At 41.6% G+C, this 142,248-nt stretch overlaps 7 protein-coding genes and 1 long non-coding RNA gene across 18 annotated transcripts; 6 read left to right on the plus strand and 2 right to left on the minus strand.

Moving 5' to 3' along the window:
• Window positions 1–1,856: 1,856 nt before the first annotated feature.
• trim24 (tripartite motif containing 24) lies at window positions 1,857–11,247 on the minus strand. 5 transcript variants are annotated; one of them, XM_019278954.2, is made up of 20 exons: window positions 11,157–11,247; window positions 10,466–10,819; window positions 9,934–10,058; window positions 9,675–9,822; window positions 9,156–9,288; window positions 8,834–8,950; window positions 8,573–8,687; window positions 8,341–8,487; window positions 8,128–8,242; window positions 6,944–7,080; window positions 6,107–6,352; window positions 5,680–5,802; window positions 5,418–5,565; window positions 5,255–5,312; window positions 4,536–4,662; window positions 4,070–4,371; window positions 3,411–3,522; window positions 3,162–3,236; window positions 2,659–2,820; window positions 1,857–2,555 (listed from the first exon to the last, which is right to left on the minus strand). In XM_019278954.2, exons 2-20 carry the CDS (start codon window positions 10,737–10,739, stop codon window positions 1,977–1,979), a joined length of 3,243 nt encoding a protein of 1,080 aa, XP_019134499.2. In that variant the 5' UTR covers window positions 10,740–10,819; window positions 11,157–11,247; the 3' UTR covers window positions 1,857–1,976. The 5 variants fall into 5 exon arrangements, with proteins under 5 accessions (XP_019134499.2, XP_019134500.2, XP_019134501.2 ...); XM_019278955.2 differs by having other exon boundaries at window positions 11,131–11,240; XM_019278956.2 differs by having other exon boundaries at window positions 9,156–9,285; window positions 10,466–11,219.
• A 242-nt stretch (window positions 11,248–11,489) lies between these two features.
• Window positions 11,490–17,497, plus strand: LOC104933494 (3-oxo-5-beta-steroid 4-dehydrogenase). The gene is made up of 9 exons (XM_010748965.3): window positions 11,490–11,745; window positions 11,880–12,047; window positions 12,147–12,263; window positions 12,342–12,419; window positions 12,701–12,823; window positions 14,445–14,554; window positions 14,693–14,858; window positions 14,944–15,026; window positions 15,111–17,497. The coding sequence occupies exons 1-9, from the start codon at window positions 11,653–11,655 to the stop codon at window positions 15,151–15,153; spliced, it is 981 nt and encodes a 326-aa protein (XP_010747267.1). The 5' UTR covers window positions 11,490–11,652; the 3' UTR covers window positions 15,154–17,497.
• Window positions 17,498–18,288: 791 nt separating this feature from the next.
• kdm5a (lysine demethylase 5A) lies at window positions 18,289–33,149 on the plus strand. 2 transcript variants are annotated; one of them, XM_019278936.2, is made up of 29 exons: window positions 18,289–19,627; window positions 20,321–20,398; window positions 20,852–20,974; window positions 21,077–21,247; window positions 21,729–21,914; window positions 22,203–22,281; window positions 22,391–22,482; window positions 22,576–22,743; window positions 22,849–22,968; window positions 23,132–23,290; window positions 23,408–23,589; window positions 23,788–23,950; window positions 24,046–24,165; window positions 24,256–24,450; window positions 24,579–24,760; window positions 24,914–25,038; window positions 25,140–25,290; window positions 25,391–25,511; window positions 25,648–25,824; window positions 25,938–26,116; window positions 26,254–26,392; window positions 26,551–26,730; window positions 26,942–27,502; window positions 27,601–27,759; window positions 28,071–28,199; window positions 28,274–28,421; window positions 28,604–28,824; window positions 29,006–29,476; window positions 32,117–33,149. In XM_019278936.2, exons 1-29 carry the CDS (start codon window positions 19,481–19,483, stop codon window positions 32,447–32,449), a joined length of 5,259 nt encoding a protein of 1,752 aa, XP_019134481.2. In that variant the 5' UTR covers window positions 18,289–19,480; the 3' UTR covers window positions 32,450–33,149. The 2 variants fall into 2 exon arrangements, with proteins under 2 accessions (XP_019134481.2, XP_019134482.2); XM_019278937.2 differs by having other exon boundaries at window positions 22,585–22,743; window positions 25,394–25,511.
• A 1,462-nt stretch (window positions 33,150–34,611) lies between these two features.
• On the plus strand, window positions 34,612–42,976 carry LOC104933485 (sodium- and chloride-dependent GABA transporter 2-like). The gene is made up of 15 exons (XM_010748952.3): window positions 34,612–34,690; window positions 35,017–35,208; window positions 37,157–37,291; window positions 37,486–37,626; window positions 37,720–37,798; window positions 37,898–38,030; window positions 38,181–38,315; window positions 39,099–39,202; window positions 39,290–39,414; window positions 39,519–39,631; window positions 39,917–40,054; window positions 41,081–41,183; window positions 41,358–41,458; window positions 41,598–41,768; window positions 41,881–42,976. The coding sequence occupies exons 1-15, from the start codon at window positions 34,684–34,686 to the stop codon at window positions 42,028–42,030; spliced, it is 1,827 nt and encodes a 608-aa protein (XP_010747254.3). The 5' UTR covers window positions 34,612–34,683; the 3' UTR covers window positions 42,031–42,976.
• A 1,307-nt stretch (window positions 42,977–44,283) lies between these two features.
• Window positions 44,284–62,542, plus strand: usp15 (ubiquitin specific peptidase 15). Of its 4 annotated transcripts, XM_010748931.3 has the most exons (22): window positions 44,284–44,641; window positions 45,283–45,410; window positions 45,649–45,779; window positions 47,950–48,076; window positions 49,330–49,475; window positions 50,722–50,783; window positions 51,198–51,287; window positions 54,908–55,055; window positions 55,370–55,543; window positions 55,766–55,924; window positions 56,117–56,341; window positions 56,435–56,518; window positions 56,818–56,912; window positions 57,206–57,394; window positions 57,566–57,684; window positions 57,830–58,111; window positions 58,402–58,472; window positions 58,876–58,991; window positions 59,069–59,218; window positions 59,799–59,902; window positions 60,382–60,470; window positions 61,312–62,542. In XM_010748931.3, the coding sequence occupies exons 1-22, from the start codon at window positions 44,553–44,555 to the stop codon at window positions 61,687–61,689; spliced, it is 3,156 nt and encodes a 1,051-aa protein (XP_010747233.2). In that variant the 5' UTR covers window positions 44,284–44,552; the 3' UTR covers window positions 61,690–62,542. The 4 variants fall into 4 exon arrangements, with proteins under 4 accessions (XP_010747233.2, XP_010747241.2, XP_019134497.1 ...); XM_010748939.3 differs by lacking the exon at window positions 51,198–51,287 and having other exon boundaries at window positions 44,287–44,641; XM_019278952.2 differs by lacking the exons at window positions 44,284–44,641; window positions 45,283–45,410; window positions 45,649–45,779 and adding an exon at window positions 46,636–46,767.
• A 3,599-nt stretch (window positions 62,543–66,141) lies between these two features.
• On the plus strand, window positions 66,142–67,708 carry LOC109143057 (uncharacterized). The gene is made up of 2 exons (XR_002043131.2): window positions 66,142–66,744; window positions 67,026–67,708. It is a non-coding gene; the product is annotated as an uncharacterized LOC109143057 (long non-coding RNA).
• A 4,904-nt stretch (window positions 67,709–72,612) lies between these two features.
• LOC104933464 (protein phosphatase 1H) lies at window positions 72,613–97,404 on the minus strand. The gene is made up of 10 exons (XM_010748920.3): window positions 96,742–97,404; window positions 90,203–90,392; window positions 86,965–87,336; window positions 83,851–83,963; window positions 83,614–83,698; window positions 82,130–82,248; window positions 77,763–77,826; window positions 76,773–76,880; window positions 73,649–73,800; window positions 72,613–73,278 (listed from the first exon to the last, which is right to left on the minus strand). Exons 1-10 carry the CDS (start codon window positions 96,975–96,977, stop codon window positions 73,131–73,133), a joined length of 1,587 nt encoding a protein of 528 aa, XP_010747222.1. The 5' UTR covers window positions 96,978–97,404; the 3' UTR covers window positions 72,613–73,130.
• Window positions 97,405–98,001: 597 nt separating this feature from the next.
• Window positions 98,002–112,940, plus strand: il17rel (interleukin 17 receptor E-like). Of its 3 annotated transcripts, XM_027272426.1 has the most exons (20): window positions 98,002–98,221; window positions 100,858–100,951; window positions 101,061–101,261; window positions 102,881–102,908; window positions 103,641–103,790; window positions 104,909–105,015; window positions 105,321–105,435; window positions 105,635–105,679; window positions 105,905–106,044; window positions 106,424–106,495; window positions 106,574–106,628; window positions 106,733–106,896; window positions 107,733–107,777; window positions 109,273–109,330; window positions 109,516–109,661; window positions 110,267–110,326; window positions 110,413–110,470; window positions 111,364–111,483; window positions 111,973–112,026; window positions 112,119–112,940. In XM_027272426.1, exons 3-20 carry the CDS (start codon window positions 101,142–101,144, stop codon window positions 112,238–112,240), a joined length of 1,659 nt encoding a protein of 552 aa, XP_027128227.1. In that variant the 5' UTR covers window positions 98,002–98,221; window positions 100,858–100,951; window positions 101,061–101,141; the 3' UTR covers window positions 112,241–112,940. The 3 variants fall into 3 exon arrangements, with proteins under 3 accessions (XP_027128227.1, XP_019134460.2, XP_019134459.2); XM_019278915.2 differs by lacking the exon at window positions 100,858–100,951; XM_019278914.2 differs by lacking the exons at window positions 98,002–98,221; window positions 100,858–100,951 and having other exon boundaries at window positions 100,969–101,261.
• Window positions 112,941–142,248: the final 29,308 nt, after the last annotated feature.

Raw genomic sequence — 142,248 nt, forward strand, 5'->3', positions numbered from 1 at the left:
AGTGCCATCCAAGTCAGGCAAATCCAAAAAATAAAATTTTAGGCTCTCTGAGTCTCATTAAAAAAAATTTTTATAAAAAAAAAAAAGTCTATTCCTCTGCATACCACTAGAGGGAGAATCACTGTGCTAACATATGCGAGTCAGCATTGATAGCTGTTTAGTAAGCTCCAGCTAAATTACTTGAAGGTAGTTAAAATGAAACTATATGGCAAAACTTTAAATGATTTATTTGTTTGCCATGTTGAACCACCACATTGCTACAGTAGCCCCAGGCAGACAAACTAAACACTGGCTCTAAATAGTTTACCGTAGTTGCAATCAATACACTGCTAGATAAGAAAACGCAAAAAAAAAAGCCAAGTAATTCTGGCCTAAATGTGTGAAAATCTTTTTGATATTTTTTTTTTCGAATTTTCTTTTTATATTGCTTAAATGTTTTGAGAATACATATAGTTTGACATATAGTTTTAGTAATATATATATATATATATATTTTTTTTTTTTTTTACTAAAACTAAACTAAAAGTAATACATTTCTGAAAAAAGCCAAATTTAGAGAACAGTATATCAAAACTTTGTGTAGGTGAAATGTTTTTTCGGTTTTCCTCTTCTGTTCACCTTCTCAAGGTTTAAATTTATCCAGCCACCCCTTGTAGTGGGAGTGAAGACCAAAGGTTTTTTAAATGTTGCATTATCTAAAAAAACAAAAAAACAAAACAAGAGTCAGATCTACATGTAACCCTGTTTATTACAAATATTGTAAATACAGGTATCTTTAATGTTCAACATTGTAGAGTTCATTTACAGGTCCTCTGTATCATCAATAAATAATAAAAATTATTATGCTGGGGGAAAACAATCTATACTAAAGTTGAGCTGATGTCCCTACAGGAGATTAGATTTATTGTAGACAGTCAAATAATGTGCTTTTTAAAATGCCATTAACTAACTGCATGCTTTTTTTTCTCCACTGACTTTCAGTGAAACCGATGAAAGAACAAGGCTTACGCCTAATCTTATGCAAAAGTAATCATGCAGCTGGATGAGGGCAAAGACACAATTTGGAAAACATTGTTGTCTGAGGCCGAGAAAGAAAAAAAGAAAAAGAAATATCATCTCGTCTCTAAATTATCTTGGACTGATAACTGTAAAGCCTGAAGAATTGTTCTCCTGATAAAAAAAAAACAGCAAGGCTGCTGTGTGATAAAACACAGATGGGATTTTGGGGGATAAGAGGTCTTAAACTATCAAAAATGAAACCATAATATTTATGTCTGAGTTTAAACCCTAACAACCACAATTTTCCAAAATATCAGGTTTGTCGAGGGGCTGTTTAAAATTGATGTAGCACTGACTGACAGACTGTGGCACTTCTTTCTGTACAGACACTACAGTACACACAGTGGCCATCTTTGTTGCATACATAGCATTAATACAATACTAATAATTAAAAAAAAATGTTTATAAGTCAACAGGCTAGTACAAGTAAGCCCAAATCTATAAACACAAAAATGAAGGCAATATTATTTATATTAAGACATCTTACATGCACCTCTAATTCAAATCTTTCTTATTTTGATTGCAGCATTTGTTGCCTTGAGTTTCATGGCATTACTATGTACAAATGGCAAGCAAGGTAACTGATAACTTACACATTTATCCTATCAACAAAGAATATCTTGTGTGTGCTTTTCAGTGTCACAGAAAATAACCGTCTTGGTTACAGTAAAATTGTAACCTCTGTCCAGCAAAAACACAAAAGGAGCTTCATTAGCTTCCCTTCGCTGTGCATCTACAGCATGACCACCACTAAATAAGTCTATTTAGTGCAGCAGTGTCTCCCTTTTTCCTACTGCAAATATAGCATATTACAAAAATTGTCAGAGTGCAGCAAATGTAGGTCCCCACTGGGGCCATTTCTGTGGAAGACTGAAATCATCCATCGTTTCGACAGTTTCTCCCAGCTGTAATCTGCCTTAACCCTTCTCCTCTTTGGCTGTGTCTGCAGGAGCTGACTCCTTCTCCTGGGTTTCAGGTGGATCTGCAGTCTTGTCTGTGGGGAGGTGAGCGTTTTCCTCCTTTGGGGAACTGGGAGCTTCTCTGTCTTTTGTTTCACTATCAGCAGCAGCAGAGCTTTCTGCCTCCTGCGCTGGACTTTCCTCGTGCTGCTCTACCTCCCCTGAAGGTGTCGAGCTTCCCTCCGTGGCCTCTGCTTTTCTGTCCGTCCCCTCATCTCTTGTGTCGTTCCCCTTCTCCTCTGGTTCTGGCTTTTCTTCCTCCGCCGGGGCCGTCGCCTCATCCGGAGGCAAGTCCTCTTCTACAGGGGGGATTCCTTTTCCTGCAGGACTTTCCGGTTTATCGTCTTCAACGGGAGCCATGCCTTCCTGCATCATCTCTTCCTCTTCTTCGTCTATCTCATCCTCCAATGGAGGGATCATCTGTTCTTCCCTCCCTCCGGGGAAGACTCTATCTGGGTAGACTTGCTTCAACTGTTCCTCGAAGTAGTCTTCCAAGTACAAGCCTGCGCTGCCCACTTCTGAGGTCGCCTGTACAATCAGTGCACAGAAATATGAAAGAGTATGTATTACCTCAAATAAAGAAATGGTTTCGCAGAAAACGGGTTCATTTTCCAAAAGGGACATTTGAACTGTTGCTTACCTTGTAGTATTTTGCACAGTTGAAAAATATGAGCCTGACGTCTGTGACAAACCCCTCCGGACTACCGTAACCTTCACCTTCCCTCGACTTCGACTCCAGTTTCCGCTTCACTATTGACAAATCCATCGGGGTCTTGATCAGCTCTTTGTACCTCCTCGTTTCCTACATTAGAAAAACATTAAAAATAAAAAAACAAGCATCTAATACAACTTATACAAGAATGAGATTGTCTAAAAGACGGGTTTTATACTAAAACATGACTATAACATAATGTGATCTGACATAAAATCATTTGATGGTGTGTCTTTCAGAGTGAAAGCTTTGACACATTTATTAGTTTCTATTGGCAGATTTAAATATAAGCCAATTGAGATTTAATATAAGTAAAATGATCAAATCTGTACATTGGTTACTGCAACCAAGCAACTTTTTCAAAATGGCTAATTTTACCATTTTATTGAAATAGTAAACATTATTGACAAATACTGAGTACATATACTTACTGATGGGGAAGCAGCCTGCTGGAAGTCAGTGCTGAAGTCATTACAGAACAGACGTAGTAGCAGCCTCTCACACCTCTGCGGATCCACAGAAGAATAAACATTAGACAGTGACGCGAGAATACGTTTTGTCTTGAGGAGATAAAACTCAATTTCTTTGTCTCAAAAACAAGAACGATCAAAAGAATGACAAGGCTGCAGTACTAAAGAGCATCGTGCACATGATTTTACATAAGAGCTGAGTGAACATACCCTTCTGTCAACAGGTGGGAATCCTTCAGAGACGGGGTCGTCCCTGCTGGCGCAGTCATACTCCATCTCAGGCGAGACGAGGTCTCGGCAGAACGAGCAGAACCACTCGCCACTGTGAAGAGACGTCAGGCCAGGAAGGCTGTTAGGACAGAATATGTACTCTGTCTGCGCAGACCAGCTAAACTAAATCAGTGGAACGACCTGGAGAACAGTTTGTCAGAATCTGTGATTAATTCTTGTACAGTACCATAGACTAAGAATAGTGAACTACTGGAAATAAAACCAACCTGACAACCAAAAGAGAACTGCAAAATCTGCTTTAATTGAGTACATACTATGTAATGTGCATCATTATAGATGATGTCCAACACATTTTAGAACCTGGTGTAGTGCTGTCTGAGTTGCTGCTGTACAATATCAGCACATGTGCACAAGTCCTGTTTTTTCTGGTTTCTCCTTATTGCTAGGGGGAGGGTGAGGCGAGGTGGTGTTCAGTTGGTCGCAAACTGCAACTTCACTGTTAGATGGCACTAAATCCTACACACTGGACCTTTAAAGTACATGTTGCGAAATGTTACAGAAGTTGGGGAAATTTAAAATGTTTTCATGTGTCCGACGTAATTAAACCGTGCAGCATTGAGAGACAATCCGTCTCTCACCTGGGGGACTCGTTCAGAGTGGGGATGTGACAGGCCAGATGAAAAACTTTGGGACATTTGTCACAACAGAGTAGTTCCCCTCCGTTCTGACAGACGGCGCACCAGTCCTCGTTGGGATCTTCTTCCGGCTCTGCTCTTTTAACAGACTCTGGCTGCCCTGCAGACTGAGGGCACTGCTCTTTTCCAGCTTTGGACTCTGATCCGGGCACCGGTGCTGGGGCAGGCGCCTTTAGCTGCTGCCGAGGCTTCGACTGAGCACCCGTGCTGCTGTCCGGTAAGCTGGAGCCTACACTGGACTGCACCTGTAGGCGAAGGAAATCCAGGATATAGGTCTGAGCTTGTCAATGAATTTTTAAAACAAGAAAGATCTCTTATATGCGGCAGTGCAGTATATTGTCACCAACACCGTATCACCTACATTTCAAAGACATTGCCAGACTTATGTAACCACCAGTAATTCTCTTACAAAACGAACTTCATCCTCATCTTCTGGTTCGTCCTTGATGACGATAACGGGTCCAGGGGACGTCCTTCTTCGTCGCTTAGCCGAGGGGGCAGACGGAGCCTCAAAAGTCGGCTTCCATGACGTTGTCCTTCAAAGAACAGGTTGCAAAAGAGAGAGAGAAGGGGAGATTGTGACCCTGACATAGTTATATGTAGGAAAAAAATTCACTGGATAAGAGAGAGAGAGATTAAAATTCTATGAATCACTTGAATATCATGTGTTACACAGCTGAGAAAATGAAATAGTTAATATGTTAGATATTAACTGTATATAGCAGCAAATATTTGCGGGCTAGGAGAAGGGAGTAGAGTGTTCTGACCAGCAGCAGCAACTGCGGTCGAAATATGACACATATCAAAGTCATTTCAGTGTTGTGTGTCAAAAAGGCTTCTAATAAAATATCAAAAGCAGCAAGTAGCATTACCAATGCATCACTGTGACAGGAAAAACATTCCAAAGTGAGATAAAGGGCTACGTTTATTTTAAAAAAAATCTGTGGAATGGGAACAATGTGAGGGCTGCAAGGTGTAAAGAGTCCAAATCTTCAGTGGTTTAACAGTGTCTGGAAATTTCTGAAGTTGTTGACAGTCCAGTTCATTGATGCCGATGATTAAAGTGAAAAAGGCAACTGTTTTGTTGATAAAAACTCATAAAATAACTGAACCATAAAGAAATCTTACCCTGTGCCTCTGTCTGAAGAAGACGGCTTGGCTAGCGGAGAGTTCTGTCTTACTTGAACTTGAGAGAAGAAGAGAAGTCGTGGTGAAAAGCTTATTTTAAGATGAATATTCACACAGGATAGGATCTTTAGAGCTGTTGCTATGTTAAAGCAGTGATAATTACCCGTTATATGATTGAGTGCGCTTGTTTTGTCTGCAGACGCTGAAGCTGCACTTGGAGGAAAGCTGGGTTTGGGGATAGAGATGGTGATGGAGGGGACAGATCCACCAGGCTCACTCCTCTTCAGGAAGGACGACTCTGTTAGGCCCCGCTTTAGAAAACAACAAATAACAACTGCGTGTTAAATAATGATTCATAAAAGCAAGATAAGTACTTTATCTCTTTGGAATCATGCCCATGTGAGACTGAAAAACCTCCTACAAACCTGATGTAGTGATGGCTGTGTAGGTGCTCCAGTGGACAGAGGCTGTGGGTAGCGGGAAGTACCCTGCAACACATCCATGGGTTTAGGAGGGAAGCTGGAGCCATGGATCAGATCTCTCAGAGACTAGATGTAGGGAAAAAAGGATGTTGCATTTCTAGAGAACAAAAACCTGAAAAATGTATCAAGAAGCTGATGGGATACAACTGATTCATCCTGCTGTTTGAGGCAGTAGATAGTCAAACTTTATAATCACATCAATGAAACTTCATGTATGAGGTCAACAGCAGTGCTGAGAACTTCTGATTCAGCAATCTTTCTGCTATTTGACTCTTTGACAAGCACCGTACACAAATACTTCTCACATGCCCACAGGCGCACATGCACAAACGATAACATCTCTACAATCTTTCTACCTGCACTGACTTACCTGAGCAGGTGGGAATCCTGTGTTGTGAAGCATGGATGATGTGGGGCTTCTAGGGTTGGGGTGAGAGTTTCCGTATCTACGTCCTTGCTGGCCCAAGTTTGGGGGGCCTTGGGAAGGGGAGGACCCACCATGGATGGGTCTGGTTGGGGGTGGAGGGCCGGGTGGTACTGGGAGTCTGACGTTTTGGTACCAGGACCAGTGGTTAGGAGGGGGCTGTCTGTGGGGGTTCTGGGAAAGCTTGTCCACCTTGGACAGAGTATGGTGCAGTTAGCAAAACGGTATAATGAAAGATCAACTGCGGCATCTTTTTACTTCAGCAAAAAAGTCCTATCTTTGAAACTTTGTAACCATTTAATGTTGGCTAAGAATGTGTTATTACTTCCCACGAGACGATCCAAAGGTTCATTATAATAAGTTAATTTGAGTTGTGTTAAAGTTACGCCAGCTTCAATTATTGGTTTTAGAAAAACCAAGCCAATGTAAATGGCCTATAAGCTAAGCAGAAATAAAAACTACCCTCGCAGCAACAGTTCTTTTCAGCATCAGCAGTGAACTTGATATTCCTGCTCCAGACTACTGACAGAAGAAGTACATAATGTACATGTGCTAAAAAAGAAGACAAGGAGGACAAATTTATGTAAACTGATAGGATTAATAAAGTGTTACGTAGGCAGGACGAGATCCAAACACTGGAACGTAGAGAAGCAAAAACATCAATCTTTTTTACTAGATTCAACAAGTAGTATAAGATGACACAAAAAAGTTCCAACAGTGGCTTATTCCTCCCGATCTCAAAACAAAATCAACTTGCCGTGGTAACTGTGATGAAAATCCTACCTGCATCTGGAGCTGGGCAAGAGTACTCTGTCGCTGTTGAGCTGCTGAGAGTGCTGCGGTGGGTGCTTCTGCTCTGGGACCTGCCTGGTGGTTGGTGATGGGTGGCCGCCCCGGGCCCCTTTCAACAACCAGAGAACCTGAAGAAAACAAGCAAATATTTAAGAAACAAAAAAATGGATTTTTACCCCATGTCACTAAACAATGCTGTTGCTCCACTGGATTCATAGAGCATTGTTGGACGAGGAATGTAGTTCAATGAGCGGTTTTGCCGCCTTTACAACAGACTGCAACTCTATCGGCTTGTGCATCTATCTTTAAAACTGACATAGATCAAATGCACAATTCAATTCATTTATAAATAACATAATATTCGTCTCTCACCATTGACTAGTGTACATATTTCTTCCAAAACAAGGTCCTATGGAGCACCCCATGGCACCTTGCCTCTCTACTGCTTTTCTTTATTCTACACATTTGTCCTTCAGCCTCGAACTGCTAGCCCCAAGCCAAGATGAGGAGGGAGTCTAATTCCACATCATCACCATTTTTCCCCCATTTTCAAATTTGTAGTCTTTCACCCCAACAGACACAGACTGAAGGTGACATCACTCTAGGAAATTTCACGCAGCTCCCTCTGCAGCCACAAACTTCTTTATACAAGTTACTTGACATATTTGACGCAGTAGCACACCCAAAGACCTGGAAACATACTTTAATGACCACTCACACTTTTCCGCGTTTCACCTGGGGACAGAAACTTGAATGGAATTTATGGCCACGTTCTATAGTGTATCAACTGTCTCACAACAATCACATAAAATAAAAACACTGTCTGCTCTACTACATCCAAGAATGACAAACCAGTATAGTTATTCAACAAGTTATTCAATAAGATGACACAAAAAAGTCCTAACCGTGATCTTTTTGAGGATGTTGCTTCCCTTTTGCTGAATCTCAGTTGCTGATATAGTTATTTTATCATTTAAAGAACATTCCTAATTTTGAATTTTTCTTCTGTTCACAGTGGAAATTATGTAAATTTAAGCTAAAAAAAAGTGATGAAAAATGTGTAGTTTTCAGTTATTCCTGCAGATGATGCTACAAATCTGTATGAAACATTTGTTATTCTACAACCAGTCAGCATTTGGCTTATATTGTAAAGTTTAAGGCCATGTCAGTCTTACCGAGGTCTACATTCGTGGCCCAGAAACCAGAGCGGCACTGAAAGCGCACAGAACTTTGAGGGACGGTGGAGGGATTACAGCTCGCTCTCATCAGGTAATGGATCTGAAAAAGGATCTGGGAGGCAAAAAGACAGCGAAGATTTCAGTCTGCAAGGTCAGAAAGGTATTCTAGGATTATAACTGCGAAAAGAATTGACGTTTAAAGTCACTCACCAGTCTCTTGCAGTACAGGAGAGCTGTTCCGCTATGGCTGGCTGTAGCCCATTTAGTAAAGCTGATGACGTGGTCTAGGTGCCTGCTCAGACAGTTGATGTCCTCTTGCTGCTTTTTCAAACCCACCTCATGGTCCTTCGTGAGAGCCTTGGAGTAAATGTGTGCAGACAAAATTATTCTAAATGTCAAAATTGCCTCTGACAAGTAATTATACTTTGCAGATTAAAAATACCTCAAGTTGGTTGACCAGAATCTTTCCCTTCCTGTTGATCTCCATTATCAAGTTACAGATAGACCTCTTTATCTCATTGGTTACAGATTTCCGGTTCTCGTCAACTTGCTGAAGTCTGAGTGAATCAGAGAAACAAAATTAAGTTCAGTACATATACAATAACTCTTGGTATTCTAAGGAAACGAATCTGTCAAAATTATATTGCACATAAATATGTGTGTATCTGAAAAAACAGAAACTGTGTTTAGTTTCCAGCTGTACCCGGTGCTGATGCAGCTGGACACGTCCTCGATGGCCTTTCTTTTCTCCTGCAGCTGCTGCGTCATGTTCTCCAGATACTGCTTGTGGTTCCTGTACGCATCCTCCAAAAACTGGTAGCTAGACACAAAGAATACGTGCGTTAATAATTTTTTGTTTTTGGTCCAGATCAAGTCACCTAAACGAATCATTGGGTATTCTTGTTTGTTAACAGACCAACATCATACACCTGTTGCCAATATTTCTGGGAGATAAATAGAACAAAGCACTATTTTTACTGTAGGAACAATAAATAAATAAATAAATAAATAAATAAGAAACCTACTTGTGATCCTTGTGTTTAAGCAGCTGACAGTCTCGACAGGTGAGTCGGTCGCACGTCTCACAAAATAGCTTGAGTGGCTCTTGCTTGTGGATGTCACAAAACACAGGCTTCTGTGTGGAAATACCTACTGCTTCTGGGATACAGACAAAGAGGAAATATGTGTGTATGAGTATTAAGTCATCTTAAGTCAACTTAAATGTTGGCCTGGTTTAATGGTATAATGTCTAGAATTGTCATGACAAAAATCCTGCCAGAGCAGTCTGTCAACAATACACCGACAGTCTGAACAGCTGCCAAGAGTGGTCCCACAACACTCCATACTTGTTGAACAACTGTAATTCAAACTGTGCCTCGTGTCAGGCTGTGATTCGTCTGTAACCGAATGAAAGGCATGAAAGCAATGCATCTCAGGCTGTTTGCAGAATTCTTATTCAAACAGTGTGTAGACTATGTGCAATATGAAGCGTGATTAATCATTACAGTACAGCCACAGCATGCACACGTATTGACACACACTACCTGGAGACATCTCCTCCTTTTGCCGTATGGTGTGATCTCTGGTGAACTTGACCCTTTGGTGTGCCTCGATGCACGTCACGCACAGAAACTCGACACACTCCACGCAGTAACCTGTCGCCTCCGTGTTGTCGTCGCAGCTCATGCACACCTATCGGAGACAAAAAATAAAAAGACTGAATGAAAGGAAGAAGAAATCACCGTTTGGGAAAGCAGCATCAGAGCGCTGTAAGTGTTCGGGACAGAGAAGAGAGTTACCGACCTGGCTGGTTTTCTCCACTGTGCTGCTCGGCACCTCGGCTGAGTCCTTGACGAAGAAATTGTCCAACACGTCCATCTCCCAGCATTCCTGTCTGCATACTGGACATCGAATGGCACCCACTGGAGCTGTGGACCAGATCCACAATTGAATGTGTCGCCTCAAAAACACTTTGAATTATTGTTTCAAACAAACACGGAGCTTTGCGATACTTATTGACAAAGTGACGGGGACTAGAAATCACATTTTGCTTTTGAATTCCCCTTGGTTCAATCAATCAATCAATCAATCAATCAATCTATCTATCTATCTATCTATCTATCTATCTATCTATCTATCTATCTATCTATCTATCTATATTGTGCCAATATATAGTACATAGTCATACATACATTGAGAGTGCATTGTCCACAACATCCAGCCCCACACGTGGATTGCACATTAACCTAAACTCAAAATTAAACTACTTTATAAGTCTGTTATCACAACTTGCTACAAAGACAGTGTCTTCTGAAACGAAAGAGGCTGTTCTCACGTGGTTTGTTGCCCTCCACCGGACCCTGGGAGTCACGCCTGGGGTCAGCACTCCTGAATGGGGTCGGCAGACACCTCTTGCAGAAGGAGTGGAGACACGGCAGGAGTTTGGGCTCTCTGTTGTGGAAGCTCAACTTGCAGATGGGACAAGTGTCCATGAGTCCGAAGGTGCCTTGCTGTTTCTGTCTCTCTTCCTCGGCGGGCAAACTCTCCGCCTCGTTCTCCACGATAATAACAATGTCGTCATTGTCAACGTTGTCGCCGCTTTCATCCATTTTTTTTTTGTTTTGTTTTGTTTTGTTTGTTTGCTGTGTCGCTTCCTGATCTTTCGAGTCAACCAATCAACGTCGCGTTACTATTGGAAACAAAGGGTAACGTTAGCCTGTCGTTTAACTGACCTAACGAGCCAAACCGGGCACACAAACACCAACATTACGCCTCAAAGCATTAAAGACGTAGTGTCTCACCCGATAATAAACATTAAAAACTGTGCCACGACCCGTTAAACAGCTTTTAACTCAAGTGTCCCGTTTATGTAGCTAACGTTAAATTAGCGACTTAGCTCATTTTTAATTGCACATATGCTAGAGACAGTAAATCACAAATTCCCGAGGTTTGGGGCGATTTATATTTCAAAACATCCGAAAGTTAACAGCCTAAACTCACTTGTACACCATCATCGGGCTACATACATAATGTTTGGAGGCTCGCATGAGCAGGGGAAAGGCGACCATCTGTGAGCAGCCCAAAACACATACCACGTTACCCAGACTGCACTGCGGCACTTTTTTAAAGCGACAGCGCCCGGCTGAGGTGGAACTTCTATCATGAGAAGGGGAAACTTCATGATTTGAACCATTTTAAACCAGTAATCACTAAAAGTGGAGATAAATACGCAGCCCCAAAGTCAAAATGGTATCCAATTAATCTAATTAGCCACACGTGCGTACCTTACATCATGTTGTTTTATTATGCTGTTAGTAATTTGTTAGTCTGTGTGCAGGGGACACTGCACTTTCCCACCTGGGAGGAGCCTCAAGTGTGGTTTACATGGGATAGGATAAACATCATTAACTGTGGCAACTTAAATTGATATGTATATTTAGTCTGGGGTTTGACTTAGGAGACTTAAGCAGCAGCAGCAGCAGCAGCAGCAGCACTGAAAATATTTCTCACACTATCATACACATGGATCTGACAGCTGAGAGTCACTCAATTCCTCTGAGTGATAGGAACAGCATACCCTTGATAGGACTGGGAACTTACGGGGATCCTCACACGGTAAGACACATTATGACACAATCTAACAGTTGGCCTGTGTGTCGCATGAACAGTTTTAAAGATTTGCACTGTGTCTTATGTTATTCACTCATAAAAAAGGTGTGTGATTTAGTTAGTTTCTTTTTTTGTGATAGACCCCTAAAGGGACTGCATATGAATCAGTCAAAGTGGCTATTGACACAGGATACAGACACATCGATGGGGCCTTGCTCTATTTCAATGAACATGAGGTGGGACAAGCTATAAGAGAGAAAATTGCAGATGGAACCGTGAAGAGAGAGGATATCTTTTACTGTGGAAAGGTTTGCACAATTTCCTTTGGTCCTATACAGTTTTAAAACCACTACTCGTTTTTTGCATTGCAAAAACTAATGCAGTTTCACCTGCGCCTGATCTGGCAGCTGTGGAACACATTCCATCCTCCAGAATTAGTACGACCTGCTTTGGAGAAAACCTTGAAGACATTAAAGCTGGATTATGTTGACCTCTACATTGTCGAAATGCCCACAGCCTTCAAGGTATACACGTATTTAATGTCAAGATTTTTATTATTGCCAAAATGATTTCACCTCACTGAATATTATTATTTTCTGAAGCCAGGAGATACTTTATATCCCAGAGATGAGAATGGGAAGATAATTTATCACAAGACGGATCTTTGTGCTACATGGGAGGTGAGACTTGTTGACCTGCAGTCTACTGTATGTTAAGCGATAGTGCTGTCTTTTATCTCATTCCTGGAGAATATTTGACTATAAGATAGACTTTAATGATCCCACACCGGGCAAAGTCACAGTGGCTTATATACAGAAGGTTGATAATAAATAATTAAGAAATCTATAGAAAAAGTCATCAAGTCGTGCTGAAGAAAGTCATGCTGGTGTTGAAGAGTCTGACAGCTGTTGGAATGGTGCATAGTGCATTCTTACATTCTTACTTTTTATACCTTGGACAGGCTTTGGAGGCTTGCAAAGATGCTGGACTAGCAAAATCTCTTGGGGTATCCAACTTCAACAAGCGACAACTGGAACTGATCCTCAACAAACCTGGGCTGAAACACAAACCAGTGTCAAACCAGGTACGTACTAACTAGCTTACCATTGGCAAATTATCAGCCAACACCACAAAGCAGGCAATTATACCAGAGGAAACAGGCCAACCCCAGCTGAGTTCCAGTTACAGTTAACTAGTTATCATCGCTCTTGGCTAGCAGAAAGCAATCATTAGTTATACCATTGCTGTGTACAGTTACATTTTTCTTTTCTAAAATCAACACTATTTGTATTAATACATACGTTTGTAACATATCCACTCAAATCGTATTTTGCTAGTGATAACATTTTCGAGCAAGCCAGCTAGGTTAATGCAACCCAGCGATGCTGCATGTATCCAGCAGCCATGAAACACGAACTAACAAACAAATGGCAAGCCAGCCAATTTACCAGTCAGATCAGCCCCATGAGTCTGGATAAATAAGCTGACTTTATCCATCCAAGACATTATTTAACTAGCAATTTGTCTGTGTTAGGAAGCCAGTCAACATTTTGCCAGCTAAAACTACAATATCACAATATATTTCACAGTAACGTGAATCACTTTGACTCTTTTTTGACTTGGAAAAGAACAGCTGTGTATGCAATTTTTTATGCTGTCCTCCCATGATGGTTAATCTATTACTCATCATCATCATTCCAACTCCCATGATAAGTAATCTATCACTCATCATGCGAGAAATACATAGAAAGGAGCGGACAGAATGAGTGCGCCTAAGCAACAGTACTGCCCTAGTCAGAATTGAACGGCAATCTAAAAAAGTGGGTCTTAAGCTTTGATTTAAAAAGGCTGAGATCAGTAGTGGTGCGAATGTCAGGGGGCCGTTTGTTCCACAGTCTAGAAGCAGCGACGGCAAAAGAACGATCGCCCCACTGTTTAAATCTCGACCTAGGGACCTCTAACAAAAGCTGACCCGAAGACCACAGGGCTCTGTCACAATTGCGAAAAGTTAAAATCTCTGACAGGTAAGAGGGGGCCAAGCCATTAATGGCATTAAAAAATAAACAACAGAAGTTTAAAATCAATTCTGAAATGGACTGGAAGTCAGTGGAGTTGAACTTCTTCTTGGTATCCTTTGTGCAATATTCTTGTAGTAGTGTTCTTGATTTGAAGTTGAATGCTCATATTGCATCTCATACCTTAACCTCATTTTATCTTACTCTGTTGAGTAAATCAACAACAAAGACAGTATTGGAGCTTGGCTTGGTTAATTTGTACATCTTCCACTGGAATTAAAAGAGATAGAGAGACAAGGATACACAACAGCAATAATAATCATGATAATTCTATACTATATTATATTAATACAGTCTCTATAGACTTTGGGTGGGTAATTGCTCCAATATAAGTGCAGAACTGCTCCACCCAAAGTGGGATGAACGCGGTCTCACCTAATCAGACCACGTTTTTCCAAGAAAGTCCTCCAATTATCGTCAAAGCCCACATCACTTGCTGGACACCACCTAGCTAGTGGTTGAATGATGAATGATGTGGCTTAACATGTCATCACTGGTCAGATTAGGCATTTGACTATAGTCATTAGTGTTGCTGACTTCACACTTCTCAGAATGGAGCTGCCAATGACACACAAGGAAGTTTTCTGTCTATCTTTAATAACTAACAAACAATATTTGTGTTTAACACAGATTGAATGCCATCCCTATTTCACTCAGCCAAAGTTGTTTGAGTACTGCCGGCAAAATGATATTGTCATTGTGGGATACAGCCCTTTGGGGACATCTAGAGATCCATCCTGGTATGAGTGAGAAATCTTTATTTATTTGACATTCAGCTAACGTGTTCTAACAAATAAAGAAAAAGTGTTTTCACACTATAGTTGTTGAATATGTAATGGTCATGTAATGCTTTAGTAAAATATCAATCATTTCCACAGGGTAAACCTAAAATGCCCCCCATTGTTGGAGGACGAGCTACTGGTATCACTTGCTAAAAAGTATAACAAGACCACAGCCCAGGTGGCCTTGAGGTTCAACGTGCAGAGAGGAGTGGTGGTCATCCCGAAAAGCTTCAACCCTGTTCACATAAGGGAGAACTTTCAGGTTTGTTGGTATTGAAACCATGTAATGTAGCAGCAATACCAAAAACAGGAACTATATACTGAAATGTGTTGCAACTGATCTGCAGATATTCAGCTTCTCTCTTTCTGATGCTGAGATGAAGGCGATTGAGAAACTGAACAAAAACATTCGTTTTGTGGAACTTCTCATGTGAGTACAGTACGTACTGTGTGAGTGACGTTCTGTTCCTGTAATAAATAAATAATTACTATTGTCTCTTCACTGACACAACAGGTGGTCTGATCATCCAGAGTATCCATTTCACGATGACTTCTAGACGGCATAGACGTCAAGACTCAATTTGATAAGTTGGCTTGTTAACTTTGTTGCTTTTACGTTGTGCCTCAACTTTTATCCTATCCCATGTAAACCACACTTTATATTTGTACATTTTATTATATTCAAGTGTTACATTAATTGATTGGTCAATTAAATGATATGTGACTTTAATAAAACAGAAAATCTGTATTTTTCAGTTTTGTGTGAATATACATTTGTCTTTGTGATTGATGTAACGAATGCATCAAGACTGCAACCCCGACGACTTTTCATCTGAGACAGAAGTGCTATATTGTATGTCTGCTGTAAAGTGATCTAGAAACATCAACAGTAAACATGATGGACATAGTGTAACATGAAGACGACATATTATTATTATTATTGTAATGAATATGACATTTTAAATTGACCTGTAAAGTCAAATTAGATCACATATTGGCCTGAAGTTCGGGTTTTTCCAGCAGTTGGCATCCTTTTATTTGCATTACTTGCTCCTTTTAACTTTACTTGTCCACTGTTTTCTACTTTGTTACAGTCTTATAATTAGTCCAGTTGCTTTCAAATACCAAAATATCTAATTTTCCCCACCCTGCAGCTCCCACACTCAAACACATCTTTGATCCTGGCTTCCATTCCTCCTGTGATCATACCCCTTCTTTCTGTTTCATACGTCTACACCTTTATCTCTTCCTCTTATCACGTTCTCCTGATACTGTTGCAACTGATTGACTGATAATAATTTCCACATCCGAACTACCTCCTTCACCAACTTGTCCATGTTTTCATTTCCCTGGATTCCTAAATGTGCTAGTTGCCACATGAATACCATTTCTTTCACCTGGCAGGCTAATCTTGAATTATCAGTGTGTTTGATACAGTAGTTCTTGACGGGTTCTTGCTGATCCTGTTTTGATATTTGATTGTGCTGACTACAGATGCGTATTTAACTTCCTATCCCAACCCCATTCTCAAGTTAACAATACAAAAGCAAACAAATAAGATACCACGGTTGTCAGTCCTGTCAGTATGCTGTGAAATATATCATTTATCATAACTGAGAATAATACCTTCTCTCCATTATATATTTTGCACTAAAAGCCACTGTTTCATCTTTAACCTGTGCTTTTCTGGCCTCATCCTCCAAACACAGAGCCAGGTTCACTGTGCTCTTGCCTGTTCTAAATGCATGAGATTTTCATTAACCATCCCTTCTATTAGTTTACAGTAACATGTTGTTACAGCTTTTCCAGAGCTCAGAACAGGATACTTCCAATTCAACCTAGCCTACCTCCCATTTAATTTAATATTCCCCAGACTTCTCCTATCGAACTCGTGCTTCCATTTGACACAAAGAACTTCCTTCATGTGCTATGTCTTATTAGCATCAGATCTAGAACATATTCCTTTGCAGAATTTTTACATCTATTCTTATGTTTCTGCCATCATGAATACAAAAAAAGTTGTTTCCCATCCAACAATTCTTCCACTACCCGTCCGTTACGTGCATTAAAGTCTCCACACCACCCAATGCTTCTCTGTTCATTCATTCATTCTATTTCCATAAGTCTGTTAAGAAATAGCTTTCTGCAAAGATTATAAACAAATCACCAGTTTCCTTTTTTCTGTCCACTCACTTCAATATACATCAAGTCGGTTACAATATGAGTCGTTCTAAACATGACACAACTCACTCTTGCCCCATCTTCCCTGTCCCATCTGATTGCCACACTCCCCTTTATTATGAAATCTACACTACATTGGCCTGAATACTTTCTCACGTACTTCTTCCCCCTAAACCATTATCGAGATGATGGACTACTGCTTTGACTATAATCTGGATTCTTTCTATTTTAGATTTAACCTCTGCAATCTTCATCTGCACTCTTTGGATGAACGTGACCGTCTTCTTTTTCTCCTCCAACATTTTCTTTTCAAATTCTTACACTCTTCTTTACAACCAATTTGTCCCTCCCTGCCCTTTTTCTGGCCTCTGCATTAAAAAAAACTTCCTCTTTTTCTCCCTCCCTGCCCTTTTTCATGGCCTCAGCATGAAAAAAAAACGTCCTCTTTTACTCATATCCGATCATGATTACCACCACAGCTTGCACACTGTATTGGCTTTGGGACAAATTCCCTCAAAATATATGTAATAAACCCAAAATAAAGTTCTTTTGGGATAACATTGGCATTAAAAGACACACTTTTTTTTTTTTTTAAACTAACTGCCTCATGTTGCCACCCTGTTATCACCCTCTTACCTCCACTGGGGCTCTGTTATCAGACCTTCACAGTCATGTGTAGCCTTCATATTTTTTTCTTTCTCAACTTGGTTAAAAAAAAATCCAATGATACTAATTAAGGTCCCGTTCAATTTAGTGCAGTTAGACTCAACATGCACCCTGACCCTGTTTGGACCTGAATGGAACTCAACCATAATTAGTATCATTGATAACACCTATGTTTACTCTACTATTTCAATCTCCACACACTCATACTCAACTTCTCCTACTTGTGGTCTGATTATTTTGGGGACTTTTAATGGATCCTTCCTTCCACTCATCCTCCTGTTTTTCCCAGACTATACTTATCCTCCCTTTGACCACCATCACACTCCTCCTCCTCCTTCCACACTGTTGTAACTGTCTCTGTCTACATTCCTTCTCTCCATATTGCAACAATCAACCACCACACCTATACAAGCCCACAGCCCATATCCTCATACTTCCTAAGGATGAGAAAATCCACAGTCCGTACTCTAATGCGAGGTAAAGTTATCCGTTTATCTCGCTCTTTCTCCCTCTCTGCAGTGTGTTTCAAAGCTCCCTCACACTCCTCCGACGCTCCCCTCCTCTCTCTGTCACAGCACAGCCCACTGTTCTCCTTTGTACTAATAATGCTGCCTTAAGGTGCTGTAGGAAATATTAAAGTTACGCCCGCTGAAAGGGATTCGTCAACATACTGACAAAATATATTAAATGGTACGCGGCTGCCTTGCCAAGAATGCTTTTTAAAAAGTAAAGTAATATTTGATTGTTTCATGTATCTCATAGTCTCCCCTTGGTATAACATATATAAATACCCATAAATCGCCATTTACAGGCAGAACATTACATTTCTTACCAAACCCGCGACCTCGGAAGTAGTAAAAAAGTTTCCGAGTGTTCATGAAAGCACCACAAACAGCTATCCCAACCTTGTTAGCGGCTAGCTAGCCCGTTAGCTAATGCGGATACTACTCGCTGTAGACGACGTTAAACTGCGCGGAAAGCGACACCCGGCCAAACAAAGCAAAATGATTGTTGCGTTTTTTCCACGTGATTCCGACGAACCCACTCAAGCCACGGTGGACTGCCCCGCTCGGGCGACTTTCTCGGCTAATGTCAATGTTAGCTGCGCAACGGGTAGCGGCAGCTAAGCTTATTTTAGCCGAGCCGAGTTAGCTGCGTGCTAGTTTTCCCCCCCACACACACACTGCCTCAAACGCTTCAATGAATGGGGGGTCGTCGGAGCGAAGACACCAGTCAACAATGTACGCCTGCTACTATTAGCCTCCTCTCTTGTTGTGGTCCAAGCTTGGCTGATACTTAGCCATCAGGTGCTCGAAGGAGTGGAGGCGAAGACTCGCGTTTATCCGAGGAAGCCGCGATTACGTTAGCTGGTGAACATTGCCAGCTTGCCACAGGACTTAAGCCAATAACTTTTGTTTGGGGGAAAAAAAAAAGCATCACAAGGAAGAAATCATGCACTACACAGGTACATAAGACGCAGCGATAGTAGTGTTAGCTTGCGTAACGTAATATCAGTGAGTACTGTGAGTACTTCTGTGTTTACAAACTTCTTTAAAAAAGAAAAATAGTGTGATCGACCCAAGTCTTCACTGCAGCCTTTATTATCGTGAAGTTGTCGTCTGAGGGAAGCGATGATGGCGTTTCGGACTGACCCTGCCCTCCGTCCCAGGTAGGGGAGTGGTGGTGGTGGAGACTCCCCGGCCCTGTGTCTGGCCTCGCTGTTTTGCGGATGATGGCAAAACATTGATCCGCTCGTTTGTTTTGTATGAATTCACTTTTTTAAAAAACCAGATTATGATACGACATCGCGACTGGGCTGTCCTGTCATTTAAGTGATTTATTATTTTTGTTGTTGTTGGTATTTTAAATTTGAAAAGAATCATGATGGACACGGAGGAAGTTCCCCAAGACGAACATTATTGGAAATAATCATGGACTGTTGAGCTTCAAGCTCGGTGTGGGTGTTTTTTTTTTTAAAATCAGACATTATTTTATTAAAAAGAAAAAAAAGACTGTTTGACTGGCACAACACCAAACATGTCTGCGTTTGCTGAGTTCGTCCCCCCTCCTGAATGTCCGGTTTTTGAGCCGAGTTGGGAGGATTTCTCGGATCCTTTAGGATTCATCAACAAGATCCGACCCATCGCTGAGAAAACGGGCATCTGCAAGATCCGGCCCCCCGAGGTAAAAAAAAAAACTCACATCATTTTTTCAAACATTGGATTAAAGTCTGGCAAAAGGATTTGCTTGTTATTCTCCTACGTAGGTAGAGCTGGTTCACCAAAAGGCCTGCGTGAATTTTGCGACATTACTAGTTGCCATTACTCTAATGGAGGTCAAATAAGCTTCGTTTCTTTGCACTTAACCGCACGCATTTAGCACTTTTGTGACATTCAGGTTTCACGTATCGCTCAGAAAAGTTTTAAAAAGGCGAAATAAATTCAACAGTTCCGGTTTGTGTTGTTTTTGTTTTGATTTCCTACCACGTTAGCCGCGAAGATGCGACATTAGGCTACATGCAGGCCCTGTCGCCCCTGTCATAACAAGTCATAACAACTGTGTTATATCACACGCAAGCAACCAATACGAGTATATTTAAATGTATTGGGACCTTTTTGTCCATACAGACTATTGGTGTGTCTATGTGGACAATAAAGCATTAAATAATAGCTTTAAATATGCAGTATTTATGCACAGGAATAGGCTCAACTGCACTTTTCTCCATGAGTATGTTCTTGTGTTTATTAATAGTCATAACCCCATGATGTCACTTAAATAAGCTCTGCCCCTGACACTCATTTGTTTGTTATCGTTGCTGTGATTTCCTCATTGTTGACGTTGCTCTGGGAATCTTTCTGACTTCTCGCCCCCAATCAGGACTGGCAGCCTCCGTTTGCTTGCGACGTACGCAATTTCCACTTCACTCCACGAGTACAAAGGCTGAACGAACTCGAGGTGAGTCTTACGGAGAAGATGCACCGTGCCATTGTATCGATAATGATGAGTGAAGACGTGTCTGAGGCGTTGCTTTATATGGAACACGGCTGTATTCAGTTTTGGTTTGACATCTGGGAGAAACGCATACACACGGCTTCAGTGTGTGCTGTTTTAATGAACTCAGCAGAAGAACGCAGACTTTGTTTCCACCTACAACGTCTTCTGTCTCGCGCCTGTGAATGCGTGTGTGAGATTTGAACGTGTGTTTTTAAACCTTCTCTTCCTTTTTAATGATAAAATGTAAGAGAGCAGCAGGACAGCTCCGCTGTTGGAGTTACATCACATAACCAGAGACGTATGGTCGCGCATGAGAGTGCAGCCATTCAAACATAATTTTGCCAGTGTGCGTACCAGCAGAACATTGGACTCCTGCATTCAGAGTCAGTCCTCTCTTCTCTCCTCTCTCTTCAGGCCCTCACTCGGGTTAAGCTCAACTTTTTGGATCAGATCGCAAAGTTCTGGGAGCTGCAGGGATCAAAGATCCGATTCCCTCATGTGGAGAGAAAAGTTTTGGACCTCTATCAGCTCAGCAAGGTAAAACTAGAGCAGCCGTACTAATCGTATAACGTGGATTTAAGGCAGAGATTTTTTTGTTGTATGCTGGGGGAAAAAAAACAAAACTTATTTGTGTTTCAGATTGTGTCGGCTGAGGGTGGCTTTGAGACCGTTTGTAAAGAGAAGAGGTGGTCCAAGGTGGCCAGCCGAATGGGCTTCCCGTCCGGGAAAGGCACCGGCTCGCTGCTGCGCTCCCACTATGAGAGGATCCTTTATCCCTATGAACTCTTCCAGTCTGGGGCCACACTCACTGTAAGTGGTGGACAAGACAACATATTCTGACGACGTTCTATAAAGCAGCACAGTAGCAATCTTGGGGTCGGTTTTGTCAGAAAAACCAACCCCAATTTGACCTGAATCTGTGCATTCTGTTCCTGTTTGCACCATCCACATGACATATACAAAATATATTATATTATTATTATATTATATAACTTTGAAAAGCTGCAGTAAGTGGACATTTTGTAAGTGGGTGTTGTTATTTGATTACTTTACTTCTAATTCCCCAATGAGCCAAATGTGTTTTGGATTTTTCCAGCATTTCCTTCTCGAATTTCAGTCTCAGATCAATTCATATCGTGGCACAGCGACTAAACTTGGCCTGACCAAATAAAACATGTTGCAGACAGTGTACAGCAGTAATAATAGCCTTGTTTCTTCAAAGCCTTGGAATGGATAGATCTTAAAAGCTTTTCCCAAAACCTGATTTCTTTTCACTCCTCACTCCTTTCAGGGCATCCAGCGGCTATACGAGGAAGGAGATGATGGGGAAGAACTGGATGAGGGAGTTGGGGAGGAGGCGGTGGAGGAAGACGAGCAAGATGAGGAGGACGATAAGGAGAAAGATGGGGAGGAAGATGGGATGCAAACCAAAGACCGGCTTCTGCCTGAGAGACGCTCCAGGCGCCTTAAGTCTGAGGTAAACTAGAAGGAAGTGTTGATATCTGAAAAAGTTTTATCATTTGGCCAAGCCTGATGTTAGAAGTGTGATAAACTCTTTATGTAATAACATATTTAATCAGAGCAGATATTTCCCCAAACAAAAGTTTATTCCTTTTGCATTCACTCCTTTTGCTTTAAGCATCCCTCTCCAGTTTCTCCAACTGTGGCAGGCATGTTCCCCCAGAGGCCATCTTAACATTTGGCCTTTTATCAGGATCGCTCTGTTTCACAGTCTGCTGCTGTTGTTGTTGCTGTGCTTGTCTAGAGGGAAAACAAGGAGCCAAAAGGCCTGAAGATCTTTGGTACAAGTCCCAAGATGGTAGGCTTGGAGATCGTATCAGCCGGTAAGGATCATTTTTGCTTAACCTGTAATTTTACAGCTGACGCAGGCACTAAGCAATACATCCGAAGTGTAACTGTGAGTTTCTCTTCTTTTTTTCCCCTTTCTCTCAGATGATGGATTCAACAAGAAACAGCGTCACCTCAAAGCCCAGGCCTTTGCCATCAAAATGCGACCGCGCAAGGAGACCCTGGAGGTCAACTTTGTGAGTGCCAGCTTTGATTGTGTTTGCCATGGTTCGGGTTGTATTTCTGGGAAACTCCGGGCGTGACCATCCGCTCTATGTTCTGTGGCACTGATCCCCCAGATTGATCTCTACCTCTGCCTGGTGTGCGGACGGGGCGATGAGGAGGACCGGCTCCTGCTGTGTGACGGCTGCGATGACAGCTACCATACCTTCTGCCTGATCCCGCCTCTACAGGATGTGCCCAAGGGGGACTGGCGATGCCCAAAGTGTGTTGCTGAGGTAAGGTTTATTTCCTGAATCCTTTCCATTAGAGATGTTCCCTTCTTTATGCATACTCCACATGATATAAATCCCTATTACACTGAATGTGATCTTCCCTCACAGGAGTGCAGTAAGCCCAGAGAGGCATTCGGCTTTGAGCAGGCAGTGAGGGAGTACAGTCTCCAGAGCTTTGGAGAAATGGCCGACCAATTCAAGTCTGACTACTTCAACATGCCTGTTCATGTATGTAAAATCCCCTCAGTGAGATAGAATATGTGAACTGTAAACATGACGCCAACTCCGTCACTCGCTTATGCTTTAACGATTGGAGGTTAAATGTGTCGCTCACTGACTTTTCACTGAGATAAGGCACAGGGATTTCATTATTTCCGCCCTGTGCTCCCAGATGGTCCCCACCGAGTTGGTGGAGAAAGAGTTCTGGCGCCTGGTCAGCAGCATCGAGGAGGATGTCATCGTAGAGTACGGAGCTGACATCAGCTCGAAGGAGGTGGGCAGCGGATTTCCTGTCCGTGACGGTAAAAGGAGGCTGCTGGGAGATGAGGAGGTGAGACGATTGTTGTGTCGTTTATATGTTCTACTTTTGTTGTCCGAGAGAAAGCTCTCCTTTTTCTGTTTTAACGCCCTGAAGTGAAAGAAAGCACTTTGTTCCCTCTGCTTTTAGGAGTATGCCAACTCAGGCTGGAACCTGAACAACATGCCAGTGCTGGAGCAGTCGGTGCTCACCCACATCAACGTCGACATCTCGGGCATGAAGGTGCCCTGGCTCTATGTTGGAATGTGTTTCTCCTCTTTCTGCTGGCACATCGAGGACCACTGGAGTTACTCCATCAACTTCCTGCACTGGTGAGAACGGAGGACGTGCGACACTTTAGTTACCACACTATTAAAAGCGCACAAAAAAAAATCGCTGACAACAGGAAAAGTCAAATTAATTGAATTATTCATGCATCAGAACTAACTGTTCTGTTCAACTTGCGTGTCGCTCTGAATAAGAGCATCAGCGAAGTGTATTTAATGTTAATTTATTCCTCTGTTCTCCAGGGGTGAACCCAAGACTTGGTACGGAGTGCCAGCCTCTGCAGCAGAGCAGCTGGAGGCCGTAATGAAAAAGTTGGCTCCGGAGCTGTTTGACTCGCAGCCTGACCTCCTCCATCAACTGGTCACCATCATGAATCCCAATGTCCTCATGGAACATGGTGTCCCTGTACGTAGTCTGAGCCTGGGGTGGATATTGGACCTGATTTTTAGATAATGCTCATGTGTTGATGTTTATTATTATTGTGAATTCCCCCCCTTCAGGTGTACAGGACCAATCAGTGTGCAGGGGAGTTTGTGGTCACCTTCCCCAGGGCGTACCACAGCGGCTTCAACCAGGGCTACAACTTTGCAGAGGCTGTGAACTTCTGCACCGCTGACTGGGTGAGGCAAAAGTTAATTTATCCTTCCACTTTAAAAACACTTATTTTCGTCGAACGTGGGTGTTCACCTCTCACACGTACCCTTCTTTAGTTACCCATGGGTCGTCAGTGCGTGGCCCATTACAGACGCCTCCACCGGTACTGCGTCTTCTCCCACGAGGAGCTCCTGTGTAAGATGGCTGCTGATCCAGAGAGTCTCGACGTGGAGCTGGCCGCTGCTGTCTTCAAGGAGATGGGAGAAATGATGGAGGAGGAGACGAAACTGAGACAGGCTGTCCAAGAAATCGTGAGTCTTTCTTGTTTGTTTTGTTTTTTGGCATGTAGTAAGTTGTTGGCCAGTGACATAATTGGACTCTGTGCGTTTCACAATATATTTAAGGATGGCATCATCGCTTTTCGTTTCCTCATCTACAGGGAGTGCTGTCCTCAGAGCAGGAGGTGTTTGAACTTTTACCCGACGACGAGCGTCAGTGTTACAAGTGTAAGACGACGTGTTTCCTGTCCGCGCTGACGTGTTCCTGCAGCCCTGAGCGACTGGTGTGTCTCCACCACGCAGCAGATCTCTGTGACTGTCCACACGGCAACAAGTGTCTGCGGTGAGAAATCTGTTTATTTATATAAGAAATCGAATTTATCGTGTCATAAGCTTGATATTTTGTCGGGTTTTAGGCTCGTGTTACACTACACTCTACGTTTACATGACCGTGTTTACTGTGTTCTCAAGTAGATATCTGCACAATATATTTAAGGTATCGCTACGATCTGGAGGAGTTTCCATCCATGCTGTACGGGGTCAAGACACGGGCTCAGTCTTACGACACGTGGTCAAAGAGGGTCACTGAAGCTTTGGCTGCTGACCAGAAAAACAAGAAAGGTTTTATACTTCTTACTAAACGTATACACGTTGCAAAACATATTGTGTTTTTTCTGGTGGACTCGCTTTACATGATTGTTTTTGTTCCACGTGTATTATAGATCTCATTGAGCTCAAGGTTTTGCTGGAAGATGCAGAGGACAGGAAGTATCCCGAGAAAGCTTTGTTCCGTCGCCTGAGGGAGATGGTCAAAGAGGCGGAGACGTGCTCCTCCGTAGCTCAGCTGCTGCTAAGCCGCAAACAGAGGCACAGGTTAGCAGACATCACACAAGCGATCTACTGACTGTCCAGCATGTCCACACACTTTGAACTAAACCATCACTCTTTTTTTTTTTTTCATGTGTGTCTCCAGCAGCCGTCTGCGCTCCGAAAGCAGTCGCAACCGCACCAAACTGACCGTGGACGAGCTCAAGGCATTTGTGGATCAGCTCTACAGACTGCCGTGCATCATCAGCCAGGCTCGACAAGTCAAAGTAAGTCACCTTAATGAAAGACAGTTGACACTTTAATTTCTCTTTTCTTTTATTGTTTTCCCTTCCTCTTATAATCCTCCCTCTTTCACCGTCACAAAACTCTCCTTTCTTTTCTTCCGTCGCCTCCCGTCTCCAGGAGTTACTCGAGAATGTGGAGGACTTCCACGAGCGAGCCCAGGTGGCGCTGTCAGACGAAATGCCCGATTCCTCCAAGCTGCAGGCACTGCTGGACCTCGGTAGCGGCCTGGATGTAGAGCTGCCAGAGCTGCCCCGACTGAAACAGGAGCTCCAGCAGGCCCGCTGGCTCGACGAGGTGGGCTCTCACACACAAACACACCTTCAGCCTGTTTGTGCTGCTGTCTGTCGGAGTTGTTGTTATTGTGTGGCCCTTGATGTAACATGTGCTGTCCTTGTCATGCCCCACAGGTGCGTGTCACCCTGGCCGAGCCTCACCGTGTCACCCTGGAGTTAATGAAGAGGCTGATAGATTCCGGCGTGGGCCTGGCTCCTCACCACGCCGTGGAGAAAGCCATGGCCGAACTGCAAGAGATCCTCACTGTCTCGGAGAGATGGGAGGATAAAGCCCGTGCCTGCCTGCAGGCCAGGTAACAATGCTCTTATACAGATACCCTAACCCAAACACACTTTCATACATTGCTGCTTATCGTTTGCCAAACACTATCAGAGTTAGAGACATGTAACTTTTATAAAAGTCTTATTTGTTCTTCTTCTATAACCCCAGACCTCGACACAGTATGGTGACCTTGGAGAGCATTGTGCTGGAAGCTAGGAACATCCCAGCTTACCTGCCTAATATTTTGGCCCTGCGAGAGGCCCTCCAGAAGGCCAAGGACTGGACATCTAAGGTGGAAGCCATTCAGGTACTGTCTATTTTTACACTGTGTTATTTAAAAGCCCTTTTAACCCATATCTGAAACCACGTGTCTTCTCGAGGACCTTTTGATTAACCTGTATCTCACTGCTCTGAAAAAAAGCATCGGCTAAACTCTCTCTCCCCCTGTGCATCCATCTCACACAGAGCGGCGGTAGCTATGCTTACCTGGAGCAGCTGGAGAGCCTGCTGGCCAGGGGTCGCTCCATCCCTGTCCGGCTTGATCCTTTGGCACAGGTGGAGTCTCAGGTGGCTGCGGCTCGAGCCTGGAGGGAGAGGACCGCTCGCACCTTCCTCAAGAAGAACTCCACGTACACACTGCTCCAGGTGACTCATTGTGAAAAAAGTTAATTTGATGCCTGCTCTTAAAAGTCTAGTCGAGACCGCAAAGGCAAATAAATGTTTTGGAGTTTCTAGATCACATATTTTTACCAAGGTTCAACAAGATCGGTGATGTCTTGCGATGAGAAAATTGATGAATAGATTCTGGAAGCGGAATAAAAACTCTTGTTGCCACCTCGTGCACCTCTTCTTTTAGGTCCTCAGCCCTCGTATGGACATCGGAGTCTACGGCAACAGCAAGAGCAAGAGAAAACGCGCCAAGGAGCTCATGGAAAAGGAAAGGGGAGGCTTCGACCCGGACGCCCTGAGCGACCTTGAGGAGAGTCTCGAAGAGGTGCGAGACCCTTCCAGTGTGGTATCAGCCTTCAAAGCCAAAGAGCAGAAAGAAGTAGAGTCCATCCACTCGCTCCGCGCTGCCAATTTAGCCAAGATGGCCATGGCCGACCGAATCGAGGAGGTCAAGTTCTGCCTGTGTCGAAAGACGGCCAGCGGCTTCATGTTGCAGTGCGAGCTTTGTAAGGACTGGTTCCACGGGGCGTGCGTGCCTCTGCCCAAGACGGGAACTCAGAAAAAGCTAGGCGTGGGTTGGCAGAGCAACAGCAAAGACTCCAAATTCCTGTGTCCGCTGTGTCAGCGGTCGAGGAGGCCGAGATTAGAGACCATCCTGTCGCTGTTGGTGTCGCTGCAGAAGCTGCCGGTGCGTCTGCCTGAAGGAGAAGCCCTCCAGTGTTTGACAGAGAGGGCAATGAGCTGGCAGGTACGCACAGGAAACACTCAGTATTTCTTCATTTTGACCACTTCCATTTCACTGGTTTGCTTTTGACATATACTAAACACTACTTACTGTCGTACTAGGACCAAGCTCGTCGAGCTTTGGCAACGGAGGAGCTGTCCTCAGCCCTGGCAAAGCTGTCTGTGCTGAGCCAGCGCATGGTGGAGCAGGCTGCGAGGGAGAAAACCGAGAAGATCATCAATGCCGAGCTGCAGAAAGCCGCTGCCAATCCTGACTTGCAGGTACTTTAGACTTAGAGTTTTAATTTCTGTTCTAACACAGTACAGAAGTAAGACTCCTGAGATCCTGGTGCATATTGTAGTTCTTGCGGCATCTACTGCAATTTTGACTGTAAACATAGAATACACCAGATGGGGGCACTAATGTGTAAACATGAAACAGAGTCTAAGGATCGGAGTCACAGGCAACAGATGGTCTACAGAATTTTCTGTATATATTTTGTTGATTGTCCAACAATGATGTATTATTTAATTTTGAGCGTATAAATATAGGAAACATTTGCGACATTAAATGTGTGTGTGTTGTTCCGTAGGGACACATCCAGACGTTTCAGCAGTCAGGTTTCAGCAGAGCCACGTCGCCTCGCCAGTCCGTGGACTACGACGATGAGGAGACAGACTCGGACGAGGACATCAGGGAGACCTACGGTTATGACATGAAGGTACGCGAGGCAGAAATTCAAGATCCGTTTAAGTCGATTTTTTTTTTTCTTAATCCCCCTTCCTCGTTTTGCAGGACCCTGGAGAGGTGAAGCCCTACCTGTTCTGCGACGAGGAGATTCCTGTCAAGTCCGAAGAAGTGGTCAGTCACATGTGGCCAGCTGTGACGCCCTCCTTCTGCGCAGAACATGCCTACTCCTCAGCCTCCAAATCCTGTGTGCAAAGTGAGGCCACATTCATTTTACTGATTACTGTTGCTTTGGGTCTACCTACCCGTCATCCCCTGTTGTTTTTGTGCATAAATGATTCAAGGACAGTTATTTATTTGAGCACTTGGAACACACTCTTTCGAGAGATTCCATTTTGCTGATTTCCTCGTCTCATACTGAAAACATTTGCATTTCAGACGTAAATACGCCCAGAAAGCAGCCCAGGAAGACCCCCCTGGTACCTCGTAGCCTGGAGCCACCAGTGCTCGAGCTGTCTCCGCAAGCTAAGGCCCAGCTGGAGGAGCTGATGATGCTGGGAGACCTGCTGGAGGTGTCCCTGGATGAGACCCAGCACATCTGGAGGATCCTGCAGGCCACGCACCCCCCCTCTGAGGAGAGATTCCTGCAGGTCATGGAGGTAGGGAGGTCATCCATTATGCAACCTGATTGCGCAGCTGGACCCCCATGGCAAATGGCTGGACAGTGACTACACATCGGGTTTGGGTTTGAATCAATCGTTCTGGTTGGTTCTGATGTTGTGAATAGACATAAACATAATAATAGTGATACTCATTTCATCTTTCCTTCTTCTCCTACAGCCCGACGACTCTCTGATGGAGAAGCCCTTGAAGATCAAACTTAAAGACTCAGAGAAGAAGAGGAAACGAAAGCTAGAAAGAGCCGAGCACCACCACATGCTGATGGCCGCTGCCGTCGGCGGGGTTTCAGGATTGGGCGATATGCGACCAGCCAAGTCCAAAGAACTGAAAAGGGTGGGTCTGGAACTGGGTCTCGGGGGCAAACCCAAGAAGAAGAAGCTCAAACTCAACCTGGACAAGAACCGGGAGATGAAGCAGCTGGCTAAGCGGCTAGCCAAGGAGGAGAAGGAGAGGAAGAGGAAGGAGAAGGCAGTGGCCAAGGCGGAGGCTATCAGAGAGGGTCTGGAGAAGAGGAAAGAGAAGAAGATTCTTGACATTCCCTCCAAGTATGACTGGTCCGGGGCCGAGGACTCCAACGACGAGAACGCTGTGTGTGCAGCCAAGAACTGCCAGAGACCCTGTAAAGACAAGGTGAGGACTCATCACGACATTGGCCAAAATATTTGTGTTTTGGTAATGAAATACATCTTTTCCCACAACATACAAGTTGAGCTCCGGCACTTTCAGATCAAGATTTGTGTTGACAAGAGGTTGAGTTACAGTAAAAGAGGAACAAGGGGTGAATCATAGATGATTGATAAACACAGCTACAGTTTAGCAATTAACAGAGGTCAAAGGCAGTCCATGTGATTGTGCACCTGTTTTAAACTCAAAGGTCTGTATCTTTTGAAAACATAATTTTATTTAAAGGCATGTATTGACGAGGAATACGGACAAAATTCACGTGATTATCTCAGCATTATCTACTATTGACATGTTGAAATTGCACTCCCTGATGTCGAGTCAAGAACAACCGCAACGAATCCTTATTTACATTTTCCAGTTGTCTGCATATTATCTTTATTCATCGATCTGCAAAGTGTGAAAAAATGCCCGAGGAGGCACATTCAGATGTGCTATAAACCAAAGACATTGACTTTACAGTGATATGAAGCAAATCCTTTCACTGGAGACACTAGAACTGGAGTGGTTTAGGCCACTAACTGTCAAAACAATTTCCAGTTTAATAATTGAAATAATTGATTAATTAATAAATCTCCTCAGCCACGTATGATGTCACACTGACAATTTAGTTAACTCGCTCTTGTAATCATTCACATTTATGCTTGTGAAGCACAGATCCTCGATGTAAGAAGCTTGTTCTAATACTATTATTTGAAGAGATGATAGAGAGACAGCCTTACACGGAGCTGGATTATGCATTGAAGGTATTAAAATCTGGATATCAGACGGCCTGTAGAGATGTCTCACAAAATGCAATGATTAGAGAGTTATGCACACAAGTTCACTCTGAGTAACACCTCCCTGCTGCAGTCACTGCAGGCTGTAAATAGTTGGGTTTTTTTGTATTGTATTTTCTTTCCTAAAATTATGTGTGAGCACTGTTTTACTAATATCATGGACTTTTATGTAGCGTGCAGGCTGACCTAATGAAATCAGACATGATGCTGTGTTAAGATGCAGCTGTTCTCGCTGTTAGAGGGCCCTGATGTTGGCCTTGACAATCGTTGATCTTCCTCACAGACACAGTCGAGATAGGCAATAAATTCTGGTTGATACTTTCATCTCAGGAAGTCGGCCTCGAAAACTCCAGACACCCAGGTGTCTCCAGGTGCATGACACAGGTTTTTTTGAGTTAATAACGAACACTTCTCGAAATGAACACTGTAGAACTTTATTGAATATCAACAGCTGATAACAGAACTGGAACACCTTAAAGAGAGTTACACATAACGTATTAACAGGACACAGGCGATCCTGTCGTCCTTTTCGGAAACGGCACGGCACACCATCCCACCGAGTTAACCAGTGGCCAGGCTGCTTCCCCTGTGTGTCAGCGAGGGCAGCCAATCAGAGCTGAGGGACTGGGAGGCATGCAGCTCTGTGGGTGGAGTAAAGGTGATGAAACCGTGAGGGTGCTGCTCTAAACTAGTGCAACGGCACCTGATGTACGGATGATGTTGTGTCTACTTATGATTGAATTTAATGGGCGGCTGCGGCTCAGGAGGTAGAGCGGATCGTCCACTAATCAGATGATCGGTGGTTCGATCCCCGTCTCCTCCAGTCTGCATGTCGAAGTGTCCTCCAAATTGCTCCCGAAGGCTGCGCCATTGGTGTGTGAATGCGTATGAATGGTTAGCCTCCTACAACTGATGAGCAGTTGGCACCTTGCATTGGCAGCCAGTGCCATCAGTGTATGAATGTGTATGAATGGATGATTGAGATATGTAGTGTAAAAGAGCTTCGAGTGGTCGGAGGACTAGAAAGTATCCAATCCAATCCAATTTATTTATATTTATATATATATTTATGATTTTAGCAAACACAGGGTTTCCAAAGTGCTGCACAATACGATAGAACACAATGAATAACAATATAGAAACACAACAAAACATCAAGTAGGTAATAGAAAGATAGAAAACAATACAAATAAAATGAATAAAAGGCACTAGATAAAAAAATAAATAAAAACAGACAAAAATAAACATGTAAATAACAAAATGCATGTATGCACATAAAATCAACCATCTACATGGTGTTAAAAGTACAGTCCATTTACCATTTAATCCAGGACTCAAGCTGTCTGTCTCTACATATTAGCCTTTTAGCACCCATACCTCTTGCCCAGTGCATGCTGGGATGATATTGAGGCCTTTTAACTTTGAACAGGATCACCTGAAATAGAAGAATATATAATAACATGACATGTGTTACTTACTTATACCTTATCCTGTCCTGGGGATACTTTAAAACTTTTCAGTATTTGAATGCTGTGTAGAAAATACGTGACACTTGTATATATTTAGATAGAAAGAGTTCAAGCAGTCCAGTGTGTTTCCAAGATCATCTACAGTCCATCGGTTGTTTTATTTTGGCTTTGTATTCAGTGTATTATATCAATCAAACAATGACCCACTTGAAGCTTGAACATTCTGTTAAAAATTACACACAGATGATGTTTTTTCTAGAATTTTGTGCCATGCTTGACAAACCACTGCCACGTTTTTTTTTTTGTTTTGTTTTTTTTTGTCCGTCCGTGTGTGTTCTCAGGTGGACTGGGTGCAGTGCGACGGCGGCTGCGACGAGTGGTTCCACCAGGTGTGCGTGGGCGTGTCCTGCGAGATGGCGGAGAACGAAGACTACATCTGCATGGACTGCTCCCGGAAGGCCATGGCGGCGAGCGGAGGAACGGTGACCGTGGAGGAGGTGGCGGAGGAGAGCGTCGTAGTGCTGGCGACATCGATGTGCGGCGGCATTCAGAGCCTGCCGTCGTCGTCCATCGTGGCCTCGTGGTCTCACGTGCCCACCTCCGCCTCGCATATAAACCCAGCTACTTTACACCATCAGCAGCAGCAGCAGCAAGAGCCTCAGCAGGGCAGTTAGCGCTAAGAAAAACAACAGCCTAGGACTGAGTTTGAATGCTGTACCTCACACAATGAGCATAACACAAAACCTAGTATCCAGGCTAGCGTTTCAACCTCTCAACCTAAAGGACTGCACAAGAATCCGAGGGACAGAATGTCCCTTTGTGAGTGAGCTGGGGAGAAGGAGGACAAAACCAGGTAACTGCCTGGAGTATGGAGGACAAGGAAAAAAAGCAAACTTTCGTCTGGATGGCAGAGAAGACTCTTACTGTCACTGTGTGGCTTCAGCAATGACAAACTCTCTCTCTCCCAGTGCTAAGATGTGTTGACAAGACGTCTACAACAGATTTAGATCTAGAAACATCCACCAGCTACTTCCTGGTCCTCCCCTTGAACAATAATAAGTCATGGGTGAACTTCTTCCAGTCCAACACCCAATTTACTCCAGCTGTTGTGTCCAGTGCAAACGAAGCAAATAAACACATAATGTCCCCCAGTCGTGTTTTACCGGACATCCTGAAACGCTCGCTCTACCCTCCGCCTGGCTCCTCAGACTCTTAACATCTCAATATGTAGGACTCCAGATTAGGAAACACAAATGGTTGTAATGTAGTGGAATTATTTATAATGTACATACTTTTAAGCAATTAAAAAAAAAAATGGATTGTGGCTTTTTTTTGTTTTGTTTTCTCACCTTTAATAAACTATTCCTAGTCAAATGATTGATAATTGTGATGATTTTTTTATTTTAATTTTTTTGTCTCTGAATAACAAAAGATTCTCACAAACGAAACGTAGCATTGGTCCTTTACTTAGCCCGAGTGTCAGAATTTGACCCACCAATCATGCTGAGGGCTCCGCGGTGACTTATGGCCGCGTCACTGAGAGGTTGATTGATTACAAGTGGCAAGTTAAGCTTCACATTTCCTGTGTTACTCATTAAGCTCAATTAGTGGGGAGATGTGGAAGCATGTTGTGGAGCTCCGTAATGAGGACTTACATGCTGTATTCCATGTCGCGTGTTCGACTCAATTATGCCCCGTGCTTCACACGACATGTATGAATTTGATAACGGCTTACCTTATCTCAAATGTCTTCCACTCATTTCTGATCCTTGACTTATTCGCTCAGTTGTAGTTGTGGAAAAAGAAAAAGAATATCTGTATTTGCAGAAATGCAACTGTGGGTGGGGGCTTTGGTGTGTGTGTGTGTGTGTGTGTGTGTGTGTATTTCTAACTCCGTTGAGTTAAATCCGGTGTGAACTGACCTCAGCTGCTTTTTTTGTGACTCACCTCTGTTACCCGTCTGACCAGGGGGAGTTGGAAATATGCACTCACAAGGGGCTGCGAGGCATCAACAAAACGAAATGTAACGGCACATAATACATTACATAACATTTGCTCTGTCATCTCATGCCATTATATCTCCATCGCCTGCTGCTTGTTGTGTCTCTGAGTTGAATTTATGACTCAAACTGTCTTAGTGTTCACAGAAACCTCCTCGTCATCACTTTATAGCGCTGCTTACAGTTTTGTTTCTGTGAATTTCTTTTTGATTTGACAATGCAAGACGCGCACGCACACACACACACTCTTCATGGCTGCCTTTATCACTCATACTGTTAAATCAGCAACACCTGATGCAGGTGTATTTCTTTGTCAGATTCACAGTTTATCCTTTCACAGGATGGAGAATTCCAGCATTTCCCTCTCATTTTTCCACACTTCCTTTCAGCATAACGTGCATCTGCCCCTTCCATCAAATTGCCTCAATTAACACTACCACTTCCCGATTGATCCCAACTATGAAATTGACATCAGACATGAAATTAGGATGTACTGCATTTTAAAAATGAAACACAAAATCTAATCCTTATTATCACAGTTCTTCTCTTTCATAAAAACCTCTATCTCCTTATGATTTCTGCAGGAATTCCCTAAAAGTGTACATTCAGAGATGTAATTACATCATTTCAATATTTTTTATGACACATTTTTTTGCCCTCTGCAGCAGAAATGGTAGTTGCCATCTTTCTGGATCCACCTTGTATTATCTGTGAAATCTTGGCAGGTCATGTGTGTTTGCTCTGAAACGGGCAGAAGAAAGGGAAAGAACACGGAGGCTGGCCCAAGTTTAGCATTACAAGCCCCCGCCCCTCACTCCGGTCATGTTAAATACTAAAACCTGAGCATCTACAGATAAACCTCCAGAGACTGCTTCAGCACTGAGCACGAGAGTTACGACAGAAGACCAATGAAAGGTAAGTTGTAAAGTATTTTTTGTCTTTGTCGAAGGTTAGGATAAGGATTGCATTTGCATTGAAATTGATGCAGTGCATAATACATGCAAACCTTTCGTGTGTTTGTGTTTTCAGGTAAATCATTCAGCATGCATGCTCCTTTTCTATCTATGCAGTTGCATAGCAAAACTACGTTTGGTGCCCACTGCAGCTGCAACTGTTTGTTCTGTGATGCCCTGCTTAAAGGGCATCTTGACTGTTATTGAGGGGACGGAACAACCAGCACCAACCAGACCTAACCGAAACTGCTGCAATCCTCCTCTCCTCCCTGTCTGTCTGTTCTGTAGGAGACGCTGCCAAAGCAGGCCTCCCCAATGGCGCCAGCCAAGCCAAGGGCCTGCTTCCCTCCTCGGAGGAGAAGATGGAGGAGAGGGGCCAGTGGAGCAACAAGATAGAGTTTATTCTGTCAGTCGCCGGCTCCATCATCGGCCTGGGCAACATGTGGCGCTTTCCTTATCTCTGCTACAAGAATGGAGGAGGTGAGTAGAAGATGAAGGGGTTAATGACCCTAAAACTTTAAACCCCAAGACTTGCATAGGGAGTATAAATTCACTAGTGCATGAGTTCAAAACTACTCTAGTCCACTTTTACAATCAACCATGCAGTATACACCTGAGTGCTCCTTTTATGACTCACTTGAGCTCAGGTGAAAGAAATAAAATCACTTATTGATACATCTATTTGCAGTCATACCCCCAGAGAATATTTGCGGACATGCTTGTGTAGCTGCTAAATTGGACGTGCCCCCCCCAACCACCTCTTGCTCCCTCCACGGGGCGGTAAGGTTAGGGTTCAGAGCTGATTGGGGTCAGGCAGCTGTTGTTGCTCCTTGCTCACAGCAGCTGTCCCTGCAGAGAGGCGGAAATCTGAACGCGCCAAACATCCTCGGCCAACCCGGCGGGACATCAAACACAAAAAGGCGAAAAAAGAGAGTGGAGTGTGGCTCAGGTCTACACGAGAGCATTAGAAGTTTTCATCGTGTCGTCTTAGAGCACTAAATACTTTTTAGTGTCTGTTCTTATCAAGAGGCTTCAGTTCAGTTCATGTTTCCCTCTTGTAGTCAAATTATTAATTCTTGTACATAAAATACTTCAACAGTTGCACTTGATCCTACAGGGATTACTTTTGTACTTTAGGTTCATTCAAACTGGCTTCATCTGGTTGACATCACTGTTGTTTAAAGGCAATCTCGTGCAAATGGAAGCTGCTTATTACACTAACATCCATCCATCCATTATATGTGACCACTTCCTCCTCACCAGGGTCATGATAGGGCTGGAGCCTAAACACAGCTAGAAAATAAACATGTAATAGGTAATACATAATAAGTAATAAGTAATCCAAGAAAGAGAGTGAGGGGAGGGATGGGTCAAAGAGAGCTTAAAATAATCTACTTTCTCCATGAAGTTTGCATCTTTCCTCAGAACAATCCACTTTCAGATGATTCAACATGGACCATTTGTCGACATTTAAGCAGATTGACTGTAACTATTGGAGCTGCACTCACATTTCTAGCAGTGTAAGAAGGCCCTGGGTTGTATTTAAGATTTTAGCACCGACCTTGTGTCCCCATTAGTTTCCTCTAGATGTGAGCTGTCGTGGAGATTAAGCGCATTTGCTCAAATATTATGTCACATTGTACTCAACACATTTGAGATACTTTCTTTTCATGGCACTTTCTACTTCTACTCCACCACATAGAGGGAAGAGTTGTGCTATTTACACAACTTCATTTATCTGATAACTTTACTCACTCTTCCATTAAAAATGATTTTTGTACAAAATCTATCTCTAGATCTAATAAAATATGTTTTATTATAACTGTAATTACCCCAAACAGCCAATATATAAATGAATAATTGCAACTATTTGGATTATTGTTACGTTACGTTATTAAGTAATGTTACCTGTGTTGTGAACATTTCTCTGCTGCTGGTGAAGAATGAAATAGAGACTTCTGCCGGCTGACGAGGTTTTTATTTTCTTTGCGAAGAAAAGGTCAATCAACACGCGAGCGGTCAAAGATGAAGAAAGAAAGAGCCCGAGCATGGGGAGACCTAAACATTTATACCTGAGGGACACCCCCCAGCATATGTTTCACATCATTTGTCTGTTGCAGCTATCAGCGCCGTCCCCCGTGGTTGTGCCTTACACCTGGGATGTCCTGCAGGATCTTGTTTTTAGGTGCAAAGTTGAATCTAGACATCACAATTTGCAAACACAGGGTGTCTCTAGTGACTGAAATAAATTGAATTTACCATTAAACCTGCAAAAATGTTTCATGGTTTCAGCTTTATTATTATTATTATTATTATTATTATATTTAAACATACAGTACAAAAAAACCATATTAATAACCCTTTTCTTCTTAATTTCTTCTCAGGTGCATTCCTCATCCCCTACTTGATCTTCTTAATTTCTTCTCAGGTGCATTCCTCATCCCCTACTTGATCTTCCTTTTCGCCTGTGGTGTTCCTGTCTTCTTCCTGGAGATTGCCCTGGGCCAGTACACCAGCGAAGGAGGCATTACTTGCTGGAGAAAAATCAGTCCTTTGTTTGAAGGTAGGTCGGACAGGTGGATGACCTGCGGGCACTATGGGATCCTGGCAAAGCGTATGACAGTTTGGCAAATGTTACGAAGCCGTGATAGAAAAACTGCTCACTGAGGCACTAAAGATGGAGTTTTGTTGTGCTGAAAAATGCCTCCACTGGTTTTGCTGATGTGTTTTTTTTTTACTAAAATGTCATTTCTGCAGGTCTTGGCTATGGAACCCAGGTGATCGTGACTCTCTTGAACTTTTACTACATCATCGTTCTGGCCTGGGGGATTTTCTACCTGTCTTTCTCCTTCTCCTGGGACCTGGCCTGGTCGTCCTGCAACAACACATGGAACACAGGTAACAAACGTTCTTCAAAATGCACCAGAAGTTCCTCCAGTGTTTTTGGTACGTTTAAGAATTTTGACATTTTGCCCTTTTTTTCCCCCTCAGAAAACTGTGTGGAGATTCAGAGGAGAAACAACCAAACAATCGATCTAAACGCCACCTCTCCTGTCATCGAGTTCTGGGAGTGAGTCTTTAGACCGCCTAACCTCTTCTTGGTGATACATCACTGTTCTGAAAATGACAATGATGCATCATCTTTGTGTTTCTTTTCTTGTCTCTGCAGGAGAAGAGCGCTGAGGATTTCCCCAGGCATTGACCACATGGGCTCCCTGAACTGGGACCTGGCCTTGTGCCTGTTTATCGCCTGGGTCATGTGCTACTTCTGCATCTGGAAGGGGGTGAAATCCACAGGAAAGGTTGGTAAGAGGGACCCGAAGTGAAAATACCAGGTGGTAGCTATTTATTTTTGCATTTGCATCAAGGATGACGTCTGGTTATTTATTTTTTCTTTATGGCTTGTTGCTGTGTTGCATATTCAACATCACTGCATGTGTGTGTCTGTATAGGTGGTCTACTTCACTGCGACCTTCCCCTATCTGATGCTGATTGTGCTGTTGATCAGAGGGCTCACCCTGCCTGGTGCTGGGATTGGCATCAAGTTCTACCTTTATCCAGACCTGGGACGTCTGGCGGACCCGCAGGTATCATGATGTCAAACAAACTCCTTCAAAATAAAGCCAAGAATGTATTGATTGATGTGTCTACTTTATAAATCTATCATGGCGGTGTGATTACCTTCAAACAGTCCCTCAACAAAATTCCAAAATGAGGTCCTTTAGAAGATTTAGTGATGTGACACCCCAGGTGCAGGTATCCCATGGTTCTCGGCTGGGGAGCCTAGTTTCTGCTGGGTCCATCTGCTCTCCATGAAAGAGGTGGGGGCTGCAGGGATCAAACACAGGGCCAGGACACCACAGGAACTGTAAACACAAGCTCTACCAGGGCCGAAACGCAGACAGTCGGCTAACCAGCCTTTCCCCCTCTGGGAGGATGAGAAAGTTTTTAACTGGCTCTGCTTGACTCGGACTAGCAACGGTCCAATCAGAAGAGATGCGTCAGAGCCCCTTGGTTAACTTCTCATGTATCTCTAGAATTTTAATCGTCTCATTCTGCTTTAGTAACTCAATGAAGAAAAGTATCTGCACACTCAAATCTAACCATAGTTATTCTTTGTTATTCCCTCCTGCTCTCACTGTATTTATAGAAGGTCGGCTTCTTAATCAGTGTAGAGAAAAATAACCCATGACAGACTTTTAACACTTTACTGTTGTGCAACTACAGTAGTCAATGATTATGCACGCTGGAAGTCAGCACGTGAATTCCTCTGGATTATCTAAACACTGCATGACACGTTTGTGTATAATTTAGCATTGCTTCAGTTTCAGTGGCTTATTTATTTGTTTCTTTTTCCTTTTGTGTGTAAGGTGTGGATGGATGCTGGCACCCAGATCTTCTTTTCATACGCCATCTGTATAGGGTCCCTAACTGCTCTGGGAAGCTACAACAAATACAACAATAACTGCTACAGGTAGATTAAGCAATCTCGTTTTACATGCTCATCTCGTGATTGCCTGCGTGAATCTGAAACTTGAAACAATGTCACTCTGTGTTGCAGAGATTGCTTGTCGCTGTGCTTCCTGAACAGTGGCACCAGTTTTGTGGCAGGCTTCGCGATCTTCTCCATCCTGGGTTTCATGTCTTATGAACAGAATGTTCCCATCTCAGAAGTGGCTGAATCCGGTGAGACAGCTGTATTTCAAGTTTTAGAGAAAGGGGAATAAAATGGTAATATACCCTTTTGGCTAATATTTTATTTGAACATTTGTTTAATTTATCTTTAATAGGTCCTGGATTGGCTTTCATAGCTTACCCTCGTGCCGTGTCCATGATGCCTTTTTCTCCTGTGTGGGCCGCTCTCTTCTTCATCATGATTGTTTTTCTGGGGCTTGACAGTCAGGTAGAGACTTAGTGTAACACACACTGTTTTTCACAATGATACTAATTACTGAACAAATGCAGCGTGATTTGATATTAAATTGAGGAAAAAAAAGACATTTTAGAATGATTTAAAACTTTTTTTTTGCTCTCGTTCTACATTTGCAGTGTTTGCCGGTTTAAATTCCTCTAAATTGAGGTTAACGGAGCGGCTCTTTTCTTCATTCTAGCTGAAAAAAAAAAGATTTCATTCATTTTTCTGTGCTTCCTTCTCTCGCCTTTCTCTTTTCTTCACATCTCACATCAGTTTGTGTGTGTGGAGAGCCTTGTGACGGCGCTGGTTGACATGTACCCCGCTGTGTTCAGACGTAAAAACCGCAGGGAGCTCTTCCTGCTAGCTGTCAGCCTCTTCTCTTTCTTCATGGGCCTCATCATGCTGATGGAGGTAGGGGTCATACTGTGGGACCACACACACACACACACACACACATACAGATGCAAGCTGTACATACACAGATGCATGCACAGAGACAAAGATCTGGAAGCATAAACTCGGGTTTCAGTGCAGTTTTTTAAAAAGATCATATTTGTACAGTTAGTGTCTTTTAATCTTATTACTGAAGGTGTTTTCCCCTCATTGCATGTTCCCTAACAGAGTCTATATTCACTGAATCTTAATACACTCAAATCAGGCTGTTGCTGTTGGGTGGGAGGGGGTTGCACCTGGTAGTTTTGATGCTTTTTTTTTTCTGCTGAAATAAACTTTTTACGGAGTCCAACATAGTTGACATGGTTTCACCTCTGCACAGCTGGAAACATGAATGCTCTGCAGAGGTGTCAACAAGTCATCATTTTGTAAGTACAAGCCAGTCAAAGGTTTTATGCAGCATGTCTCAGGTGAGTCTCAAGTGTTGTTATCGCAACGCTAAAGTCACACCTTCAGTTTTTCGGACGTCAAGCATTCAAGCATTTCAAGTTTCTTTTATAAGCTGTGTGTAATAACCATGGTAATAACCAATACTATGTTTAATGAAATCTACATTGCATTGCAAAAGAAGTAGTAGTAGCTGCAAACAAATAATGTCAAGCTGTTTGATGCTTCACCTCGTCAACATACAGTACCTGTTCTTGCCACATGAAATAATCCCCTGACATGTACTTAAAATTCTCCACAACAATACACGATTATAGACACGTCAGATATTTAAACCCAGACAAGTCAAAATCCTAGGAGAGGAAGATTTTCTGATTTTTGTTTTTTATTACTGTACATGCAAAGTCAGAAAAGTTGGGATAAGGAAAAGATAAGTGAGTTTATTTCTTCTGTCTTTCGTTTGGTTTGTGTGTGGCTAGAGGTCAATTTCTAACACAGGGAGCACAAATTCAAATTTAAACTGTCGTTTAATTAGGTTATTTAATGAACTGTCACTGTGTAACAGGGACTCAGTTCTTTATATCTCTCTCTTTGCAGGGGGGCATGTACGTCTTCCAGCTGTTTGATTACTATGCAGCCAGTGGCATGTGTCTTCTCTTCATGGCCATCTTTGAGACTGTCTGCATCGCATGGGTCTATGGTAAGACAGTCCTTAAACATAAAAGACTTGAATTCATTGGTAATTATGGAGCATATAATTGTTTTAATCAAGCATAGAGTATTGTATGCTAATTATAATGGCAGACATCCCTATTCAGCTATAATTTTTTTAGGATGCAGCATGGAGAAAAATGTCTTCTCTGTGTTTTTTCAGGTGCAGACCGCTTTTATGACAACATTGAGGACATGATTGGCTACCGCCCAGGACCTTACATCAAGTACTGTTGGTTGTTCTTCACCCCAGCCACGTGCATTGTGAGTAACAACAAACTAATCGAGTAGCTTTCCAGGCTTTCCAAAAATCACAAAGGCTGACAGCGGCTGAGGCCTCTGTTAAACTCTTCTTGCAGAAATGTATTTTTGCCGAACAATATTTGTCTACTTGTCTCTCCAGGGTACCTTTGCCTTCTCCCTCATCAAATACACTCCTCTAAAATACAACAATGAGTATGTGTACCCGTGGTGGGGCTATGTCATTGGCTGGCTGCTTGCTCTGTCCTCCATGGTCTGCATCCCGCTTTGGATGGTGTACAAGATCAGCACCACCCAGGGGACACTCAAAGAGGTAAGAGTTAATCCTTGTGATTTAAATGATTTGTTAAATCAGACTTCCTGTGGACTCCAACCCTTCTGGTCTTGTAGAATTTGTTCAGTAACACAGATGTATCTTTCGACAGCGCATCCAGCTGCTCATCACACCATCCGACAAGCTACCCAAAACCAAGAGGGAGCAGGAGAGGTTACTGGCCATCTTTGCTCCTGGAGGCGATGCCAACTTGACTACAAATGGCTACTATCCTGTCTCAGAGAGAGACTCCAACTTATGAGGCCCCCGGTGGTGATGTGTATGGGAAAAGACACGGAGTGGGTTTTGGTTCCATCCTTCACTTGCTGCACCCTCACCTCCATCCCAAAGATCACAGCAGGGAGAAATACAATAACGTGTCGAATCATCTACTTTAATACACAACAGATATGGAGGACTCAGGAGATAAAATAGGCCTACAGTGTGTTGGGTTTGGCAGTTCCTGTACATTTCAGGGACGGCAGTAACGTGACGAAAGAAGGATAAAGAGAAAGAAATATAAATGTCATTTATTGTTTTGTCGTTTTAATGGATTACTTAGAAGTTTTAGAGGGGACAGGGGCATTTTTTTCAGGGACAAAAGTCATTTACTCTCTCCAACTGAAATCTATTAATAAATATTGTTCAGCTCTACATTTCACAGGTGATGAAATGAATGAACTAATTCAAGGTCAGCTGAGTCGGCTTTGTTCTGAAAAAAAAAAATGTTACAGTTTTATAATTGAAGTTAATGGCATTTTCATCACATTCAAAGGTGGAACACACACAGAGGCTCCACCGGGAGTTTGAAAATAAAGTTTGCACAGTGAGGATGTATTTTGTGCAAATATAATGCTAAGACAGCAAAATCAGTAATGGAACAGGTTAAACATTTGTTTCCACTGAGCTACATGTAAGTTACTTTTTGAAGTTTCCTTGTGTATCTGACATCTCTACATGGCTCCTTAGCCATATTTGTATCATATATTGTATTATCATAACTGATTGAGGACATTTTCCTTATTGTATTTACAAGAATTGAAATAAACTGTTTTGCATGAATGGATTGTGTAATGGAAAAATATAATACTGTAGCACTGTAGGACTAACATGACATGTAGTTTCATCTTCTGCGCTGTAACATAATATCACTGTACAAAGAAATGTGAATCTTGTAAGTATGTTTTTAAATAAACATGCAAAATTTCGATGTTGTCTTGACCCATTTTACACGACTGAAGCAATGTTGTCTGAGTACAGTTTGATCTCTCTGGAGAGAGGAAAAAAGGCTCCAATGAAAAGACAATAATGAGATACATCCACTGACAGTATAAAAAAATGGACAGCATATGTGTTATCACCCAGATGTTTCTGAAGAGCTCTTTTGAAAAAATCAAAATCTGTGGCTCAAGCTGCCATCACTTGGCAGTCCCGCTTTTCTAATCTAAAAGCCGTCAAAGATGTGGATCATTGCTGGACCTGAGGCAGGCTGAATGACACCTGGGTGATCATTGCTGGACCTGAGGCAGGCTGAATGACACCTGGGTGCTCAAACAAAGCATCTGTAAAGGACCTAACTGGCTATGCTGTTAATTACATATCATTTCTTAATACACTTTAAACAGACAAGTTAAATGAAAAAAAACTGACTTAGTACAGTTGTCATGAACAGTAAATTATCTACAGAGACCAAAACTGTTTTTTGTACCAGGCTGTAAACATGTTTATTTCTGCTGTGTTGTAAGTTGGATATTTTAAAATGGTTGACTTGTTCTGTAGGCAGGCTCAAGTGGATGTTTGAGGAACTGCAAGTTTTAGCACTTCCATATTGGCTTCACTTCACAGTCACAGAGGTTGCTGCTTGGTTACACCAAGAAAAGTATGTTTAGGATTAAAAGTCTAGATAAAATGTTGTACCATTGTCTTTTTAAATCTATATCCCCCAAGTCCCTCAAACCTCATGAAATCACTGGAGTACACCTTTAACTTTCTGATCATGACTATGCTTGCTCATAATCATATTTTGCTTTATTGGTGACTGTGCTGTGAGCAAAGCAGGGATTGACCGTAGGGATCAGACATCTGAGGGTGCGGCAGTAGCTCAGTCCATAGAGACTTGGGGAACCGGAGGGTGGCTGGTTCAAATCTAGCATGGACCCAAAATATGAAAGGTGGACTGGTAGCTGGAGAGGAGCCAGCTCACCTCCTGAGCAAGGCGCTGAATCCCCCCAACTGCTTGCACCACTCCACCATCTCTCTTCCCACATTTGCATGTCTATGAGCCTTGTACTTGTACTGTACTGTATGTGTGTTTGGGGTTAAAAATGCATGTGAATAAAAAATTTAGTGAAAAAAGTATTTAATAAAGTATATCTTCTTCTTCTAAATGTTGAAAATGTGCACGTTAAAGCATGGGCTAAATCAGAAAAATCTGTCATAGGACAGCTATGGTAAAAACAACAACAAAACAAAATCTAGTGACAAATTCTTTATGAAATGATAAATATGTCACATGTCCTTGTTGTGCACTTGGAGAAGTCTGTTTTTTTTAAAAGGGGTCGCAGTGACTTTAGACATCCACAAAGCTGTGCAGCCACAATGATGGAGCAGTTTTTTGAACCATGTTTTTTTCTAGAATAATTTTTTACCACAGGGTGTCACGCTGGCTCCCGTTCTGCCGGCGAGGCTCCGTGATTGGCTGAAAAAGCGGCTGCGTCACTTTCAACGTGACCCCGGTGACGCCCCGCGCTTTCCCACCATGCAGCGGGTGATGTCCGAGGAAAGATGGCGGAAGGAGGAGCGGCTGATCTGGATACCCAGAGAGGAGAGGTCGCGGCACTGCTGAAAACACAGCTGAGAAAGGGAGACACCTGGTAAGACTTGAGCCGGAAACCCTTTTCGAAGAGGCCCGGTGGCCGTCGGCTCTCTCCGCCGAGGCTGTCAGCGCCGCGGCGGAGGAGAAAGCCGAGGTGACGGGGCCGTGTTGACAGTTAGCTCCGAGCTAGCTGTCAGCTTCATGTGTGTCAGGCTAACGCCGCTATTAAAACAGCCAGTGAACAACAATATTAACGCTAAACACCGTATTCTAGCGGCTATACTCGCTGCCTTTAAATGACCATTTCGCTTTTTTTAGTTTTATCCGCTGACACGAACTCAAACGAGGCTGCTCTAGTTAGCGGGCTAGCAGGCTAATTAGCGAGTCCACCGGAGCCTCCGGAGCGGCTCTTCAGCGGCTTCATCCGTCCGCTTCGGCTAACAAGGGCGGAGTCGAGTTAAAAAGAAGCACCTGTCAGAAATCACAGAGCCAGCTGGCCACACCAGGCGTGCCGGCAACCTGAACTCAAAAGCCTGGCGTCGTCGTAACAGTGCTACAGTTACAAACTATCAATCCGTGTCACGTTAGCCTGGCTCCAAAAGTCAGATTCGTAGCTTTCACCTGCACAACACAAGATTAAAACCACATACATAAAGCTTAAAGTGTCGCATGACCCCTTTGCTTCATCACTCCTTACAGGTACCTTGTGGACAGTCATTGGTTCAAACAGTGGAAGAAATATGTGGGATTTGATAGTTGGGACAAATACCAGATGGGTGACCAGAACGTCTACCCAGGACCGGTCGATAACTCTGGTCTTCTCAGAGGTAAGAGCGATGATTCGTCACTTTCTCAGACCCTTAAATACAGCGTGACCTTTACACAACACCTGGTCATTCTGGAAGTAGCAACAAAGAGTGCATTGTTGACAGGAGCCTTTTTTTAGGCGGGGTGGGGGGGCGTTCATAGAAAGCTCTCCACCGTGTGTTTTGTGTCGTGTGAGACAGTGTACCCAACCCTATGTCTGCCTTGTTTGTTTCTCACCCTTTCTCTCCCTGCCTCTAGATGGGGACGTGCTCGCCATCAAGGAGCACCTCATCGACGAGCTGGACTACATCTTGGTCCCGACCGAGGGCTGGAACAAGCTCGTCAGCTGGTATGGATTGACGGACGGTCAGGAGCCAATCGCGCGCAAGGTAAGGGGGTTTAAGTCACGAGCATGACTTATCTATGAGTCCATGAATGGATTTGATGGTTGATGTCATTCCAGCACTGGTGGTTTTATTTGATTCGATGTAATGTTGGATGTGGTTTGTTGCTGTTGCGTGTCGTGCGACCTGTTGTTGGCTTCAGAAGGAGAACTGTGTGCTGATATGGCCATTTGAAATGTGTGATATCAGGCGTGCAGCACAGTTGTAATAGAAACTTGAGTTCAGGAACATAAAATAGTAAAAAAAAAACTCAGCCAAATGATATCAGAGAACTGTAATAATACTGATATGGCTCCTCTGCTGCTTGTTATACTTTTTTAACAAATCGATTAGCAGCAGACCGTTAGGCACAACTCTTAGTTTGCTATTAAAGTACCGTGGGCTGGTGTGTAACTGCAGAAATGCTGTAGTATGTATTGATTGGTAGACAAAGATACACAGTGTTCAGGAGCTGGAAACAAATAAAGATGATACTGATGTTTGCCTTGCTTGAAAAGGCAGCAACAGTCTTTGTGTTGTTCATTCATTTCTTTCAGCTTCTCATTCATTTCTGTCATGAACTGCAGGTATTAATTTAGTTAATAAGTACTTTCACACACGTTTTGGTTCAAGTGAAACAAACCACTGAACGTCTGTGTGTGTGTGTGTGTGTGTGTGTGTGTGTGTGTGTGTGTGTGTGTGTGCTTATAGTTGATTAGTCAGTGGAATACTCCATGTTGGCAGCCGCAGTTTAACAGGACCTACAGTATCAAATCCCCGCTTCAAATCTCACTAGTCATGGCATCATGGCTGCTAAAAGAGGTTCCTCTATCATTCTCTCTCTCGTTCCTTCTCCCCCCTTACCATTGACCCTCCCATTTTGCCATGTATGTCGTGGGACGTATCGGGTGGCCGCAGGGTTTCTATTTTCAGGCAACGTTCTGGATGACTGAAAAGCTACATGGAGCGATCTGCAAGACACAACATGCAGGAGGTTCATTATCACTTTTGCTTTTTCCTTTTTTTTTTTTAAGTCTTCGTTTCTTCTGTGGGGTTGTCATCCTGAGGTGCGGGGGGGAACACAAGCGTTTAAAAGGATTAAGGAGGATTGTGGTGGCGGGTTTGTCCTCTTCTGGTCTGATTGCCACCACACTGCGGAGTGCTCCTGCCTGTCCTTGTTTTTTGAAGTGGAGGAATGCCGGGCTGAGGTCACACTGGGAGAAGCAGCGTGAAAGCTCCCGAGTGTAGCGCGAGAGGCATAACCAGTATGGGAGGGGTGGTGTGGGGTGGGGTAGTAAATGGTTTTGGCTCGGCTCTGATTTGAGAAATTCTGTCAGAGTTTGGCGTGGAGTTGTGCTTTTGCGCCGAGTTTACAAACACATGGGTGTTGTGCTGAGGGGGGTGGGGTGGTCCCACTGGGGTATCAGGGTATGGGTCCGGGAGGGGGGTGTGTGTGTGTGTGTGTGTTGGGGGCAAGAATCTGAGCCGTGTGCATGACTATTGCAGTTCTTGGGGAGGTTTATGAAGTTGGTACTGTGTGTGTGTGTGTGTGTGTGTGTGTGTGTGTGTGTGTGTGTGTGTGTGTCGGAGGGGCTCAGCGGTGAAATAAATAGGCTGGGACCCCTCAGCTGTTTCCACGAGGTGTTGCTAATTTAAGCTTCACTCTGACTCTGCTCCTATCAGGACACCAGATGAGTGGCAACCAGGCCAGCACACTGTACTTTGTTCTCTATGAGACAGAGAAGCTAGTACAACCTCCAATTTACAACTCTTTTCATTGTTATATGTTTGGTTGACTGGCTGTAAAAGCTCAGTGTTTGTGTCATGAGAAGCAGAAGGCTGTTCTTTCCTCTGACATAGTGACAGCAGAGATTTGTCGTTGGTTTTGACCACATTCAGGTCTGTTGGTATATAATGTTTTCAGGTTCCATGATTTTCCCTGGCACCGTTAATGTAATCTATCAGAACAGTTGGCAATATTTGTTGGTACTTGGACATCATACCTGTTTTTCACATTAGAACCACTGTAGCATAGTAATGTTATCCACAGTTACTACTAATACTTTGTCAGTACATATAGTGTTTTAATATTTATGTCTGCAGTACATTTGCATTTTATTACTGATTAATTGTTAAGTATATGGACAGTTAATCATTTCCCTGTGTTGTTTTCCAGGTGGTGGAACAGGGTATGTTTGTGAAGCACTGCAAGGTGGAGGTGTACCTGACGGAGCTGAAGCTCTGCGAAGATAGCAACATGGACAATGTGATCACCAGACGCTTCAGTAAAGCTGACACAATAGGTATGCCTGAGTCACTCTGAGGTAGCTGTCTTATTTACAGCTGCTGGTAACACTAAGTCACCTCCAAGGATTTCCAAGTTGATTTGAGTTCGGTTAGATTTCAGATTTTCATTACTTGGGTTTCATTACTTTGCCTTTTTTTGTTTTGATTAAGGTAACTTTTTATTTCCAAACTGTACAGAAATGTGGTAACACTTTATTTTGATAGTCCACCTACAGAAGGTTTATTAGAGTATCATTTCAACAGCTTTTTAGATTGAACAATAAAGCTGTTTCATGACATTAACACTTCTGTGGTTAAGGTTTGGTTAGATTTAGGCACAAAAACATCTTAAGCCACATTTAGACAGAATCCGGCGTGGCGGTGACAGTGCAGGGTTTTCTAGTGTGGGGCCAATGTCACGCTGCGGACACTCAGATGCTCAAACCTCCACAGTCTGTCTGAAATGTCACGGAAACTGAGACTATGCCGGTGGATTTATGGACTAAACTCTGACATGCTACCTGTTGTGTTCTGGCTTTTTTTAGTTCATGTATCCAGCTTCTAAATGTGAGTCTAGCTCGCAATATACGCTGCGAAATACTCACACAAAGAAGTTTAATTTAGTTTGTGTCCGATGGTTTAAAAGAGAGCCAGGGAGACGGAGATCAAGCATTGGTTGAGCGACATAGACAGTGAATGAGAGTGAAGGAGCGCCAGCATTGATAAAGCCGGTTAATCAGCGAAATAAAAAGTTATTTCAGGATTGTTTCACAGTGGTTACGTTCAGCACAAATAGACACACCGCCACCCAGCAGTCCCTGACTGTAAGTGAACTATCTAAATAACTGACCACAAATGTTTTGCTTTTAAAACATTAATTAGCAACATCTATCATGATCTTGTCGTGAAGTTGGGTGTCGACTTGCTCAGACACGCTCACGCTGTCACACCAGCTGCATCACATGCACCAAATTATATTACATGTTATTCTTAAGTAATTGCATAATTTCCAAACAAACATGGTGTGGTAATGACACAATCTTACCTGCCATTACTTGTTCCTTTAATCCTCACCAAAAACGAACCCTCCCACACTGATTAGACGTTCTTTTATAATCATAAATCCAAACATTGGCTTCATTGCCTCCCTGTTGAATAAATGAAACCACATTTCATTTCATGTCATTTCTCTTTCCATTCTGGCTATTTCCGTTTTTTAACCATATAACGTGACACAGACTTTCTTCTTTTTCTTTAATCTTGGCTGCAGACATGATAGAGAAGGAGATGAGGAAGCTGTTCAGCATCGCCGACGAGAAGGAGACCAGGCTGTGGAACAGGTACATGAGCAACACCTTCGAGCCTCTCAACAAACCCGACAGCACCATTCAAGACGCCGGCCTATACCAAGGACAGGTAGGGATCTCTCTAGTTTTATTACCAGAAACAGTTTGAATACCTCTGCCGGTTTTTCCTCCAGGAGTCAGCCAAAAAAAAAAAAAAAGAGAGAAGAGAGAGAAAAGTATTTGACAAAATTGACACAGAGCTGTCCAAATATGGCTTGCTATGTAGACAGTTATTATTCCTGAGCTCAGCGAAATATGCTCTAGTTTCAATGACACCTATCAGATAGCCTCTCCTTATGTGTGCTCTCTGCCAGTCAGCCCTTTGAGGCCACAGCAGAATGAAGCTTCAGAAAACTGCTTTTCTGCTTTGTTTGAATGTGTATTGGACAGGTCATCACGACCTGCAGAGGGCAGTCTAACAAGCAGCAACTGGATTCTTTTTTTGAGCTCAATTCTTTATAACGTACTATGAAATTATTTAAACGGTGTAGGTGGTGCTGCGATGGCTTTGGCTATGTTGTTCTGTTGAAGTTTGGCTCTCTTTAGGTGGTGCTCTTCTTTATCACTGCTCCTACTTTGTACTTTTCTCTCCTGGGTAAACAAGAAACATAATTTTTAGGTACGGAAAAACAAACACAATCTGATTAGAGCAACAAATAAAAGCAGTACACACAGATATAAACATAGTGAAGATGGAGGGCTGAGAGTTTTCCTGAGGCAAGAACTGTTGCCTTTAAATAGGATCTGTACATTCAGTGATATTACCTTAATAATATACAGTAGATTATTTAAATCATTGTTTGGCTCTGTGGACTTAAGTGAACACAATGCGTCCACACAGTCACAGCGTCAGAACCCACAAACATCTGTCTGTCAGCTGCCACGCGAAGCACTTTTCACCTTGTAAGCTGCTTAAAACCGCACACGCGTGTCCTGGCATCCACCTGGCCCGTCGACTTATGCACACACGGCCTCTGTATGAGCCCAGATTAATGTAGACACCTGGCCGCAGCAGGCTTCACATCGCGGGGACAGTCCAGCTTACTAGCAGCTGTCCAGAGGATTGTTGAGCCTCACAGAATGAAACAGAGGATATGACCCGTCCGGCTCCCGGTCTTTTCCTATTAGAAATAGGAAACAACTACGGTATGTGAAGAAAATTAAATAATTAATCCGTAGATAAATGCAGCTAAATGTGGCTCTTTTAGCTCAGATGACGTCTTCAGTGTCAGTAGATGACAGTGTAGGAAGGGGACACTTAATGTTTTAAACTGGAAGCAGACGGAGACCTCTCTTCTTTCTGCCGTCTCCTACAGGTTCTCGTAATAGAGCAGAAGAATGAGGATGGCACATGGCCCCGAGGCTCCTCGGCACCCAAGTGAGTGAACGGCGCATCGCCTGGCTTATATTGCTTTGTTGACTGAAGGAAACAAAAGTTACCAGAGAAATAAGAGTTTCCACCCTTTATCCAAACACAACTTTAGATTTACCAAAGGATTACACACAGGCAGTGTGACCTCACATGTAACATGTCACATGTAACTTTTTTTTTTTTTTAAAGTGTCCCTGCTCACTGCAACACCTCATCATCTTCCAAAAAAAATCCCTCTCTCTACGACTTTTCCTCAGACTACCTCCTTTGCTTGACCTTTTGTTGCTGACACATCCCCCTCTCCGTTTATTTTAAATTCATCTCAGTTTTTATTTAATTGACTCTCGCGCACCTTTTCTGGAACAGCTCCCTTATTTCCTCTACTTCTAACTCATGATCTATTCTTTTATCTTTTTGAAGGTCATCTGGTGCTTCCAATCTCTCTGCTTTGCCAAAGATCTCGCCTTCATCTCTCACAAACAATCATAACAGCAGCTTCAACAGCAGGAAGTAAGGCTTAGTAGTGGGTTGAAGAGCTTGAGGGGTGGGGGGTTTGCCAACAGCCAGAGATGGAGTCTGGAGTGTTGCTCAGCACTAGTCTTCACATTAAACCTAGGTGGGCTCGAATTGGCTTATAGTGAGCTAACGAAAGTCTGCAGAAATAAACACTCCAGTATCCCAGTATCAAGTTAGTTAAACTTTGTTGTCTATCTCTGGCTGTGGTTTGGGGCTTCAATCTTGTGATGGTGTAGTTTCAGCTGTACAAGCTGATAGCAGGGAGGGGCGGGAGGGTCTTGGGAAGGGATTGATCTCTTTGGAATTTTCTCCAGCGACAGCAGTGCTCTCTACAGACGGCCCACCGGTGCCTCTGGGTGCCTTACTCAGCATTAGTTATTAAATAAAGCACATTCCTCGTAGATTGCTACGGAACATTAGCAACGTGTTTCTACTGTTTACATCACAACCACTGAGATGTAAGATAAAATCATTGTTGCTGTCGTAACTTTTCGTGCAATGTTGAGTTTTCTGACACTCATGGATCTGTCATCCTGGATATTAATCCATGGTTCACTGGTACCCGAAGCCTCATGCCCACACCGACACCAGCGTTGTTCGGTGCAGTTGTTCTTATTTTGTATCAAATTACAATGTTAAAATGATAAAGTATCAGCCCTGTACGGTACTAAGAGAACCTGCGATGACACTAAATCTTTACAACTATTTAAAACTGAAGTACTTCATTTCAAAGATGGCATCTGTAAAATTTGATTGCCCGTATCTCCATCTTTACCGTCATATTCACAGTGAACGGTTGTTAAAGCCGCCTCTCCGGCTTCATTCAGTCATTAGTGCCCCTGCGTGTTAACAGACCACATCAGGAGGCTTTGCTAAGCAAACACAGTATGTCATCGTTAATCATTCAAAAATCTCAGCAGCTCGAGCTTTAGTGCTAACACAAATGTGGAACTTGCGGTCGAATCACAGAACCGTCTCAAATATCGTGTTAATCCGCCTAGATTTTCTTGCTATGACTCACAGCTCACTTTCTCCCCAACTTTCAGTTTCTGTTTTCTGAAAAACGACACACGAAGCCTGAATGAGTGTTTTATCACTGAACTGGGACGTAGCGGCCCTCTGCCAGAGAGCACTGCTCGACTGTGGGCGGAGCTTTTTCTTTTTTTTTTTTTGCCTCTGCTGTCCAATAGACTTTACTGTCCCCTCCTTCCACCTTCTACGTGTGATTTACTGCATGCTGGAATGTGTGTCTGTGTGTGTGTCTGTGTCTGTAGATAAAGACACTCTGCGTTGCATTTTTTTTTTCAAGTTTTAGATATTGTAGGAATGCAGAAATAATAACCACAAGCTTTGGCCAGCCTGAAAAATCAATATTGACAAAGAAGGAAGGTGTTGAAGTCTGTTCCTACACTTCTCAGCTTTTTTTTTTTTTTTTTTTTAACTACTGCCTTTTTACTGTACTTATTGTACAGTTGGGAACGTAGTCACACGTTGTCTTTTGCAGCTCTTGTTTGATAGCAGTGGCATCTTTTTTCTTTTTTCTTTTTTTTTTTTCTGGTGGATCGTGAAATTCACAGAGTGGGTGACTTGGGGAAATTGGATCTTCACACCCAGCAGCTCTCCTGTCCCTGATTCACTGTAGTGCCACAGAGCTGTCGTTTGCTCTGAATTATTCATGGGGTCTTTTTTTTTTTTCTTCTTCTTCATATGAAGTGTTCCCGTATTACATAACACTTGTCTTTTTGATTTTGCGGTTTTTGGCCTGGTCGCTTCAGCCTCGGTAGCGATGCTCTGTAGCAGCAATAAGTGTCATGTCTTGCTAGGCGGTGTCCCCTGAATTTGGCAGGCCTCTCTCTCTCTCTCTGTCTCTCTCTCTCTCTCTCTCTCTCTCTGTCTCTCTCTGTCTCTCTCTCTCTCTCTCCCTGCCTCTTCCCCCCCTTACCTCTCCTCTCTCCTGAGCTCATTGCGATGCACACGTTCTGCAGTCTAAGTGACCTTCAAAATACATTTCATCTGCTCCTCCTCACACATACCGGCCCTCTGTGATGAAACCAGCCCGTTTGCTTGGGTTTTACTTTATTTATTTATTGCGACCCATCCCCCCCCCCCTCTTTATTTTAAAAGCACGCATACTGACAGCCATGGCATATTAAAGAGGACGAAGGAGCGAGTGTCAAAGTGTACGCTTGACTCGCGAGGAGCGCTAACGGTGTCGTGGCGAGAGTGTGAATTTTGTGTGTTAGTGTGTCGAGGTGAGGGAGGATGCCGCGTAATGTGTGCACAAGTGTAAGAAAAAGGGGGATAAATGATGTGCCGCTGTGAGAGAATGTGTTAATTTGTGTGTATATATGTGTTAGAGAGGGAGAGAGAGTGGGGGGGAGGTAGAGAGATACTAAGAGAGAGTCAGGCCTGTGAATACTGCAGCCTCAGCTGGATGCAGTGGATCAGCTGCTCCCTCCATCCCCATCTCATTTCTCCCCTGTCAGAGCCCCCCCTCCTCCCCCCTTGTACTGTCCGCCCCTCCCCCCTCTTCTCTCTGCCTCTCCCTCCCTCCCTCCCTCCCTCTCTCTCTCTCTCTGTGCACCTCTAGCTTCGGTAGCAGTAGTCTTGAGCATCCTTTGCTGCTGCTGATGCTGCTATAAATATCTGCCGGTAGCCGTAGAGCAGCAGAGAGCAGCAGGCAGGCCAGAGGGAGGAGCAGAAGACCAGAGGACAGGACGGGGACAGCACAGGACAGGACAGTACAGGGGGAAGGGATCCAAGGCAGAGTGGATAACAAGATGACAGGCGGTCGAGCTCGAAAAAGAAGAAGGGGGGAGAAGAGAGGAGGGGAGCTGCTTAGTTAGCTCTAAGGAAGAGGAAGAGTGTGTGTTTGTGCACCCTGTGGTTTGGTCATTGGCCTGTGCTGGACTTGGAAGTCAAATTTAGGCCTAAACTTGGTTTCGGACGATACCCAAACTGCTACTGGAGCAGCGTTGGGTTGAGCTGAGCAGACTCAACAGTGGAGACTGGAGCTGGACTTTCCTTCCCGGCCTCTTTAAAAACTAAAAAAAAAAAACAGGCTTCGCATGCGCCTGCCACTCCGAACTGAACCCCACCTGATCCCCGTCCAGGCTGCCGGTCGATCATTTACGCGCGGACATGAGGGCCGGCACGGGCCGGGGCGGGGCTGAGATGTCATGCTCCTGTGTTGCTGGTGGTGCCTGAGGCCGGAGGCGGTGGAGCTGGACAGCAGAAGGGTGGACCACCACCGCGTGCTGAACTGCGAGGCCACTGCCTCCACCGCCATCACAGCTGTTTCCCTTGACCAGTGGGAGCCAGAAACGACCAACACTGCCTTGCAGCCTTCCCAGAGGTCTGCTGATTGCTGCAGTTGGCCTAGCTTTAAGCTCTTCTCTGATTTGTCTAAGAAGCTTGAGTCTTTTTTTCTTTAGGGGAGTTTGGATTGTAGTTTGTCTGAAGGTGTCTGCTTTCAGTGTATTAACAAATAGTGTTGGTTCATTTAACATAGATGTAGCAGTGTTAGATTTATTCATACCTTTCTTGCTTGTTGGCAAACCGTATTCGACCTTATATAACCTGCCTGTTTGTGCTTTTGTTTGTTTATCGCACAGTGTGAAGAATTCAAGCTATAGTTTGCCGTCCTACCACCCCTACAGCAACAGCTATGACTACTCAGACCAGAGCAGGCAGAGCGAGCGCTCGGGCCTCTGTGGACTCTCCAACCTAGGCAACACCTGCTTCATGAACTCTGCAGTGCAGGTAACAGCATGCCTTCAGGGAGCTCGACACAGAAAGTTATTCTGATTCTTTACGAGTCTTCAAAAGGTTTGTTCACAGAGTCAAGAAGAATTTGGAAGAGTGCTGCAGCAGACATGAATATGACTGTGGAAGTGTAGATGTGTTTGAGCTACATTTCTGTATATATGCTGATTATGACCAGTATTTTTTTAAAAAGAAGACTGACAGCTTGGACCTTTGAAATGCCGATCTTGTGAAGAGCCTAAATCTATCCTCTGCTGATTATTGCCCTCTCTTGCTTTTTTTTTTTTTAACACCCTCCCCTCCCCCTTTAGTGTTTAAGCAATATCCCTCCACTGACGGAGTACTTCCTTAAAGACAAGTACACGGATGAGCTGAATGAGGACAACCCACTAGGCATGAAGGGGGAGATCGCCAGAGCCTATGCCGAGCTTATCAAGCAGCTGTGGTCAGGAAAATACAGCTACGTCACCCCAAGGCCTTTCAAGGTGACTACCAAAAAAAGATTGTAAAATTCTTTGTTGGATTCACTACCAAAACAGTGTGCTTGAAAAAAAAAAGGTCTATAAAAGCGTTATCAGCAGTAGTTATCTTTCAAGGGAACTATTTTTAAAAAAATTAATTTCTAACACTGGGCAGAAAGCATCTTCGTTTTTTCTTTTTTTCTTCCCTCTTTTTTTTTTCTCACGTGTTTTTTTTTCATCCTCCAGACCCAGGTGGGCCGCTTCGCCCCCCAGTTCTCGGGATACCAACAGCAGGACTCTCACGAGCTGCTGGCCTTTCTCCTGGACGGCCTTCACGAGGACTTAAACCGCATCAGGAAGAAGCCCTACATCCAGCTGAAGGATGCTAACGGCAGGCCTGATAAGGTGAGATCAGGATAAAAAATGTGTATGTAGCTGGTCAAACATATTAAAAATGATAAAAGAAAAGTTCTGCCATTATAAAATATGTCTAAAAACAAGCCTTTTCATTTTATGAGTCATGTATATACGTGTTTATAAATAGATTGTTCAGACAATCACTTCCTCTCCCACTTTGTTCTTTGCTGTTAATCTCAGGTGGTGGCGGAGGAGGCGTGGGAGAACCACATCAAGAGAAACGACTCCATCATCGTGGACATCTTCCACGGCCTTTTCAAGTCCACCCTCGTGTGTCCTGTGTGCTCCAAGGTCTCTGTGACCTTTGATCCTTTCTGCTACTTGACCCTGCCCCTGCCCATGAAGAAGGAGCGCACACTGGAGGTCTATCTGGTCAGACTGGACCCTCTGGCCAAACCCACGCAGGTAAGCATGCGATGCTCAGGCGAGATGAAGCGTAAGCACCCTGACACGACTTCATGCGAAGGCAGAAGCTTACCAAGCGTGTTTCTGTTTCAGTACAAGCTGACCGTGCCAAAGGTGGGCTACATCTCTGACCTGTGTACCTCCCTCTCCAACCTGTCCGGGGTGCCTGCTGAGAAGGTAGAAACATACGTCAGCTCTGTTGTGGGCACTAACCCTGCTCTCTTATTAGCCATTACAGGATAGTGCTGACATCTCCTCACACAGCACAGACCAAAATTGCCAATTCCCTTTTTTAAACTGTCCCTGCTTGCCCAACTTCAGCACTTAGTGGGGTAAAAGTTTTTCTCCTGCCTATTGAATTATACTGTCCAAATTCTTTACTCTGCCATACCTGTGTATTAAACAGCCTCAAGAATATGTTGTATATCAGTTTAATCAGCCTTCGTCACCAAGAGTCTTCTTCTTTTATCCCGCAGATGATTGTAACTGACATCTACAACCACCGCTTCCACCGGATCTTCGCCACCAACGAGAACCTCAGCAGCATCATGGAGAGAGATGATATCTATGTGTGAGTGTCGAGCTTGGCTGACAAGCAGACTATTATCTAAAGCCTGAGAAGGCATTATCTCAATTCTGGCTTCATTTGTTTAAAGTTTTCCAGTAATTGATTTTACACCTACACTGATTGCTTCGAAGACTTTCTTGATGAATGAGTGTTTTGACTTTGCGACTTGAGAGATTTACAGTACAGAACAGTCGGCCCTGCCGCAATTAAAATCGCTCTGTTTGCCAAAGACATAAATATGCAGGAAATGGTTTGCTGCTACCGTCTGAACCGACCCCGTTTCTCTCTCTCTGCAGATTTGAGCTGGCGGTAAACAGGGTGGAAGATACAGACCACGTAGTGATCCCAGTGCACCTGAGGGAGAAGTACAAACAGTCGGGCTACAACCACACCAGCACGCCACTCTTCGGACAGCCCTTCCTCATCGCCGTCCCTAGAACCCTCAGCGAAGACAAACTCTACAACATGCTGCTCCTGCGCCTCTGGTACGTCTCCATATTGGATCATAGAATAATTGTGGAGGCCTAATGCTTGTCAACTTTAATGGCAGCTGATAAGTTCGTCTTGTCTTACAGGCAACTTCGCAATTAGAGCTATAGAAAAAGTTATTTTGTTTAAAAAAAAGAAAAGGAAGTTGAAAATGTTTGTGTTTGCAGCCGGTTCGTTAGATCCTCAGTACAGGAGGATGAAGAGGATTGTGAAGAAACGCAGCCATCCAAACAACACACTGTCAATGGTAACGCCACTAATGGACTGCTGGAGGAGGGGTCGCCTAGTGAGTGCACAAACACCCACACACACAGATGTATTAGGATCAAACACTTCACTTACAGACCTTTTTTTTAAAATAGCTTTATTTGCGGCACACAGCATTTGTGCCATTAAACCACTTCAAAAATCATCTGTCTGTCCTCCCTCAGGCGAGATGGAGACCGACGAGCAGGACGACGAGTCCAGTCAGGATCAGGAGCTGCCCTCCGAGAACGACAACAGCCAGTCGGAGGACTCCGTGGGCGGTGACAACGAGCTGGAGAACGGCGTGGTCGGTCCTCAGAACTCCACCAAAGGCCAACAGACGGCTGGGCACAACAGAAAGAGACTTTTTACATTCCAGTTCAATAACATGGGAAAAACGGACTTCACCCTCATAAAGGAGGACACCAGGCAGATCCGCTTCGATGAGGGACACCTCAGACTCAGCGGTACGAACGCAGACGCATAATTTCCGAAATATGTTCAAACTCATGATTTAGTTTCCAAGTATTTGAATTGTTCTGTATGTACCTTATTGGAGCTTATTTTGCATAAATAATGAATTCATTCATAATTTAATCAGAGCACAGAAAAGTAGATGAATCATTTTGTTTGCACCGGAATAAATGAACTCTGCAGTCGCATGGATAAAATCACTGAATGACGGAAGACGATGAGTAAAATTAGAGATGACTCACGTAAAATTTGTGCATCTACATTCTGTCCACCTTTTTCACAGACCGCTCTTATCTCTCCTTGGACTGGGAACCAGAAATCAAGAAGAAGTACTTCGATGAGACCGTTGTCGAGGTAAAAGCCAGTGTCAAGAACTGAACTCTGACGCAAATATCCAACTTCATACTGTCAACGCAGCAGAGCAGCTGGTTTGCTTTGCACTGCAGTCTGCCTTCATGTTATGAAATCTGGCCGTGTGACCCAGATGGGTGCGGTCCTGGTTAACAAGCGTCAGTGTCTTGTAATCAGGAGGTCACAGACTTGAGGCCTGCAGCAGCCACTGCGTCCTCAAGAAAGGTGTTCAAACGCCACCTCGCTCACTGCAAGATGCCACGAATAAGCACATTTATTTGTGGCTAAAATGAACAAGTTGCACTTCTTTGTGTTCCGTGCCTGTTAGATTTGAATAATTCTGCAATAACCCAATAAGATGCAATTCCACGTGTAAGCAAACTGTGAATTTGATCTGAATTTACAGGACTTTGATAAGCATGAGAGCATGGAGTACAAGCCCCAGAAGAAGGCTTTCTTCAAGCTGAAGGACTGCATCGAGCTGTTCACCACAAAGGAAAAACTCGGAGCGGAGGACCCCTGGTGAGAAACAAACAAAGTTACGAGCAGGTGGCGACACCAGCCGGCTGCGTCTGCTAAAATGACATGTGGTCTCGCAGGTACTGTCCAAACTGTAAGCAACACCAACAAGCCACTAAGAAGCTGGACCTGTGGTCTCTGCCGCCGGTGCTGGTGGTCCATCTGAAACGCTTCTCCTACAGTCGTTACATGAGGGATAAACTGGACTCCCTTGTTGATTTCCCACTCAGGTACACACACACACAAATGCACACAGAAAGAAAAGGCAATAAATCACTGCAGCAGAACTGCGTCTTCAGCAGCTTTTATCCTTTTGTTCTTTGTTTCTGCTTTGCCATGCCCGTTTTTACTTCATCCACATACAGTACATGCAGACCCACAGTGTGTCATGCACATAAAGAGTGTAATTACAAACACATAATTGTGATTGGCCTTCAGTATAACAAACTAAAGGCGTCTTAATAAAATAAGAATTTGCTGCAAAGTGCAATGTAAACAGACCTGGCAAATAAATATGCCACGTTTTGAAATTTGCACATTATGATAAAGATGTTAATTGTTAGAGATCCTTGCCAGATTAATTAAAAGTTATCATTATTAAAACCACCAAACATCAGCTTTCTAAACAGAAAAGGCAACAATGTAACTGCTAACACTGCTGTGTCGTGCTGTTAGTCAGTTACCAAGTGCTTTTAATACCCTGAAATAATTCTCAGAAAAAAATGATATCTGTATTGAAATAAAGGTGAATGCTCATGCATACACGACACATGATGACTTACAGCGTACTGTATGACGTGTTTCCTGCAGAGACCTGGACATGTCCGAGTTCCTGATCAACCCCAACGCTGGCCCCTGTCTCTACGACCTCATCGCGGTGTCCAACCACTACGGCGGGATGGGTGGAGGCCACTGTAAGATTCTCCATCACTGAGCTGCCGTTCTGTGTCATTCATGTTGACATAATATCGTTTTTGCCTTGTTAAATGTGAAACAAGACCGCTTTTTATTAAATCTGCAAATTTGTTTATGCACAGTCACGTAATAATAATCGAGAAATTTGCTTCGTGAGTACGATATAACAAGATGTCAGCGTCAGTCACGACCGGTGTCTGTGTGTCGTTTCACTCTTAAGCTCACCACAGACATTAGAGCGAGGGTTCACTGCGTTTTGCATTGTCATTCTGTTTGAATGTGCTTTTCACTGTAGTCACCTGGGAAAGGAGTGTGTACGCAATAGGTCGATCTATTACTCTCAGTAACAACAACAGACTTTGAATCTAGTTTTTCTGCACAGAAACCGTGACCCTACTGCACCGAATTGAATTAGTTAACACACCTGTGAAGAAAGGAAAGCTGCATAAAACATCCATGTCTTCTCATCCATGCTCAGATACCGCTTACGCCAAGAACAAAGACGACGGAAAGTGGTACAACTTTGATGACAGCAGCGTGTCTCCTGCCAACGAAGATCAAATAGTGGTGAGTGTCCTCATTTAGCAAAAAGCCAGGAAACAGTCCTACTGTAAGGCAGTTTTGCTGGACACGACCCGGGATGATTTTATTTCACTAAAGTAATTTGAATTGATTTCTCAAAGACGTTTAACGCTGTGCTGATACTCCCAAAAAAAAGCACCGATAAGGTAGCGAGAACTTGTTTCTATGATATTTTGTTGCTGTTACTCTTGTTGGAAGGTTCTTGGTATCCGGTAATTGGCTCAACTGAAGCTGGCAATCGAAGCCAGAGAGCTCACACTCACTCAGTGTGGAGTCTCATTAAGATGTGCTGACGGTCGGGGGTACTGAGAAAGTTTTGTAAAGGCTGTTTTACACCTCTCTTTGCACTCGATTCCACTAGATGTACAGCTAAATGAATTAATTTGGCATTTAGCTCAGTTGAAGCGAATACTTTTAATGACGTGCATGTAGGTAACGGACACATTCAGCTGTTTGGAAAATGTGTTAAGAGTCCATATAATCACTGAGGAGTTGCTTGTTAGTTGTTGGTTTTGATCTTTTTATGGTTATTGTTTAAAAATATAGAATATAACCAGACTATCCTTTAACTTTTCCTGGACTGACCCGTTAACCTTCCTACAGTAGGTTTGTCTTGGGAAAATGTTTGCAAATACTAAGTCCTTGGGTTAGGCTGTAATTAATGCAGTCTACAGCATCCTGCTGACTCATTATCAAAGGATTACAAAACTGCATGGTCATGTTATTAGAAGTTATAGTGTTTCCCAGGTTAAAAAGGAAACTGAAGCCACAGCAGCGAGTTATTTTTGTAGCTGAGTCACTTTGTTCATTCTTGTGTTTCCTTCAGTCCAAAGCAGGCTATGTGCTGTTCTACCAGCGCCAGGACACAGTGAAGGGCACCGGTTACTTCGCCCTCGACCGGGAAGAAGAGGAGGAGGACGAGGAGGAGGAGGAGGAGGAGGAAGGAGAGGAGAAGGAGAACGACGGCGAGGCGAGGCAGGAGAGAAAGGCCGCCTCCTCCGCTAAGGGCGCCTCGTCCGCCGCCGCCGCCGCTGCCGCCGCCTCTGCTCAGAGCGACGAGGAGGACCTGAATGAGAACCGGCGCAGGAAGAACGATAACGAGCAGGAAGATGAGGAGGAGGAGGAGGAGGAGGAGGAAGAAGAGGAGGAGGAAGAGGAGGAGGAGCAGGCGCCCAATCGAGACGTCACCATGAAAACCAACTGAGGACGAACGAGGACAAGAATAAATGGAGAGAGAGACTAGCATCTTTCCATCCAAAGCCATATGGACACACAGCGTGGCAGCGGGCACCACCAGTCCCACCCAGCGGCTCGGACTCGGCCGCTCGACAGGCGGAGCCACTGCGGGGATGACGGCTGTTAAGTCGGGGGAGCTGCCGGGGTGCGCAACTCTTAAAGAAATCAGGGCCCTCCTCTGTGGTTGGATCACTGTGTGCGTGCGTGTGTGTGAAGTGTGTGAGTGTGTCGCCACGTCCATTCGTTTAGGATTTGCTCACCCGCTCTCTGAAAAGACTCACTCAGCGGCATCTGGGATCGATTTTTCAAGGCTTCACAGTACTTTGGTGTCGCGCTCTGAATCGCCCCCCTTGCTTTTTGTGTTCCTTTTTTGTTTAGTTTTTTTTATATATATATTTTTGAGAGCATTGTTGGAATATCATTTTATCATCATTTAGACCGTGTAAATATTTTAAACACTGAATTATATCGGGTTTTCATGATGCGCTGAAACATTTTGAACTTGCACAATCACCAACCATCCACTTCTTTTTTTTTTTTTTTTATGTATTATTGCCAGACATACTGCAACTGTTTAACAACAACTTTCTCAGAGGGTTTTTCTCACATAAAAAGCTTAGGAAGCTGCCTTTAGTAAGCCAGTGGTGAGACGTGTCTACAGTCAGCGTAGACAAAAGCGACACTCGTAGTTGCGTGGTTTTATAAAGTGTCGGAACAGCCAAACAATCCCAGCTTTGTGCTGCTGCTGCTACTGTGATCATGCTGTTTTTTGTTTTTTTAGATTATTGGTGTATTGGCATGAACCTTTAGAGATTTAAAAGTCCTGCTCTCGTTGTCTGTCTTTATCTCCTCGGTGGATCGTGTCTATTTCTTGCAGGACTGAGAAGTTATCCAGCTAACTTTGCAAAAAAAATAACCTAACTGCGTATTTTATCTGCAAAAACGAATTAGCAAAAGGTGTTTCGGGAGTTCCTGGTGTTCAATTAGAGAAGCACTTTGTCTTAATCAATTCAGCATAGTGCGCGGGGATGGCAACCATTCTGTTTAAAAGTTAGCTGGCAGACTCACTGATCCTACGCCGCAAAACTCCTCTTCAACTCTCCCTCTTAAGTTATTCATAGGTGTTTTTTTTTTTCTTTTAAAGCTTTACCGCGGCCCTGCGCTCTTTCTTTCTTTCTTTCTCCTCGTCATACTGGAGGGCACTGTGAGATTAGAAAACATCGGTGATTTCGCTGACATCAGATGGGTCGTCTCTTGTTTGCATCACCTCGGCCTTAACTCTCAATCTCGCGAGCAGTCGCCTTTTTCTTTGCACATCACACGTCGACACCGTCTTTCTTGGACGGTCTAAACCCCCCCCCCTCCCCTCCCTTCACACACCAACACTCGTGTATGAATGTCCACATTTGTCTGCTTGTTATATATCGGAAGCCACGACATCTCAAACTGCTTATTTTTAAGCCACAAGAGGGCCAGAATGTATGCTGAATGGAATGAACACTGACCAGATGTATGTGGTTGATGCCTTTTTTTGATTCTTCTTACAGATTAACACCCCCCCCCCCCCCCCTCTTTTTTTTTCGCTGGTTTGGTTGAATGTGATGGTAATGGATTCTTCGCCTTTGATATTAGCTGTATGAAATCATGGGTACTGCTGAATGCGTCCCCTTCCAGAGGGGGGGGGGAATAATATGCGTCTTTGTGGTCCTGAGCGTTGAGGATGGGGATGGGAAGGGATGGATTGAGGGGAGGGGACAAATCAACAAACTAAGGGGTGAGTCTGCCTAAAAGGCCTTTCAGCTTTTGGGATCATGATACAGTGAAAATATTGTGTGGCAGATTGTTGCAGGATATTCCTCCATCGATGTAACTCATGATGAAACTATTCTCCATGGTGGAGTGTTATGTTTTCTTTTTCTACCTGTTCTTTCCATTGTAAAACAGCATTAGCGTACCTGTTGTCGCCTCAGAATATTAGATGTGTACCATGCCTTGATGAGCGTCTCTGTGCTTTCGGCTTCAGTGGGCTCCATTGCCTCGCCGCTGCCTTGCTTTTTGGGGCGACTCACCCCATCCTGACTGAGTGAGATGTGATTGCTACTATAGGCTTATACAATAATGTACATAAGAGTTCACTCTGTGAGTGCACATTTGATAAAGTTTATTTATTTATATGTAAGCATTTAATAATAAACAGACAATATATTTAAAATCTTGGCAAGACCTGAAATGTCGAGCTGGGTTGTGGGGGGGGGGGGGGGGGGGGGGGGGTGCGGCGGGTTTTTGGGGGGATTGTGGCTCGAGTCCACACGTACACACTAGTTTGCAAAGTCTTGCCTGTGCTCTTGTCAGGGAGGGAATATTTTTTAGGGAAAAAAAAAAAAAAAAAAGGATGGTTCTGTTGTTTTGGGACTTTTTTTTGTAAAAATAATCCAGACATCCTTGCATGACAACGTAAACGGGGGGTTTCCAGGTTTGGCCGCACTTGAGTTCACTTGGGTTTACATTTGAAATGTGCATGTGTATTTATACACAATCTTCAATAAAGTTGTGTAAAGCTTCCTGTGGGTCCTGCTCTGGTTTTCTTCACTGTGCACTGCACTGCACTGCGTCTTGCCTGTGTGTGTGTGTGTGTGTGTGTGTGTGTGTGTGTGTGTGTGTGTGTGTGTGTGTGTGTATATAATTTCCTTGCCAGACTCCCAACACAGTCCCTGATGTGGTGTACTGTGGATTTTTCATAAATAATCAGTGATACAATAGTTAGTTTTTGTCTTAACTGCTGAATAAAATAAGCTGCTTTTAATTAGAATCAAAATAATAGAGAAATACCTAAAGATGTTTTTTTTTTAAATCAAGTCTTTGCTGAAGAATCTTTTATTTTTAGTCTAAACATAATGATGCTCTTCAAGCTGGCGTCCAGTCGTGCAGCTCCTTCATCAAAAGCATGTGCAGATCTCGATCTTCCGTTTGTCTCTGAGTCACGTCTTCTTGGTTTTGCTGAAACGAGACTTCATCAGTTTGCCTTCCATTTTTATTTTACCACACTATATAAGAGTGCAGCGTCTACAGGCTGGTCCGTGAGGAGGAACACGGTGTTCTCTCCGGGTTCTGACGGATTCTCTGGCCGCTCACAGCTGGGAGGTTGTCCGCTGCCCTCCTCCTCTCTCCCGTGCAGAGGCTCATCCTTCTGACCAATAGGAGTGAGGAGGAGAAGTACCGACCGTGTGCAGAACAGTGCATCACTCGGCTGGAGAAAATGGAAACCGAGTGTACTGTCAGTCAGTCAAAGTGATTGATGAACAATACAGTTGATTAAAAAATATATAGTGTGTAAAATTTAAAGGGCTCTATTTAAAGCTTATGACAGAAATGATAACTCTGTTTTCATTAGTGCATCATCACCTAACAATAAGAATGACTGAGCCCTTTATATCTACAGTGGTGGGTCCTTGTGCATGTAGTCAGCCATGTTGAACCCACTGACCGTATAAAGAATGTCATCGCATGCATGACGTTGCCCACAAGTTCCTGAAGAACCTCAAAATCTGAGGCACTGGTCGCCATGCTTGTAGTCCTACCTCTTTCACCTCTCGGATGATTTAAGAATCTGCAAAGACCTGGGTCAGTGGTGGACCCGAGGCAGACTGAATTACACCTGGGTGCTCGAACAAGCTACCTGTAACTGCACCTACCTGTCTAATCGAAGCGGCCACGCTGTTAATTGCGCACAACTTTAAGCCTTAATATAATTTGAAGAGGTGAATTCTATAAAAATTCACCCTCAGTACAGTTGTTGCATGTGTTAACCACCAAACCTGTTGTTTGTACCAGGCTGTAAACATGTTTATTTCTGCTGTGTAGTTGGACATTTTAACATGGGGCCTATTGGAGATTGACTCATTCTGTAGCCAGCCTCAAGTGGACGTTTGAGGAACTGCAGTTATTGGCACTTCAGCACTGGCTTCACTACACATCCAGGGAGGTTGCTGCTTATTTGAACTGCCATGTTTCTACAGTAGCCCAGAATGGACAAACTAATTACTGGCGTTAAAGAGGGACTTTGAACACTGTAGTTTCCCCCACTTGCTAGGAAGGAGAGGGTGGGGTGAGGTGGTTGCAATTTCACTGATAGACGCCAACTAAATCCCAAACACTGGACCTTTTAATGTGTGATTTGTGATATGTTCCACACCTCACGGAGACGTGTGTCTATAATGAAATATAGATAATATCCGATTCACATACAACTATTTCAGAGTGATTATCAATTAATTACTCATAGTTTTATTTTGTAATAATAATTATTTCCAGGATAAAATGACACATTTTGACCATTTATCATCAGTAAATACAAGCTCATTATTATTGTTGACATTACAGATCATATGTAGTAATGTGGCAAGGTCTGACATATCTCTATAATATTTGATTTAGTTTTTAATCAGGAGAATTTCCATCATATAAATATTTTGTGTAATTTCAAAGTGTCAGCTGTAGGATCTGGCACGACTTTATGAAAACTCCCTTTAAAGTAATGAAGGTGCTCTTTTGAGTGCCACCAGCTGATGGCGCACTCTGACAGTTCCTCGTCTCCTGCTGTCGTTTGGGAAAAACCCTTCAGAGTGGGACCTCTGCGCTTTTCTCTGATCTCCGGTCGTGCCTACGCCCCGTTCCTGACGTTCCCCGCGAATTTTATCCACGCCGCTCCGCCAATTCCACTCATTTTCCACACCTACCTGACATGCGGCATTTGCGGGGAGAAAAGGGGGCACAGAAAGCCGCGCATCAGTCCGCTGTGGATCTGTACACATTTTTGTGTTTTGAATGGAGTGGGTCTGATAACTTTTTCTCCCCATCACGACGCAGAGACAGAAACAGACAACAATAGATTATAAAACAGTCTGCTGCAGTTCAGCTGCAAGGTGAAGGAGTCGATGTGGGATTTTTTTTTTTTTTTTTTTTTTGCATTTTGTTTTTCTCAGATCCAACAGAATTCTGGTAATATCTCTACAGAAATGCAGCTGTGAGTTTATTGTGACTTTTTGTTTGTGTCGTGGTTCATTAAGCAAACAAATGTCTATAATAATTACAGTTTTTCATACAGTACTTCAAAAATAATCACATTTGATGTTGTGTTTGTTCAAACCGGTGAATATTGTGGTGTGTTTGTGGTGATTTTTACACGCGTAATTTCGTGTTTTGATGTGTGGAGACTACAGCATTGCACAGATCATAATTTATTTTTTTTCGTTTATTCATTCATGTTATGCGGACTAAATTTTAAATCTCATTATTTCCAAACAGAAATCATATTTTTTGTGCTCTGGCATGGTGATGAATGTCGGCTGTATCACTCACAAGAGCCACGCCGTCCTTACCTGCCATATGTCATTTTCACTGAGGTCATCTGAGGAGACCAGCGGGTGCAGGAAATATGGGAACTGTACAGGAGGTGTGTTTTTTTTTTTTTTTTCCTCTCTTTTTTTTTTGGGTGGGGTTTTTGTCTCGCTTTATTGCGGCCACGTTTTTGCGCGCACGCCATGTTTTTCTCGTGCGCTTTTACGCACAGCGACACAAGACTGAACGAGACATTTGGATCGAAGAGAAGCTAAAGAGGACAAACGGAAAAGGGAAAGAGCACCAGGGGGCCAAGCTCTGGTTGAGGTAGTAGTTTGTGCTGTTGGTCGGGTTGTCATATTACCCCTTGTGGAGATGACTGCGCAATCTACTGCCTTGCCGGCGCTGGTGACTTGCGACGGATGAATCAAACAGGATCAACGTGAATGACTGAGCTCACTGTATTGTTTGTAAACAGAATGGACTGAATGGTGGCGAACATGCCTTCATAATAATCACGACTGCTTTGAAACTGTTGTGCGTAAATGAACAGAAGGTGTCAACTGTCACAGATATGTTAACATGACCCAAAGCTCAAATATCTCTGCTTTCACAGTTGAAAATAAACATATTTTAATGGTCTTCATCAAGTGGGTTTGTGTTTCTTCTCTGCAACTCTTTATCCCGTTTCTCAGGCAAGTCTGAACAAGATTACCCAACAAAAGGCAGGATGTGTTTTCAGATGTCAAAAGAACTGACAAGTTTATATCCAGATAGTCTTCTTTTGGAATTAAGACAATTAACTTCATGTGTAAATGTTACTCAATGCACTGGATCTCACATTAGTACCTATAACATTGGTGGAACAAGTTTAGGGTGTGTACGGAAATTATAGTATTTTTCTCTGAATTAAAGGAAGGCATTTTAATTGAAAGGTCTCTCTTTAGACAGCTCATGATGTTACTATCCTACCACAGCTCTCGCCTTCACGTACATATAGCTATAATTGCGTCCAATAAGGTGACAGCTGTTGGTGCAAAAATGAAAAGCAACTGGAAATATTCTGTCAAAAAGTAATGTGTAATGTGTGTCATCATTTTGGCACTTGCTAATCCCAGCGCTTTTGTGTCACTGTGAGGAAAATGATTATTTCCTGAACATATTGAGGTCTGACCTGGAGTACAGCATCTTAAATTCTTCGTGCACTTTAAGTTGCTAATGGAAAACTGAATTGCGTTTTATTACTATAATATAATGTGGGGAGGGTAATTAATACAATTTTAAAGTGTAAAATTTACCCTGCCTCTCGCTCTAAGTCAGCTGGGATAGGCTTCAGCCCCACCATGACCCTGATGAGGATAAGTGGTTAAAGATAATGGATGGATGGATGGATAGATATTCAGCCCTCTTCCTCACATCAATCATTTGCATATGATCCCCTAAAGGGACTTTTAGCTGGCCTTACTAGTAAACATAATCCTAATGATTTAAGTTGTACCAGTTAATACTTGTAGCACACAAAGTAATGAGGACATTCATCTGTTTCTCTTTGCATTTCCTCCGTGATTAATGTAGACATCCTACAGTGCAGGAAGTCAATTTGGGATAATGGCTTTTACCCGGCTTAACCTTATCATCATTAAGAACTGTGTCTGTATCATAGTGCACATTCAGTGAGTCCACCGTATACTGTATTAATCGACCCTGTTCTGTCAGTGTGTTTCCAAATGTTTGAGATTCAGTGAGCACTCTGTAGTTCTACTAATGAATCCCTCTGCTGTCTGCTCTCAAAGTCTAACCAGTCTGTTAGAGGCCAGTTGACCCTGTTTGTTAGTTTTTGCTTTCCCACAAGGAGAACTGGGGGAACAGAAACAGCAACAATATTGATTAGTGCTTCTGCACTTCTCTTTTGTTTCTCACTCCTTCAGATTGATTCGGTCTGGTAACTTATTTGGACTGGAAGCAGAAAGATTTGGGGAACTATTTTGGTGCGTGCATATATTCTTCCCTTTTTCTCAATGACACAACCTACTTTTTGTTTTTACACTGATCTTTGACATTTATTTTCTTTGTTGTCATTTCTGGAAAAGAAACACTGAAGGTAAACAGCCTTTTTTTTCCCATAAGTCAAGAGTTGCACAAGGAAACATTAAAAATATTTCTTTTTGACTTCATAAGTAATCTTTTTTGTTATACAAAACGTATATATATTTCACATTCACAAATGAAGAGGTTCAGGGTAGTACAATGATTACTTAAAATTAAATGGTTCCCCACTGGGCTTCCTCTTTGCTACAGAAAAAAAAAACTCCCAGCCTTCCCCATAACTAACCTTATAGCCTAAAGGTAGAAAAAACAACAGTAGTGCCTACTTTCACAATACAGCAACTTCAAAAAAGGGAAACTTACAGTTGGGATGAAGGGACAAAGTATGTTTTCAAGTCTAAGAGCTTCCCAAACACAACAGTACATGTGTACACACATGTAATTACAAATGTAGTGGAACCAATAAACCACCTTGGGGGACTCCTTGCCTTTAGAAAATTCCTATTAACAGCTTGTCCACTTTAACCACACATGATAATTGAACCTGAGTTGATGTGCAGCAGCTGGGTGGCACAGTAGGATGACAAAAATAAATCATAGATTCATTCTTTCACATTCATCTAAGCGTAAAAGGCTTAATAACAGGTATAAGGATCAACATTCAACACATCATGATGCCCCCATTCAGACGTTGTCTTGACATGTTCACAGTTCAAAAACATTCACTTCTCCATGTCGGATGAAGTCTGATTGCTCTGTTGAAGTGGGACACATGCTAAGACAATGGTTAGGTGGTGGCAGCATATTTTTGAGTCAATAAAGTAAAAAAACAAAAAAAAAACACATTCAATAAATTAACAGAAGTTTTAGCTTATTTGATGGAAGAACAAATGCGACAACAGCAAATACAAATGTATTACAATACATGAATTCTTTTTAAATTAAATATTTCTTTCATGGAATGTACAGGAGGAAAAAAATGCACTGTATGAACTTTAGGCAAATGTAAATGACTGCTGCTTGGAGGAATGTAAATAACCGTCAACTGCAAAAAAAAAGTCCAAGCTAAGATGTCAAATAGCCTATGGCACATATCATGTGACGTCAAGTAAACTTTTGACATCTAGGGGAATACACGTATTTGCATTCTGTTCAGTGAGTTAGAGTTACTGATACTACTCTCATGTTTCTAAAATAAATATGGAGCCCAGGCGACGGTTAGTTAAGCATAACATAAAGACAGGAAAAACAGGGATACAGCTAGCCAAGCGTAAAATCCGCCCAACACCTTTAAAGCGCACTAACAACAACGTTAACAACAGTTTACTGTTCTGAGGGATTCTTATGTGTCACTTATGTTTCCTGTAAAACAGTAAATTCTCGTTTACTTCTGTTTTTGTACAGCTTAAACAAGGTGTAACGTATAACCGAGCCGTGCTAACTGTTTCCCCTTGTCTCCAGTCTTTATGCTAAGCTAAGCTAATATAAATGTGGTATAAATTGGTTTAATGTAACTCTGACAGAATGCAAATAAATGTATGTCCCCATAATGTCAAACTATTCCTCTTACAATGGCTTCCTCATTCTGGCACTGCACCATTTCCAAATGAACTTCTTTGGATTCAATCATCTGTACGCCCTGTTTTATAAAATAAGGAGACATATTCTCACTTTACTTTAAAGCCTAAAGTAGTGCTACTCCAAAAAATCTACATATCCACTATTAAGGATGAATATCATAAAAGCTACGCTATCACTCTTCATTTAGTCTGTCAAAGACTCAACCATTAAAACATGCAGTTTGTTTTAATTTTATGCCGTCAATTAAAAAAAAAAAAAAACATTCTCAGCTTGGAATCAAACTTTTCAAAAATGATTATTGATCCTCTGAAGTTTTTCTTCCCCCAGACAACTTCTCATCTTCTGCATCTTAACCCAAGGTGGCTGGCTGGCTGAGAAGTGCAGCCTGTATGAATGCAGAATAATAATGTGGGGAATACACATGAACATCAGCTTCTGAGGCTGTGACACTATTTTCAGACATACTGAATTCTTCATGGTTGCTTTTCTTTCTGAAATTCAACAGAATGGAAAAAGTGCAAATAAACATATGATTTAATTCGTGTCTCTTAATTAGCATCTCGTGCCCTTCCTTCCTAATGAACTGCACCCTAAGCTCTAATAACGCTAAAGGAAAAACCACCATATCAATATATGCATGGTCTTTGCACATGTACAAACAAATGACATTATCGCTAACTCTGATACATTACAGAAATACAAATTCAGTCCATATAAAAACAAACAGCAGTGTAAACCATTGCACCGTCACTCATATTCCCGGGCCTATAATATGCCACTGCATGCACTGACACACAGTAAATCTCTACATCCGAACAAAGCACATCGTTACCCCCAAACCTGTCCCTCTCAAGACAAATGTGCGTCAAGCACCTAAAGCTTATGAAACATGCAAAACATGTAATATTAATATCTAACATTTCTCACCTTCATTTTGATTGTATTTCATGATTTTTATGAATTTAATTCAATCCTCCCTGCTGCAGGGAATATACCTCTTCATCATTTCTTATATCATGGCTTCTTGGTTGATGATGTGGGTCAGCCTAATTAAAGTGCGAGTACACACACGTACAAGTCATCAAATCTAGTGTAGTGAAATTCCCAAATTCACCGTCTCCCAGTCTACAGTTTATCTTGTATAAAATATTTATTTAGAAGGAACGGCTTGCCAGTTTGTAAAAGTTAAATGAGAAGATTGATACCACTCTCATATCTGTAGGAAGCTACAGACTGGATGTAGGAAACAGCTAGTCTGTGAAGTTAAATGTGAATTTAGAAGTTTTAGAGACTTTTTAAAACTTTGGACAGATCTAAACAAGCCATTTCCCTTCTTGTCGTATCTAACTCCCAGCAAAAAAGCAAATAAATGTGTTTACCTAAATGTCAAAGGATGGATGTTTCATGAACTGGCACTGATTATTAAAAACAGATGCCGCTTCACAAAATATCTAGCCAACTTAACTGCAACTAAACACAAGCTGATGACCAACAGATTGATTTTTTGGAAATTGATTGTAGTTGAGCAATTTTTATATCAAACTTTGTTCATAAGCCATATCAAGCCATCCCTGCTGTTGATCCTTACAGGCTCACGAGTCCTCACTGATTCCTGCCTTGCTACTGTGAGGTGGCTAACTTCATGTCCTAGTCTCTTTCTTTCTGCGCCCACATTGGTCAGTCATGCACTTTCTCAAAAAAAATGGAAACTGACTGTAAAACCCACCCCCCATCCTCCCCTAACTCTGTGTGACAAAAGATTTCAGGCGTTCGGGGCTCTTACCAGCCAAAATCTCTTCGCTGCAAACGGTCTGTAATCTGAAAAGCAATCTGGAAGCAGTTCTTCGGTAAGTGAATCCTTCAATGCCACACTGTGGCAAAACAGAAAACGCAGCTGACCTGTCAGCTCGGTCACAAGACGAAGGTCTTTTTTTTTTTTTAAACAAAGAGTTGACTGTACAGTAAAGGAGAAGAGGGGAAGACTAAAAGAGAAGGAGGAGGATGAGCCAAGAATTGTACAGAACTGCGAGAGAGGTAAGAAGGACAGAAAGAGTCTTTTCTTCACTTTGGAAGAGCATTCGCCTATTTTCAGCTTTTACATCTCTGTAGAAGTTCAGGGGCATCCTATGGGACTGTCTATCAACAGGCCAAATTCATGACAAATTATCATGTGATCATGTTTTTCTGACTTTTGAGGCTTTTAAAAAATAAAATAGTGCTGACTTTAGTTCCCCTGAGCAGCCAAATCTGGTGGCTGACCAATTCTGAACTCCTATAGAGATGTGAAACACTGCCAAGTATATCCTTGGTCTAAGGAAGAAAAGAAATGTGCAAACAGCACTGAGGAAACTGAAAGGGGATTCTCAGTCCAGGATTAATCAATCGTGTTCAAAGAGCCTAGACGCCCTGCAGGTTCTCGAACCATGCCATCTCTGTCGGGGCTCCTCAGGGCTGGCGGTTGCCGTACATCAGCGGTATAATGAAGACCGAGATGTCATCCCCTGAGCCCAGGCGCTCATTGGTGATCCTCCAGCCTCGGTCCCTCAACACGCCACGAGCTCGCATCACCAGGTCTTGTGCTGCCATTGTATACCTGGACAAGAGAAAACAATAATACTTAATTTAATTCACACATGTAAGACCCTTCCACTGTTATTTTTAGACCCTTTGAAACATGAGGCCACCTCTTTATTGGGATGAATTGAATATTTTGTCATCAAACTATGCCACTATATTGTTTTGTCTCAAGGTGTCATCCTACTTTACGAGATGAAAAGATATTGGACCTACTCTGCACTGGTGAGACAACATTTCTATTTGATTACATTATTTGCAGATATTGGTTCATGGCCGAGGTTGTAATTTAAGCGCTTTAATATTCAGATGTAATAATGCAGACATCGACACTGGAAAACAGGAAGCACCAGGGTTCAGGTGTAGTCAAAGAGAAAAAGGTGGCTGACCTGTGCAGGTCGTCAGGATCACAGTTGCCTAGGAATGTGGTGACAGCTTCAGCTACCTCCTGGTTGGAGAGGACGTCCCACAGCCCGTCGGTTCCCATTACTAGAACATCATCAGCCCCGTGCTCATACTGCGTCAGGTTATATACCTTAACCTGCACGCCAAAAACACAAAATATGAAAGTACATTTTTTATCATTTAATTAACCGCTTTGTTGTGAATTCAGGCATCGGTATCAGAAAAACAAGACTAAGAGTCTGCAGCCATGCTGACGTTTAGCAGGTGTAATGTATGCTTGTTCGCTGTCTTGGTTTAGCATACAAGGATGCTAAATTGGAAATATAAAAAACAATGTCAAAACATTTAACAACCAAAAAAGGAGCTAAGGCGGGCTGAATGAAGCCTGGGTGCTCAAACAAACCATCACCAAAGCTTCTTTTTTTTGTACCAGGCTGTAAACATGTTTATTTCTGCTGTGAAGTTAGACATTTTATCATGGGGACTTATGGACATTTTGTCCTGTAGCCAGCCTCAAGTGGACGTTCAAGGAACTATATTTTTTTGGCTTCACTTCACAGCCACAGAGGTGGCCAGTAGCTAAAAAATACTGGTATACAATGTACAGTGGTCCCTCGTTTATCACGGGGGATACGTTCTAAAAATAAACCGGAATAAACAAAATCCGCAAAGTAAGTTTTACAATTATTATACATGTTTTAAGGCCGTAAAACCCCTAACCACACACTTTTATACACCTTTTTATGTGCATTTTGTACAGTACTTCCTTAGTTAATCAGGACGCAGAACACATGTGCGGTTCTCCCTTAGCCAATTTAGGACGCAGAACACAATGCGCATTCATACTGTACAGTACGCTGTAAAAACAAGCATGCAAAATTACACTGAAAAAATCCGCGAAACAGAGAGTCCGCGAAAAGTGAACTGGGACAACTGTATATCTGACTGAAAGTGACACGTTTTATAGATAGATTATACTCAAAAAAAAAAAAAGCGACACTAGATACATTTTAGTGAATGAAGATGGCAATAATAACTAGACTAGACTGGAAGCAAGCTCCAGTAAGTTATACCGAGGTTAAAAGATTTCTTTCAGCTGCTGGCAAGATCAAGCACACTCAGAGTTGAAAAGTTTCTCAGCTATATTGAAATCTATAGTGACACGGCACAGTGCATGACATTTTCACGACTTAATGTATTCAGTGCAGTTTTCATTCACTGAGAGCATCTCCAGGAACCACTCGAGACGCTTTGGTGTGTAGAGTTGTGTTTGTGAGCGAAAAGAAAGAGACAGAGAGAGACACAGAGTGCTAAGAGGAGTTAAGTCTTCTACGTGAACCTGGTATGAACCTGGGTAATGATGAATTAAAGATCAAGCAGAGAGCTGTGGGAGGAAAAAAAATGCAAAACTCTATAAGACTAACTAACTACATCAGGAGATGAAAGCACTTTGAAACCATTGCCAGACAGTCAGACAGGTGAGTTCAAGTTCTCTTGCAGCAAGAGGACCTCACTCAAACGGAGATGCAGCAAAATGCTACCTCCAGTGACTGTAGTGCAGATATGACTGGGGCAGAAGCAGGATGACAGACTTATCCTTTCATATAGGACATCATTCAAGGTAAGATTCGTGGCTAGAATGAATAGAGGAGTGGAGAATGAATGGAGAAAAGACATCTGCAACATCTAATTAGGATCATTAACAAGCTTGTTCATTGAGACTGTAACCGTACCGGCTACAGGAAACAACCCCAGTCTGAGGGTCAGCGGGTTTAAGGAGAGAGACGCAGACATGTCAGCTCATAATTCCTCCTGTTTGGAAAGCCAAGCATGACAAAATGAAACACAGACTAACCGCAGACGTAAGCCGATACCTACTGCATTTCTTCATGTGCTCTTGGACAAGTTCATTAAGTTCTGCTAAAGTTAAAGAGACTGGAATCATTATTTTGTACCGATGCCAAAATCTACTAATCTCTGGTGGGATAACAGGACATTAAAAAGCAAGTCTAATAAAACAAGGAGTCAGTTTCGTTTAAAGAAAAAAAGCCTTGATTCAGTGATAGCAAAGTGAATCCTAAATGACCACGAGGATGTACAAGGATTGGCACCTCTCCACAACAAACTTTATACTATGATAATCCCTGAGAGTGTTTGTCATCAAAAAAATATTTAAAATGCTGGTCTTACACTGCAGGGATTGAGAGAAATAAACTTGTGCTTTTGGCTGCATGTCACAGGCAGACAGCGTGTTGTTAGTGGTATTGAAGAGTAAGGAGCCCGGCAGCATTTAACTGGACCCAAGTGACATTTGCAAGTACATTTACATGCTGTTTAATGTGCTGCAGCAGCTGAGCAGCTAATCAGCCATCTAGTCTGCAAACTGACATTACTCTGTGAATGTCTGGCCGCTCATTCAGCAATCCAAGGTGTAGGACAAGACGTGTGTTCATGTCGGTGATTTTAATAAGAAGGAGACTTCAGCGGAAATGCTAATGTTGGTTGTTGCTGTTCAGAGTCTGTGGTTCGCTGTGACAGTTTCTTCTGCATATGAAGAAACACTGACGTTACTACCAAGATTTTATTGACTGTGATCCGTCTATTAAAGGCAATTCTGAGATTTCTTTCAAAATACTATAAATATGTTTCATCAGTTTTCAGTCCAGGATTTTGTGGGCGGTCCTTAAAGGGTGGCTCGATGACACGCTGAGGCCACCCTGAGCATACCCCTGCGCCCTTAGCGAAGAGATAGAGATTAATTCATTTTGCTCAGAGTGTTTCGAAGTTAGTCTTGTCATTTTTTGAACTTATCCGACACATTTCAGTCGCTTCAAAATGGCTGCTTGACTGCTCCCGTGAGTGGGTGTGGCCTCAGCACATTCAGTGGACACGCCCCCACAGTCCTGGAGCTGAGAGTACTGCTTCATTTTTACCCGATTTTGACACCTAATTTCATAAACTTGTCAATATTTTTAATCATTCAAATCTGGCTAGGTGGGTAATAGTATGTTCTTTGGTCTGACAAACTCAGAACACATATTTATTCTTACTTTACACAGACTTTAAGCTTACCTTTGTGTATCAGAAAGCTATGTGCAGTTCTCTTACCTCAGGGCAACAGGAAAGGAATGGTTTGATGTAGATATTGGAGTCATGAACCTTAAGGTCATGATCACCGAGTCCACGGGTCACACCGATGGTGGCCAACACCCGCGCCTGTAAAACAAACTGGTTTAGTTTGGGTTTCTCACATGTTTTTAAATTTTAATAAAACATCTTTGGTGTTTGTCAGTTAACTAACGCTGAACATACAGTATGGATGTAAAAAAAAATGGTCCCATATTGACTGACAGTAATCATGATGGCAATGTTTCACCCTGTTGCCTCCCAATCAGAATTTACTACACGTGTAGTAAGTGCACTGAAACTCAGCGTTGTTTTTCTATTCCTTTAATTAATTATTTCTGAATATTCTTCCACTCTTATCCCCGTGCGGGAACTCTTCATTTTGTCTGCTCTTTGAATCTGACAGTTATTCATCAGACAACAATGGCGCAGCGTTGTCGTCTGCTGCCGTTTTCCCTCTCTGATGGGGACTCTCAGTACGTCTCTCTTTGCATCAAACTGAATTGATTGAAAATATGAACACGACACGACTCAGAATTCGAAGCGGTTTGTGCAATTTATTTGGTTGGAGTATTTTTCAGCTTTCGCTCTCTTCTTCTCATCTCTCCCCTGCTGTCCCAGTGGGGATTAACTTCACTTCTCAGAGAGACGACTGTCATCTCCCGAGTGGTGTGTGTCTGTCTGAATGTCCGTGTGTGTTAGATGTAGCTACTGGAGTGAAACAGATGGACCGTCTGCTCTCTCTTCTAGTGAGGGTGTACATTGACACACACACACACTCGCACACACATGCACAGTGTGTTACTTGTACATCAGAGACTCACCCACTCTCTGGGTGGCTGGCAGGCATGTAGTGTATGTGTATGTGTGTGTGTGTGTGTATACTGACAATGTTAGAGCGTGTGATTTTCTCTGCAGTTCTGAATTCTAGAGTAGACATACAGGGTTTGAAGCTGACACACACACTGTTACCTTTTTCCCTTCCCCATATATTAGGGGAAACTTGAGATCTTCATCCTCAATGGTCTTGTATGCCCTGTTTTGAGGAAAGAAAAGCAGACCAAGACAGTGAATGAATTGTCTTTTTCCCTGTCAGACACGTACATTCAAACACAAATGATATATATATATATATATATATATATATATATATATACACTTAAATGCTTTCGCTTTGTCACATTGGCCCAGGTTGCATGAGGATGTAACATAACCAACAGTTTCTGCCAGCAGTCCTTGAGAAAAACAGCAACTACTAATCAATTGATAACCTGGAAGGGAAATCTATATATATATCATTTAATGTAAATACAAACAACATGATCATTTCCTGATCTTTAAATACTAATTAAAGCTGCACTAGTCAATATTTTTATATAAGCAATAGATCAAATGACTGTGAAATTGGAATGACAACTATTATTGCCTAACTATGTAGTTACACTCAGCTTTATGGAGTGCAGAGCGTCTTTAAGCTCATTGTTTTGGTTTTGAGGCCCGCAACATTACTGTTTTGGTTCACACTGCACTCATCCAACCCATTTACACATGCATCAAGCTATTTTCAGCAACAAAAAAAAAAAGCTTCTAATAAACAAACTATACTATCTGCCCCGAACCAAATTGCAGCCAGACAAAGTTAAGTGACTAGCTGGTGAACACAGTGGAGCGTTACGAAGCAAATGAGCCACATTAAGTGGTGGAGACCAAGACCAGAGCTAAAAGGATTCCTCAGGTGACCTGAAACAGAGCTGCAAGTCAATGCTGATGTTTCTCTGTGTATGCTAGATGTGTAAATAAGTAAATGTTAACATGTTAGCCGTGATAATATGTCAGTGTTGTCTTCACAGTGTGTTATACTGGCCCCAAAATGGCTGCTCTAAGTTCATGTATAAATATAAATTTGAAAAACAATGGTCAAAAATGGTGCAGCAGGGGCTGCAACATTCAAAAGTAACATTTTCAAAAATACGCTTCTCATAATACAACTTCATAGCATCTCTTTATTTGAACCAGCCACAACTCCACACCTCAGTTTGTAATGCAGGTTTTCTGTTAAAAAATGTGTGTCCGAGCTCAAGCTGAGATTACCCTCCCATGATGTTACAGATTAAGGTTTAAGGTCTTTTTTTTCTGAACATATTTTTTCAGAACCCTTTTCAATAAACATACCGGTGTGAAACAAAAACCACAGCCATCATTCTTGTAGGGTTTGATTCTGTGTGCGAGAGTGTCTCTCTAGAGTCCAATAACAAGAGTTTTTCCTGCTGAAAAATGTAGCAAGCGAAAGCAAGCAAGCAAACACAAGCAACAACAAAAAAATGAATTCTGAAGTGCACAAATGGAAGCAGAAGAACTGAAAACACACTTAGAAATTAAGCTTTGATGTCAGAATGAAAGACTCCACGGCTGACGTGGATGTACTTAAACTAGATAGATTAGTCTTTGCGTCACCAGTCAGTGGAGAATATAAACTTCAAACGGCTTCATATCTGACCAGGGTTTGCCCCGTCTGTCTGCCTGTCTGTCTCAAACTGAGATGTGTACTTCTCTCGACCCAAACACAGCACTCTCTTTCTGCCTTTGTGCCTTTATGCTTCAGCGTTAGAGATACAACTTCTTCATCCACCTGTCCGTCCTGAATCCCTGCTCGTCAAATTTAACACCTCTGATAGTGAGAAGCAACACGCGTTCTGCACCGATGTATCTTCCCACTGTTTTTATCTGGGATGTTAAGAGTTGCCAAATGAGAACGCTCATTTTCGCTGTTGTCTTAGTTTGCATAAGTCAAGTTTTATTGCTTTTCTCTGTTTTGTACTGAAACATCTTTGGGTTTTGTTGTTGGTTGGTCAAAAAATGTTTTTCAATTTGAAGATATCACCTAGGGCTGAAAGATGAGCGTTTTGGCCCATATTAATACTACCTTTCTAAAGGGCACCTCAGAAGTAGCTGCTTGCAGTAAACAAACAGCAAAAAAAAACAACAAAAAAAGCCAAAAGCAGAGTCATTATACTCTCCTGGTTTTCTCAAATTATTCAAAAATAATCTCATCTGTCCTGATTTATAACCCAGTTGAGGGAATTTAAGGTTTAAACTTGACACACACACAGTTCTATATATCATGTCAACATAGCCTAAATAAAGAGATAAAGCACATCACCACTTTAGTGAATAATGTTCACAACCAAAATCTGACATTGAATGCCCATTCAAATCCATAATATTGTTTACTTCCTTGATCATAGAGTTTCTAATTTGATTATTTTGTGCCTGTGCTGTGCCCCTGGTGCATTAATCAGTACCAAGCCTCCCTCTCCATGTCATTCCTGTACAGTATGCACTCATTCTGCACACGAGCAGTTCCCAGCCTAGAATGCATAAAATATATTTCTGCTACACAAGTTTTCACTCTTCTTTTGTCTTGTGAATTACTGGATTTTTTTTTGCCTCTCCATGCCTCTAAAAACTCGTAGATTCACATGTGATGAGGAGGAGTCGCAAGTAGACCTTAAAAAAGACACAGCACACAGCACCTAAACACTGATTTGAACAAAGACATGACTCCAGCAATGTATCCTGCATTGACCATACTGACAGTTCAAGACTGTTTCATTTATTAAAATTCCCTTTACAGACGCTTTAGTTTAATGATGAACAAGAACATTAATTAAACATTTGATAATTCTGGCTTCTTTTGTTCAATGAAAAATGTTCTGTAGAAAAACACAATAAAAGCTGCTATTATCAATAAGATATATATTAACAAAGGATTAAACAACTATGTGGAATGTAAAAGGAGTTGGGCTTTCCCTCAGCTCCCCCATTTCTGCGTCTTTCAGCTCATTGTTTTGGTTTTACAGGCCACAAAGGCGCCAGATGGTTTGTGGCAAAGAACCAACTGGGAAGTCATACTTGGAAACAGTTTGGAAAAAGGCAGGCACTTTCAAAAAATGTATTTGGCAGGTGACTGGATGAACCATCTGTTTATCACCGTCTGTCACCGATGAACTTCAACCAATCGGATCAATGAACCATAAGAAGTCCGTCGGGAGAAACCGCAAAAGCATCTTTTCCATCGAGAAAAGCCTTCACTGTTGTTCTTTGTCCTTCTTTCAGTGAAGAAATACTCTCCAGTTCTGATATCAACTTCATTAGCAGTCGCCGTTGTTCAATTCAACTCAATTTCAATTTATAAGCAGTAGCACCAAATCATAACAGAAATTATCTCATGACACTTTCCATATGGGGCAGGTCTAGACCGTACTCCTTACAATCGTATTTATAGAGACTCAACAATTCCCACCATGGACAAGCACTTGGCGAAACATTGTTGCCTCTTGCTGTATCACACGTTAAACTGTCCCTGGAGCTGCCAGCATTTCCTCATAGGACGCTGATTGACGCAATTGCATAGCTTAAAGCCTGCCAAGAGGGATTCTTACCCAGCACTGAACTGCAAACAGATAACATTAGCAGCCAGTTGGTGAACATAGAGTATGCATGAAGCAGCAGGAGTACACAAATGCAACTCAAAATGAATGTCCAGTATCTGCTCCATAAGTCAATAAAAAAAACAGTTACTAACAAGTTGACCAATCCCACTAGCTTTAAAAAGGGGATAACATGACACTACCTTGATTCTATTACTCCAGTGCAGCCAAAACTAATGCAGCTTTAAATGTCTCAAAGTAAGGTATCAAAAAGAGAGCACTGCTCTCTGACTCCAAACTACTTTCGTGCTTGGCTGTGAAGAGAAACAACAGTAGTCCACGCAGAGGCACATCCTGGCTGGCACATTTCTGCTCCTGAGGGGTGATCTTATGGTGAAATATACATCACACGCCACAATACACACAGCACTGTATGTGCCCGTGTGTGTCAGCGAGCGAGAGTGAGTGTGTCAGTAAAAGCACATCTCATTACTGGCTTTCCACTGCAGCCACAGTCAAACAGCATGGTGCCTTGCTAACCCACATAGCACTGCACATACAGGACCATCTCTGCTGTATCATTATGTCATATCAGGTTAGGCTTCTCCCTCATTAGCTCTCTGCTGCTCTCTTCAGCTCTCACTGTAAAGAAGAGTGCAGGCAGCAGTAGAGGAGGGGAAAGGAGTGAGAGAAGCAGAGATTCAGAGTAATGAAATCTTTTTCAGATTACGCTTTTATTTGAGGTGGATGAAGCTGAGAGTTTGCAATCCCAGAATATTAGAAAGCTTCATTTATCGGGTATTACTCATGGTACAAGAGGTCATTCATCTTAGGCACTCATTTTAAAAAGGGATGCCTGCTCTTTGAAAATAGTGCATAAAAGAGAAAATGAAAAATACAGAGACTTACCATCCATTCATGGTGAAATCTCTGTAGAGCATCCTCTTGCCCACCTCCTTCCTCTGAACTCTTCTGGGAAATTCCAGGTGTGTGAACTCATTTCCTAACAGGTGAGGCTGCATATAACCCTGGAGGATGGACAGTGATGGTCTTCGAGTCAGTCACTGCTAAATGTGTGGCAGATTCATAGATCAGACATCTTTCATCACTTTTTTTTTTTTGTCTATTTCAACTTGTCCATTGCAATTTTGAGGCTGCTAATATATGACATTGGAGAGAAAATTCTGGTAATATATTGGCCTTGAATCAGTTTTTAGAACCATGACACAAACTATTTAATTTACAGATTGAGCCAAGCACTCAAACTGTCTTCTCACATTGGTCAAGGCTGTTGTGACTGATGTGTAGAAGAGCTGTGAAGGCTTTAATTGGCTGAGGAATCGAGTTAAGGTCAATATAATCAATGATAGCAGATACCTGCCCAACTTCACATTCAGACAGGCAGAGTCTGAGATGTCAATGTTTGCGGTGGACTGTTGTTAATGATTTAATAAAAAAAGGAAATGTAAGAATAAAATTGGTAAGTGCTTGCTCTATAGGCCTATGTGAATTCTTTTGTTCCAGACTGGTAGCACCTTGCAGGATTTTAAGAAACCTAATATTAATAAGGCAACAAGTATATGTCCTATTCCTTCCTTTGCTTTATGTAAAACATAAATAAACATGCATTAACTCTTTCCACCCTTTGCTCCAGTTTTGATAACAGTTGACCAAGTCTCGGTCAACTTTTCATTTCCAGAGCTTAGATATGCTACATGTTAAGTCTTCTAACAAAAACAACTAAATACTGAAGATGTCATTTATATAGTTGACCAAGGTTGAGCAAACAGGGACTTAGGAAGGGGTCTATACTGGGCAGATACTTCACAGTTGAAAATGGAGACACTGATAATCACCACACACATAGTTCTGCCTTACTGTGCTGCAATTTATTATTATTTACTGGCAGACATATTCTGATATCAGATGAAAAATAGGGTCGATAATGAAGGGGATGCATCGGTTTCCACTAATCCATGATACTGCAGGCAATATGAAAGAAAGTATTTGGTAGTGAGCTATCCATGGCTTCCAACTAAAGACTAACTAAACTGTTTATACAAACATCTTTGCGCCATGTAGTCATGAAATCAAGCACCGTGGTGCAGAAATATGAGTCACTGCTTACTGCCACCGACTATAAAAAGGTCAATCACAGCCAGCTATTCTCAGCTGACATACTTGTTGAGCTGTCGCACGGCTCCATAGGACATTGGTGGACTTCAAATGTCTTGCTGATTGTGTTGCTTGTTGTGTGAAAGCACCGTGAGAAACTGGCGCAGACAACGACCACTGTTTCTTCGGTCAACGGAATAAACTGAGTTCAGGTACTTGGAGCCAGGGCTGGGATATTTACTAACCCTATATGATATATTTACATAGAGTTTTCTTACCAGAAACTGGAGTCGCTGTCGTTCCGATTCTGGTGTGAACTCTGTCGACATGGGAATGATCTCATTGTTTCTGATAATGATAGCCCTGCGGACATACACAAAAAGTTGGAAAAGTACATGCAACCTTACATTCAAAAGAACAAGCAGCTCTACACATTGCTTGAAGCTCCAACTGCCTTTGCTTCAGCATGTTCATGCTGTCACATTCAAGAAATGTGATGAGGCGAGCATACACACCTGCTGTCCCCTGCATTCCCAACGTATAGTTTTCCTAGCAAGTAAACCACAGTGAGGGCTGTACATCCTCCTGTGACGTTATAGACTTGCTTCTCTTTCTCAATCTGTGCGTCCTGGAAAATGGAGAGACAGTTTTGTCCGTTTTTAATAAAACATTACTTACAATAAAAGCATAAAAAAAACATCCACCCACACGTGACAGTAAAAATTAAGAAATGTCAAACCACCACTCTGCAAGATGCCCACTCAGGCAGAAGTCTTGGCCTTCTTCTATTCAATAACATTCATAAATATGACTATAAGGCCATGAGGGAGAGATGGAGAGGAAAATGATGAGGCAGAGAAAGCGAGCAAGAAGCAAATCCGATCAACTTTTTAGAAAGACTGTGTGGGTTGTAGACTATTGATCGGCTTAATGTGAATCTATTGATAACCGTGTGTCGTGGGTCAGTGTACAAGAACTCGTCTTGCATGAATAATGTAGCCAGTGAGAATTGATCTAGCATGTCAAGGTTCAAAAAGCTTCATACATACACATAATGCTAATAATGTATTTATTCCTTTTTTCTCTCTTCTCAGGAATGAAACAAAGGATCAAGACATTAATGCATGTATACATATTTATGCTGATGTTACTGTGTTATATGTTGTTATGCATTTGTTCTTGCCCTGGCATTTGAACATCTGTATTCTGCATTTGACACTGTTCAGTTGCGCCTGTTTCAGCTCCAGACAAAACCAAGGCTGTGTTCTTTGTTCATGTTGCCAGCTTCCCTATCTCATGTCTGCAAAACGTAACCTATTGAGTTTGTGACCACATACAAATATTTTGGCATTGCGACTGATGAAAGCTTTTCTTTTAAATTTCATACTGACCATCTTATCAAATTTACTGCTGGAAAACTGCTTCTCGCTGCCACTCTTTCTTGCCTCTCTTGGACTATGGGGATGTTTTGTTCATGAACGCCTCACCTCACTCTCTTTATCTGTCAGAGGCTGTCTATCATGGAGGTCTGAGATTGTCAACCTCTCACACACCACTGTACTTTTTTTTTTTTCTTTAGCGAACTTTTGCACTGGTATAACTTCATTTATAAATCTGTCCTTGGACTGCTGCCCACTTATTTATCCACTTGCATGTCACGTAAACAGTGCTGCCACAGCCTACACTCTCAGTGCTTCATCACTCTCTCCATCCCCTCAGTCCGAACAGAGTCTGGTAAAAATGTAGGAAGTGAAGCTGTTCAGTATGATTCCCCAAGATGATTTTAAACTACTTTTATGAAATCTGTGTATGTGGGGGGGTTTGCTTTTTTACATAGTATTTAACATATGACATCATATTTGATTTGTGTTTAATTTTCTGTCTCTGGTTTGAATGCCTGTTCTGTCTTTGTGTTGTTTTGCTACTGTTGTCTTGACCTGGTCTTTCTTGAAAATGAGATAAACAGTCGTATCTCATGTAAAAGTGCTATTTTTCCACTGAGTAAAGGGTGGTGGAGGGTTGATCTGAGAGGAGCTTTCATAGTAATCTGAGTACCACAGGCTCCAGCTTGAGATATGTGGGCTGCTTTCCATTGCCATCTAGTGGCGATATCCCATAGACTTTGGCTTCTAGAGACTCTTCTTCTCAAAATAATTTAAATGAAGCACACAATGGAACGGAAATTACATTAAAACACACAACTGAACAGTATAAAAGAATATAATTTGGATAAGATATGGACCGCAGATCTCTGCATGGATTAAAACATTTGGTAACATGAAAAAACTGCCCTGTAGTTGTTTCTTCAATAATGAACAATTTTAGCTTCATTTAAAAACAAATGATTTGAGACACACTTTAGTCAGACGCTTCACTGGTTAAGTGAAGCGTTTAGCCAGGAGCCATGATTTCATAATTTAGCTCGCTGAAAGCAAATGTCTAAATTAACCATAAATAGAGAGGCAAACATAAGAAGGACTTCAGATTAATTGATATGATCTTTTGTTCTTCTGTATTTCCATATCTGCTTATTATTCAGGGAAATGTTTACATATACATACAGTACATATCGCTACTGCAAATATGTACAGTGTGACGTGCTGTTATTTTCTTTCATATAAGAAAAAAAATGAAAATATGGTGAGATGATGATGAATTCAGATTAGATAAATCTGATGATTCATAAATCTCATGAAATTCTTGTGGGATTGTGGAAGGCTTCATTTTAAGATTTTATATTTATATGAAAAATACTCAACTCATCTATGAGTATGACATGATGATGAAGTAACTAGTGATAAGTGATAATCACTTAATGAACTATCTAATGATTATTAGCTACAGATTACAGATTTCTGTTTCTGCATTTATTTCGTGAGTCAACTGTGCAAAACCGAATCGTAACTTCTTCCTTCTTTCTTTCCAAACTTCAACTTATGCTTATTGTCTTGGTTAATTGTTTGGTCTGTAAGATGTTAGAAAGACACTTCCAAGAGCCCAAAGCGACATATTCAAATGCCTTGTTTTGTCTCCTCAACAGTTACCTAATGTATTCAATTAATTATCATAACCTTCAGGTTATTTCACTTTAAAAATAGACTTAAATTGATAATCAAAGTTGATGCAGATTAACCCGCTGTCTGTAATTTGATGGTTGGTTAATTCATACTCAACCAACTAATAACATTAATGATTGTGCTGTTAAAGTGTCCAAGTAAAACATTTCAGTGAGCCAAAAATACACAATATGGGGACCCTGAAAATTGTTCATGTAATAGGAATGCAGCCATCGCTATTAATTAATCACACCTCTGCTTTCCCTGCTATAAGACGTCAAAAATGTCACCGCAGCCTGAATAACTTGAGATAGATATTTGGAATTGAGGAGAAAATAGCATAGGTGACACAGCTGCTGATAATGGGGTGACGACAGGGTCAGACAACTGATCCCTGCAAGAAGATAATGAACACTTTTCTGCAGCCTCACAGCACATTTCTCTGTATACGAGTCTCAGCCAGAATCCTAAAATGTTAAGTAATGATGCATGGCAGATTGAATCCAGTGAGTGTGAAAGTGTCATCGGGATGAGTGGACGAAAACTTATCACGACCTTGCACCTGTCTCTCACCATCTCTTTGAAGGCGTTCTCTATGGCTCCTATCACCAGGCTCTCGTGCTGGATCTTCTTCTCGGTAAAGAAGCGTGGCGGAGGCGGAGTGCTGCACGGGGAACCCGGTGCACCTGTGGCCCCGCGAAGTGAAGCGGCCCGGGTCAGGGCTCGGTGAGGGCCTTGGGTGTTTCCCTGGAGGTAGGGGTTGTTGTCGGGGTCCTCCCCCAGGACAGTCGGGGGCAGGGAGGCTAGGTTGCGTAGGATCTCGATGACGGCCTGGAGCTGGCAGGCGATGTGGTGCTGCAGTAGGCGGGAAGCAACAACTGCTGCACCTGAACCAGCATGGCCATCGAATAAGGCCCAGTAGTGAAAAACCAGTCCTTCAGCATCCTGCAGACACATATACAATTGTATATTAATTACATACAACACCAGCTCAATTAAACATAATTGCATCTCATATGCAATCAGAACCATTATTTATTATATAAAGCCAAATTACCCAACAGGGTTTCAGTAAAACTTTTAATACTAATACACATGATGAATGTTTTACTTATGAAGTGTGCCACAGAAATCACGACAGGCTCTTTAAGAACATTTTGTGGCTGCCCAGAAACATCTGTCTAAACCTACACCACACTCAGATGTATCATAAGTCTGTGATTAACTAAGTAGCATGTATTTATGAAACAATGGAGCCAAATGCATTGGCACATTTACAGTGGAAAATCTGCAATACACGCAACTACTAAAAATTGGAAAATTCCACTGAGTTAGAAGGAAGTCAACTAAAAAATGTCCTTATCAGTAACGTACTGCAGTATGTTCCAATGAAAGTAGGGCGTTAGTGGAAACACATGGCTGAGTCAAAGATTAGTTATTAGATAAAGGTCACTCACTTATTAAATCAAATTATCTTTGTGCTTTTTTTTTTTGTAGTAATTAGAAATCATATTATGACCTAATTCATAACTTTCTTTTAACTGATAGTAAAGCAACACAACTCCTCCAGCTCCTCATAACATACCAATGTTGAAGTAATGTAATTACATTAGAAGTAGAAAAACGCCGCTAAATGAGCAATGCTACACGATAAATTCATAGTACGTGTGAGTCATCTCTGGGAAGACAGGCCCAGTGGAAAACCTCATGGCTCTGACTAATAATGCGTAGGAGGCTACAGAGGTCAAATCTCCTCTCATCCTTATTTTTCTCTGTTGGCAAGAACAGCACAAAACTGTCTTTCAACACATTAGTCAGGTCTGTGCCATCACACACTCTGCTCAGTTACCTGACCATGAATACACATTCTCCAATACTGCTGTCATTTCAGCTCAGGTTTGTTATCAGCTATTGGTTGAAGCAAATCGGAGTTTGTTTTGGGTGGATACATTAGCACTGTGCCAGAAATTCACAATTACAGTCTGCCTCTGGTCACACAGAGGGCAAAACCATGGAAACAAATCGCTTAGGATACAAACTTGTCTGTGTTTCGAAATGAACTGGCAAGATCTGATGTTATTTTACTGCTTCCTGAGAAAAGTTCTCACAGTTTTTATGACTGGGAGGTAGCCCTGAAAAAAAAAATCTACATGAGAAAAGAAAGATTGCATTTATGAAAACTAAATTAAAGTTCAAACAATTCATTTGAATATTTTTAAGATTGAAATGACAAACTTAAATAGTCATATATTTATATTCTAAAACTCCCAAATGAAACCTGTTTTCTTTGAGATATTCTGAAACTAATGGTCCACAATTGTCTCTCATTTACATTGTCAGCCATGGCTGAATGGACTATCTTTAGTTTAGTGTATCTCATTTAGTTTATCTAGCATTGAGCTAGTGAAAAGGTCAGGGGACCAGTATGAGTCAATGTCTGTAAATCATAAATGTCAATAAAATTTCAATTAGATATTTAGACAAAGTGGTTGAATCACAAACACATAAGCAAGCTACATGACTAAAACAAAGTAAAAGACAGATAACACAAGTGGAAAAAGTCAGTACAGTCTCAAATGTTCCAGTGTCCAGGTTTGCAGATCAAGTAATGATGTCCGTTGTCTATCTGTGACATTGTCTTGGGTGATAAACATTCTTGATTGCTTTCTGATATTTTATTGACAAAACGCCAATTTTATCAATAAAAAAATAATCTGAAGATATATAAGACATTTTTTAACATTGTACGGTCTTCTAAAAACCTCATCAAAAGAGAAGCTGTGTGAGACTTTAAAGTCCATGCAAAGGCAGTTCTCAATTTTCTTTCAAAATACATTAAATATGTTGGAAAATAGTTGCTGAAAACATGTGAAAAGACTTTGAACGATATATTATTAAATGTAGAGTTAGAGGTTAAAACTGTTGTTCACCAGTTTTCAGTCCAGGATTTTGTGGGCGGTCCTAAAGGGTGGCTCGATGACACGCTGAGGCCACCCTGAGCATACCCCTGGACCCTTATCAGAGAGATAGAGATTAATTCATGTCACTCAGTGTTTCAAAGTTAGTCATGTCATTTTCTGAACTCATCTGACACGTTTCAGTCGCTTCAAAATGGCTACTTGACAGCTCCCACGAGTGGGCGTGGCTTCAGTGCATTCAGCGGACACGCCCCCACAGTCCTGGAGCCGAGAATACTGCTTCATTTTTACCTGATTTTGACATTTAATAAACTTGTCGTTATTTTTAAATCATTCAAATTTGGCTAGGTGGGTAATAGTACGTTCTTTGGTCTGACAAAGTCAGAACACATATTTATTCTTACTTTACATGGACTTTAACTTTTAGTCCCAGCAGACAGAGAGAAGGGAACAACCTTGGAAGAAAGACAGATACAACTATAAATGGACAACTGTGCAGCTGGGTCGATTTTTAGGCTAAAGAAGTGCTATGGAAATATGTTTGAATATTGCAATAAAACTCTGAAAGAGCAGCTTTTCTTGAATCCACTTTATTACAGAAATATCCACAGGGATGTCCACATCATTTTTGTTGTCAAGGAGACATCTACATGCCAGAACTGAACACACGTCTGAATTACGTCAGACTGCACGCACACAGCTCCACATGTGCAGTACTTGACGTGAACATGGAGTCTGTTTACTGCTGAGATGCTCCACTAGTTAGGTCACTGCTCCCTGTGTATGCCTGTGAGCAAAACTGTTTACAGCATCATGTATACACACTGTAGACCCTTTGTGCATATACAAACACATTCAATTAAGCGTGTATTTGTGTATGTGTGTTTTCTTACCTCTCCCAGCTTGTAGGGCTCCATATGGAGCCCCAGGCCCTCTCCGTTGGGTAGGGAGTTGCGTCTCTTGGCTGTCGGGGTCTTGCTGGGCGTGGATGGAGGGCAGTAGCTCATTGGCCTCCTTCTTGCTACTACCACCTCGCAGCAGGCCTGGTCTTCATTCAGCGCACTTTTACCAGCATTAATCACTCTGCAACAAAAACATGATGTGTATAGGTTGATTTCTGACAATCAGAAGTCCTGTTCACACACATTTTCACACACTTTTGGCATCCTTCTCTCTTTCTTTGTTGCAAGCAACCGATTTTACAGTTTCGCAGCTGTGGACATGAACAAGCGGTTTATTGAAAGTGCCAACCTCAGATGCTTTTTTATGGATGAAACAGTACTGCAGACTTTAATGGTTATTATGGCTCACTGCAGGATCACAACAATTAGTCTGAGCCACAGCCTGAGGTTTTTATCTATTCACCCAGTGAAGCAGTGGGCTTTGTATGTTTCATTTTCCTGATGAACATCAAAGAGGAGAGCTCATTTGTGGTTCTGCTCTGCTGTGAGTGTCCGGATGAATCAGGACAGTCGCTTCTGGTTGAATTAGAAGTCTTTGTTTTGTGTGACCGTACATACATGCTCAAGGCTGTGTGTGTGTGTGTGTGTTATTCATCTTTTTGTGCCTTATTTAACTAAGCAGACCACAGAGAGATGGTACTAAGAAGAAGTAACAATTAAGGACAGCCACACTGTGATGCATAGAAGTGATGTCTCCATTTCCCTTTTCAGATTTCAGTATTTTGTGTTGTTGTCAGCAAGAGAAGCTTGTCAGACTTCAGTTTATATTTTTGAGTGAAAAAATATATGCCAATCCACAGTCAATCCACCACATCGACGCCAAATTAAATATCTCAACAACTAACTGGTTGATTTCTACAAAATGTTGAAGAGATATTCATGGTTCTTAGACAATAAATCATACTGACTTTGATTAACCCCTGACTTTTTCCTCTAGCATGTAAGTAGGTAAACTTTATTTATAAAGCGACAATCAAAACCAATTACAAGGTGCTGTACAATGCAAGTTCTTAAGATAAGTTTTAGCAGATTCTTGAACTTATCGACTGACTCTCATTTTAAGTCTAGATTCCAGGACCTCCAGATGGCCTTGGTCAGTAGACCTCAAAAGTTCTACGGTGGAAGGTCAGGGGACATAATCATTCAGAAAAATAAAGTGTACTTTATAAAAAAGATAACACATGCTTGATTGTGGCAATGTTTCTTAGGTGGAAGAAACTCAATTTGATTACTTTCTTTATGTGCCACTCAAGGTTCAAGTCCTTGGTCTTTTGAGGCTAACATTTGCATTTGAGGACAAATACACTGCTGTATTTTTTTCAGAAATACTCTCGGGGCCTATGACGAGGACTTCTGTTTGTCAGGCCTCCTTCTCGACCGGACATCCTGGTCACACTGACAAAGTCACACCGTGAGTTTGAAATTTGTGGTCTTACGTAAAAGCATATTAGCATGCTGACGTTAACATTTAGCTCAAAGCACCGCTAGCATGGCTGCAGACTATTAAATTGAACCATGTCATTCCCATAATTTGCAAAACCCTTGTAGTGTAATATTTTATAGGCTTTGTTATAGGTTTGTGCTAGTATGTGAATTAAATCCTTTTTAATCCCATAATCTCATAATATTAAACATAAAATATCATGTTTATGTAGCATTTTCTTTTGGGATTATTATCTAAGCAGTAGATTATTAGTTTATAGTGAAAATGTCAATAATACACTCATAGCCAAGAACCTCGAGGGTATGAATCCACAAGGGTGAACACAATCACTGCCCTAAGCATTAACTAGTGTGAATCCACAAGTGTGAAAGCACGTAATCATGGAAATACTAATTGTTTTGTGGAACCCTTTTTAAGGGCTGTGGAAGATGGTCAGAGTTGAAATAAAGTTGAACAGGGTAGGGGCGGGGGTGAGCACATGCTCTGTCAGCAGATGTGATATATGCCATGTTATCAGGTTTAGAAAACCCAGCCCAAATAATCTGATTGGATACTAGAGAATCATGCGATTTTGATACTATTATTTTATTGAAGGGGAATAGAAATGGGTGGTACCAATGCGATTATACCATAATAAGAGATGATGAAACAATGCTTTCCTTCATGAACAAAAACCGGTTGTATTTTCCTGTGAAGAAAATAAAACCTCTGCTGCACTCGACGATCCAAAGCCTTCCTTGAAGAGAATATTTGATTTATGAACAAAATGTTGCAGGAGTCAGGACTTAGTCTCTAACTTAGTCCAGGCTTCTGACACACAACACCCTCCAAATCCCTCCCAAAATACCAAGAACACAACCTTGATGTCCACAATGATAGCCATATCCCAGGCTGTGAAAGTCATTGCAATATTTACTAAGTAACTTTTGTTTACACCGCATATCTAAACATAATCCAGTTTCTACTTTCAACACCCTCATCATCACCGTCATCTTTTCCTGCCTTTCCCAAATGCCACTAAACCTGCTGAATAATAGCTCATGATAATACCTGGGTTACCAATAAAGAGGGAAAAAAATTGAGATTTTGGAGACAGCTCCAGTGAGACTGACAAGTCTGTCAGCCATCTCTGGAGGGTGTTGTCAATGCGTTCGCCAATTGAGACACTGTCCTATTTATAGATGCAGACGGCAGACGTTTTCTGCTTGGCAGCATCATCGTCTGGTTCTCTACCTCAGATGCTCATTAACCCTCGAAAGAGAAACATAGACACTGACAGTTTATGTGTGTACTGATAGCGTAGAGTATATAAATATATGCACATAAGTACATCAGCATATATGCAATGTAAATTAGATTTTTGCTGCTTCAACTTTCCAGTCACATTGTTTTAACGTTGTGCTCCTTAGCTAAGAATATGGCTATATGTGTGCAAATTAAGCATTTGTGAATCTGAGAAGGACAAAGAGAGAGAAATTCTATAGAGCTTTAAAGCTTCGCTCAAAGCTGAGCTGTCCATAGCACCTGTGCGGATACTCACGGGAAAAATAGGGAGATGGAGGGAAGGTGCTGAAAAAAATGCATGAGTTGTCTGACACATGAGTAATCCAGGCAAAGAAATCTAAGATTCTTGGCCTCATGTTATGTCTTTTTTAAACTACTTTTACTTACTAGTAAAATACTCCAGACAAAATGGAGTTATGAGCCTCTGCTGGGCTGAACGGGACTTGACTTGACCACATTTGATGACATAATTTCTCTGAGGTAATCGAGGGATTTCCTGAGCACTATTTCAGTCATAATGTGTCATTCACTATGGATGCATTGCTTAAAAGCCATCATGTCCAGAGGGCTGGTCCTCAGCTCTGCTTTCAAACCTCATATGTTTCTACTGTGCCCATAATTACGATAGAAAATGCCCTCTTCGTATGTCTTACTCTTCATTCATAAAGATGCACAGTATTTCTATTTTACTGATATGTTTACATTTCCAAATGTGATGCAGATGTGATACTCAATGTAACTGTAACACTGTTTCCGGTTCCACTGTGCCCTACCTCCTAATGAAAATATAAAAAAGAAAAAAAGAAAATGCCCTCTGAGTTATTACGGTCATAAAACACTCTGCCCGCATCGACTGCTTTTGAGCCCGCTGATACACAGACGTCCAGGAAGCCTTTGTCTGCTTCATGTAATATGCTGTCAGCAAGCACAGTAATGCGATGACTTGTGTATGTGTGTGCTGTGTGATCCACGCCCTGCTGACTGTACATTGCCGTGTGTGTAAAAGCACATGTTTATACATAGGAAAGCTATTAACAAAAAAAAAACAATCCTCATGAATACAATGCATTTAATAGGTTAAATCAATAGCGGATCGTTCTGCGTTACTCTGTTTCATGGTAGGTGCAGCTGCTGCTATTGTGCATGTGAGTGTGTGGTTGAAAATACTCCAATTTATCCTCATTTACCATTTGCAGGAAGAATGATAGTCACTTCATTTCACTGCCAATCAAATTTTTGTTCCATTCGAAACAATTAGCTTTCCTCCCATTAGGAACAAAACCTAATTTCCCCCTCCATTGTCAGACATCTAATGCCCTCTTTGTTTCTATACCCTCGGCAACAGATTCTGGGCCAGGCATTGGCCCCAAGGATGAGATAATTATTTGGTGAAGCACAATGGATCATAGCTTTCCCTCTGTTTAACTCAGAACATCAAAAGGAACAATAACAGTGAAAGAGCTCTTTTTTTTTATTTTATTAAGTCCAAATTTAGCACTTTTTCTTGAGGGTTGTGGTCAGGATCGCACTACCACCTGAATATATGAGATAAGAAAACACAATGGCAAAATGGAGTTTGAATGGAATGTTGGAACTGAATCAGTTTCTGGGATATCTTCTTAGTCCCAATGGGACTGTGAAGCACATCACAGGAAAAATGGCCCATATTTGCAATGACAACAGTGAAAAATTGACCACTCACACTTCTTAGCAATTTTTCAAACAATAGTACCTCAATCTTGATTTCAGACAAAGGTAGACAAATGCACCTGTTCATTTCTAGCCTGCATCTAGAGCTGCTACGATTAGTCGTAGTAGTTCATCAATACGTTATCAACTATTAGATTAATCACAAAATGTGCTGATAATTATTTTGAATCATTTAGTAATTTTTTTTTAGGAAGAAATGTCTAAATTCTCTGATTTTAGCTTCTCAAATGTGAATATTTTCTGGTTTCTTCAAACATCTACGACAGTAAACTGATCATCTTTGGGTTGTGGACAAAACCGTGGGCTTTGGGAAACAGTGATAAACAATTTTCAGCATTTTCTGGACCAAACAACTAATGGAATCATCAAGAATTTCGACAGATAATGAGCTGTCGCCAGCTAGCCAGTTCAGATGCAGTATTTACTGGCATGAGGTAGACTGATTGCAACCCCCTCACCTCACCCTCTCCTTTCTGGCGTGAAGAAGAAACCACCTAGTTCCAGTGTTTTACACAACAGCTCTTGCATAGAAAGCTCAAACAGACTGTTGCTCTTATCATATGATATATATGATAAGAGCATACATGCATGAATCAGGGAGGGGTTTGCAAAATGATTCTGAATTGTGTTGGATAGGAATAAAAGGATGATTGTTGGAAAAAATGGCTGCTGTAATGACAACACAGTAGGCTTTAATTACAGATAAATGCTGACACGAGCTGAACTCATTAACAACACCGGTCCCAAAGAGACATTTCATTCTGCTGCTCGCTCTGAGTATCAGTGTGTAGTGTGTGTGTGTGTGTGTGTGTGTTAAAGACAGAGAAAGAAAGGAAGGTGTTACCACAGATCTAACCCAAATCGTGCAAACTTTACGAGACAAAAGCCTTACAGGATTCAGAAAGGGCATAACTTTTTGTCCTGCACGAATACTTCACAGCAAAACTATTTAAAAATATGTCATGAAATGGGGAGACACAAATATATGAACTGATATTTACATAATGAGGTCATGAAGAGGGTAGAATGACAGATATCTAGGACCAATTCTAAGAAAAAGGTCACGGTATCATATTTGTCTCTCTTTATCTACTAAGTTATCCAGGAACTACACTGTGGATTAATTAGCAGTTCTTGGTAGTTACTGAAGAGATTGTGTGCCTTATTGTGAAATATTAACCACACACATTGGTATCAGGGTGGAGACGGGGTGACTTTTGTGTCACATTAACCAAGGGTGGAAAGAGATACAGTAGGAAAACAAGTGATCCGGTGATACGCTCTGTAGCTAAAAGACTTTTGAGCTGCCCTTTTCCTGCAGACGTTTTTCCCAGTAAAAAAAAAAAAACAGATCTAATCATGTCATGTAATCTATGTCAGGGAGAGGCTGTGGTGTAAGTTTCACATGCCGAGGTACTGTGTTCAGAAGAATACAGCATGCTGCATCTGTGCTATGGGATTATGTAGAATAGTGACGAAATAATGACATAAGGACACAACCCTCGTGCAAAGTTATTGTTGTCATTTCTCTTCGTTTCCACAAGACCTGACCTCAGTATCTTGGGACTCTCTAAGCTCATAGATCAGATTTGTTTTTGAGTAATGTCTGCTCAAAAAATGTGACATCATTATTCTGCTCTGCTGTAACACCCGGATGCTGACAGAGGCACCACAAACAAACTCTAAAGTCAGTCAGTAGACTGAAGGAGAATGCATGGTTGCATCTTTTTGTGCTGATTTCCTGCAGGACATATCAAGGAGCTGACACACAGATGCTGCTGTTAGAAGGTGCACCATCCACCATGCAATTCACGTTAGAGCCAAGGCTTGGAGGGTGTGATGCAGAAGGATGCTGCCGTGGAAACAAAGCCATGTTGGAGATGGAGATGTAGGTCACAACAGGTGCAGCCAGACCTCGACCACAGTGTCTACACCTGCCTGTTTTAGTGATGATCACCTGGACGCACTTGCAAAGACCCAATGCACAGATGCTTTACACAGTGAGAGCCGCTTTGAGAACAGGTTTACTTACTCAGCGTATCCGGTGGCCCACGGTAATCTCCTGGTTTCCTTCAGGATGAGGATGGGCCGGGCTATGTGATCAGCAGAGCACTCGATCTCATCCGGGGACAGTCCAAGAAACTGAGGTCTCATATATGGGAATTTCAATGGAAGCTCGGAGCCAGTGTTGCCCCCACCACCGGAGCTGCCCCCGGCCATGATACCACCCATAAACCCAGCCACGGCGGACTTGACCCGGGTGAGCATGTTGGTGGTACGTCGCGGCGGGACGTCCGTCGGCCGATGCGCGGCTCCGCGGCTCCCTTTCCCTGGATTCCCCCCCAGCTCGGCTGCGCTGATCGACGACAAGCTCGATGGAGAACAAGAGATGGAGGGAGCAGGAGGAGGAGGAGGATGGAGAGGAGGAGACCCTCAGATGGTTAAATCTTCATTCATCTGTAGCGGAGACAAAAGCGACAGCCTGGAGACGAGCATCATGAAAACAGCAATGATGCTTTAAGTAAAGCCCTGCACACCCCCATGGAGAGTCATTGATAACAGCTTGGCTGTCGTGAACGCGGAAATACACAAGATTAACGTGTCATGTGATGCAACCATGGACGCACACTACAAAAAATGTCAATGTGTATGCTCTCCAGGCTTGTGTGTGCTCATAAAAAATAACATGAACGCAATAAAGTCATATTAAAAAAATCCCAGTGGAGTGACATACTGTCCTTGGAATAAAAATCTAATTATCAGGGATCAACTGCAACAGGAGGAGCCATGAATCATGAATCCATCTGCTATGGAAACACTGGAAACAAGCGCATTTTTTTTATTTATTTATTAATATATGTCTTATTTGTTTATACAAAACGAGATTTCAAGGCTCAGTAGGCTAAAAGACTTGGTGATACTGATATTTTTTGCAGTGCAGGATGAGCAGCTTACAGCCGCTGACCGCAGGTTAAAGGTAAGCCAGGCCTACAGACGGCAGAGGCTGTAGAAAGGCAAGAAGCTCAGTGAAAGAAAGGGTTTTCCTTCGTAAAATGAGCGCTCTGCACTCTGTCAGGTCCAAACCACCTCTCTATTGTCGAGTTTACTCATCGGAAATAAAGAAGCTATGAGGTCTTGCCAGAAATGGTTTTGATCCACAAGAGGTGTGTGTTTTAAAAAAGTCCCTTATGCCTCGAAAACTCCCTAAATCGTTGGTGGATTCTAGGAAACACCCCAGGGCGTCTCCTCTTAGCCAATAATAATCACTCTATAAATATGGGATGTGAGAAATGTGCCATCCACCACCAGTCTGGCTTCAAGACCGGAATGTTAAGTGATATATTTAGAAGCTGTCGATTAAACAAACTATTTGAGATCCAAGCTGACCCGTGCGTAATTACGCGCCGGTATACTCTAAAATTTAGACTGCAGAGAGCGAAAACATAATTTCTTTAATGACTACTATCTAATCAACTGAAAGAGAGGGACTTCATTCACATGCGAGGTGGACGGTAAGAGGAAATATTTCCATTTGTAATATGATGAAAAGAACTACTACTTTTTCTAATGTCACATATGATGTGTGACAAAGACAAAAATGACGCCTAGGACACAGAATACGTTTTTGATTACGTTCTGGTACCACTGTCTAATGATGTGTAAACTTTAATTATACGTTTATTTACTCAGCACATATGAGCGTGGTCTTTTTGGGATGATAATAAATAATTTAATTGTTGCGTCTCAACAATATTTTCAAGATATTGTAAATAGATAGATAGATAGATAGATAGATAGATAGATAGATAGATAGATAGATAGATAGATAGATATTTCAAACACAAAACGTATATGATATATACAAGACATGAGACAGATAGTGACTACAGTATAAATATAATTAAATATATATTTCTATAAATATACATAAACTCTGTACAGTAACTTTGTTCAACAAATGTGCATTCTTAGAGAATTAGTCAGTGCAAGTTGTCTAATATATATCCATATCCAAGAATCAACCGTGATGTTATACTCTAGCATAACTTTATTTCTTTATTTCAACAGGAAAAGTCCTCAGATGTAATATTTGGCCACTTATGTTTCGGAAAAGATGCTTCAGAGCATCCAAATCAATGATTAATGACTTACTAATATATATCTATACATAAAAAAAACAGATTCGATGGCTTATGTGACCATGAATTGAGAACTTTTTATTTATTAATTTCTGATTTATCACAAGTTACCAATAGTTGTGACTTCAGACTTGATGGCTCACATTAAATAAAAAACATCAGACCCATTTTTAATGGCCTATTCATGTTTATAACGTCTGTATTGTTACACAGAAACCAAAAGCAACTGTACCTGAGAGGAGTCATGAAGTCATGAGTGTGGCACATATTGTAATACACACCAAATCCCAGTAGATAGAGCCATTGCATTTACAGTGGAAATGTGTCTATGAGGAAATACTGCTTATGATAAATGGGCCTTATGTCAATATGTTTTATTAGTCTTCTCTGCAGGTAGTGGTCATGTGAGTATTTTATTTCACCAATATTTTCATTGAGGAAGCTCAGAGTCACGAGCTGGGCTAAATGCCAGATGCAAATTTATTTAACCCCTATTGCTTGCGTCTCCTGACACTGTACTGTGTTTTATTTGTATTTGCATAATTGATTCTGATTTCAAATACTCACATGTTTACATGTTTGCACTTTGAGTGTGTCTCCTGTGGGTCTGCCACAAAACTTGGCATTATATTGGTAACATAGCTGAAGGATTGCCAATCTATTAATAGCCATATGTGAGATTGGGTCCCAGCAAGTGTTTATTTCCCTGAAGGTGTATCCTCAAGGTTGATCTTTATATTGTGGAAAGATGAAATCTTTATTTGTAAGGCCATAAATTTCATGATCAGCTTGTTTGGACTATAGCGGAGCATAGTGGTAGTTTACTTGTCCTGCTGACTCAGATTTTTTATGGTCTTATGGTGCTTTAATTATAGTGTACAATGCAGCATTTCAAAGAAGAGAAGTGCCTGACAGTAAATGCAACTGGAGCTGGAGCTCTTGCACCACTATGACTAGTGGTTCACTATGACACATAGCCCTTTCTACCTGCATTGACACAACTTTATTTTGGACCAGTATTTAACTGCAGTTGAAACATTAAGTAACCTGAACCTGATCTTGTAAGGTTTTGGAAGTTGTACAAGGTAAAATTTCTTCCCTGTCTCATTCCCAGCATTAGAGTTGTAGGAGGTTACCTTTTGGTTGTTTTTATGAACAATTTGTCTATGTAACAGCACATTCTCCTCCTGGCTGTACAAGTTGTTCTTTTACGTGGCTGTAAGAAACAACATTGTCCGGGCTGATTTGTGAAATGTTCATGCCTGGCGTGCGTCAGTGCTGGATGTTTTCGAAATTTTCAAAATACACTGAGGAACAGTGTAAAAGATAAACAGTTAATGTTCCCATGATTACAAAACCACTGAGTGATTTAAAGCTGCTAAGTGCTGCCCACAGCTCTCGTCATAGCGTACTTGGCCAAAGCCAAATGCTGAAAACCCAACGTATGCTAACTCCCCAGCCTCAAACAGCAGGCAATAAAAAAGTGAGTTGAGTGAGTAAATATTGAACATATCCTAACCCAGAAACACAATTTAAACTCAAGTTGCCAATCTGTATTCATTGGATGTGTAAATAAAGAACTGTATGCTAAAATTACGTTTGTCATGTCAGCTTAAAAGGTTACAGTCTGTCACACAAGCTTTTCCTGAACACCCAAAACCACCTTTTTTTCTTTGAATCTTGAAGTTCAGCCAGGAATGATGTTTTTGCACATAGCATCTTGTGGCTTGAGGTTGCACTCTGTGAACTCAATATCGAACATCACCCTTGTATCAAGTTTCAGCTACTGTGTTGACCTTCTTTGACTTGAGTGATTGAACTAGATTTAATAGCCAGATTGTTGTAATTACAGTAATTGTGAAAGGTAATGAAAAAGATGTTCCGGGTAGCTTTTCTAAATGAATAAATATCAGTATATAAATGTAAGTTGTGTTTTTTACTCTGTTAAAGGTTACTTTTTGTGTGTGTTTGTTTGTGTATGTCTGTGGTGTGTGGGTGTGTGTTAGCAGCAGAGGGATGTCACATGTGCCAATTATAGAATTTAAATAAAGGGGTGACACAACCTATTGGCCACACCTCCACTGTTTAAATCCACTCAATGAGGTTTGTGTTTCACTTTGTGTGCTTGGCTCTGACCCTGCCACACTACATACTAGATAACACATCCAGGGCAAAATAACAACCTCTTAAACCCTGTCACTCACCTCACCAGGGACACAAGAAGAAGAAGAAGAAGTAAGACATAACAGGACCTGGAGGAGAAGCAGAAGAAGTTTATCTACTTCAGTGGCCGATGAAAATGATTCTGTGGGTTGCTTTGTTGATGTCTCACTGTTGTTTGGGTCTGAATGGAGCTGCAGCAGAAAGCAGAGGACTGGAGACGATACAGAAATGTGGCACCAGGTGTTCTCGGGTAAGACTACACCCTCAAGGAGACTCTACACTCACAGATTGTCAATGAGCTACTATATATAGATGTGTCCTATTATTAACTCCTGCTCCTGGTGATGTACTACTGATAACATCACAGTGTGGTTGGTTACTATTACAAATACTACTGCTAATTCTTCTACACTTATTTTGGATTTGGCTAGATTTCTTCTTCAGGCATGAGTGGAAGAGTTTCACAAGGATGAATAGGCTCTTATGTGTTGATATTGGGTCAATTCCTGACACTGTATGACTCACCTGTTGACTCACTTAGACACTTTCATAGTTAGTTACACTAAAGGTTACAGGATACTCACTTAATCATTCAGTAAAGCTTCAAGGTGTTGATGTTTGTGACGTTTACTTCCCTCTCAGCAGTGGTTGAATGCAACTAGTTACTTTTACTATTTTAGTATTTTATGTCACATTTTACTACAACACTTTACCCAAGAGGTAAACGTGTTTCTTTATAGGTTTTAAGAAATTCTCCCACTTCTTCAATTAAATAAATAGTTTAAACTTGGATTAGATGGTAAATGCATCGGCACAACGCTGAAAACGTGTATCTCACAAAAAGTTGACTTTTTTAGAGATACACAGTTCTCATATGACAGCGACAGCTACAGAAGTCAATGAATTTATAGAATATAATGCATGCCTGTAGATTAAACTACAGAAGAAATGCAACAAGCACAATAATGTAGCAGTAATATTAATCCAAAAACATCATGTTTACCAATGAACGAGACCGTTTTTCTTCTACTTAGCTAAGGTTTGAATGCTTTTACAATACAATACAATACTCGTAAGGTATTTTTTACTTTTACCTACATAAAGAGTCTCATTACTACCTCTCAGTGACGTGAGCAGACATAAATCATTTTAGCTGTGTCCTTTTTCTCCATGTCACACCACTCTTTCTCTTTGCAAGTTTCTACAGGTATATGTGCCCCAAAAACATAAATCAGTGTTCTCCCAACCCCCCGCCCACGCCCCCCCCCACTAAAAAATTCTTATCTGTCAACAGTTTGAAACTCAAATGTGATCTGTGTTGACTTTCAAAATACCATTAACACCTATGAGGTAATCTGAATGATCAAATTCTCCACGTCACACAAGTGAAGGCATTCTCTAGCACCGTCAGTCATAACTGGGTGCAGGAATGGCAGCGTAGGTGAATATGTGAGAGAGTTTCCACACATATTTCCTGGATGATGAATAAACAAGGATGTATCATTGCAGTTTTGGAAGTGAGCCCAGATAAATCATACTGTCCTTATTCACCTTGGTGGTGTTGGCATGTTTTGCATTACTGTCATCTGGAATCTTGCTATCAATTGTACTTCATAGTGCAGGCTCTTTTGGCAGCTGCCCAATTAAAGCACAAACAGAGAAACAGATAGATACAACCTTTGCATATAGCTGCTTGTTGGACCCACACAAACTGCAAGGCAAGCATAAACAGGCTGGTCTACGCCTGAAGGAGCAATGAGGATGTAAAAAGCTTTTTATTGTTTGGGGTTTCCCTGTTCTGGAGAGCTGCTTCTGCTGCTGTCCTTGCTTAAAAGATTAACAGAATCTTGTTTTCTTCCTTCCTTGCAGGGTCTTCACTGCACAACGAAGCCAGATTGTGAGTATATGTGCTTGTTACATCACATCTGCACTCATGCATGCAAACAATTCTGCACAATAAGTCACCTTAAACTGAACTGCTGCCAAGAGCCAATACTGTCCACATTTAATATGATTGTATTGAACTGTTATGTTACCAAAGAAACTGTAATAAGGCTTTGTATTCAAACTGTATTTAAATTTGTATGGATGGAAGAGTCTATAAAAGCTTTTTAATCTATAAAATTAAGACAATAACGTGACCTTAAACCTCCAAATGAAACTCTCTGTGCCTCACCTATCATGAGGTATGAAAAACATGTAAATGCGTAATGAATGAATACTAGATATTATTCTAACCCAGCCATTTGTAATAATTGCATCTCTGACAGGTGCGTTAGATTAAACCGCTCAGTCTTACTCTATTACGCTATTAAACCTGAACATCATGTTACATGTGTGTTCAAAGAAGACAAAGGGCATCACAGTACAATACATGGCAGGTATGGAGGAAATGTCACTGTTGAGTGTTTCTAAATAAGAAAACATTGAACAATTGCCATACACACCCACTTTGATTAAACTTGTCACTCATCGTTTTATTTTAAGAACAATAGCAGAAATGCTCACATAGTAGGAAATGTTCTGCAATCTCTAACTCCACCAGTCCGTGAAAAGAAAAGATGTTTGCAACAGTCAAAACATAATGTGTTACAAGTATTTTGTTTTTTCTGGCCTCTCTCCTGTATAGCTTTGTTTTCCCCTCCGTGTCAGAACCCGCCTGAAGGTCTCAACACCTCCTCCGTGTTCCACAACATCAGCCTCTCCACGGTCATGAGGTGTGAAGGGAGGCAGCAGTGTTCACTACACCTCAGAATCAAAACCCAGTTACAACTTACCGGTAAATGTGATGACACACACATTTATCAGATGCTTTGTATGAAAATACAGTTGCCCTTTGATAACAGTGACCATTTGAACTTTCATCCGCAGGTTGTATGAACAACCAAAAGCCACATTAGCTGGTAGTTTTTGGAATGACTCAATATAGTGCCAGATGATGACTCACTGGGTCTCGTGAGAAATCATCTAGTTACTTAAATTAGATTATTGCACTCAGCTATAAATTACTAGCTGGAGGTTTGGAGAGGTGGTTATCCTGGAGAAATGTAGCTCCTGATAACTTCAAAGCTGTTTCTAGCTGGTTTGCAAATGTTAGGAAGTGATAAACCAGGTGTCATCTGGGTTAACTATTGATGAATAGTAAATAGCTGCAAACCCGGAGACTAGCTGTTTATTAAACTACATCGTATGGCAGAGTATAAGAGCCCATCAGTGGTAGGTTAAAAAAACATGTTGTGGCAGTAATGCACACGTAAATGTTACCATACAACACAGATTTGACACACAGGGTACAGCATTTTCACAGTGATTGGCTTGTTTTATACATGTATCATCAAAATAACTTAAAAGCTTTTATAGCATCTACATCTAAAATAGATTTTGCAGAATGGGGCTCATAACCTTTAATTCTTCTCTATAACTGACCTTCACTCCTACTGAAGTTGTGACTCAGCTTATTATTGTCATAATGAGGAAGTTTCAAATGCAACTCTTTGAGTGTAGTCAAGACAACATGGTTTTAGATCACTGATGACACATTTAAAAAAACATGCAGATACACAGTGAAGGAAGTTTCATTCATAAGAAGAAAAAAAAAAAGACATTTTCCGTGATCAAACTTCTGCTTTTGCATAATGTCTGTTCCTGATTCTGCACACAGAACATACGATCTGATAAGGTGTGCGTCAAAGCACACATGCAGTTAGACACGCAGACGCATGTCCACAAGCGAGCATGGGAAAACCCCTTTGATGCTGTCTGAGTCCAATCAGTCCTACAATAAAATTTGACACACACTTCCTGTAGGACACAAACCGATGCTGACTCACTGAGAAGCACTGCTAACTTTGCTTAAAGTTATTTTGGGCTTCTGACTTTGATATATTTCCTCCTCAGAGGCCATCCATGGGGTGTCCATATGTACTGTCACTGCAGGGATGATGGCGAACTGCCGCATCCTCGGCTTCAAAAGATCATCGAGAGAAAGAATGTCTGGACAGCAGGTACTGACATATTTGCAAGAAAGCAAATTAGAGATTAAGGAATTAATCAAAACATCTGATTAGTGAAGATAATCTTTTTTGTAACATCTGGAATATTTTGTTCATGCTCAACTTTCAGCCAGTAGCATCACTCAAAAGTTTCTAATTCAACACCAAAAGTTTCAGAATCATGTCATACATACTTTTTTCCCACACACCGTGAAACTACTACAGGTCGATATGAGTCCAAACATGTACAGCATTTTCCGTGAAAAGATTATTAACAGACAGTAACAGCTGTGCTTTTATTTGCCCGTTTGCTGAAGGTGGAAGTTGAGAATGATTGCACTGACATTTCTGTCAGCCAACGATCCCAAGTCATCTTGAAAACTGTGCCAAACTACTGTGGCGTGACCTGGACAGACACCTATCAAGCTCCAGGTGAGAACATGCCCATGTTTGCATTTCATAGTGATAATTACTAGTTAATAATTACACTTGATAATTACATAACTAAGAAACAGACTGATTGACGGTTATGTTAAAGGTAAATGATTAAAAAACTGTAGTAGCTGTATATTATGTAAGAGTCGGTCTCCATGTGTTTTTGTAGTTTATATGTTATTACTCTTCTTCACAGAATGTGTCAATGAAGATTTGCGAAGACATGTCCCGGAATGCATCAGTAAGTTCACAGTAGACATTTTTTTCTAAACAATGTGCAGTACTATATGAACTAGTGGTCTCCTAATAGGTTGTATAAGTCAGCTAGCCGCAAGCAATTTAATCAAAGAGTGATTTCTCCTCTGAGGTACATCAAATACATAACATGAGTTATGTATGTCTGAGAATAAATAATAATTGAACCACTACCTATAACTGAGGTAACACTGACCTCTGTCTCTTCCAGCTGGGAGGTTGTCATACGATGTAAACTCAAAGACGAACGAGCTGAACGTCAGTGTGTCAGACATGCTGGAAGATCACAACTACCACCTCCGTCTGTGCCTCAAGCATTTCATCTGTGCTGGCACAGGGGCCAATAAACTGGTCAGTCCCTCTACTACAACTGCACAACAGACATGCATTTAAATTCATTATGTATGACTGCCACTGGAGAAGTTTTGCAAGTGTGCAACAGGTAACTCTGGCTATTGTTCAGTGTATTACCACTGCATGTCTGAACAGGATACGTTGGTGTAAATGAGTTAGTAGTATTTGTATAGTATTAAATCTACTAGTAAGTCAGTGGACTTACTTTCTTTCTTTCCTCTTACTTGCATATATGAGGCTAAGCAATCATGAGTCAAATATGACAAGGAACAGGAGCTCCAACCCGTACACACATTCATGCACTTACACACGTACACAAAGAAACTGGCTAAAGTTGAAATTGGATAAATCTTCTAAAGCGTTGTTCATCTTTCAGATTAAGAAGGAGGAACCCGTCAAAAGTGCCATTCTTCCTTACTCCCGACCTTTGCCCTGCCTCTGCATCGAGGTAAATCAGTCCTGATTTTAAGCTCTGTTGCCATTAATCATTTGAACCTTTGATACTGATGAAACAAATTGCTCACAGGGATGGTCAACAGTGATGGATGCCCCCAGAGTCCAGGTCTGCCCCTTCAAAGACCGTGAGTGACATGCATGCTTTGAGTCAGAATCATTTCTGTAGTAAGATATACTTCAAAACTGATACGATGTCATTTGAAAAACCTTGTGACTCACCTCCCTGCAGGTCTGGAGGAGCTGTGGTTTGGAATTAACTTTGACCCACTGGAGGGGACGTTATCATGGGAGCCCACCTGTCCTGTAAGAGCTGTGGTTGCGTTGTGTCAGAAAAGAGAAGACGGCGTCTGTGTGGATCTGCCTCACGCCTCTCAGAACATTAGCAGAAAAAAGGTATCTAAATCTCTGACATGCCAGAGAATCTGGCAGAAGTTTCTGCATGCTTTTTATGGCCAGAACTTACTTGAACTTTGCGTACACGTGAGCCAACACATACTACACATGCCAGAAATGTCACATTGATAGATTGGATTCATATTTCGAGGGCAGGGTTCAAAAACCAGATCATCGTGTGTTAGGTCATATCTCGCAGATTATTGACTTAACATTACACTCCTTACACAACTTTGTCACTTTTGAACCAGACATGTCAGAGTTTGAACACGTCATGGTACTATTCGGAAAAATATACTGTCTAATGACGTCAGGTGTTTGAACAGGTATCATCCCGCTGACGTCCTTATCAATGACATACTTTATACGTAGGAAACAAGGAGTGTTTTTGTTGCCATGAAACCTTCACGAGTCTCAGCTTACACAGATGATGTCAAAGAAAAGTGTTTACATGGTTACAAAGTAAACTGTGTAATTTTGCACTTAGACATCTGAAACCTGTTTGAGTTGTAAGAACATCGAGACAGTCTGGGGACCTGGGAGATGAAAGTGAGATTGTATTTTAATCAGAGATCGTCATTGGATTAAACCTGAGGCTGTCATTTGAGAAGGAAACTCTCTGTTGGGATAAAAATAGCAGACAGAATCTGACTCCAGCTGACCTAAAAAAAAACCCCAACCCAATTAAGTCTGAATCCAAACAAAACATGAGTGGTGTAGCGTCAGTTTGATGTAAACTGAACACTTAAAGTATTCAGTTTCGTCGTTGCAACGCTACTCTGTGTTTGTATGTTTATATTTCATGACTAACTATTTCATCAATCTTTCTTTTCTAGATAACATTTAGTCAAGTGGATCCCCACTCTCAACTGTGCATGAAGGTACTGATCACTTTTTTCCTCTCTGGCTCTGCAGCAGTTTCACTGTGATGAAATAATAGAGCTGACATAAAACACGTTCCTACAGTACATGCTATTTTCAGTCATGGGCGTTGTATGATTTATGAAGCAACAGGATACTGTATATTCTCCTCGTTCTGTTTGATTATGCTGCACTACTGTGAGTCAGTACGTTTAGGGAATAGTTCAACAAGTTGGAAAACGTTTTTTTTTTTACAGAATGGGGAATATTAAATTTGGTAACACTTTATAATGAGTACACACAATTAAACATTAGCATGAATACTCATTAGTATGTAGTTTATTAACACGGTTACAAATGTTTTACTCATCACTGATAAGCACAGTAGTTATAGATTAGTAACTACTGAATTCAGTCATTTATAAAACATGTTTCTGACGTACATACTCATTAGTATATGGTTTATGGTCACAGTTATAAATGTTTTACTCCTCTGTACTAATGGTTAGTGAGTGTGTTAGTAGATGTTTTATAAAAGCAGTTATTAATGCAGGAATTCATGAATTCAGGCAGTTACAAAGCATATTTTGTGTGAGCTCATCTAAAGCGGGCACTATCTATGCCTTATAAAGTATTTACAAATGAGATTTAAAGGCTGGCAATGCCTCAAGACTTACAAAAGTTATCTTAACAGACCAAGAAGAGAAACAACACAAAGGGATATAGAACATATTGCATTGATATTTATTACTTCCCAATATATTATAACTGTACAACTATTCTCTTGATGTAAACAAGGGTAAACAAAGCTGAATAAAAACTTGCCAAACTTGTTTAAGTACGACAAATACAATCTTTTTTCTTTGACCTTTTTCACCATGACACTTCAGTGTAGTTTAGTGTAAATGTCGTGATATGCTAAATTTGGGTGATAAATAGTGAGAGTGAAATGGAATAAAAACAAAATGCCTTTGCTTGGAAGTACTTTTAGTTTAGTTTCCTCTGCGAAGCCACTTCATTTCTAAAAAAGGACACAATACAAGACAATGTTGGTAACAACAGTGCAGTAAAAAGAGAAGCTGCGTTAGTCATCAATTCCGGATCATTTTAGCAGGGAGAGTTAACTGGTAACCCACACGCAAAGCAAAAATACTGTTGCTATTGTTATAAGATAACCATGTTTATGCTGCTTTTGGAACTTTTAATACTTTCTATGTTTATAACTTTAAAAAAAATTATTTTGTGGCACTTTGTTGCTTATCAGTCTTTACCATTTTAAGGCAGAGAACATATCTTACTACTATCTACTCCATGTAGTGGAGACTCTGAGTTGTACTTTTAGTCTGACGTGTCTGCGTGAATAAACCATCACTTTTCAAACTTTTCCACTTTAGTGGAACTGTTTTCTGTAGCCGAAGTAAACTGTGTTTAATAGGATCTCATTGTGTGCTCATTGCATTGTATAATAGTTGGATGAAGATCTCTACAAAATATATTTTGTTCTTTCTTCCTCAGTTCACTGCAGACTCTAAGTCCTGGACCAGGTGCCCCTTTGCTGATGCCAAATTCCAAGGTAACACTTTTTGTCAGATCAGCATGGCAATCACATCACGCTATGCCAGTCTATAGCAGTAAATCTACCTTTCAGTCATTTAGATTATATAACAAAGACAATGAATAAAGAATCATTTCATAGCCATTAATAACGGCTATGTAATTATTAATTATTAATAATGATAACGTGCAATATTTTTACAGCATGGGAGGTGGTTGTCACGAAAAAAGAGGGTCATGAAGACGTGACGATGTCGTCACAGATCAATGCAACGTTTTCCGTGGGGCTGTGCGTGAAGTCTGAAGAGTCGTCTGAGTGCCGCGTCACCAAAACGCACATCATGCATGTGGTAGGTACCACACGCTTGACGTGAATTTGGAGGAACGCAGGAGATGCAGATTCAAGATATCCTCTTATTGGTTTGTTGTTCAGTGTTTGGTGGTGGAGCATGCTGTCAAACACTTTTAAACACTCACTGCAAAGGCCAGATCATATGGTTCACCTCACTTACATTCTTACTAAACCTTTCATCAATCATGTAAAAGAACTGTTACAACATGCTTGCTTACATTATGCTTAATTACACACCAAATTCTTGTGTAACTGATGTCCGTTTGTTCCGTGTTTGCTTTTTGCTGCTGGGAAGCAACATGTTTCATGTAATGTGTTATAGCCCCAAAGCGCAACAAAGCAATTAAAGATAAAGATTTGTAGATATCACTGGGTATCTGACTTTTATCTAACTGATAACGTGCAGCAACATGTTGACCGTTTTTGTTCTTTCAGGAAACACGTTTCTACTTTGAAATTAAACTTTACTCTTCGCCAGTCAAGCATCTTTCTCCTGAATTTTTACTGAAATATGGCACGGCTTTGAGTACACAAAACACACAATAAAAGCAAAACAACCGTGACAACTGCACACTTCAGCTGTTTCTTTTGACTTCTTTTCAGGAGAAACATAAATCCGTTGGCTTGAAGCTGGCAGAGGAACTGTGCAGCTCTTGTCTACAGGTATGTTTGTGTAGTTAATTCAACTTCCCTCCTTGACCTTTAGACAGACAATAACTAAATGAAAACATATTTTTTTATTTGGATAGGTGAAGAGACTTGATGTGAAGTTTGCTGCTACCATCACTCACTGTCTTGGGCAATGTAGTAAGTATGATTTTTATAAATGAGCTGGATTTATCCTTCTCTTCTTTTTTCTTCTTCCTGTGTGGTCTAATCCAGGTTTATCCCAACTCTTTCTTTTCCTTCCTCTTTTTTTAAATATTCCCAACCTGAGGCGCCACATCGGTTTGAAATGTAAATGGTTTCCACTACATCTGTTTTTAAAAACGTGCCTTAATGCAGTAATAGACACAACTTCTAACAGGGTAATCACAAATGTAGGAGATTCTGGATTTTGCATTAAGTGCTTTCTTGGCATCATTTTGAAGCAGTTCTTTGTTCTGGCATCAATTACTCCACTTTAGTTTTGTTTGCAATGATCTATGAAACCATCAAGTATAAACATCACCGCTGTAAAGAAGGTGACTATCTTTGATGCCGCTTTGTTATTGTTTGAGTGCAAATTTCGTCATGCATAACTGAGAACTCAAAACATCGAGAAACCGTAGCAAAACAGAACTGTATCTGTATCAAATAACTTTTTGGTAAGTTATGTCTGTCTGTTTAATATAAAGCTGTAAACCTGTTAACTTATCTTAGCACAAAGACTGAAAACAGGAGGAAACGATAGCTCAGTCAAAAGATAAAAAAAGAAAATTCCCCCTGCCAGCACCTTAAAAGTTGATTTACATTTAATATCTGATTTGTTAAATACACATAAATGCAATGTTTCCACTGTTTATGCTAAACTAAGTTAAGATAGCTTTCTCAAGGCTCTACAATCATATTGTAAGCATATTCACAGTAAGAAAAGCTTTTGAATATAATGTTCCTATTGGCAACCATATCATACAGCATATTTAGGAACAATACCATTATTTAGAAAACTGAGCTTATTCTAAAAATATACTTTTTTTTTTACAAAATTCTCTTCACAGATGACTCAGCAGAACCCAGACCTGTCATTTCCATTCGAGCCTCCATGGACTTGACCTGGATTGTTGTCCCAGCAGGTGTCTGCCTGTCTGCCATCATAATTATTGCTTTGTTTCTTCAAGGTATTAAATTACACCATATATCATGCACAGGCCTGTAATACTGTCTTCGGTGTTGACATAGAAAACACAGAGTTGGATCATTTACCCAAACTCAAAGAGTTCCTGAGAAGCTTATCTTTGTTCATCAATAGTATATCATCATTTATTTAAAAAGTAAAACAGTTATTTCTCTTCTGAGTTGTAGTAGGGTAGAAGTATCCAGTAGCAGAAAATACATACATGCTATACAAGGAACCTTTGTGTTGATTGTGGTGGTTCCTGTGGATAAACACAACACAAAAGTTGAGAATACCTATACAGAAATAGTAAATCTTCTCGCTATTTGAGGCTATTAGAGGCTCAGGTACCAAACTGAGATGATTTCATATAATCAGTTTAAAAGTGCTTGTGGTACTTCAAAATTGTACTTGTGCAGTACTTGAGTAAATGTTACTACACTGTTTTTTTTGTTGTCTTTTTCCTCATCTGTTCCCCTGTATTCTATTTTAGTGCATCAGAGGAGGAAGCAAAAAAGAAATGGCTGTAGCTCTGAAAAGCAAACAGGTGAGATCGACACTAAACCTTTTTCTTTTGTTGACAACATAGTATGCATTTTCGGGTAGCTAAAATCTGAACCCGCCCTGTTGTTTCAACAGATCCTTCTCTTGACTGCGTGGTCTCTGCATTCCAAACTAAACCTGCTCTCCATGGAGGTGTACTCATACCCGATTCACCGCTATGTGAGGACACTGAGAGGGCCAACCTAATCTCTGACTGACCAAAGAACAGTTCTCTGGTCATAAAGCATTCCTTGTAATGTGCAGTAAAATACTGCACACATGTTACACAAGCAAGTTCTCTGTTGAGTGCAGACAATGTTGGGACGGATACTGTATTTCAAATGCTGTTGATGTTATGTTACTGTATATGCTGTTTAGTGTGCTTGTTTTAGTTACTGACTGTTGTTTATGTATTCTGTGTCTCTAAGTGAACATGTCTTGTGTATTAAGTTAAAATATTCATTCAGCTTGCAGCTAAACAGTCAGTTCCCTTAATTTAAAATTATATTTTCAATAAAAAATGCGAAATGTGGAAGAAAACCTCCAGTCTGAACTTTATGTTGAACTTAAATGTAGGGAAGTAATGGTTCACTTCTTTTTAGCTCAGAATTGTCCATGGTTTTAATTGTAATGAAGTTTAAACATTTTCTTATCTAATTTTCCTCTTACTGGAAGCAAACAATAGTAAAGCCAATCCTTGAATTTCGTAATTTGAGGTGTAAGGTCACTTGGCCTGCAGTTATCTGATGACACAAAGGCCACAGTATATCTTTTAACATTTCTAAAAAATCTTGTATTTAATGAACTGTATACCTACACACTGTGTTGCATAAACCTCATTGTTATATAACTTACAGCCTTGAGCACAACGTGACAACAAACATCAAGCTACAAAGAAAAATAAAGAAGGAAAAGCGACAATGGCTCCTGCCCTGTATTCTGACTATTGCTATATTCTGACTAGGTTCAACTCCATTGAAACAGTTTTCTATAAACTCGCCGCTGCTAACAGCTATTTGTGTCACAGATTTGTAGTTCACAACATAGCATTATTAAAGAAAATAATACACTCACACACAGGCAGGGGAGCATCTGGCTAAAGTCTCTAGCCACACTCTTAATTATGCATAACTTTAAGCCTCAATAGTGAATATGAGAAATACAATTTTCTGATTGTTTCATATCAGTTACAATTCCCATACCCCCAGCACCAAAACACAGCCTTGTGTTTGAAACATCTTCTCTAGTCTGAAGCCTACAGCCTCAGAGCTTCAGCAAACTGGTGAACTATGTATTATGTATTATGTATGTATTGCGTGCGTTAATGTATTTTCTCCACACACCTTCCACCAGTGCCTGCAGGTAACTGTATTAAAACATTAGTTTTTCCAGGAAATACCTTTTCACTGGAAATCTCACACCTCTTGTTTACGCTTGTTCAGACAAGCCAGTGTGTGCTGTTCTTTTGGAGTGGTTTGGATATAAGGATAATGAAAGGCGTCATTATCTTTAAATTTACATTTTCAAAAAACAGAGACGAGTGGAAACAGGGAAGGTCCATAATATTATGGAAATATTGTCATCTATGTGACCCTTAAGATCTTTTTTAAGAGCTTTATAGTTGTTGTTCCTTCTGAAGGTCTCAGTTTCAACTCAGCCACATTCAAGTTATTGGTTTCATCTGAAGCACAGACTTTTACCTCTAATCACAGTAATGACATGGCAGTTTTGTGATTCCCACAGGATTTTGCAAGACTATGGTGACAGCTTACATTAAGGACGCTCTGATCAGGATTTTTGGGGCCGATCACCAAACACTGGCAGCTTTATATAGTTCACCGATCCCGATCCCAATGCAAACCTAACAACATATTAAATATTAAAATTAAGACATGATCAAGTATCCTAAACTGACCTCTGTTCCTATACATCGGTAGGCAACATGCAACTCTCTCTTTTAGAGACTAAAACCAGGTCATGGTCATAAAAGTGAACTAGTTATCATGCTCATTTCTTCTTTTAAATGACCTGCTTTACAAAATACTGAGTTTAATTTGTTGGAGGAACTCTGCAGCTGTTGGTCTGTGGTGTCCCTTTATGTTTCTGCATTTGTGGGTGTTTGCTCTATAACTACGGACTGTATGACAACTTTTTGAACCTTTCTACTCCTACTTTCCATCATCATTTTCCACTGAGAAATCTAAAAATCGAATGTAGGTTTAAATAATACAAGTGATGGCTTTGTTTGCTTGGGTAGGCTGGACTTCCGATATTCCGTGGTATTCAGGAAAACAGACATATCTTATTCATTAGCTTAGCTTTAACTCCAGACAAAGGTGCTTATATCTTTCACTTCCTGCCATGTTACAGTTACCAACATCTTTACAGGAATGATATCCACTTGGTTTACATAAGCAAATGATGTTGCAGCAAACAGAACGGTACCAGTAAGAGAACAGAGGCCTCTTTATGTAAATAATCACACAGAAGTCCTGCAAACATGCAAAAGCACGCAATCCACCTTGTTACAAGGAACTTGTGACTGTAAAAGTCAAAATGGGCCCATCTATTAGCCTGGATGTGCTGCAGCGCATTTCCTTGTTAGATCTGAGCATGTAAAAAATGCTAAGTAATGCCTAAATATGACACAACAATCCCCTCACAGGAAGATAAACAAATGTCAGGACTGAAAACACGAGACTGTACACTCATCTAGCCTTTCCTCAAAACCTTTACAGCATTTACAGGGAAAGCTTCCTTATAGCAGAGGTCGAAGCATGAATCATAAAACATGTTCGCACAGGAAATGAGTCAGGATTAACATCACATAGTCACACTGATGCTGACAATCAGCTGATTATCGAATTGTAATACATGACAAAGTAAAAAATCCACCACGGTTATCAAATGGCACATTAACCCAGGAAGGATCTTGAACCTGAAACAAGTGTTCCAGCCACGATGTCTGATTACTCATCTACATGAAGGGCACCCACTTACCGCATGTGATGTGATGTGATGTGACCTGCATGTGGTTTTTATTTGCCCTCATGTTAAGCTGGAAGGAATGTATTTAACAAATTACTTGACAGGTAACTATATTTCCAGAATGGATGGCATGGTTCTTTGAATAACAAAGTTATCATTTAAGTTAACATCACATAGACACAACAAAAACAATATGGGAAAAACCCATTTCATCATCATCCAACATCACTGTTGCAGAAAATCAAATCAAAAGGCTCATGATTGTGTGTTCCATGCAGTCCAACTGAACTGAAATGATGGTACCACAGCTACGTGAGATTACAGATCAAATCTGAAAGCCTTTGACGTTCAAACAGGGACCTGTAGTTTTTACCTGATCTGACTGTAACATGGTGTACTCAGCTGAATAATACAACACTGGTCTTATTCAAAGAGAGTGGCATGTTGGAACCTGCAGACACATAAGGCGACCTCAGTGGCTTATCATACTGTGAAAAACATCTGTTGGAAACTCACTATAAAGGAAAACGTAGCACTGTGCAGGCAAGATCGTATTTGTACAACCCTGTTTCCAAAACAGTTGACATGCCATGCGTAATGTGATGATGTGCAAAACATTGAAACCACAAATTTGATTGAAAATAACATAATAACAGCTTATCAAACGACAAAGCTACGAAATGTTGTTTGAGCCCAGTAACAGGCTTCAAAAACATTAAAGCAAAAGACTGGAAAATTAGTGAAATGCTCAAAGAAAACACCTGGTGGAACATGTCACAAAGGGATTAGGTTAACTGGCAACAGGTTGGTAATTGCGTGAGAGCATCCCAGCAATTTAAAAATATTGTTTCTCAGTGTAAAATCCAATCTGTGGCCATTACTGGATGGCCATTAACAGTTCATCACTGCAACCACAGAGGCAAGTTCAAACTCTGCCATGCAAAGGAGAAGCTGTATTCAACCCAGATCTAGAAATGCTGCCACCTTCTGTGGACCTGAGTTCATTAAACTCAGTTCATAAAGATGGACTGAGGTGAAGTGGAAAACTCACCTGTGGTCTGGCGGCTCCACATGTTGGAATTCTGTTTGGAAATCATGAACGCTGTGTCCTCTAGGTGAAAGACGAGAGAGACCATTTGGCTTGTTACCAGTGCATATTTCAAAAGAAAGCATTCATAAGGGTATGGAGGTGCTTTTTTTTTTTTAAAGATAATTTTTTTGCCCTTTTATGATAGGACAGCTGAAGATAGACAGGAAGCAGGGGGCAGAGAGAGGGGGAGTGACATGCAGTAGATGGCCGTCCGATGCGGAATTCAAAATGGGGCCAGCTGCAGCGAGGACTGTAGCCTCCACACATGGGGCGGCTGCTTAACCCACTACGCTACCGACCACCCCGGGTATGGAGGTGCTTTGATGCACATGACATGATACATGATGGGTAACCTGATGATGATGATTCAAAATCTCAGTTTCTACATTTAATAAATTGTGCTATTTTCAATTAATAATGAGGTTTCAACGTTTTCCTGTTCCTTGCATGTTCTCTCCGTGTCTGTGTGGGTTCTCCAGGTACTCCAGCTTCCTCCCACAGTCCAAAGACATGCACATAACAGGTTTACTGGTGACTCTAAATGTGTCCTGCGATAAGATGGGGACTCGTCTAGGGTGTACCCCGCCTTGACCAAAGTCAGCTGGGATAAGCTCCAGCCCCACCATGACCCTGGTGAGGATAAGCGATTAAAAATAATGGATGGATAGATAGAGATATACTCTGCTGAATACATGGTGAAGAGTGCCACCTTCAGGCCAGTTTTTCAAACAAAAGGAGTTTTTAAATGAATCACTGAAAGTGTTGTAGTATTTACCTGAAACTGTGTTTTTATATAGAGTTAAGACAGAGGCTGGGGTCAACTACAGAGCAGCTACCCTAATATTATATGCCTTTTAGATATTATTAGATTAATTGACTATCACTTTGAAACCAACTGCAGAGTACATGGAGAGGACAAAAGTCTTGTCTTACTATTTTTTGTTTAACATTTGTAAGATATGATTTTTTTATATCGATTTCAACTGAAACAACTGCACATCTATTTATTATGTTGGCTCAATGACACGCTGAAACCACCCTGAGCATACCCCTGCACCCCTAGCAGAGAGATAGAGTGTTTCAAAGTTAGTCATGTCATTTTCTGAACTCATCTGACACGTTTCAGTCGCTTCAAAATTGCTGCTTGACTGCTCCCACAAGTGGACATGACCTCACCACATTCACAGTCCTGGTGCTGTGAATACTTCTCATTTTTTACCTGATTTTGACACCTAATTTCATAAACTTGTTGATTTAATCATTCAGATTTGGCTGGGTGGTTAATAACATTTTCTTCTTTGGTCTTACAGACTCAGAACACATATTTATTTTTTACTTTGCACAGACTTTAACTGGTTCCAGTTGACGCTCTCTGATATGAGAGCAATTAAGGGCAGAGACAGAGGATGTGTCTCAATCTGAACCATTGGTCATTGGTGATTGTCCCAAACTGAACAATTTTACTGTGTGTTGGAAGGCAACAATAGCACAAACAAAAATTTGTATCGTCGCAGCAAAATGTTCAAAGGCATAAGCCATGCTTATTTCATTGCCATGTACTCTTTGTTTGAGTTGTGCTGGAGGTGTGACTAATACATTATTTTTTGTCATCAACCACATCATTTTAACTCTGGGACAATTACTCCCCACATTCTAAAATGGCCACAAGATGGCGCTGCCCATCAAGACAAAACTTGAAGGCAAACTAACTCACAAGATGTGGATGATTTCTGTTCATAGTGCAACTCAGTGGATTAAAAGACCCGGTCACCCTAATGACTAATGAGAAAATTAGGACAGTTGAATGAGAGGAGCCAAAACAACAACCGCTGTGAGTTAATGTCTGTACAGTCTCTCAAAGACTAAATTCTTTATGAGGTTTTAGATTTACATATTGTATAGTTCACTGTCACTTGGCTTTTATTTACCCCTACTAGTTTTATTTAACTGTTATTTATACATGTGTATATAGTGTTAAAATATAATAGTGTTAATATATCTTATAGGTGTATAGTGTTAAAGTTTTGTTTTCTTGCTATCACTTACTATCTCACTTACCGTTTTGAAGATGCTGTAACAAACACAATTTCCCTGCGGGGATTAATAAAGTATTTCTGATTCTGAAGAGCTTCAAATGTCAACAACTAACTGAAGTAGAGCAACCGCTGAATATATTGACACTACATTACTACATGCATTAACCCTTAAAGGGAAACTTCAGAGCAAATTTTGCATTAAAAGCAGCCGAACAATCCAATCTGTGACATATGTGTTGTTTTTTGTGAAGTTTTGTAGTTAACCTTCATTTGCCGCCATTTCCATGGTCTGGTTTTAGTGGTTTTCTATATTCCCCAGAATGCCTTTGGATAACCAACAGGTAATTGAAAATAAGTTCTAAATCAGACAAATAACTCATAGTGAGTGTTTATCTTTGATCTTTTTACAGTGTTGAAACGCTTCCTAAAATTAAACTCTATTAGCTTTGCTGGAATTCTCTGAACATGATGTCATGCTGTCTAAGCATGGCCGGTTATCCACAGGGATAAAAATTCCAGATGCAGTGCCAACAGCTGTCTTTGGTGGACTTTTCCTTCAAAACAATTAGAAAATAAAGTAAGAACAATAGAAGAGGAGCATTTTTCAAGCATTGGCACAATGGATGACGCTTAAGGCCTTCAGGTAGAAAACAACCATACCAACCTTTTGTTTTTCCTTTCGCTCTGTCTATCTGTCTGCCCATCTCTGTATCTAAGCCCATGCAGTGAAAGAATGACAAACAGGGAGAGCTGGAGACAACAGACAGGGATGAGCTAATCCTTGTTGTGTATAATTCCAGACATTCCGGGCGGGATAATCAGTGTGCGTCAAAAAAAGGGCTCGCGCCGGGGCTTTGCGCTAAACAAACAAACACGGGCCTTTAGAGCCGCAGAGAGTGGAAAGCTGATGTCAAACAAGTAGGTATTCACATACAGAGTCACTCACAGCCGCAGTTATGCATGGAAAGACACATAAAACACATAGGTACACATAGGAGGAGGGCTGGGTAACTGGGACAAAGGTGAAAGGTTCAAGGTTGAAAAAAAGAGAATGGATGGGGGGCCGGTAGCAAGAGAAACTGGTCTTAGTAAAATACTCCGTACTGGTGAGGGGAAATTGGTGTCACTTTATATTCACAAACATTTACTAATTAAAGGGATTTTTTAATTGGTATTTGATAAATGCTTACATCCACAGTTGATTTTTCACATGAATTACCCAATCATGCAGGACCTAATTAAGTTTTTGGGTCCTGCATGATCCAGATCTGCGTTTTTGGTTGCTACTGTACATATAGACCATTCTGTGAAGAGCACAGGAGGATGGGGAACAATGTGAGTAAAAAAAAAAAAAAGAAGGGATAAATAGATAAATTGAAGAGGAAGTAGGTAAGAGGTACTCTGGGTAGAAGTGGTGACAGGTGACATTGTAAAGAAAGAACTTCTTGTAGATGAAAGGATGAAAGACAGGGATTGTCAGACTTAGAGCACGAGCAGACAGGTAGCCCGGAAAGAAGATGACAAACTTGTCAAAAGAGGATATACAGGTTGGCTTTCGAAGAAAAGTACAGTGCGCGTCGGTAGGTCCTGTTGATGAGGATAGGAAAAGCTCTTTCGCACACAGAGGCCTCTTTGTTCCTTTGTGAGTCATTCTAGAAAGGGCACAGCTGTAAACAGTCGAAATCAGTCCATTAGGCCCCCGAGGTGCCAGAGTTTCAGTGTTGACTGTGTATCCGGAAAGAAACGGCAAGCTTGAGTCATCAATAAACAGAACAGTCAGATTGTGTAAGTGTGTGTGTTGAGGAGAGAGGCAGGGAGGAGAGAGTCAGGGAAGAGGAGGGGGAGTGTTAATAGGAGGCAGATAGAGGAGGAGCGCAGGGTTTAGGGGGGATAATGGCGCAGAGTAGCACGGGGCAATGATCTCATGCCTCTCCCAGCTGGCAAACAAGGCCTTTTCCATGGGCTCCTATCTCTCTGTCACCCCTCTGCTGTCTCTCCAAATTCCTCCCTTTCACAAACTGGCAACTCCTCCTCCAACTCCTCTCTCTCTCTCTCTCTCTCACACTCTCTCTGCTGGGTTTTTACACTGGAGAGAAATATTTTGCGGCCGTGGTGGCGATTCTTTCCATCCCCTTAACTCTGTGTAAATGCTTCAATTCAAAGCGAGTGAATATCGGTCCCATCCCCCAACACACACACACACACACACACACACACACACACACACACACACACACACATACTGAATACACCTCACGCGTAATCAAACCTAGCCTTTAGATTTACCCCCTGCCCTTTAATTAGCAGTCACATCGCTCATTTTCGACAGGACTTGGGGCAAATCATCAAGGATCTGACCACAAATGCCAGGTCACTGGTAGCGCAGCAATAAAAGGCTGTGAATAGCCAAATGAAGCCTTGAGCTAGTGACCTCAGTAAAGTCACTGTCCTTTGTCAGCTTTGCTGACCTCTGACCTGTCATGACCCCGGCACACGCCAAGCCTGCTCCCTCAACTCCTGCCCCTCCTCTAGGTTGTGTTTGTTACCACGTTAAAGCCATGTGAGCACACACCGACAATCAGCCCTTACCCACCCCCGACACACACACACATTTAGAGAGTCCATCTGTTGGAAGGCAACCTGTGACCCTTGACATTTCAGTGGTTGAGGTCAGGCCACGTGCCGATTGGCCAGCTGTGGAGGTTCCACACTGCTGTGTGAGTGTGTGAGACATGAGGCAGGTGGGTAGGAGTACCAGTACAGTACTATAAAGACAACAAAACAATGGTAAATGCAGCTGTAGGACACAATGAGCGTACTCAGCACAAGCATTGTTGCAGAAAGTGAGAGCAAACTGCAAGGTCAAAATATGGCGAGCCAGGGACTCTAAAGTTTACCTGACATCACCAAGAACTACATCGTTTTCTTGTTCAGCAGTAACGACAAATATCTATCTAAGCAACACGCTTACCTTCTTACCAAGAGTCAGATCAGAAGATTGATATCACTCACGTTTGTCTATTAAATATGAAGCTACAGCTGGAAGATTAGAGGTGAAGGGAAACAGCTAGGTTGGGTAACAAAATTTGCGAAGCAACAAACGTCTTTAAAGTTTTAATGCTTGTAGGTGTTGTAGGATTTCTTTCCTTAGGACCGAGCCAGGCTAGCTCTTGATTCCACATTTCCAGTCATCGTAATACGCTTAGATAACTAGCTGTGGTTGTAGCGTACAGATACAGTATGAGAGTGGTCGTGATCATCTCATCCACGTGTCAGCAAGAAAGCATAAGCTATTGTTTTTCAGTCTGGTTGACTCATATATCATATCATTGTTGAGTGTTTTCTTTTGAACGACTTTCTCCCTCCCGTGTTGGTTCTATAGATTATCTTGAGTAGCAGGGACAGTGTTGCTGGAAGAGATGCTGTAATTGAATTGTGTTGAATGTAATTTGTGGGCGCCACAAACTAAATTCCCTCCATTGCACTGGGGTGACAATGGATACTGTGTCGTCAAACCTAAACAAATTACAATTAACTACTTACATTACTAGATACCACTTAGAAGGGAAAAAAATTAGATAATTTCGTAATTTAGGCAAAATGATGCTGTAATCTCAATCCCTAGTGGCTTCATATTAAGATATCTCATTGTGTTCTAATTATCAAATGAAACAAAGACAAGTATGTGATTCAACATGATTGGAGTGTGTTGCATGTTGTGTGTGTGTGTGTGTGTGTGTCAGCCCTCAAACACTTTGATCCGGTTGAGATGTCTTTGTTAAGAGTGAAAGCACGGCTGAAACACACCTCTCCTGTCTTCACTGCGAGAGCTGGGATTGGCTGAAAAAGAAGAATAACACGGAAACACAATACAGAAGCTGTTTTTTCTGCAGGGGGTGGTTGGTGTGTGTGCGTATTGACCCCCCACTGTGTGCTAAGCAGAGAGGGTGGGGGTTGCGGGTAAGAGGCCCGTGGGTGGATGACTGCCAGGCCTTTCCTGCAGTTCTATAAGCTCCCCACTTGTCGGGCTTTGCTTGATAATCACTGATGTGTGTGTGTCTGTGTGTGTGTGTGTGTGTGTGTGTGAGTGTGTGTGTATGTGAGCATTTGACACAGGGACTGGCATGGCTTCAGAGGGATCTGCCAGCCCCCCATGCACAATGGCTTTTGTCGGTACAGGCCCACTGCACCAGACTTCAGTCATATTCTATGCAAGACACCGGGATCCCATCAAAGAAAGATGAGAGAGTGTGTGCGTGAGGAGGGAGGAGCACTGGCTAATACTGAGTAATTGAGAAAGACGGGTAAAAGAAAGGGAGAGGAAGAGAGACTGGTTAATTACAGAGGGGAGAAAAAGAAAGACAAGGGTAGGGGAAGAAAAAAAGTTAGAGTAGCAAAAGATAAATCAGACCGGGACAAAAGAGGTTACCGTGAAAAAGAAACCAACTGGAAGAAGTGAGGTTTAGGGGAGACTGAACACACACACACACACACACACACACACACACACACACACACACACACACACACACACACACACACACACGTGTGTGTCATACTATCCACCACCTACTATACATGACAACACATGGAGTAATTCAGCGCTGGTGTTCACATATGGCTCAGAGACTGGGCCAACTATGTGAGGCTGACTTTTTACACAGAATATATCACACTGATATACCGCTACTCTTAAAATCCAGATCAATGTGGCAATGCCAAAGATGGACTGAAAGCTCCATATGGGACTATTTTTTCATGTCAATCATTCGCTGAAGAGGATTTACACCTATTTATTTGTTTATTTCACCAATTTACACATTTTTTTCTTCTAATTTTTTTACACTAACGCTACAAATTTCCATTAGAGCTCAACTGATACGTCAGCAGTGTTGCAATTTCTGGCTGCTTTTAGCTCAACACAGCTCTTACAGAATCGGTGTATGATGATTAACAGGTAATAAGACAATTACAATACTTAGATATCCAAATTTAAGGATCCTCATTATCAAATGTCTGTTTCTGATATGTGTGTAATGCTAAAAAAACAAATATTCTTATGTAATAAATACTTAAAGATCAATGCTGGAATATTCTGGAAAATCTAGTATCTGATGGGCAGTCAATTTGTGTCAATGTTTCTTTTTAGACCAGTATTATACTGTCAGTGTTTGTATCAGTTTTCATTTGTATTTATTAATTAATTTAGCCTGACCCTGGTTAAGCCTCTGTTGATAAAATCAAATGTTCTCTCCTGTGACTCTGATTTCAAATTGGATATACAATCCTGTAGCTGTGTGATGAGGAGCTCCCCTCCCCCTTTTTTCTATAACAGATTTGCAGTTTCAAGGATATGCTCACATTTTATGTTTTTTTTCCCCTACATTTTTAAGTCCGTCTTAACCCTCTGGGATCCAAGCAATCACCCACAATTTCAAAAGCAATTGATTGTTCCATTGATAGGACCCCAGGGGCTTAAAACACCTACTGACTGGGGCAGCTGTAGCTCGGAGGTAGTGTGCGTCGTCCACTAATCAGGGGGTTTGATCCCCGGTTCGATCCCCTCAACATGTCTGCATGTTGAAGTGTCCTTGGGCAAGATTCCCAACCCCAAATTGTGCAAATTGTGTGAATGTGTATGAACGGTTAGCTCCTCCACTCTGCTCCTAAAACTCTGATGAGTGAGCAGTGGGCACCTTGCATGGCAGCCAATGCCATCAGTCAGTACATTTACATGCAGCAAAAAATGAAATGAAATTGAATTTCTGACCGTATCAGATAAAGACATGTATAAGACCGGATCACTTGTCTGAGTATACATGCCATTCAGAGAATCGGATAAACGGCCAGAGCATGTGGTGCTGTAACCCTCTCAACAAAGAGTATCAGCAACAACAAACTGACCTTTTCTGGCAACAACACCACTATTTAATACAACGTCTCTTTTCACTTCTGAGTGAAAGCCCTAGCGAAATTCTCGAGCATGTACAGAATGCAAAATCCGATTTAGATACGATTGCTGAGTATACATGGCGTTAAAATGATGACGTTCTTATCCGATTTTGAGATGTCCGTTATGGTCTGAAGTAGGTCGGACTAAGGTGTTTTCAAGCATTTTAAAAGTCCAAACTATGTCTGATACATCAGAAATTCCAATTTTTTGCTGCATGTAAACGTACTGAGTGTGTGAATGGGTGAATGAGATACATACTGTAAAGTGCTTTGAGTGGTCAGAAGACGAGAATGGTATATAAATACAGTCCATTTACTGCATATGACATTTTAGACAAAGGTGCTTTTGGTCATTGTAATAAGATCATACAAACAGAAATACCCAACAAATCCTATGTCAAAAATCAGTCTGAATAAAAACAAAAAGAAAAAAGACACAAATCTACATTAAAAAAGAATTACAATAGAAATTAGAGCTAGTGGAAATGTTTTGTTGTTGTAGATTTAGCTAATTATCAGTGTACGTGCTTTTGGTCATTGTAATAATCCTGTTCATAGCAAATATGAAGGGATCTGTTCTTGACACAATTTGAATGTAAGTGATGGAGGACTAAATCCACAGTCCTCATTTTGCATTAAAATGCATTCAAAAGTTCAGTCGAAGCTTCAACAGCCTGAAAAATGGATGTCTACCAAAGTCTTTTCAGCACAATATTTCCATTTGAAAATGGCTTTGTGAAGAAATCTCTTCATAGCCAGTATGGACAGGAGCAATGTTTACAGCCTACAATACTATTTAAATGCACACACCGGCATGTGAGTATTGTTTAAAGACTGCTTTAAAAAAATGTGAACCCATCCTTTAAGGTTCACTAAACATTTTCTTTCTCCTGCAGACAATCCCTTGCAGGAAAATCAAGCCTGTAACTCAGCTTGGGTTGCGTCCAACATTCCAGTCCTTACAGTATACAGGAATATTTAATACTGTACTGGCAACCCGCCCTGGCAGCCACCACACACTACAGTTACATTGCAGCAGTGGAGGAATGGCAGATGAACTCATTGGCCTTTATGTAGTAAAATGAGAACTGCCGCATTGTTTAGCTTGAGGGATGCACATTGTATACCTCCACAGCAATGCCTTTCATCATCACAGCATATCCATATGGTTGGCCTATATTCCAGCCTGTGCCTTCTCACATATAGGGTCCCTGTGGGAATTCTATTTCGTTGTAATCATGATGGTTGTATCCCCCCCCATCCCACTACCCCCTCCAAGCCTTTATTATTATTGCCACCTTAGAGGCCAGATTTGGCCCCGTTGGCCCTCAGACCTTTCCGAGGCGTACGTCCCCAGGGAGAACACAGCTACAACTCATACACTTCACTGTGATGTATACATGCATGAATACTGTAATATTTCTGTATGCATTTTCATCATGCTCTGTAGCTGTTTGGCCCACTGGCTTTGCATGTGTGAGACAGCTGAGAGTCATGTTCGGTTTAAACAAACCTGATCTCAAATAGTGGACTTTGTCATGTCCCTCTTGGGGAAAGCTCTTGGCGTGACCATCAGAGTGGCCCTGAGGGTGAATGCCCTGTAATTATACTACAATACCCATGAGGGCATGGGGTTAGCCCATTAATGCCAAAGCATTGATGGACAGTTGGTAATTGCCATTTTGGAGAGGTGGAGGTTTTGGAGGAGGGGTAGCTGAGGTCACACAGCAACACCTTCAGCCAAGAGATGCTGAGGCAGCATTTTCAGTGAAGCTGAACATATTATACATCAGCTGTGTCTCACATTTTAGTTTTTTTTCTCTACTTTTTAATTTTGCTGCTGTAGATGATCACATTTCCTCCCCCCACACTGTATGCATAATGTACAGAGCTCCCTGTTCTGGCAAAAACAGTTAAAGAAACAAAATATGTATGTTTTCCACTTTTGATCAAACAATGCTGTGTTACAATTTGTGTACTTCCACACTTACACTTGCTACGTTGAGCACATGTGCATTTAAATGTTTACGTATGGCAAAATGCAGAGTACCCAGATGGTGTATTCAGCTTGAGTGTGGAACACCAGACAGTTCTCACCCTCGATGATTGCCATATTGGCTACGTAGCGGAAGGGGAGGAACCACTTGCGTTGTGAAAACGGCGGCCGAGGAAGCTGCTGGAGCTTTGTATGTTGCTGTGACTACAAATGTAAATTATACATATGATTTATATTTATATTTTGGAAGTCAAATGTTGGCACTATGTAATTCTCCACACAGTTGCAACTCAATTAAGAAGAAGAAGAAAAAGTGCTAAAATGTTGTGATCCTCATTTCCAGTACTATTATTGTGACAACACTACCATGCTGAAATTAGCCGTTATACTAGAAAGTAGACAGCGTGCTACATAGGAGTGTACTAATGGAAATATCTGAATTGAGACAGAGCATGAGAGTCTACAGTCAGCTAGTAACTCTGTAAGGCTGTACATAAGCAAAGCAATGCTACACATACCCATACGCACCCACCGGCTTGATATACATGTATCATATCCACTTAATTATTCTTCATATTCTGTTCATCTCTTGTATTTCTTGTACCATTGTAACAGTCGTACAGTTATGAAACATTTAACCATCAAATGAGCTGAGTCCCATTACTCATCCCTCGATATTAAAAATCTACCATGGGTCGTATAAATTCGATTCTATGTACATAATTTAGTATTTTCAAATCAATCCACAGTGACAACTACATGTCAATAATGGATGAATAGCTGCTCTGTAATGGAACATACATGTGCGCGCACACGCTCACAGAGCCTGGCAACCTATTTTAAGGCCCATCCGCAATTCATCTAGTTGTCAATCACAAGCCATGACAGCCTGTCTACTTCTACTACTGGAACAATACATCAAGACACAAAGAGCCAGACACTTGTTACCACTCTCACTGAGGATCCTGTCTCTCTCTCTCTGTCTCTCTCTCTCTCTCTGTATCTGTCTCACCTTCCCTATTTCTTCTTTTTTTTCCCCTTCACCCTCTCCCCCTGTTTCTCTCCCTGATGTGTATTTTATGGTGGCTGTGATTTTTCCATCCTTTAATTCACTGAATGCCCCAATTCAAAGTGTGCGTTTGCACATGTGCCTCTGTGTACATGAGTCACCACGGCCACTACACACACACACACACACACACACACACACACACACAAATGAGAATGTGAGTGCTTTTAGCATTGTGTGAGTGATTGTCTTTATTATTTTTTTCTTTTGTGACGGTGAGTGTACATTGTGCATTGTGCGTGTGCTCCTCTAATACTCACACGGAGGCACGTGTGCATCATTTGCAGTTGTAAAGTGTGTGAATGTAATTAGGGGGTGTGGTCACTTGTTCAGTAAAGGTGGCAGCGGCTCATGCATGTGCACGCGCAGGGATTTCTTTTCACCATGGAATAAAGGAAACAATCCTCCGAGGACCCTGAAAAAAGGTGGGAGAGGTGGATGTGCAGCAAAGGGAGGAGTAAGTAGGGTTGGGGGTGGAGGGGTGGGTGGAGGAGGGTCAGGAGTCAGAGCAGATGGCAGACATTGCCGCTGCCCCTCCCCCTTCCCCCACCCTCTTTCTCTCCTCCCCCTCCTCCTCCTCCTCCTCCTCCCCCATAGCGGCTCAGCGGGTTATGGAGTAGGGGCAATTAACAAGCAGGGAGGAGGCCCCCATGCACATCACCACCCACCTCCACCCAAGTGTGTGTGTGTGTGTGTGTGTCACAGAGGAGCACTCCACCAAGCGCCCCCACCTCTCCTGGGGGAGCTAAAGTGCACACACGCACTTACTCCACCCCGTGTGTTCACAGCTCCATTAGCGATGCCAAAGACAGGTGCAGAGAGGCTCGACACCTGTCAATCAAAAACCCCATCCCCATCGCTTTTTAAACACAAGCCCAAGCGCAGATATACAGTAAGCGCCACAGATTTGTAAGCATGCGGAACATACACTGATGCACACTCAAGCACATGTGCATGCGGACAGAAAAACACACTAACAGTCAGGCACCATTCAAAGTAATAACTCTCTAACAGCGGTGAAACAGAAGGAGAGCGTCTGCCAGCACGTGATCAATTTATTAAATCTGAGCTTTTTCCTGGAAGAATAACACCAGCATAGAATTTCCAGGCTTCAAAGAAACCAATAATAACCCTACTATCTTAGCAATCAGTTGCAAAATCAGTCTTTTCCACCTTGCTTTCCCTCCCACCTTTTTTCCTCCTTATTTCTTCCCCTGTTTGCTTCTCTCTCCTCCTCCTCCTCCTCCTCCTCTCCTGCCTCCTCCCCTCCCAGTGGCACGGCCTGTCATGTACAGCCTATGATTAGAATAATAAGACTAATTAAATCCATATCGCCGAGGCTCTCAAGCACAGCAGTGTGTGTCTTTGTGGTGTGTGTGTGTGTGCCACTCCTCCTGCTACTGTTGTCTACCGTTCGAACCAGGCTCCACACATGACAGTGGGTTACTGTGGAAAGCCCTTTCAAACATAAACAAACCATTATAAATGCTCAGCTGTTGAACGGACTTCTTTGGCCTTCACAGACAGGCCGCATGTATAGACTTTCCATTTAAGGCTGTGTCCAAGAGCGGGAGAGTCTTAAAAGAGCCAAGAGAGGGAACAGTAACACTGTGTATAAATAGAGAGAGAGAGAGGGAGAGAGAGAGAGAGCTGTAAAAACCTGGAGAGAGAATAGTAATATTGTGTATCAACAGAGACGGAGACAGAAAGTGAGACAGTCTGAAAGCTAAGACAGAATAATAGCACAGTGTATAAACACAAAAAAGGAGACACATAAATAAGAGAGAGAGAGAGAGAGAGAGACAGGAACCTGTGGTGGAAAGTACCTTTATGCAAGAACTCTACTACACTACAATGTCAGGTACTTGTACTACATTTCCGGGTCACATATTGTACTTTAAATATAAAATTGCATTCATCACTATAGCTACAATCAGTATGCTTCCAGCAAAGTTTGTTGGATTTACAAGCAGCATCTGAAATTTTAAATTTGATGTTTTTTGGGGCTTTTTTTTTTTTTGCCTTTTTGCCTTTTTGTTATTTTAGAGGACAACTGAGGACAGACAACTGAAGACAGACAAGAAAGCAGAAAGAGAGAGAGTGGATGTCACAGAGTTGTCATGCACTAAGGACGCCTTTCGTACATAGAATGTACGCTACAAGGGTGCCAATACATACTAAGAAAAACTGGTTCTTGATAAATGCTCTGGAGCATTTGAAGAACTTTTTTTGTTGTTGCTCTGTAACGTTCTTTGAAATACTAAATACACAAAAAGGTTGGGGTGATCTGGTTTTCATAAAAAAACAACAGGGCAGTTTTTTTTGGGGGGGGGGGACATGAATTATGTATTGTGAAATGCTGAACATATTGACTTAAAAAAAGGTTCTTTGAAGAATTGTTCCTTGCAGAAGCAAAAAAAAAGTTTCCCTATGGAATGTAATCTTCATGTTTTTGGCTTTTTACACTTTTTTGTAAGTTTTACAAAACGGACACTCCAACAAACACTTCCACCCCATGCAGCCATTGGCCAGATCCTTTCCCAAGATCTCCTTTTTATTCTTTATACAGCTATTTTTGTTAACTTTTGCGTGTGAACATATTCAAGAAGAAAACTATAATTCCAAAAGTGTGTGTTCTTATCCCTATTTCGTCCAAATTTTGGTTTTGGCGTTGTATGGAGTCAACAAAGAGACACCAAACCCTCTTAAGGAGGCACTGGGAGGGCAGGCGGAGGCTATGATGACAGGCTTTTTGTATGTACCATCTTGCCTTTAGATGTGGTTAATGGCAAGCCTACTTGCGAAATATAGAATAGCTGATTCTGGAGGAATGATGACTACTTGAGCTCTTGGTCGGGCAGTGAGTTGATACAGTTAATTCGAGATGGCGTATTTGTACCATCTATTCCTGACTGCAAACCATGCCACATCTCTTTTTGTGGACTCCAGCTCCAGCAGAAGGAGAAGGTTATATAAAATTGGATGTTGAAATCCGGCTAATCTGACAGCTTCATCCCATTTCATTGGTCGACATGCATGTCAAAGTTCACCAAGGTGGAATTCAATACAGTGCTTCACGGTGGATTTACTCTAGTGATCCAATGATTGTGTGGATTCCTTTGAAATTGACTGATTTCAGTCTGTCATAATGATGTCCAGGTTTTTGACATATAGAATAGGTGATCATATTATAGCATGATGCATGGTTGCAGCTCTGCAGCAGAACAACTGCATCAGTTGCACTATAATGACTGTCTGCACAATGAGTACTTTTATTCCTTTCATTGTGTTAATACTTTAAGTATATATCATTTTAATTGCAGGACTTGCAGTGGACTGTTTCTACATTGTTGTACTGCTACTTTTTCTTGAGTAAATAATCTGAATACGTCTTTCATCACTGACAGACAGAGACAGACAGACGGGGAGACTTGAAGTCCTGAGCTCCAGGTTACAGAGGACTCTTTCTGTTGAAAGAGAAAAGCTCGCCTTTCCTTCTTTCTGTGCCTTGTTCCCTGTTCGGGAGAGTTTACGTTTTCTATTAACCATGTGGTACTGACGGGGGCAGCTCAGGGGATCCCCTACCTGATATAAGACACACACACATGCACACACATACACACACACACACCCACACACACACACACATACACACACAGTGGAGTTCTGTCAGTGTTGCAGACTGTCTGTCTCCTTGTCGATCCAGCGGTGACTGTAACTAGGTGTAATGGCCAGCCTGTGGTTAGCAACTCTATGGGCCTATTCAGAAGCCCCCCACCCCCTTCTACACACATACACACACACACACCTACACACCTACACACCTACACACACACACACACACACACACACACACACACACACACACACAGTGTTTACAGTGGTGGATTTGGACTGAGCTGCTAATTGAAACATATTTCTTTTTCCATCCACAAGAGTAAAGGGCATCCCTATTTTCCCAGTGTGAAGGCGTAGTGTGTGTGTGTGTGTGTGTGTTCTTGTGGAATAACTCAAGTGCAGGGTCCACTTTGGCTTGGGGCCAAAAGCATTACCATACAAATCCAAGTGGCGCTGTCCCTCACATTCTCAGCCAAGATATTTGGGGAAGATTGCACTCTGTGACACACACTCACAGGTATAAAGACGCGATCCTATACTTGGCCAGAAACTTCCCTAGCAAGCAAACATTTGTGTACTGGCTCATACTTATTCCCTGTGCTGTGTATGTAACAGGCGTTGAGCTGTGAAGACTACTGTATCTATTTGGCTGAGGCATATTACATGACTTAAGGGAGAAGATATATTATGAATATATACATGTATGATCCTTTGTGAGTATGTTAAAGAAACAGATCTTCTTTATGGGGAATTTCAAACTTTTTTTTTTCTTTTGAAGAAAAGCACAGTTCTGGATTTTTGGACAAAGGAAATTGTGACATGTAATTCATTTTAAAAAGTGACACTTTCTCAAAATGTTTGGAGCAGCAGTGATCTATCCCAGAAGGCAGAGAATAAGTGAACAAGGACAGAGCAGAAGTCGAGAAAAAGAGAAACTTTGTTCTTGGCATGGACGGTTGGCTTTAATGACCCAGACACACCAAACAGACTTGAAAGTGGAGCTGACAAAGGACAAGTGATCAAACGCTTTGCTTGCCGTAATGTCTCCTGTTAACCGTCACACTTGAACTCACCACAGAGGCTGCAGCTGATAACTGGCACTCACATGCACGTGTAAAGACAAACTAACTGCCTTACCATCTTTATGCAGATCTCTTTAAATATGCTCAATGGGCTGCACTGGCCGTCCTTATGGTTTGGGTTATTTCAATTAAATTTTAGCAATATCTAATTTAGGAAATGAATTTTATGAATGTTCCACTGCTATGTCAGGATATTACTGTACCTGTATCATCTGTCATGGCTCTGGTTCTGGTTTGAATTCTCTCTAGCATGATTGTCTCATCTGCTTGACGTCATGGCAAACCATGCCTCTTGCAGTGATGCTTCAGAGCTTAAGGGCAATAACGTGGCACAGAATGTGGCAGCTTCATGACCTTGAATGGTGACTGAATAGGGACATCTGCACATGGGTGTGTGCGGCCATTGCTTGAGTGAAATTGATAAACATATCCAGTTGGGTGCCTCTCAATAAGCTCCAATCAAACATGACTTGTCATGCCCAGTAACCCTAGGAATTTCTGCACCTCGTGATTAGTGCAGAAATTCAAATGTACTTTGTGACTTTGGGCTATACAAATAAAATTTGATTTGATTTGAATTTGTTGAGAGATTACAATTAAAATCTAGCATGTCCAACTTTTGGAGGAGTGCATATACATGCAGCAAAAGTTTGGCAGCCGGGATGTGAACCGGCATCCCATGGTTTAAAATACAATAGATAGCAATGTACTTAACCATTCAACTGTCAACACTGCTGTGCTACTATGAGTATTTATATTATATAAAATATATCCCGCTAATATAAAATTAGAAAAAATCTAAACTACAATAACTCTTTTTAGGATTACTTAAGATTAATTATACAGTCGTCCCTCGCTATAACGCGGTTCACTTTTCGTGGACTTGCTGTTTCGCGGATTTTTTTTAGTGTAATTTTGCATTTTTTTTACAGTGTACTGTACAGTATGAACGCGCATTGTGTTCTGCGTCCTGATTAACTAAGGGAGTACTGTACAAAATGTGTGTAAAAAGGTGTATAAAAGTGTGTGGTTAGGGGTTTTACGGCCTTAAAACATGTATAATAATTGTAAAACTTACTTCGCGGATTTCGTTTATTGCGGGTTATTTTTAGAACGTATCCCCCACGATAAACGAGGGACCACTGTACATAAATAAGATGGTGTCTTAAATAGGTGACGATTCAATTAGCTGGCTAATATAATAAATTGGTGTATTTTAAGAGAGAAGCAGTTTTACAAACAGACCATATACCTACGGAGCGCTCAAAAATGGCGAAGGAACACACCCAAGATTGGCCCACACTCTAGCTGTCTCCCTATTGGCTGGTGAAACGCACTGTTTTATGTGCAGGTAGAGACATCATTCAGTCTGAGCAGAGGACGTGCTTGTTTTGTGTGCGCGCACATTAGATTTTAGAGCGCAGACTTCAGTTCTGAGCACGCTCAGGACATATTTGAGTGCGAGCGAAATGTTTGTGTCCAAGAAGAAGAAATGGGAGCACAAGCATGTGATTTTTGAGTTCAAGCACACATTTTTGAAAGAAAGCAGCAGAAAAGTCTGAGTGCGAGCACAAAATGTGAGCACGAGGAGAATAAATCTGAGCACGCGAAGGAGAAATCATGCTCTCAAACTGAAAATCTACGCTCTTGAATAAAGATAATCGAATAAAGATAATTACTATGGTATAATTCTTCCAAAGCCAGCCATCACAGACCTACAATTAACATGTTTATTTTTATTATAACAAAACCACACCGTTTTCCTAACCCTAAATGTACCGTAGTTGCTGCACACAGATATTGTAGAAAGAAAAAAATGTTAAAAGTGCTAGTTTCACTAAAAGTAATTAGTCATACAGTTATTTTGGCATTTTACTTTATTGGCAGTACAATAGAGTGAGATAGGAAAGAACTTGATCCCGTACCGCTGCCGTAAGGACTCGGCCTTGATTTGAGCCTGTTTTCTTGTCGGCACCTAAAGATGCTGCTGATGTTTGCTGTGGAGTAGTGCACCATCAGCACTCGCATGAGCCAAAATAACGGCAGGGAAGATGATTAGAACAAAGCTGACAGACAGCAGTAGCAGATTAGCAGTAGGATCTAACAGAAATGCAAATGAAATAAAGCAAATTGATGTTAAACTAGAAAAATTAGAATTCAATTCTTTGGCATTTGAAATTCTTTTTCTTTTCCGAAAATGAATCTTGAAAGAGAAAGACCATAATAGTCTGCTCACACAATATCCAATTTATAGTGGAAAATAAACATGTTATCTAACAGCGACCAGGTACGGTACAACATAATTTATTATTGACTGAATAGAACAAATTGTACTCCACTCTTTCTTTGTTCCTTCTTGACACATGCAGAAGATTGTATATTATGCACTTCAACAGGATACATAAATTACGCTTTTTCTTTCATTTGACCAGAGTAGTTTGCACATCCAAAAAAATATCATACCATATATAAATCTGTCTAGTAAAAACTATTCTTCATGTCTCATCATTTCTTCTTTTTTTTTTTTTACCCACGGGGGTCACTTGAGGAGAAATGCAAATGGATCTTTTCTCCAACTCTGCCAACTTCCCCAACGACCCCAATCACTCTGGCCTGGCTCCAAAAGCTGCTCTCTTCTAACTCATGCAGAGAGAGACCCAGTCATTTACAATGGCCCTGACTTCTATTCTAAGTGGATTTGAATGGATAAAAGGGAAAGTCAAGCGATGAAAAGCTGTTAAAAGGTTTCTGTAGGTCACTCCGGCTACATCTGTTTTCCAGCTCACCTTGTATCATGTCAACTGGATTTGTGGAGATTGGAACGAGAAGGTGTGTGTGTCTCCAAATGTGAGCATGTTCTACACAGTGCCCAGAGGGTGAGATAAGAGGAATATGGATGGTGATTTTTTTTTTTTGGAGGGGGAAATTAAACCTTCTTCCCTCCCCAGTGGGGCTGAAGGAAGCCTGGATTTGTATGGAAATCAGCTGCAGGGAAGTTGTCCTCAGATAGAAGGTCACTGTGTGTGAAATGGGAGTTAGTCTACAGAGGTATATGTTTAAGCTTTGCAGAGGTCATTTAAATACATTGCACAATGGAAGCCACAAAAAGAAATAGTTTTTGATGCAAGACTCATTTCATTACCGTATAATTTCTCAAGTTAGCTTTTACTGAAGTCGAGCTTCTACTGTCAGATGGCATCCATACTCTTGTGAATTAAAAGCAGCCTTAGTAGGGGAATGCTTGATTCAAATCATCATGGGGAGGAAACAATAAAAAGAACAGCGTGTCCTTCACAGCCACAGAGAAGCTGATAATCAATGTGATGAAGACTAACATATGACTAAAAGAGCAAAAATGCTAGTTTTAGCAATAAGAGAAAGATGACCTCATGGAGTCGTTTCAGCAAAACCAATAGATTATGATTTTTATTTGTTCAGAGCAAAGGAGGACATACTGTAACATTCCAAGGAGGAAAGACATTGTGCCTGAATAGGTCAATAACATCAGACTTTGAGATGAAAAATTGCTGACTGCTTCCAATTTCCGATTGACAATGAACATTAATTTCTTTTAACTATGACCACGATCATTCCCTAACCTTAAAAGGTTAGTCTAGCCCAAACAATCATCTCTTTCTAACCATAGGCCTTGTGCCTGGACCAGTTCACTCCTGACCCAAACCAGACCTTAACCATAAACTGCTACAGCACGTGTTTTAGAAACCACTGAAATATTATGTTTTCCTGCTGATAGGGGTGTGAGATCAGAAAATGCTTATATATGTCATTCTGGAAGGCAATTCCAAACAACGTAATCGACTTGTTGAGCAATGAAGGCAAGTCAATTTCTAACATACGACTGCTGATGTTAGGCTTTTGATCTGTCCTCACCAGAAAAAAACAACAGAATTGGTCATTTGTTAAAGGGAGGAAGTAGTGGGATTTTGTTAGACCACAGCAAAATCTCCTAGGGCTGATTCAGAACAAATAAGGTGCATGGACGAAAATGCCAGTCCTTCCATTTGTTTGACTGGGGGAAGTTTGTTTAGGTGAAATGCAGTGAACTGCAATGGAGAGTTGAAATAGAAGCAACTTTTGGAGAAACATGACCCATTGCTACTGTGGCTAGTGGAGCATTCAGACTGGCCAAACTGCTCCACAGACAGCCCAAAATAATCACTGAAACCGGCTAGTATCCAGGCAGACCAAACTATAATACTAGTAATACTCACTGTTGTGTCCACACGTGTTTTAATTTATGTACCAAGATTTGATCTCTGTGTCTGATTTGCAGTGTATGCTACAAAATAGCAATTGGGGAGGTGTTTGGGGTGGTTGAATGGGATGGAAGACTGTTGGTTGTTTTGCGTTTCCTATGGCAGTCAACATTGGTTACTTTCTGAAATCAGGTCATTGTGGGTATATAACCATGAGGTTACCACAGCACCCAAAATTGGTTACTTTTAACCATGGCTACAAACCTATCCTATCCTAATCCTTAGTCCTTAATCCAAGTATTTTTCTCCCCCATAAGTTAACCATAGAGGTATGAGAACATTTAATCGCTGCCATTAGAGCCACCTGTTAAAAAAGCTGATATGGTTGTTTTTGGAACACAACGACAAACAGTGAATAACATTTTCACCAATAGAATTCTTGAAATATTTGTCATAAAATAACGAACAAATTGTTCCCTTAGGTAATGAGGTGTACTGTAACAGCTGAGGTGTGGAGTTATATTCATGGTGTCCTCATACAATTGTAATGCATAACTCACGGCCAATAGGAAATTAACATTTTGGCATAATTTTGCATCCACTAGACATTGCACATTTTAACGTTTGTGTAGATATATACATCTCAGAAACATTTGGTGCCACAAATCTGCTGAAGTGATGAAGTCAGTACTTCATTTGGCATCCACTCGTCACTCTTTTTGTATTCATGAATGGCCAAGTCCACCCACACACACAGAAGCTCTTGAGAACAAGGAGATGGACAAAGTGTGAGTGTATATATGTTCAGTGTTCCTCTCTACCTTTCTCTAATGCAACAAAAGGAGCCATCTGTAGCCTTTGTCTTAGTTGGGGGATAAGCCAAAGCCAATCCAGTCCTCTCAGGACTGATCTGCGGTTGGGCTGGCGTCCTCATAATCCTATTAGGAGTGGGTGATTTCTTCAGATCCGACCAGGGGTATGGAAGGCAGATAAACTGAAGCTTTTACACAAAGAGACACATGAGAGTATCACTCTGTTGGAAGATATCAAGCTTTTGTAAAAAATCTGATGAGGGATGAGCCAAGAAAGCAAGCACTTGCCACTGAATGTGACTGATAGTTATGAATATTGATTTGGAGTGAGGAGATTGTCCAAATTTAAGGTTTGGTTACAGATCAATACTTGTTTATTAACAATATGTGTAATAGAAAAGGGGTCACTTGTAGAGACGGATACACATTTGTGTTATCATGCGATTCCCCTCCAGCTTACGAAGTGTTTTAGCATCTTTCAGCTTATTGTTTTGGTTCTTTGGCCTGCAGTTGTGCTGTTTCTACTAGCTCTTACCGTCGCTGAATCAAATATTTCTTGCGGGCAGTTAGTGGAAGCCAGGAAAGAGTGAACAGGAGAGTGAATATTGGACATGGCTCCAAATGAATGCTAATGTGAAACTATGTCTGCCTGATGTGTAAACAGGAAACTGCTCGGTAACACCTGTGCCGTATCAACTTTATAAGGTGGTGCTCTGTCAATGTTGTGTTTACAGCTTGTTTGTCTGTGCCAATGAGGCTGAAAAACATTTAACCCTGTTTTAAATATGTGACAAGGCTTGAAAAATAAATGTCAGTAAATGAACATCTGCTCACTATCAGTGAGAAATCTAAAATGCGTTAAGTAATAAGTGTTTGCACAAGAAATTTTTCAGAAAACGATCAGTGAACAAGAGGTTCATCTTCATAATCCCATTTAAAGCAATTCATACTCTTTGCAAATAGTTGGTCTGTATTATGTTGTATACATTTTCTATGTTACTAGACATACATTACATTTTCTCTTAACAAGCCCATAACACTCGCAATATGGTTGGGATCTCTTTCCTCAGACGGGGGTAGCATTAAATTTAAGGTTTTTCCCTTCACACTTAAGTAAAATAAACTTTAAAAAAACAACAACTAATAATGGGTTATGAAAGCCAACAACTTCAAATAATTGTGGACATACTCATAATTTATGTCAGTGAATAATTTCTGGAAAAAAGCTTTCAAATGTTTCGGCACATGATCAGGGTGAAAGAGGTTGTTCTCCGAGAAAACAAAGGCAGTGAACCCTGGAAGAGGTCGACTTTTGACAGCTGTGTGTGAAGGAGTGTGTTTTTGAGAAAAGACCAGCAAGGTGGTGTGTTGTGTAAATGTGTGTGTGTGTGTGCACGTGCATACATGTCTGTTATTGTTTTCCGACCCTGGTGTCAGCTGATTCTTCTCGTGTACGCATGGAGTTTCTGTCACATGCTGCTCAGCATACCCACTCTCTCTTACTCTTATTCTCTCTCTGTCTCTCCGTCTCTCTCGCACACACACACACACACACACCCTGGGGCTTCAGCTGCTGACTGTAAGCAGGGAGGCAAATGGACAAAGATGAGAAGATCATAATAGTGGAATTAATAACAAATAGTTGAAGGCTGAAGGCAGGGTGGCTGTTCTGGGAACAGACTGGTATGATCCTCCTGAAGAAATATTTACCACACAGTAGGATGGGAGCCAGCTCTCTCTCTCTCTCTCTCTCTTTCACACACACACACACACACACACACACACACACACACACACACACACACACACACACACACACACACACACACACACACACATGCTCTGAAGCTTTGCATGATCATCACAGCATATTTTCACTTCTAAGTGGAAAATAACATTTGAAGGGCTGCTGAGTGTGTATAATCTTACACTCTGCATGTGTGTTCCCATTTCTTTTCTCCTGCTGTTTTCTGCAATGTACAAGTCACAGTTATTACATTCAGTCCAATTTGGACCACCTGTGTTGTTCCAACTCTGTTTCACTTTTATTTAATATTGCTATCACTATCATAGGTGTTATGCTTGCTTCCGCGTAGAGAGTCAGATGAGTGGATTGATACCACTTAGCTTATCCTAAAGGCAAAGGGGAAAAGAGCCAGCATTTAGTTAATTAGTGAGCTTTAAAGGTGCTGGTAGGTGGATTTTATTACCTTTGGACACAGCTAAGCTAGCTGTATCTTCCTGTTTCCAGTCTGTATGTGATGTTAATCTAACTGGCGGATGGCTTATGCTTCATATGCAGGCTTTGTCAAACCATGTGTCTTGGATCTAAGGACTTGGGACAACAACAAACCAAAGTGACACCTTTGGGTTAGGGTTAGTCACTGTAAAAACATCAGAGAGACACCATGATGGAGACACAGCCCCTCTCACATGCCAGTGGTATTACTGGTGGTTGTGTTTCTTAGAACTCCTTCACATGTTGGTGGGTTGGGGCTTCCCATTTTTCCACGTGCATTTCGCTCTTTCCACAATCTGACACTGCAAGAAAATCTCTGAGTTTTCACCTCATCTGTGCTGAAAGAATAGCACCAGTTATAACCACACACACACACACACCACCACCTATCTATCTATATATATATATATATATATATAATATGGTGCTGATTCAACACAAAGTAGAACAGACATCAGTAGAAGCTGCCAAATGTTGCTTTGTCTTTACACTAAAATCAATTTATCAACCAAGTAAAATCAATCGTCAACCAAGCTTTCTTTCCAGAAGTTAGTTGAGAAGATCACTCTCATGTCCAGCTAGCCTGGCTCTGCAAGCTATCTATTTCCCCCTGGTTTTCAGGCATATTAATTTAATCCAGTTGCTCTCAAACTCTGGAACGGTCACCAAGCCACTGCAGGGCTGCAGATAAGAGATGAAGAGGTTTATGATGCTATCGTGCTAACCTTTATTTAACTGAAATTAAGCTTGAATCCTTTTCTCTTAAGTGCATCCCCTAGCACTGTTAATAACGGGGCGGGGGAGCATGAACTTTTTTTCGACATGACAGAAAAAGTCTGAGATAAGCTGATCTTCAGACTTGATACTGGACAGATGTTAGAGTGTTTTTGATCTTATGATTTACTGAAAATGTCTAACTACTCCTTTACTGTAGCAGTGAGTTATTGTTAAAATTCTTGTCTGCACTCAGCAACTTTAATGCCAGAAACCAGACATAACGGTGCTAACACTACAGCAATGGGTCTTGTTTTAGTGCCATAAATTGTCAGAACAAGGTTATGAGGGGGAAGCATTAATCTTTAAAATGTGATTGTATTGTCAAAAGGTAATGATTTGAGGTAAGCTCTCCAAAATCCCCATTCATAGCTGTATGGCTTTAAAACTGCACAGTTTGAGCTGCTTTCAGAGGCTCTGTGGATCTCACTCTGCACACACAAAGTGCCAAGTACAATTTAGGAAAATACTTTTTAAATAACCAGAACTGGAGGTGGGAGAACCGTTGGGAGCCATGTGAGGTGAGAGTGGTGGAGTGTGGAGCTTGGCAAAGATGTCCCGGCACACCGAGCTGCCAGGCAGCCGGAGGGGGAGGCAAACCTCCACGTGAGGTGCCACACACACTGTAAACACACAGGCATGAACGCTGAAATAGACACACAAACACAGTCTATTAACAATCTGCATGTAGTTATCCTCTTCACACATGTACAGTACCTACACAAAGACAGGTAAAGCACTGATGTAGAACACATGCATGTAAGGACACACTCAGACATGTGTACAATATGTAACCATGTACATGCATTCAATGTGCACCAATACTGACACACATAATTCACTATTTATTCAGTGTTGAATAAAACATGCAACACATGACAAATGGCCTCAGCATGCACCATAACTCATAAATACTTGGGTAATTTCCCATCTTCATGTTTACCAATATTCCCATGTAAATCAAACCAACAGCTTCAACATCATTACATACAGTATAATGAGGATAAGGTTACTTGTTAGTGCTTTTAGGCTGTTTTCTCTCTGGGTTCATTCGGTTGAATCCCAACCTGAGTTTGATATTCCGCCCTCCCTCTAAATGATCTGCTTTCACACTTGTTTTTTTCGTTGTTGTGATCCGGGGTACATTTACACAATGCTTTCATTATCAAAGTGCAGGTGTTTACTGCCGGGAGATGACGTAAGAGCCTTATTTGACGTATGCAGGGAAAATGGAGAATAATGGCGAGTGGAGCCAGATGTGCATGACTGAAGTGAAACCGCACAGGCTTCGACGAACAAGAAAGACTACCTCATCTTATACCACAACAACAACACGAGAGGCATGAAATTCATCTTGCATGCTATTCTCTGTTGAGATGTCTGGGAAGCATTTTATGCTTAAGAAAATGGAGCCTGGTAAAGCACAAACAAATCTTACATTTAAAAAAGCTCAAATATGATCACATTTTTAGGAGAACTAAAACTTGAGACATAATTAGTTGGGCCCTTGCTGGAAGTGAAAACAAGCTACAAACATAGAATTGCCATATTATCACCATATAAAGTTTATATGGAAAACCCATCCAGCTGAAAACATTAGTTTGTTTTGATCGACTATGAAACCAAAACAGTGAGCATAAAGAAGCTAAAATGCTCTGTAGGAGTTGACAGAGTCAGGTGAATTATCTCTATAAGTCACATTACACATAGTCATTTTAGCAGTTGCTATAAAAGCATTGATTAGAGCAGCTTTAAAATCACGGTGGAAAATTATCCTGTGAATATAAACACCCTTTATTTCTGTGATGTTTAGCATGTCCGACATCCATCTGCGAGTATAATGAGCCATTCAGCTGCAAAATAAGATATAAAATCCATCATGGAGACAACCATTATCTTACCAGAATAACTGAATCCACCAATGTTGTGGGTTTCATGTGTGAAAGGAGCTATAGAGTAACATCGTTTGCATCCATAGAATACAAAGAGCTTCATCAACTCACTTTGTCAGCGTGTGTAATGACTCTTCATATGTTTATGCGTGGCCGATGTATGGACGGGCGGACACATGGGTGGGCCGTCAGTACAGCTGATTGACAGAAGCACAAATAAACTAACACACATGCTCCCCCTGAGAGTGTTTGATTGACGGATGGATGTCTAGAGGGGGTCTTTGTATTCAGTGCTCTCTGCTGCAGCTGCCACATCTAAGCTACTTAGTGCACTGACACACACCACACACACACACACACACACACATATGTATATACAGTAAATACAAACACATTTAAATGCAAACACAAGACATATATGTGTGTCACTGACACATTTACACACACACACATGCATAATA

The sequence above is a fragment of the Larimichthys crocea genome, chromosome XX (assembly GCF_000972845.2).
Source record: "Larimichthys crocea isolate SSNF chromosome XX, L_crocea_2.0, whole genome shotgun sequence".
Lineage (NCBI taxonomy): Eukaryota > Metazoa > Chordata > Actinopteri > Sciaenidae > Larimichthys > Larimichthys crocea.

Bases quoted from the DNA above. Each gene is read 5' to 3' on its own strand.
- trim24 (XM_019278954.2), bottom strand. From the start codon at position 10,739: ATGGATGAAAGCGGCGACAACGTTGACAATGACGACATTGTTATTATC. The intron at 8,488-8,572 runs GTATTTTTAATC...ATTTACTCCAAG, and splicing joins TTCTGGTCAACCAACTTGAG to GCTCTCACGAAGGACCATGA. The intron at 8,243-8,340 runs GTGAGTGACTTT...TTTGCCTCCCAG, and splicing joins TCCTGTACTGCAAGAGACTG to ATCCTTTTTCAGATCCATTA.
- kdm5a (XM_019278936.2), top strand. From the start codon at position 19,481: ATGTCTGCGTTTGCTGAGTTCGTCCCCCCTCCTGAATGTCCGGTTTTT. The intron at 27,503-27,600 runs GTACGCACAGGA...CTGTCGTACTAG, and splicing joins AGAGGGCAATGAGCTGGCAG to GACCAAGCTCGTCGAGCTTT. The intron at 29,477-32,116 runs GTGAGGACTCAT...GTGTGTTCTCAG, and splicing joins AGAGACCCTGTAAAGACAAG to GTGGACTGGGTGCAGTGCGA.
- LOC104933485 (XM_010748952.3), top strand. The intron at 39,415-39,518 runs GTGAGACAGCTG...TATCTTTAATAG, and splicing joins CTCAGAAGTGGCTGAATCCG to GTCCTGGATTGGCTTTCATA. The intron at 41,184-41,357 runs GTAAGACAGTCC...GTGTTTTTTCAG, and splicing joins CTGCATCGCATGGGTCTATG to GTGCAGACCGCTTTTATGAC.
- il17rel (XM_027272426.1), top strand. From the start codon at position 101,142: ATGAAAATGATTCTGTGGGTTGCTTTGTTGATGTCTCACTGTTGTTTG. The intron at 110,327-110,412 runs GTATGTTTGTGT...TTATTTGGATAG, and splicing joins TGTGCAGCTCTTGTCTACAG to GTGAAGAGACTTGATGTGAA. The intron at 112,027-112,118 runs GTGAGATCGACA...TTGTTTCAACAG, and splicing joins TAGCTCTGAAAAGCAAACAG to ATCCTTCTCTTGACTGCGTG.
- LOC104933494 (XM_010748965.3), top strand. From the start codon at position 11,653: ATGGATCTGACAGCTGAGAGTCACTCAATTCCTCTGAGTGATAGGAAC. The intron at 12,824-14,444 runs GTACGTACTAAC...TGTTTAACACAG, and splicing joins ACAAACCAGTGTCAAACCAG to ATTGAATGCCATCCCTATTT. The intron at 14,555-14,692 runs GTATGAGTGAGA...TCATTTCCACAG, and splicing joins ACATCTAGAGATCCATCCTG to GGTAAACCTAAAATGCCCCC.
- usp15 (XM_010748931.3), top strand. From the start codon at position 44,553: ATGGCGGAAGGAGGAGCGGCTGATCTGGATACCCAGAGAGGAGAGGTC. The intron at 44,642-45,282 runs GTAAGACTTGAG...CACTCCTTACAG, and splicing joins CTGAGAAAGGGAGACACCTG to GTACCTTGTGGACAGTCATT. The intron at 55,056-55,369 runs GTAACAGCATGC...CTCCCCCTTTAG, and splicing joins TCATGAACTCTGCAGTGCAG to TGTTTAAGCAATATCCCTCC.
- LOC104933464 (XM_010748920.3), bottom strand. From the start codon at position 96,977: ATGCTCACCCGGGTCAAGTCCGCCGTGGCTGGGTTTATGGGTGGTATC. The intron at 73,801-76,772 runs GTAAGAGAACTG...TTTGGCGTGCAG, and splicing joins TCCTTTCCTGTTGCCCTGAG to GTTAAGGTATATAACCTGAC. The intron at 73,279-73,648 runs GTCAGCCACCTT...TCTCTTGTCCAG, and splicing joins GATCCTGACGACCTGCACAG to GTATACAATGGCAGCACAAG.